The 141706-nt window shown below is 36.6% G+C and overlaps 12 protein-coding genes and 3 long non-coding RNA genes across 26 annotated transcripts; 8 read left to right on the top strand and 7 right to left on the bottom strand.

The window, feature by feature from the left end:
- Nucleotides 1–853: 853 nt before the first annotated feature.
- LOC112291636 (uncharacterized) lies at nt 854–3240 on the bottom strand. Its single transcript, XR_002972472.3, has 6 exons — nt 2816–3240; nt 2468–2661; nt 2062–2210; nt 1677–1754; nt 1402–1487; nt 854–1263 (listed from the first exon to the last, which is right to left on the bottom strand). It is a non-coding gene; the product is annotated as an uncharacterized LOC112291636 (long non-coding RNA).
- A 283-nt stretch (nt 3241–3523) lies between these two features.
- LOC112291635 (uncharacterized) lies at nt 3524–7445 on the top strand. The gene is made up of 5 exons (XM_024539332.3): nt 3524–4105; nt 4744–5089; nt 5226–5356; nt 5477–5681; nt 6051–7445. The coding sequence occupies exons 1-5, from the start codon at nt 3863–3865 to the stop codon at nt 6335–6337; spliced, it is 1212 nt and encodes a 403-aa protein (XP_024395100.1). The 5' UTR covers nt 3524–3862; the 3' UTR covers nt 6338–7445.
- A 1902-nt stretch (nt 7446–9347) lies between these two features.
- Nucleotides 9348–10832, top strand: LOC141046206 (uncharacterized). The gene is made up of 2 exons (XR_012218967.2): nt 9348–9702; nt 10015–10832. It is a non-coding gene; the product is annotated as an uncharacterized LOC141046206 (long non-coding RNA).
- Nucleotides 10833–12405: 1573 nt separating this feature from the next.
- LOC112291944 (uncharacterized) lies at nt 12406–18646 on the top strand. 2 transcript variants are annotated; one of them, XM_024539972.3, is made up of 15 exons: nt 12406–13121; nt 14022–14102; nt 14366–14575; nt 14748–14792; nt 14987–15054; nt 15398–15482; nt 15635–15799; nt 15933–15983; nt 16167–16250; nt 16453–16757; nt 16903–16969; nt 17108–17193; nt 17414–17517; nt 17662–17791; nt 17912–18646. In XM_024539972.3, exons 2-15 carry the CDS (start codon nt 14028–14030, stop codon nt 18183–18185), a joined length of 1749 nt encoding a protein of 582 aa, XP_024395740.1. In that variant the 5' UTR covers nt 12406–13121; nt 14022–14027; the 3' UTR covers nt 18186–18646. The 2 variants fall into 2 exon arrangements, with proteins under 2 accessions (XP_024395740.1, XP_024395741.1); XM_024539973.3 differs by having other exon boundaries at nt 12909–13121; nt 14010–14102.
- Nucleotides 18647–26625: 7979 nt separating this feature from the next.
- On the bottom strand, nt 26626–30887 carry LOC112291908 (uncharacterized). The gene is made up of 9 exons (XM_024539889.2): nt 30745–30887; nt 30323–30482; nt 29781–30047; nt 29136–29241; nt 28768–28950; nt 28280–28448; nt 27798–28141; nt 27511–27603; nt 26626–27278 (listed from the first exon to the last, which is right to left on the bottom strand). The coding sequence occupies exons 2-9, from the start codon at nt 30437–30439 to the stop codon at nt 27238–27240; spliced, it is 1320 nt and encodes a 439-aa protein (XP_024395657.1). The 5' UTR covers nt 30440–30482; nt 30745–30887; the 3' UTR covers nt 26626–27237.
- A 43159-nt stretch (nt 30888–74046) lies between these two features.
- Nucleotides 74047–76635, top strand: LOC112291597 (uncharacterized). Of its 2 annotated transcripts, XM_073538814.2 has the most exons (3): nt 74047–75953; nt 76235–76334; nt 76497–76635. In XM_073538814.2, exons 1-2 carry the CDS (start codon nt 74887–74889, stop codon nt 76296–76298), a joined length of 1131 nt encoding a protein of 376 aa, XP_073394915.1. In that variant the 5' UTR covers nt 74047–74886; the 3' UTR covers nt 76299–76334; nt 76497–76635. The 2 variants fall into 2 exon arrangements, with proteins under 2 accessions (XP_073394915.1, XP_024394993.1); XM_024539225.3 differs by lacking the exon at nt 76497–76635 and having other exon boundaries at nt 76235–76442.
- Nucleotides 76584–81420, bottom strand: LOC112291596 (beta-glucuronosyltransferase GlcAT14A). 7 transcript variants are annotated; one of them, XM_090255554.1, is made up of 6 exons: nt 81218–81420; nt 78530–79561; nt 78235–78310; nt 77920–78035; nt 77083–77454; nt 76584–76894 (listed from the first exon to the last, which is right to left on the bottom strand). In XM_090255554.1, the coding sequence occupies exons 2-6, from the start codon at nt 79077–79079 to the stop codon at nt 76755–76757; spliced, it is 1254 nt and encodes a 417-aa protein (XP_090111680.1). In that variant the 5' UTR covers nt 79080–79561; nt 81218–81420; the 3' UTR covers nt 76584–76754. The 7 variants fall into 7 exon arrangements, with proteins under 7 accessions (XP_090111680.1, XP_090111683.1, XP_024394988.1 ...); XM_090255557.1 differs by lacking the exon at nt 81218–81420 and adding an exon at nt 81092–81161; XM_024539220.3 differs by lacking the exon at nt 81218–81420 and adding an exon at nt 80791–81122.
- An 8653-nt stretch (nt 81421–90073) lies between these two features.
- LOC112291205 (uncharacterized) lies at nt 90074–91092 on the top strand. Its single transcript, XM_024538323.3, has 2 exons — nt 90074–90339; nt 90535–91092. The coding sequence occupies exon 2, from the start codon at nt 90632–90634 to the stop codon at nt 91034–91036; it is 405 nt and encodes a 134-aa protein (XP_024394091.3). The 5' UTR covers nt 90074–90339; nt 90535–90631; the 3' UTR covers nt 91037–91092.
- A 3248-nt stretch (nt 91093–94340) lies between these two features.
- On the bottom strand, nt 94341–95315 carry LOC141046164 (BTB/POZ domain-containing protein At3g56230-like). Its single transcript, XM_073538620.1, has 2 exons — nt 95127–95315; nt 94341–94878 (listed from the first exon to the last, which is right to left on the bottom strand). The coding sequence occupies exons 1-2, from the start codon at nt 95313–95315 to the stop codon at nt 94414–94416; spliced, it is 654 nt and encodes a 217-aa protein (XP_073394721.1). The 3' UTR covers nt 94341–94413.
- Nucleotides 95316–95789: 474 nt separating this feature from the next.
- On the top strand, nt 95790–97353 carry LOC149987789 (uncharacterized). Of its 3 annotated transcripts, none has more exons than XR_016506198.1 (4): nt 95790–95930; nt 96254–96316; nt 96534–96642; nt 97048–97353. It is a non-coding gene; the product is annotated as an uncharacterized LOC149987789 (long non-coding RNA). The 3 variants fall into 3 exon arrangements; XR_016506199.1 differs by having other exon boundaries at nt 96743–97353; XR_016506200.1 differs by lacking the exon at nt 95790–95930 and adding an exon at nt 95937–96132.
- A 720-nt stretch (nt 97354–98073) lies between these two features.
- On the bottom strand, nt 98074–103573 carry LOC112290919 (putative multidrug resistance protein). Of its 2 annotated transcripts, XM_024537756.3 has the most exons (5): nt 102360–103573; nt 102197–102251; nt 101849–102027; nt 101266–101723; nt 98074–101145 (listed from the first exon to the last, which is right to left on the bottom strand). In XM_024537756.3, the coding sequence occupies exons 1-5, from the start codon at nt 102702–102704 to the stop codon at nt 98334–98336; spliced, it is 3849 nt and encodes a 1282-aa protein (XP_024393524.1). In that variant the 5' UTR covers nt 102705–103573; the 3' UTR covers nt 98074–98333. The 2 variants fall into 2 exon arrangements, with proteins under 2 accessions (XP_024393524.1, XP_024393525.1); XM_024537757.2 differs by lacking the exon at nt 102360–103573 and having other exon boundaries at nt 102165–102253.
- Nucleotides 103574–106384: 2811 nt separating this feature from the next.
- Nucleotides 106385–113563, bottom strand: LOC112291387 (beta-adaptin-like protein B). Its single transcript, XM_024538726.3, has 16 exons — nt 113307–113563; nt 111867–112064; nt 111594–111707; nt 111142–111392; nt 110763–110898; nt 110352–110531; nt 109998–110090; nt 109567–109778; nt 109379–109442; nt 108997–109176; nt 108728–108820; nt 108032–108426; nt 107576–107765; nt 107252–107455; nt 106986–107132; nt 106385–106807 (listed from the first exon to the last, which is right to left on the bottom strand). Exons 1-16 carry the CDS (start codon nt 113391–113393, stop codon nt 106652–106654), a joined length of 2700 nt encoding a protein of 899 aa, XP_024394494.1. The 5' UTR covers nt 113394–113563; the 3' UTR covers nt 106385–106651.
- A 195-nt stretch (nt 113564–113758) lies between these two features.
- Nucleotides 113759–115575, top strand: LOC112291388 (uncharacterized). Its single transcript, XM_024538727.3, has 4 exons — nt 113759–114163; nt 114583–114641; nt 114853–115034; nt 115261–115575. Exons 1-4 carry the CDS (start codon nt 113980–113982, stop codon nt 115331–115333), a joined length of 498 nt encoding a protein of 165 aa, XP_024394495.1. The 5' UTR covers nt 113759–113979; the 3' UTR covers nt 115334–115575.
- Nucleotides 115576–116919: 1344 nt separating this feature from the next.
- Nucleotides 116920–122200, top strand: LOC112291945 (protein LEO1 homolog). The gene is made up of 11 exons (XM_024539975.3): nt 116920–117248; nt 118196–118500; nt 118726–118903; nt 119072–119269; nt 119422–119598; nt 119860–119991; nt 120183–120362; nt 120706–120849; nt 120956–121054; nt 121267–121494; nt 121720–122200. The coding sequence occupies exons 1-11, from the start codon at nt 117129–117131 to the stop codon at nt 121852–121854; spliced, it is 1896 nt and encodes a 631-aa protein (XP_024395743.1). The 5' UTR covers nt 116920–117128; the 3' UTR covers nt 121855–122200.
- A 3412-nt stretch (nt 122201–125612) lies between these two features.
- LOC112290927 (uncharacterized) lies at nt 125613–126559 on the bottom strand. The gene is made up of 2 exons (XM_024537765.3): nt 126139–126559; nt 125613–125978 (listed from the first exon to the last, which is right to left on the bottom strand). Exons 1-2 carry the CDS (start codon nt 126371–126373, stop codon nt 125839–125841), a joined length of 375 nt encoding a protein of 124 aa, XP_024393533.1. The 5' UTR covers nt 126374–126559; the 3' UTR covers nt 125613–125838.
- Nucleotides 126560–141706: the final 15147 nt, after the last annotated feature.

The following is a 141706-nucleotide window of genomic DNA, read 5'->3' as shown; positions in this document are numbered from 1 at the left end:
ACTTTGGGACTTTCACTTGGGTTGACATGACTTTAGTGTGAATAAAAATAAAAATTAAAAACATTCTGATCTAAGAAAGACATTGTTTAGTTTGTTGCCAACATAAGATAATCATATCATTTTTATATTAGTACTTCACTAATTATTATTTATTTTGAATTATGAGGAAATAACTTATATTTTTCTGATAATGCTGTATTTTGTTAAAATATAGTTTACGAATTAAAAAAATTCTAAAAGTTAATTCAGTCTTCTGTTTGCTCTCTGTATTTTATACGCCTTAAAAACCAATGAAAAAAAACAACTAGTAAATAATTGCATTGATAACATTGATCAGCAAGGAAAGAAAGATTTTTGATAGGATTAACAATTTACCTCAATAAAAATGTATTTTTAAAACAAAACATACTAAAATTTAGTCTTACAAGTTTAGAGTGCTTTAGAGTCATAATTTGCAACACTATTTCATGATAAAACTTTGATGCTTTCAGTAATAATATTCAAATGCAATGTTATTATTAATACAATATTAAAATGAACGTCAAAATAATAAGATGGTTCACCTATCAATTTAGTAATTGGATTCTTCCTTCTCCATTACATACACTTAAATGTAGATTCTATATTTGTTTATATAATTATAGAAACACTGGCGAACAACTCATTAGAATATGTTTATCGTGATCTTCTTTGCAAAAATAACAACCCAAATCATAAAACTATGCAAAAATATTTGTTGGAAACTATGTATTTCAAGTTGTGCTTCGTTTTATCTTTTTTCAGAGAAGGAGAATGCAGAAGGCAACGGTACTGAATCATCAATCGATACCTCTGTGCCATCAATTTGGAGTACTGATTCATCAATGCATTTCACTTAGGCCTTTGAGTATTGATGTTGGTACGTTTGTACAACACTTGACGTCTATTTAATCCACAAAGGGATCATGGACTGATGAAGCTCTCATGAAGAGCATGATGTGTTTTGATCACTGTAGAAGTTCTTAGGCATATTCGAAATCGGCCTCGATGTTGCGTAAGCGCATCCGCGAAGAACAGTATGCTGGAGATTCCAAGAGAAACGGGAAGCTCAATTCGTAAAATATTGATTCCCAATGGCAACTTCAGTCACGTATTCTTCGGCCAGTTCGTAGTGTACCTCGGTGTGAGAGGGGAGGTTTTCGGACACTCCAGTCGTCAAGCAGTCGTGATACTGTACTGGCTTCGATCAGGATGCGAGGGACATCCCGCATGCATCTCAATCAACTGTGGAAAAGGAATGTAGAATGCGATCGTCAATTATATTCGCGTGATAAATGCTGGCAAACACACAAACGAGCTTTGGTTGGACAGAATGAAGTGAAGCAGAGAGAAATGATGATTTACGAGTGATGCATCATTTACCTTCAAGTTACGAACTGGTCACAGTTTGCGTGCTTCCAGAGGCTTGTCTATTTTATGTCACCTCTTCATTGCATCACTGCAAAGACCTAACAGTAATAGCCAGTAAACATGATATGCAAGCACAATGTAGAGCTTTACTGCTGTTTGAGATTTCAATAGGTCATATTGCGGAAACTGTGGATATTCATTTAGCACACGCCGCATGCTCTAGAGTAGAATGAAAACTATTGTTATTGGAAAGCTGTGGATATGCCAGTGAATGATGTATGTCGCACCTCGATCGGGTTCGAAAATTTAACTATGTCACCGCGACCACAAATGAAGCAGCAGATGAGTGGCAAAGGCTGTGCCAGCTATAGGGAAAACAAAAAGGAAGAAAGTAAATTCTTCATTGCCTAATCTTGACAAGTAGTCAATCGGTGGAACACGGCTCGCCGTCTACAAAACTATACCACCGCCATCGGACATAGGCATACCATTTACACATCATCTTTTTGCACGAACGAACGATGTATTAGGTCAGCGATCAGTAGAAATCTCAAGGCGAAGGGAAACTCATACCAAAACTCAAAATCACTGAGTATGGATCCTAAGAGATGGGTGTAATGAACACAGTAGAAAGGATTAAACAAGAGAGACTTAGCTGTGCGAAACATTTACCCCTTTAAAACCTTCAGTTTAGAGCAGATGCTTAATATTCAACTAGATGATCGACCAAGTTGGATGTCATGTGGATGCTAGTGAACCTAGAAAATATCAATGACTGATTGCATGAAATTCCCACCCATGCCTTTTATCAATTCCAATACCTGCGGAGACATGAAATAATGGATCACTGGTGGTATTGAGATCGTATCCCTCAAACTACAAAAGATAAATTGGTGAAATGGTTGTCAACATTTCGATGCATGTTAGTAAGTCTCCAGTTGATTTTATATTTAATGCAGGTGAAATCAGTACCACCACTGCAAGAAAGCGTGAATATTACTATCATATGCAAGTAAAATACACTCTGCACGTATAACTTCGAGAACAACGAGAAGCAGATGTTGAATGAGAAGCCTACTGTTGCAGTCTTGTTGTCGGCAAATCCCAATAGCAACATGGGCTGCAAAAAGTTCGTCCACGCAGAAGTGTTTCCATGGCTCTACAATTTTGCCTCGTAGTGCATCCCTAATACAGAATTCATGACTGCTCCTTCGATCTTCGCAAGTACGATTTCGTCTAGAGTTTTGGGGGCTAAGGTCTCCATACGTTAATCTGTGCATTCAACAGAGAAGAATTTCAGGAGCTCAACTCGATCTAGAAGCCAGGATAGTCCATGCATGAAGAATTCGTACAAAATCCTTGCAGAAATGGTTGGACTTGTGCAAACATTATCGAAGGACATGACTGGCCGTCTGCTCAACAATACCAAGTCGTTGCGTGATATATGATCCTTGGACATGAAATTATGTTGTGGGAACTGTGGGGACCGGGATGGAGATTGATTCGTACGATGAAATGGCATAAACGTATCGTCTGGGAGCTCACACCTAGTAGCCTAATGTAATTCGTGAGTGAGGATCTTATTCACACGCAGCAAGGCGAAACATCCGACTCTCTACCAGAACCCTGACGATCGGACAGCACTCCTGCCTAAATGTGCAAATAATTTCTCAGTGGACGAAGATTTAGCTTACGCAGAGCTGATAATGGGCGGACTACATTCTGCTTAGGCTTGCAACCGAACTAAGCCATCCCTCTGTGCTCACAATTTCAAGGCTCTCGTTGGTCAAAGAAACTAACGGAACCATCAATCACCAGATTTTACAGCGACTAAAGTGGTCCAGAACACGAACCTAGCAGAAGCGATTTTTGTAATTTTCCCGACTAGATGTGACTGAGACGTGTGGCACCGTGCCCAACGAAACGTTTGGGCTTCGAATCTGCATCATCGGTCGGCTCTGTGTCGATTCTGTCGATCTTTTCATCTTCCTTCGGAAGAAAAGGGATGCGACTCTGCCACTGTGGAAGATAACCCTATTTCCGAAAAAAAATCTTTTACCGTGGTGAACTGTTGCTTTGAAGCGCTTCGGGGTTTTGTCTGAATCTTTGTTGTCATCCTTTGTTTTTGGTGGAAACCCCATGATGGCGGTTGCACCGTTAGTGTTGGGCTAGGTTGTTCTCAAGTTGGGTTGCTGGGTCTACTATGATTTAGTGCTCAGTCAAGGCTTAGACGGTATTGGATTGAGAAGCTGCTATCGTCTGCTGGTAGGAATATATCATCTGCAACAAATAGTTTGGATCGTAATCTTATGTGCAATCCGTCTTCCAGCTGCTAGGATCCGCTTGATTTCTACTACAATACATGTTTTCATGCCTCTGAATCTCCTACAGTATGAGGGCGCCTGTGAGGTTTTGAATAGTACGATAGTGTGGTTAGCAAGAGCAGCCTGCTTCCGTGTCTCCGTGAGGCAAAATGGTATCCGTTTCGGGTATTTCACTCAAATCAGGTCTCTTATTGATTTTGATAGTGGGTACACTCACTGGCGTTGCCTTGGGGAGAGGAGTAGCCAGTGTAGGCAAAGCTGCAGAGCAATTGCGAGATGATGGTGATGAAATTGGAGCACTTGAAGTCGAAGAACACGAAGTAGGTCCAATTAAAAAAAGCGTAGACGGGGCACGCGATCATGATCATACTCAGCTTCCCAATCACATTAAGGTCTGATTCTCTTAGAGACACTGAGAGTTTGCTGTTTCCTTTCCTGTTACATACTTTGAGATAGTATTGTTGGTGGAACAGTTTGTGGCAGTGTACTTTTTGAGCGCCATTTATTCCCATTTGTCTATACCACTGCGTTCCTTATTTTTTATTTTTTTTCAGTAGCAGTGAGCTTCGCTTCAGAATCCTATCGAAAACTAAAGCTGTTTTTTCAATTTTGATTTTACAGTGCCCACAAACTCTAAAACCCTAACTTCCGTTGGCACTGGATATGAAAATCCACTTTCCAGGGTCTGAATCTCACTCCTGAAAGATTCATCGACGTAATTCCGATCCTAGGATTCGAACATGTTATGGTTGTAGAAGATTACGATTTTGCTAGTAGTCTCTAGAGCATAGCTGCCGGACGTTGAATATTTTGCTAGTTTTTTTTGAAGTTTGATGGATGATGAACTGGGAGTTGTGCATAGATTTCGACATCAATTTCACTTTGTAATGAGCGTTTCATTGCTACTGTTAATTGCCAGCTTATTGTTTCCAAATGATTAGGTACAGGCTCTGATAGAAATTGGTATATGTTCGAGTCACTAGAGCTCTGGTGCTACGTGGGAATTAATCTGACTTGATTTACTTCATAGGTCAAACGAGGAGATGAGGGGAATTTAGTGGCGGAGAATGCATTGAACATCAACTTAAAAGCAAGAGCGACTGGGACGGTCGTAAACAATACAAAGGCAGCTTCCACCAGTAATACTACAATTGGTGTCCCTCCACCAAACAGAAAATTGGTGCCACCACCAATTCCATCAAAAAATAGCTCTGCTGAGTCTTCTCTTTCCACAAATATCACGAATTCATCGATTGCTCAGGAAGCAAGTACAGGTGATGAAACGAAGGCCCCACTGACACATGGGGGAACCTGTAACGCAAAGGATGGACCTTTGGTTGTTAACATGGCGGCTTCGGGTGGGGATGGTGAAGATGGTGAGCATTGAATGTACTTATGGTCTCAATCGTTGGAGGTTTACTCACGTAAAAGTCAACGTCATCGCAGTGGATGTTGTCGTTTGTAAAGTGCGGCATCTTTATGGACTTTTCTGGCCCTTTTTTCCGTTTGCAGGCGATCATGATTACACCTTAACTGTTGAGAATGGTGGTGGCAAACCACAGTTGGATGTAAGCATCAAGGCTTCAACTGGTTTGAAAGCAAATCCAACGAAGTTGCATCTGACCAAAGGAAATCCACTCCCGGTAAGTTCGATAGGTTATCCAGTTGAGGCTCGTCCTCAGTGTTCTGATGAGCATGAATAATTGTGATATTTTCTTTGCCTTAAGCCATGAAACTGAACCCAATAGAGTGTTCGGCTGTAGGTGACTATCTCAGTGGTAGATAAGGAAGCCGCAAAACTTGGAGCAAGAATCAACATAAGCTGGGGTGAAGGAGATTGTCACGTGGAAATTCCTTCTGACAATATTGGAGACAAAACCGCTCATCCGTCATACTTGGCTATCCTGATTGCTCCAGGTCCCTTTGTTCTCGTCCTCGGAGGCGCCTTAATGCTCATTCTTATATTAGGTATGCTCGTCCCTATATGGCCTTAAATCAGATGGTTTGGTCAACCATTATCGTGAATTGGGACCGTATATTAATCAGTGAGTTGAATATTTTGTGTATTATGGAACACGTAAATTTCTAATCGGTTCATTGAGGTGCTGCCAGTGGTGCAGTGTGGTACGAGAGATGGTCTGAAAATCATGAAACCCAAATCAGGGTGGAGTCTCAGTGAGTCTTGTTACGTGCATTTGGTCCTTTAGAGAAGGTGGTCTGGGCTTAGTGCAATTCGATTGAAATTCGATACCAAATATCAATGCTTGAGGAAGAGATTTACTGTTGTTGTGACATCTTTAACCGAGTTCTCACGATCGTGCTACCTGCAACTACCAGCAATAGCGGTTGTATGGGGATGTATTACATGGCGTGCCCAGATCCAACGGCACGATGGCGCGGAGACGAAGTACCAGGAACTGGAGATGACCTTACCAACAGCAGTCACGAAACAGGAAGATGGAACTTCTCCATCAGCCGATGGCTGGGACGAAGTATGGGAAGACGATGACTGGCAAGACACAGAAGCCTTCCGGTCTTCTTCTACATCCCTCACTCTCTCTTCCAAAGGACTGAACTCTCGACGAGCGAACAAGGACGGTTGGGATAGTAGCTGGGACGACTGACTGCAGCAGTGTACCCACATCAAAGCCAGAGAGATGGAGAGCAGGAGAGCATTTTTTTTTTTCTTTTTAGTGTATTTTCCTGTGTGAGTCCTCTCGTCTGCAGGCATCCGGCTACAAATGGGATCTCTTGTTATCGATTCCTCTCTTCTGCAATCGGGTTGTATTCTTTTTAATAGTGTAAGCATTTTGCGTTGAGATGGATGTCCAGCCTGCAGCCAAGTTCTACAAGGTTGCACTTGTTGAACAAAGTTCTATAACCTCGCATGCCATGCAACTTCGTGGTGACGGGTATCTTGGTATCATTTGTGTTGCTATTTCTGCCACTGCTGCTGTAGTAGCTCTAACATGATTATGTTTATAAATTATGTTTAAAAGTAATCATCTACCTCATTAGAGCTTTGATAGCATATTCACTAACTTATCTTTGAATTCTTAAGAAAAGATCTCTCTTAGCACTCAGTTTGTGTAACCAATTTTAGCTCTCTTATCCAAAGTTTGATGGAGATCTTGGGCTGTAGCGGTTGATAAAGCAAAAGATGATTTCTTCAGCATCTAGAGACATATCCTTCGAGGATCGGTATTCCGCTTCTGGTATCATATGCACGGCCAAGTTGTAAGTATTTCAACCTAGTTGGTTTGCCACTAATTGCGAACAATTTGATTCTGTCTATATGCAAGATTTTTTGTGCCTACAACAAATATTTCTGCTAGGGATCTTTGACGCCTTATGCAGGGCTTCTAGTTTCACGATTCAAAGGACGATTTTTGAATCATTCAAGCTACCGACCTTCAACCTGCAAGCTCAAATTTCCGTGACGAGTGAGGTCAAAAGTTAAAGAATACTGCAAATTTCTGCTGGTAACTGAGCCAGATGGAGAAGGAATCACCAAGTCCGTGAAGAGATTACACGCTCTCCGACAAAGCAGCAAGTCCAGGGATTTATTTCACGATTGTAGGATCCCAAAACCTTAACCCTAAACAATCAAACCCTAAACTTGGTTCTGTCGTTGGATGGATGGGGAAGAGTATCTCAGGTGTTGTTTATGCTTAAAGCAATCATAAGTAAATCTTTTTTTTAAAGTCCTTTTATAGAAGGCTTGTCTGCTAATTTGCACCCATTCTAAACCCATGTCAAAAGGCATTTTCTGAATGCAGCTGCACACCGTTAGTGCACTTTTTCTTTTATGTTTCTATTCATTAGCATACCTTAATGATCATGCACATTTTTTACAAAGTGAATGAAATGTGTTGACTCAATATTTACACATTGTGTCACTATCTATCATTTACATGAGAGTAATGTTTGTATTTTCATTAGAGGCAAGATACTAGGAACTTAAAATGGATTAATAGGAGTTTCTATGTTGTTTTATGATAAAATGTAATGGATAGATACCCTTCTAATAAATTCAAACATTCTTGTTTAAAAAATATGATATTGTATTTCATATTTCATTCAATTTGTAAAGTTTTATTTTACTCCTAAATAAGTTACAAGTTGTAATTCTCTAAATGACCCTTGGTATAAGATTTTGATATGTTTTCAATGTGTATTGGATTTCGTTTTTAAAAACTTAAAAAGTTCAGCTGATGTACATGAAATTTTAAATACTAGTGTTTTGTAAACTAACATATGTATGTTTCATGATATATATATATATATATATATATATATATATAAAGATTTTTACAAATTGCAAGAAATATTTTGTTTGGAACAATGATATTTTGGTACTCCTCCTAGGACATTTTGGTGGTGATTTTCATTAGAGCAATAGCCCAGGGGTTGGATAATTTTTAGAAGTATGAGATTGTATTTTACTATACACATATGATATATATATTTCAAATTTGATTTTTGTAAAAAGACATGATTATTCTATGAACATGATTATTCATAACAAATCTAATCCATGTTTATAATAACAAGTATTATTACCCCAAGCAAAAAGGGAATATGTTTGTTTCAAATGAGCTTTTTTTGTAAGATTCATATAAATATAAATTCAAATATATAATTATATAAATTTATATTATTTATTTCTATATTTTAAAAAATTATGCAATTATTATAAATAAGTAAAAATAGCATGATGTTAATGCAAAAGTAAATTTTGAAAATATTTTTAAATTTTATAATGTTATAAAATAATAATAATAATAATAATAATAATACATCTACCAAAATAAAGAATAGTACTTGATAATATTACATTTAATCTTATTAAATAGAAAAAGGTCTAAAGTATAATTCTTCAATGTACAAATTGACAAGTATGTGCAAAAACAATTAAGAAATGAAAGATAAAGAAAAAGAAAAAACATATGTAGAACAAATTTTAACCAAAGGATCATGACAAGACACAAAAATACATTCAGACTACAAAACAATTGAAGTATAAGATAGGAGGCGACAATTTTGGTTGATTCATTCATTTATGTTCTAATAATAACTTGTAATGATTTTATTGTTTTACCTTTTGTCTAAATTTACAAAAGAATGTTACAAGAGGTTCTTATAACAATTTGAAAGGTGTACAAAATAGATATTAATATTTAAAGAGTATTTGTGAGAATCAATCATAATTAATGCATACAATATTTTACAAGTCTTATCATAAAACAGAATATTTGTATTGGAATAAAATTGAATCATGATGACAACCATACTTTATAATGCATTATTAAAAAGTTTTTTTTGCATTAATTTATGTACTTTACATGTTACAACTTCTACTTCCTAATAACTTCAGCTATCTTATTTATCTTTAAAGAGTGAAATTATCCTTGTATTTAAAGTGTAACAATAACATTACTTAATTCTACAATCCAACCACACTCAATAGCATAAGCACCTCCACCATCCTATATCCATAATGACTATATTACCACCCTTGGTTAGTATATGATCAGCCTTGGAAGAGTGTTACTACTAATACTAGAATACTACAAAAGGATTGTTATAAAATTTAACAGTTTTTTTTTTTTTTTTTTTTTTTTTTCTATATTAATGAAATACAATATATAAGCAATTCTTCAATACTCGATATCTACATAGTGATGCCTTCAACCAAACTCTAATTTTAATTGCAATTGAAATATGCATTAACATGTATCAAAAAATCTATTTATTTTTTTTTGTCAAGTTTTTAATTTGGTGATTGATATGAATATGTTTTTAGTACAATTGCTTACATTGAATTCAGATCTATTTGTGATTTTTTTTTCACATCAAAGTTAGAAGTGTTTATAATTGAAATCTTGAATAAAACTCGAAACAAGAAAAATGAAAAGGGAATAAAACTGTATTACTTATCCAATCAGTTTTAAGTTGTAATCTGTCTTTGAATGCGAATGAATATTAGGTGTGTGTACATATATATATATATATATATATATATGTAGTCATACCTGCATGTACATGGTAATATATTCTTATAATTGCTGAAGTATAAATATTTTCATTTTTCACTTGATAGACATGAACTTTGATGGCAAACTTTTTATTTGCAAATAAAAAATATGATTATTTATTTCCTAATAATAATGCAATATGGAGAGGAGACATGAAGTGTTATACTATATATTTTGATTTTGCTTAAAACTGGTATGATTGTAGTTGGATTTGAAAATCTCATTCTACTTTTTTGAAACTGTAATGTATTTCTTCAACACAGACGGAAAAACATTAAGTTCCAGAGACTACTACCATGGCAAAGAAAGTCCAAAAGTATTAGAATAGACAAGGGCTACAAAACCCTAAAAGGCTTTAAAAAGAGGCGCCTGGAAAAGACATATATGAAGGCATTAATAGGACTTGGGGCAATTTTGTGTGATGGAATCCACAAGGGAAACATTCAAGGAAATTGAATCAACTCAACTGAGGATCCAAGACCAACAATTCCTGCATGCCAAGACATAACAAAGCACAGCTTCCAATCAAACCCTAATTTAGTCATTGGCATTGCTTGCAAATGTGCTACAACTGTAGAACTCTGCATTAAACTTTGTCATGTAAAATGTGAGCTGATGATCATGTTTGGGTGGATGCCATTGTGGAACTAATAAGCCTCCACCAAAGCAGGACGAAGTCCTAAAATTGGTGAGAGAAATGTGGGTAAAGTGGTGTGCACTATTTCAAGGTTTAGAGGGCCTCAAAGTGTTGCATTATCTGAGACCTATGGAGGGTTAACTAAGTCCACAACAACCACAACCCTGATTTGGAAGTCTCCAATTATGGATCTGTAACATTATGGAATCGTAGTGTTTGTGGGTTTTGCTTTAAAAGGCCCATTGACGAATGGAATGCAGGTAAAAAGAATGCTTCAATGTTGCTGATAAGACCAATACACGGGTACAGTGAACAGTGCTTTGGTAACAAACAATTTTGTTTCATTGCAACAGTTTTTTTGTGGACTTTTTGTGTCAATAAATGCACAACCAGGTCACAAAGTTCTAATTAATAGAGACACAGAAGCTTCCATTTTGCCACTGCTCCACCAGAGTATTATGAGAGCATTAACTGCAATCCATTGATTGTGTATCTAAAAATAACCTAAAAAAGGACCCATGTGCTTGATTCACTTAAAGATGTGCACTCTTTTGTTTTGTGGAGACAAGTAATGAGGCATTATCACAGTATGAGAATGTTGTGTAGCATTCATATTATTTGATGAATGACATTAATATATGGATTTATTTTTATGCGAAGAATCTATTGTTTATTTGTATTGTGTTGTTTATATTACTCATGCATTGGGACTAAAAACATGATTTGATTTAACTGGTTTATGGTATCAAAACTTGTAAACCATGTTGCATTCCACTTAATTCTAAATCCATGGGCATTAGGAAATTTTTCTTAGGAATTTAGCTTTGTAGTTTGCACATGCAATTTTGCAAAGACAAAAATATTACAGGTTCTATCTTTTTCTTTTCTTTAAAAAAAAATAAAAAAATGTTTCTTAACAAAAAATAGACTGAGCTTTTTTGAAAAAATTCCTCTCATGCACTTATATATATATATATATATATATATATATATATGGAGTCAGTTTGAATAACCAAATTAAAAATTTAACTTTCATTCCCTTTTACATTAGGGGAACATTAATGAAAGAATATGTCATAGAGTGGTAGAAGTAAACAGTATTCATACTTTCCCTTCACACAGTCATGATGGTATATGGATCCAGATCACCTCCTGAGAAAACATTAACATGTGGGTGGACTTTTTTTTTATTACATATTTGTATGTTTGTTTTCTTTTTCATCAAATGTCTTTTGATCATATATTATCCCTTCAAAACAGCTGCAACTTTTCATCAACTAAATTGTCGTGTTTCTTTCCTTTACACATAATAATGTTTTTTTATTGTATTCATATATAGAAAAAGAAGAAGTAAAGCAACTTTCACAGAATTTATGGTGTGATTTTGGAAAAGTAAAAATAAACTCAACCTATTTTCTATAAAAAGTCGCTATTGTTCAATGTAGTGAATCATTGTACATCAATAAATAGTTGTCAACATATAATATATCAAGCGATATAAAACAATTCAAATTTTCAATCCAAAAGGGTAGAACGTTGAACAAAGAGCATATCGGAGGACAGGTGAAAGGAAATACATACATAAATACACACACACACATGACAACATGATTTTGCAGCTATTACTGTGAGGTGTTGTCATGGAAAAATGCAAGTCATTGTTGCACATCCGTCTTTTAACTTTCCATGTTTATTTATACTCGACATGGGTAGAAAAGCAGTGCAGAAGCAGCTCTTAGTGCTCCTACAATGACAAACTCTTCTTCCTCCGCAGAGCCACCTAACCTCACAAGGAAAAGCCCACTCTGGGCAGGTGAAGGAGAAGGAGAAGAAGAGAACCCACAAAAGGGGCAGCCCTCGGACATCTTGCCCTTGTTCATACATTGTCGGCACGAGGGGTAAAGGTGTCAGTTTTAAGGGGAATTCACCCAGGAAAAGGAAATAAGGAGAAAGGAAAACGGCAAACGTAGGGAAGGGGAAGGAAGGGGAATGTGGTTGAGTGAGTGTGTGTGTGGGGGTGTATGTGTCAGAGTGAGAGAAAGATTCAGGGGCTGGGCGAGCCAGTGAGTGAAGGGGGAGCTGGGGCCCCACTGTGGCCGCATGAGGCCCCAGCCAAGCAGTGAGTGGCCTGGGGGCACAGAGTGGGGAATGATTGGGCTCTCGCTGCTGCTGCTTGCTGTGCCCATTCACTCGTAATTCGTTTGCTGCTGTTGTTCTCGGCATGCCTGATTCATTAGGGTTGCTGCTGCGTCGCAACCCATTGCCCACCGCCTTTACTGTACGTTGCTGCGGGAGGGAGGATCAGCGCCGGATGCTTGTGCAAACGAGAGCTCGGTGATTATGGGAGTTAGTTATTGTCGTTGTTGTTGTCAGGAGCTGAATAGTTAGCTGACATCGTCGTTCAGTGAATCTCTCTGCCGGGGTCGGCGTAATCTATGGGCGACGAGAGGATGTGACTGTTGACCAGAGTGGAACGAGTGGAGTGAGCGGAGCAAGTGGGTTCGGGGTGCACAGATGCGAGGATTGTAGCTAGAGGCGAAGAGCTAGAATTCGGCGTGGCAAGGGGAGAGAGGTGGTCAATTCGAAATGGTGACGAGGAGGGCAGTGAGCACGGTTTCTTTCGCGTGGAGTGCCATTCGGTTTTTGGTATTATGGTCGTGAGATCTGCGCTTGGGTGCGTTAGGGTGGGGAGATTGCACGCCGTGGACCCTAGACCGTCTCACCTACAGCTTCGTAAGCTTCTTGGGCTTTTGTGTCAGTTTGATGCTTGTGATTTCCAGAAGAGGAACACTATCACAGTGAATTAGTTTGATTTTTGATTTCTTATTGGGGTTCTCCTCAACCGCTGGATATGATGTCTCGCTCGGAATCTGCGGCATTGTGGGGCCTGAACTTTAGCTTTAGCTACCCCTGTGGACGTTTCTCGCCGGCTTTACTTGAAGTTGAGGATTGTAGGAGTGATTTGTACCGTTTCTGGGGGATTTGTCAGCTGTAGTGTGCTGGTTGGAACGCACTTGAAATGTGTTGAGAATGTGACATTTGAATCTTTTTTCTAGTCGGGTGTTTTTCTTGGAAAGATGAGGGTTAGCGTATGAGCGTGTATTCAATAGCAGGATTTAGTGTTTTTGAGTCAATTAAGTCCACTTGTGTAGAAGAAGGTTCAGCTGCTTTATTTTATTTTATTTTATTTTAGGAAATTTTATCTCCTTACTTCCTTCCTTCCTTTTTGTTGTTGTTGGGCTGCTGTGTACCATTGTACCGCAGAATTTAATTCTGAAGAAAGATTTTTTTTTTTTTTTTTTTTTTTTTTTTTTTTTTACTTCTGTGTAGATCTCTAATATGTAAAAGGGCAATCACATTGCGGTAATTCACATTGCGGTAATTCTTTTTGCGCATGATTGGGAGACCAGAGTAACCCTCCTTCGTACTATCCTTGAACATTCATGAAAACAACAATGAAATTCTAGATTTTTCAGATGACAGTCTCAGGTTGCAATTAAGACTTGGGTCACGGTTCAACTGCCATAATCCCTACCAAGCATGTCGCACCTTGAGGTTGGGTATCTAACATGAAGTAATGCCGATCCTATTTTCGAACCCCACAGTTTACAACTGAGTTAGAGTGCTGTGCAGTTCAACATGGACACGAGCCCAAGGACATGTGTGCCCCGCGTAGATCGGTGGCTGGGCCTCTCTTCCAATATGGTCATTATGGTAAGCATCAAATACTACCGAAGTGAGTAGAGGCGGCCATTTTCCACTTCCCATGAATCGTAAAACGATTCAGTCTTTGGAAATTGGTCATGTGACGTGTGTCATTCCGATGAAGAAACTTTGAGTAACTAGATGTACTTTGAATGCCAAATGGAGAAATGGGGGTCTCAAATGGGGAAATGGTAATGAAGTCTTGCAATATAATTCTAAGTTGGTAGACATGCAAGCTACTTTTGGGTCTAATAATCCCTTTCCTTTGTTAGGCATGCGGTGGCCTCACATACACATACGCAGTTTATAGCGGGCATATGAAGGATGTGCTCCACTATACACAAGAGCAAACGGACGATGTCGGAGCTGCAAAGGACTTTGGTTCCATTCTAGGGCTTCTTTCCGGGTTTTTCTTCAACTATTATCCACCTTGGGTCACCATCTACATCGGCTCATTCATTCATTTATTTGGATATAGCATGGTATTGTTTCTTCGTTCGAATGGCAACTTAGGCATGAATGTACTCAAGAGTTGGTTAGATATTGCACATTCAATTCAATCAATGCAGTCACGATTGTTCATTTTCTTTGACGGATGCAATATTTTAGTAGTTTTGTCGGTCAATACCCTAAAGATCATGACCTTGTATTCAGGTTTGGATGACTCTTGTTGGAACCGTGTCGCCTTCATTCTGGCTTGTAAGTGTTGTCCCCGTCCTGAGTTTGGGTCTGTCCTCTTATCCTATGGTAACCAGACGTCTTATAAACATGAATCGATTCTTTCATAATTATGATGTTGGGTGCGTTATACATACGAAGTATTCTTTTTGTGAGAGCGAGTACTTGATCAGAAAACTAATCAATGAACGATGCATGTTGATTTGGAAAGGTAGCTGTGTACATATTTTACTCTTGGTGTGGGCGGGGACAGCTACATAGATACTGGTTGCATCATAACAACGTAAGCAACCTACCATGTTTTTAGATGATCTGGAGTTTGTGTCTAGATTAGTGCTGTCAAGTATATGCATGCGATCATTACTAGAAAATGAGAGGTGTTGAAATGGCGTTTGAGATCACAATACGCGCTTCGAAGTTCGTAGATAAAATAATTTCATTTCAGGCCTAACATCGAGGACGCAAAAGAAATTTCCGAAATGGATATCCTTGCCGTTGTATCAGAAAGAGTAGCCGTTTGCAAATCTCATGATAAGCTGCATTAACGGGGTGTTTTAGTTATTTGAGAATCTTTGGCCTTTTGCCAAGTGTTTTTTGTTCATCTAATAGTGTGTATACTTGTGCAGCTTAGAAAGCTTCGGAGATAATCGAGGGACAGCAATGGGATTGCTAAAAGCACAAGTGGGACTGAGTGGCGCCATATTTGTCCTGGTACGTCTCATATGATCGAAGGTGCTTGAGTGGCACAAAGATGTATATATCACTTCTTTCTGTAGAAAATATTGTTTTGATGTTAATGCAACTTTATACTATGCATCGAATTAATCGTTCGTATGGTGATCGAATATGTTCAATGTATCCAGATTTATGAGGTCTTTATTGAGCCGGATGTAAATCGGTTTATTCTTTTGGTTGCGCTTGCGCCATCAATCGCTGGCTTCGCTCTCGCATTCTTAACAAGAACTTTCCCTCCTGAATATCAAGACGAAGATGCTGAGGATATCAGACAACGGTTTCGTTTGACTTACGTTTGTACCCATGCCTTGGTTCCTGAATTGTATCAAATTTTCTATTTTTTGAAAATCTTTTTGCACCTTGATTCCTTTGCAGTTTTTAGATAAGCCTCAATAAAATGCGGTTTTATTTTTGTTCTGAGCGCAGGGTGTTTTGATTGCTCTCGGAGTATTTCTTATGATCGTTATTACCATCAAGGCAATCATCTACCCTCACCACTTTAAATATTATTTCCTAATAATGTATTTCCCAGTGCACAAGGTCCATGTTTCTTGCTAGTTACCAGTTTCGGCTCTTGAAAGTATGGCCTAGCAGACAATTTGAAGATTGTTGAAGGGCAAAACTCTCAAGTCTCTCACACTAAAAAGTCTGCCTCGACAGGAACTTTTAGATCCAGGAAGATCTGTGCTTGCGTTCTTCTTAATAATCATGCTTATGTTTGCCTCGGCCATGTTCACCATGCCGGTACGTAATATCATCCTCGTCTGGGCTCAACGTTCTGTTTATCTGCTTTGTCTGACGTCTGAAGGTGCACAATCGTTAGTAGTAAATATCAGTCAATTCTAAATTTTCAGAATAATCGATGTAAGTTTGTGCATAAGCTGTTTGAGATTCATGTTGTTTAATCTTCGTCTAAACCACTCTTTACTTGTGCTTTTGGTAACAGCTTATACGAAGACCAGTGGAGTTTTTCTCTTCTTATATAAGCCCCTGCGACGAAACTGAGGATGTTGTAGAAGGGATCAGTCTAAGAGAATTCTCGAGACGACCATATCGTTACAAGAAGAAACCCTTCCGACCTGAGCTCGAGGACATCCATGAGGAGGAAGAGTCAGCTGCTTTAAAGAGCTCATCTGAAGCTGAAAGTGATGATGACATCGTGGTCTTCAAAGCGGGAAGAGATGACACCATTGACTTAGAGGAACTCCTTGAACCCACTTTGAGGTCTAGCCTGCTAGGCATTGATTTCTGGTGAGAGCTCTCAACTCAGAATTGGACCGCTGGTGTCATGAAAATTCTTACCACAACCGAGCATTTTGTCATCATTCATAAAAGATTCAATCGGTGTTCTTGATTTCAACTCAGAGGACACAGAAATTCTGGTTGAGTTCTGCAGGTTGATAACGGCAGTGATCATGGTTGGTGGCGGCACTGGCCTTGCCATCATCAACAACTTTGCCCAGGTGCTCGTCTGCCCACAACCTTGAAAACTCTAGATTGTGGTCGCTTGTGCTTTCTACATGTCACTCGTAGTTTGAAGCAACTCTGTCACAATGGGTTTGAGCGATCATGCTAAAGTTGCCTCTTAACTCCTATAACAGATTGGACAGGCACTAGGAAACGGTGAGGCGGATGTATATGTGGGCCTCATCAGTGTTTGGAGCTGCTTTGGCCGTCTGCTGGGAGGGTATTGCTTACAACCACCCAAGCTTTACTTTTGAGAATCTCTTAGCATTATGTTGTCTGGAGTCTGTTGTCTGGAGTCGCTTCTATTGTTCATATACTTGATTATTATTTTAAAGTGAGGATACGTTCCTTGAATCTACAGCAACCACAAGGTATAGGAATGACGTTGAACCTTTGAATGGACGTATGTTTTTACTAAGTTCTTTTTGTATGTGGTGCAGGTACGGGTCGGATTTTCTCTTAAAGAGGGGATACCCAAGACCAATCTGTTTGCTAATGGCACAGCTCCTCATGAGCACTTGCTGCGTTCTCCTCTCAACAGGCTGTGAGTTAGCATTCGCTTATACTTCTAATTACAGAACGTGTTTCTAAGTTTTGATGGTAACGAATATAATCTTGGCATATAATGTAGACAATTAATTCCCCTCTTTCCTAATACCAGTCATTGCCATTATACTTCTTTATGCAGGGGTACCATTTCTATACGTTGGTTCTTGTATGGTGGGCATGGCTTATGGCTCCCACTGGAGTATCCAACCTCCTATTCTCGCTGAAGTTTTCGGTCTTCCACATTTCCCAACTTTGTACAAGATAAACTCGTAAGTTCAATCCTCCCCTACTATCCTCGATTAATTCTGTGCATCAAACTCCAACCTGTTGTCATGTCAGCAAGCTATAACAGTTCAGCTCACGTAATTCCTCACGCCACCATCGTGCAGTTGTGCTGCTCCTATTGGCGCCTACTTGCTGTCTGCCAAGGTAGTCGGTGTTTTATACGACAAGCAAGCCACCCTCTTCAAAAGCCAGGCCGTGAATCTTGTGGCGGAGAACACATGCTTAGGCACACAGTGCTTTGGATCGTCCCTTCTCGTTCTGGCTTTTTTGTGTGCTCTCAGTGCCATTCTCAACTTCTGGTTCATGATACGCACTCGTTCATACTACGACCAACAGCAGCCATCGCCTCCAAGTAGAGTACACGTTCAAGTTGATTAATTGAATGCCACAGTTCAAACTCCTAACCCATAGCAATATTTTGATAACATTGAGCTTTCAAGTGGTATGCGCAAGATCGCACAAGTATGAGAGTCATTTCCCCTTCTTGTGAATTAACAATTTCTAACCTTTTTGTAGCTTAAGTAGATGTTCTGTCTCCAACTACAGAAACCAGAACCTAGCAGTATTAGATCCAGTGCATTGATTGGACCTTTTGGAATGAGGTTCTGGGATCCAAAGGGTCCAATTTCTGTTCATCCTTGGACACAACGGTGAGTCCAGTATATATATGGCCTCCAGGTTTAGTCAAAAACCTGTGTGTCTGCTAGCTTGTAGAGCTCTATGTATCAGTAATAGTAATTACTAGCAATTTGGAAGTCTGTAGAATTTCTAGTAACGAGAAGTTTATCAAAGCTTCAAAGAAATACCAGCATTTCAAAACGCTTTACATTTCAAAGCGACTAGTGTGTGTGAAATCTGTTTTGATTCCAACGTTGCACTATATGGTGTGTTTTTGGTGTTCCCTCTGTACTTTTTAATCTTGTTATGAATTATTCGAACTTGTGCAATTTTTTAGATGCAAATGGGAGAAATGAGATCTTTTTATTAACAGTGTGAATTGAAAACTTTCAGAGCTTATGATTGCTTGAAATCTAGAAATTCCACCTTGTTGGCTTTATATGTGGGAAAATCAGCAACAATTAGAGAGAAAGAAGAGGTGGAATACATTTTTTCATAAATATGGCATGCACAGTGTTGTCGTCCAAGAAAATTGTAGCGAACCCATCCCAAAAAGGTGGTTTGTTCTAAAATTTGAGAAAATACACTAACGGGGAAATTTTCTTCATCAAGACTGATTTTATATCATGACTGTACACAGAATGGATTTTTACTTCCAAACAATCCCTAAATTATACCAAAATCAAAGATAATTACACGTTAGCTGTGAAATGGTGCATGATATCTGGCAGCAAAGTGCGAATCCGAAGCGTTCGCCAAAATTACTGTGGCTGCCGTCCAGACTGAACAAGCAAGAAGAAGCTCCTTCATCCCCAATTTCCATTTCGTCCACTTCTCAATCTCCATATAAGAACACTCTGTTTCGCCTCCATCATCATCGCCGAGTATAGTTCCCTCTTCGCCGTACCCAGTTGCCTTTGGTACCCTTAGCTTCTTCTACTCAACCTAGATACGTACCCTAGTTACTGAAAGGTCTGTATCTCATCACCTTGTTTTTCTTTTCTGTGAACTTGGGATACAGATGTGGCTTTACTAGTGTTACTATGGCCTTTTTTTTTTTTTTTTTTTTTTTTTTTTTTTTTCGCTGCAGTGTGTTTGTTGTGATACCTTGCGAGTAGCATATCAGGCAGCCTGCTACGCATGTCATTGTGTAAGCATGGTGTCCTGGTACCCGCAGAGTAATAACTCAGACTGTGAGGCATATCTCTTCCTGTGAGATTTGCCGCGTATGTTGAGCGCACATCTTTGTACATTCCTCAAGTTTCTTACTGTGAAGAGCTACCCAAAAGCCCGCTACATATCTACGTTCATGAACATAGCCTCTATGCGAATTACAATTTACGTGCAAGCTAAACCAATCCAATGTTGTAAACTAAATACACGAACGCGGACATATCCCTTCACACTGGACACCGTGATACAAGCGAATGTCCGACTGTGAAGCATTAAAATGAATACTTGAATATAGATTATAACTTGATTATAACTTCACTATTACCAATCTACTCCCCAGTGGTTGAAGTCGAAAGGACCTACTGGTGTTCCAGAACCAGCCAGACATTAGTTCTGAATCTAACGCTTAGAATACCCTCAATGCAATCCATTGTGACATTAACATTAGTGTACAATCCAACCTGCATCAATGACAATGTTCAGAACCTGAGGGCTGTCAGAGGTTATATAGTTTACATTTCAGTGAGGGGTGTTTCTACTCCCTGGATATGCATGATGTTTGCGATCATCAAAACCATCTAAAGCTACGAAGTTGAGTACATATGGTGAAACCAATCGATTAGTTCTTGTGAAAAAGATGTGCAAAACCTACTTTTGTTACCAGTAGAAATAAAAACACGAGTGTTAAGTGATGTGATGAGACATGGTTACAACGTACGTAGCGACATCACATTCGGCCTAATAATGTGTCTTTGTGCGAGGTTTGTTTGAAAGGATAAATATTCATCTACGGATGAACGCTTGTAGATCCTAGTGTAAAATACTAATCCAACAGTTTTCATCTTCGCAGAAGAATGGTTGCTGCTTCCACTGACAGTTGGACTCAGGGTCTCCCGCTTACTAAACGGGTGCTCTAGCCAGCTGAGCTGTAGAAGCTGTGGAGAAGTGGCATATTAATCCCATATCGTGGTAGTTGTTATTGCTTGGCAAACGCTCTATCATCTGAGCCATATCCCCTGGTCGCCGCCCCCCATCGGAAGACTCATCGTCACCCGGATGTCCGATTCATCGCCTTTCCTACCCTAGTATACTTTGTTAATTTACACATTGATTCCACCAACATGATGCATATTGAACTTGTCACTCGAAGGTGAATAAAAAAAAAACTGTTGAGAATGTTTAGAAAGACATAAGAGTAATAGTAAGTAATACACACACACAAGAGTAGTAGTAAGTCATAAACACAAGAGGGTTTCTAAGGAGAGAGAGCTTCAGACATAAAATTCTATTGATTTGGTTGTGTCTCGTATACAAGAAGAAAAAAGGGGAGAGGATAAATAGTACTTCTCCACTAGACTCTAAATACTGTAGCTATGGTATTTACTATAGTCTACAGTAAATATTATGAACAACACCGGCTACATTTAATGATCTCAACACTCTTCTTCGCTCATCATAATATTTACATAATATAAAATTTGTATAGAATTATGATCTATACTTTTCTGTGATCTTACAAGATCAAAAATTATTGCCTCATTAAAACCTTATCTAGGAAAATCTTATTGTATTTAAGGACAAAACCATAGATGATGGAAAAAGAGTACAACATCATTTTTTTTAATTATTTAAAGAGCTCATTAACTTTCTTATTCAAGAAAAGCAAGTCGTCGCATACCAATGCCATAAGTAAGTCAACGATGGTTGTACAATGGAAGAGCTTTGGTGAAGAGATCAGCAAGGTTATTTGTAGATTCAATTTTTTTAATTATAAGTCCTTGATCAGTAATCAAGTCATGGATATAACTAAAATACTTTGGATCAATATGCTTTGTCCTATCGCCTTTAATGAAACCAACTTACATCTGTACAATACAAGCACTATTATCTTCATGCAAGATAGTTAGAGAATCATCATATGAAAATCAACAAGTTGTTTGAATGAATTTATCGATTGATCGCAAGCAAATACATTCTCGAGATGCTTCATGTAAGGCAATAATTTCTACATGGTTGGATGAAGTTGCAATTATTGTTTGTTTCATTGATTTCTATGATATTGCATCTCCATGTTTTAAAAATACATATCTTGTTTGAAATTTAGCTGTTGCACAATGAGATTTATATCTTGCATCATAATATCCAACCAATTTTGGATCAGCAGATTGTATATAGTATAATCTCAAGTCTTCAGTACCTTTTAAATAATGTAATAAATATTTGATGCCATTTCAATGTCGTAGTATTGGACGTGCACTATGTCTTGCAAGAACTCTAACTGCAAATGCAATATCTGATCTTGTAAATGTAATTAAATACAAAAGTGCTCCAACCGTTGCGAGCTATGGATATTGATCTCCCAATATTTCTTCATCCTCCTCACATGGACGGTATGGATCATGACCATCATGACCACATCCAACTATTGGTGTGGACAACAGATAAGGATCAATCATATTAAATCTTTACAAGATTCGTCTAATATATGTTAATTGGTAGAGAAAAATGCTACCATCTGTTAGATGCATAATCTGAAGATCAATGCAAAAAGTTGTTTTTCCTAGCATTTTCATCTCAAATTCATGTATAAGTAGGTTAGTAGCTATAATACATGCAGATGTAGTGCCCACTAGGTTAAGATCATCAACATATACAGTGATGATCACAAAACCAGTTTTATCTCGTTTGATAAACAAACAAGGGATTAGTGGATCCCTTATAAAATTATTTATAATTAAATAATCTCAAAGACGTTGATACCACATGCGTTTGGATTATTTTAAACCATACAAGGGCTTACATAATTTAATACCACGATATTGTCCTGGAGCAGGTCTATTTAGAGTTCTTGTTTCTAAGCGAAGTGGAACTTTCATATAAATATTTACATCAAGAGAACTATATAGATATGCAGTTATTACATCCATCAGAAGTATCTCAAGGGTGGCATGAACTATCATTCCAATAATATATCAAAATGTAATTGAATCCATGATTGGAGAATATGTGGATTTATAATCAATGCCAAAACTATGAGTAAATCCTTGAGCAACAAGATGAGCTTTATAGCGGGTTATTTGACCTTGAGCATCTTGCTTGTGCATTAATACCATCTTATATCCCACAGGGCGAGATGTAAGAGTGTCTACAATTGGACCAAAGACTTTTTTCTTATACAAAGAGGCATACTCCTCTTCAATAGTAGTTTTTTATTTTGACCAATCAGAGCGACGTATCGCCTCCTCGATCGTTTGAGGTTCAAGATCATCTTCCTCACAAGAAAGGGCTTCTATAATCATATATGTAAATGATTCATCTACTATAATAGATGGTTTTTCCCAAATATCATCTGTAGTATAATACAGAATAGATAATTCTTTCTTGTTCTTATTCTTTCCAATTCCAAGATTATTTTTCATAGGAATTGAAGGTACATTATTCATGGATATATCATCATGAATTGGTAGTCCTGTGGGATGAGTGGAAATTTCTTGAGAAATAATACTAAGATCAGTTAATATTATACCTTTCTTCTTATGTGGTTGCTTATCTGGTCCACAAGTTCTTTTAGTTGTTATTATAACTTGAGGTATTCTAATCAATGGCACTGCAATCTGAGCAGGTGCATTCTAAGCCTCATTAATAGAAATTCTTATAATTCTAGATACATCATTGAAGTCATTAGGTGTTTCATCTGCTATCCATTTTAGATGCAAAATCTTAGTAACTTCAGTTTCTGCCAAAGATGTCCTAGGATCGGGATTCATTGTAAACGTTTTTGGTGCTTCAAATATGAGTACTTTATTTCTTTATTGATTGGATACTCCTCCTTGAAGAGATGAGAATACATTTTCTTCAAAACGATAATTTTTGCAAACGTGCACATAATAATGTGCCAGTTGATAGATCAACAATATGAATAATGCTTGGTGGATCAAAACCAACATATATGTTCAGAATTATAAATGATTCTGCGAGTCTATTTTGAGCATGTTCATATGGAACACAATATGTCAACTCAATTCCTGTTGCAGTACAATAGTCTTCAAAAGACTTTGATGCAAATTCTTTTACATTATCCATACGAAATATTTTATTTGGGAGAAAATCACAAAAATGTGCCCAAAAACAAATAAGCATAAATATAAGATCGGCAAACACCATGTTTTGAGTTGATAATAATGAAACATGTGATTGTTTACCTTATGCATCAACAAGGACCAAAAAATAATGAAATGGTCCTGATATTGGATTAATAAGACTACAAATATCACCATGCAATCTTTCAAGTATTGGTTGTAATTCTTGTGGAAGTTTCCAAATTAAAGACCGAATAATCATTTTACCTTGCATGCATGCTTGACATAATTCCATAGAATCTATATCTACAGACTTTAAATTATGCCCAGTTATACATGGAATGATCTTTCTAAATAATGTGGATCTTGGATGTTCCAATCGTCCATGCCAGAGAAAAACACGACTCTTTGTGATAGATGATGTAAAATTAAATATAATGGGAGGTCGATTCTTAATTCAGTATAAACTATTTTGTGTAGCAAAAGCTTTTTCAACAACTTTATGGTTCTTCATAAGAACCAAAACCTCTTTTTTATTTAAAATGACAGATGAAAGGTAATAACCATTAATATGCACATCTCGGTAGCTAATCAAATTCCGAGGTAGTGAGGATGCAAACATTACATATTTACATTTTATGATGGAACCTGCATGTAATTTTACCATTGCTGTGCCCTCTTAGAAACAAAATGCATTTTCTCCAGCCATGGTCATCATATTTTTAGTTTCCCAAGTTGAAGATTTTTCAATAAAAAATTGTCTATTTCACAAGATAATATGTGTTGTTGTAGAATCAATGAGCCCATCATTTGATTTATCATTAGTGGTTTTGTCATTCATATAAGCTCTAAGTCATCAAGACCAATTGAATCCATCGACGCATCCATGGTATGAACTTCACGAGCCTCAACTCGTAGTTTTTTATTTTCTTAGAATATTTTAATAAAATATTCTAAAATATGGCACACATATGCTAAATATCCAATCATTCCACACTTATAGCAAGTATGCATCTCTGATTTTTGTTTTCTACTATAATTAATAGTAGAACGTTTATTCTTTTCATATGGATAGAAATAGTTATGACTATGACTACCCTGATATTTATAAGCACATTTTCCATGTTTATATAATTTTTTCTTAGATTTTGAAATATTAAGTGCATGAGATTCTGGAACTGTAGTTCCAATAGAACGAGCTTTTGCATTGCATAAGAGTAGCTTATTTTGCTTCTCTGCAAGAAGTAGATAGGACATGAGATCAGAATGACTTTGAAATTTCATGTTCCTATATTGTTGTGCAAGCACAGTAGATATAGGAGGAAATGTAGAGAGAGTTTTTTCAATCATTTCTTCTTCAGAGATGCTTTGTCCACATAATTGTAATTGTGAGACAATACTATACATTTCACTATTGAAAGTATTTAAATTTGGAAAATCCAAGACATGTAAATGTGTCCAATTATGACGTGCACGTGGAAGGAAAATGATCTTTTGATGATCAAACTTGGATTTAAGATTCTTCCAAAGTTATGCAGGATCTTCCATTTTCAAGTATTGATATTGTAATGCAAGTACAAGATGACGACGAAGAAAAAGAAGTGCTTTCCAACGAATAGCAAGAAGAATAGAAATACTTATTGTAAGAGATTCTTCAAATATAATGGCATCCAAGACTTGTTCTACAAATAAATTTATTTTTGCCATTTTTGTCCATAATAGATAATTGTTTCCATCTACAGTCAATGGTGGAAATAATAGAGTTTGAAAATGTTGGGATGCATTGGTAATAGTTGGAACTATAGTAGAAGCAGTTGAAGATGTTGAAGCAGTCATTATAAATAAATTTGTAAAGAAAATATAAAATCAAGTAAAAAAGTTAGATAAAATGTACATTAAAATATAAAGTCAAATAAAATGATAAACTTGAACTTAAAAAATAAAAATATTATATATATATATATATATATATATATATATATATATATTTAGAGAGAGAGAGAGAGAGAGAGAGAGAGAGAGAGATTGTAGATTAAGGCAGTAGAAACAATAGTAGGACGGCGGCAACAGGCAGTGGCAGGGTGGTAGCAATAGTAGGGTGGACAGCAACGACAACGTCAGTGGCGGGAGGGTGGCGGCAGTGGCGGCAACAGGTTTGGCGGTAGTTTGGCAACAATCATGGGATGCAGCTAGGAACAAGGTGAAGCTGGGCTAGATCAAGTATTCTAAGCAAGTATTCTAAGCAAGTAGGGCAGAGAGTGGAATAAGTGCTCTAAGCAAGCAGCTAATGTGTGAAGGGCCAATAAGAAGAGCAACAAGATCATGAAGCGGAGACCGAGTAAGAATAGCAAGAGTCAAGACTAAAACAAAAAAAATTGTGATAGTGTTTAGAAGATAGTAATAGTAAGTAATACACACACACAAGAGTAGTAGTAAATCACACACAAGAGGGTTTCTAAGGAGAGAGAGCTTCACACATAAAATTCTATTAATCTGGTTGTATCTCATATACAAGAAGAATCTTGTATACAAGAAGAGAAAAGGGGAGAAGATAAATAGTACTTCTCCATTAGACTCTAATACTATTGCTATAGTATTTCTGTAGTCTACAATAAATATTATGGAGAGCACCAGCTACATTTAATGATCTCAACAAAAACAATAGGGTCTCTTTTCAAATGATGTAAAGGTGACGTAAATACTAGTACAAAATATGGTTGAAGATGTCAACGTTGCACTAATATTGGTACAAAGGACGTTGGCACACATTTATTGATGACATTTCAAATGCAAAAAACATGCGGATCAATAATAAGCAGAATGGCTTCATCAGCATTAGGGGTTAGAATGTATTCAGCATAGTCGAGGTTCGTAAAAGAAGGAAAAAAAAAACATGGACCATATTTCAGCAAATTCTTGCTTCGCCAATCCATACAATCACTGACAACTACAACCAAAACCCACTGTCTCTTTATTGATTTGTAAAGCACAGAAAACAAATGGTAGTTCGAGACTCCTACGTTCATGAAATGCATGCAAAGAAACTGTAACCTGATAAAGACAATTATATGTACAGAAACGATGCGGGAATGTTCAGTATTTACTTCTAACCTGCTGCAGCTCCAGATTTTCGTTGAAAATGTATGTGCACCCAACATACTGACCATTCCTTATACTTGGATCTGTTCATCGCCAAGCAATAACAACTACCGCTACCTCGAGCAACTTAGTGCTCCAATGGTGAAGCCGCACCTACACTAAATACTCATGGTGAACTACCATAGTCGACAATCTTTCATATGACCTCGTACCAACATCAAAATGGTGTGGTAAACTTTGGTCCCTCAAAGCGGTTACATTGCCCCCATTGGCTGGGGCATCACTGTCTATTGCAAGTACCAAGCTACGGATGGCTTGGACACCGTTCAAAGTATTAGGTTAGGCATCATTTTTGCGTCTCAGTTCGTAATGCAGGAGTCTCCCAAAGCATAAAGATCTTCGCCGTACACCAGGATAAATAAATAAATAAATAACTTGACATGATAAAATGGCCTTCTCTCTTACATGGAATCCGTCTTCAATTCATCAAAGTCGATATCATCTACGGTGCAGAAAAAACACATGCACAGTCGGCGTTAAAGTACACCTAGGATGTCCTGGATTGCTGAACGTTAGGACACGGACAAAACTCATCAACTTTTCTCTTCAACGATAAGAGGTTCTACTACACGCAGATCAAATTGAAATGAAGAAAAAGTTAGTCACACAGTTGGCAAAAAAGAAAAAAAAAGAAAAACAAAGAAAACGTAATTTTGAGCCCAAGAAATAATTACCAAGACCATCTTTGTCGGGTGACCGCAAAAATGTATCAGGTGTCAAGAACGGCGATCCAGAGTAGCTTCCCAGAGGACCCAAATCTAGATCTCCTGAAAAACATTTCAATACAAAGTATCCACATTGACAGATATCATCAAAATCAAGACTGCATATATATATATACTGCAAAAAAATGTTATATATAAATGTATTTTTATATTTGTATATATCTGCAACAACATGTTAACACTCTTCCACCTATTCAACCCACTGTCGAGCCACAGATGAATCCAATAATACTGACCTGCACTATTTGTGAGCTCTGCTGTCAAATCCGACAGACTGAAATTTCGGGGCAGCTGCCCAAGTGACCCAAGCGATTCCCTATGGCTGTTGACATCTGTGTCATGAGGACCCATCGGTATACCACCCATCCCATTTTGATTATGTGGATCGTTGGAAGTAAATGTACCATCCATACCCATAGACGTTGATAAGCCCATCCCCATACCCGACATGTCAGTTGGGCCCATATTCGCAAATGGAAATGAACCTCCAGGCATGCCTCCAGGAGTAGATTCCATGGAGCCGAGTGAAATGTCACTTCCATTAGACGATGCAGTACCTAGCGACATATCTGCGAGGCCACTGATACCAACGACCACGAAGAACACATAAGGATAACAGGGAGAAGATTACTGAAACATAATCTTGGTTTTTATCAAGACTAACGGCAAGTACTATGCAAGCAACTTCATGATAAGACAAAATATTCAGCACACTTACTTTGCTCCATCATTTTCATGAGAGTGGTAGCTGTCAGGCATAGCAGGACTACCGTTCACAAGAGGTGAGTTTGGTGGAGGCATAACAGCCATGGGTTGGATATGCGGATGACCAGGTGCAACACCAGTTGTTGATGTTTGCATTGGATATCCCAGCGGCGTGTGATGCACTGTAGTTCATCACAGCAAATGAGTTCTTCGTTTACGTATATGGCCTCACAATATCAATCCCCTTAGGGAATAAGCCTTTGGGACCAAGCCCACAGAACTTCACCGTCTTCATCCATTTCAGCATCAAAACATCTCCAACCTAAGAGTAGAAACTTCCTCAAAGACTACAAAGTAACGTACAAAAGACCCTCAATACAACAGAAAAAATAAAATAAAATAAATATTAGAATTCATAGAAACTCAGCCATGCGAAGATACAGTAATTTAGGGGGCAAGTATTGACCCTGCATATCTTAAATAAGGACTTCAGAAGCATACTTGGAGCAGGGTGCATGCCATTCTGCATAGGGAGGGGAGTTTTGGTAATAAGGCGCATCTTGTGCATCAGCTGCACTTGCTGCTCCAGTAGATGGTTGAACAGCACAATCTGCTTCTTGAGCTTCAGTCGAGTATAGTAAGCTTTGAAGAACTCTGGATTTTGTTCCTCCAGCTTTTGCCATACTGCTTCGTGGATACCGAAAAGAAACCATTACGCGATTGGGATGAACATTGAAAAAGTTTGCCTCATGGACAAGAGGGTAAGTTATAAATCTAGAGACTTGGCTAAGAGAGAACCACTACGAAGGCAGATCTGATTAAGGGACGACGTCACACAGGGACGACCGTGAGAATGAAAAAACGCTCACCAAGACTAGTAAAGCCAGGTTCAATCTTAGCTTGATATTGCAACGTAGTAATCACCTCGCTTTGGTTCATGTATAACTGAAGACATCGTTCGATCAGATTCTGGACCTGCATCAAAGGAAACACCCACTCTTCAATGAGGGCCAAAGCCACTACTAAAATTGCCATGTACTTCTAGTTCAGGACACAAGCCAGGGTAAGGATTTCATCATTAGCATTCGCTGAATGGTTGATTCTAGCCAGGGACTGATGAAATGCAAGTGAGAAATTCGCTTAGTCTATTCCATAACAAGGTTGTACTGAAAGTATGATAAAATAATCGTGTGACATATTCAAGACAGATTCCTTAGGCACAACCATGTTAAATCATACATGAAGACAACGAACCAAACTACACTAATGTAATTTTTGGAAGTTGCTTTCTACACATGATACTCCAAAACAGAAATGCAACTACAAGCAGCTGCAAGAGCTGGTATGCGTTGCTGGATGAGCACTTGCAGCGACTCATTAGTCTGGTCCATGTAAGGGACACTGCTTAACTGTGACCCATTTTCTTATGAAATAGAACACGGGTTAGCGCACCAGCAACGAGATTTCCAATAATCAGCTTGATTGAGAGGAAGGAAACGAGGATTGTGTCCTACCAGCTGAATGTCCTCACAAGAAATTTTCCGCCCTTCATTGTTAGGAGGTGGCCCTGAATTAGGATTATTGCTCGGAGGAACTGATTTGGTGGTAGCTTGTTGTTGCGGTTGCTGTTGTTGGTGCTGATTTTGTTGTTGTTGCTGTTGTTGTTGTTGCTGCTGTTGTGGTTGCTGCTGTTGTTGATCGTGTATCTGTGGTTTCTGGTCTAAAATTTGCTGCTGCGGAGGTGCGGAAGACCCAGTAGATTGCCCTTGTGAAATAGCGATCTACATACCAAAATGGGGCTCGAACCAGTCAAAGATTGAAACCAAAAGGAAGCCTTCATAAAAGAATGCAGCAGAATCAACGAAGACCCAAAGCAAGTGAGGACACCCACTCCTTACATAGTAAACCCTACACCTCACCACTTCAAATTCCCAGCGACTCCGCCACTACGCTGACTAAAATGACTCAGAAATCGACAACCCAAACCCTAAAAACCCAGGAATCGAGTCCCCATCACCCTTGCAGAGCTTCGACATGGTTTACTGTCCTGGTTCACCTTAGCAGAGCCGAGCTGCCCCACGACCTCGGGCTTCTTGTCCTCCTGCTGATTGACGTGATTACCGTGCTGGCCCTGGGGTGGGACACTGCTCGTGTCGTCTGTCACTCCAGCCATGGCGTGAGCCGAGCAAGCGGGTTTACAACAACGGTGCGCCCATCTACATCACAGCATAGCGATAACGGATTAGAGCAAGTCAGGCGAAACAAAAGCAGTCAATCTTTTGCATGTCCAGGAGCTCCCAAGAATGGAAAAAAACCAACTGCGTCGTCACCAAAGCTCCCCCACTCGTGCACACGAGTGCTGGACCCAACAGAACTATTGATAATAGTATTAATAATAATAAGGGGAGGGAGGGGGGAAAAAATCGGTGAAAAAAAAAAAACAACAACAACAACAACAACGCAGTCAGTCGAGAAAACCTCGAACAGGATTCCGCAACGGCGACGCAACACAATCCGCACCGACGACGAAGCGAGTGCACGCCTCAACGCTTCCCCCATTCTCCTCCTCGCTGCTGCTCCCCGCCGATTACCACCTAATCCCGCTCACTAATCCCCTCCCGTCTCTCACTAACCACGGACCCCCACTTCACTAATCACGCTCCCGTTGCCCTCCTCACCAATCAATCCCCACGCTCATACGTATATTAAAAGTAAATCCATTGAGGGTTTCCTTTTGTTTCCTACTTTTGCTTGTCGGCACAATTTTAATGCACAAGGAATATCAATCAAACCTCCCTGTGTCCATCTCCCTTGGGTTTGTAATTAGCGTGCCCTGGGTCTATCCACATCTACTCAGTAAAATCTATACATGGATGAATTCATTAAAAAAAAAAAAAACTTACTATAAGCAAATCTACTCTCTATATTTTTATCCTTACACCGTTTTGATGATATGAATCGCATCCTTTCAGCGATTTGGTAAATAATGTAGGAATGTAGAATATATATATATAAACTTATTTTGTGTTTGTCCATTAACTGCCCCTCCTCACCTGCCCCAAAAGGGACCCACTTGGAAAAAGACTCGGCATGACAAAAGCATTTCTTCAAAGCTGCCCGAAAGGACTTTTTGTCTTCTCTCCACTGTCCGGTCCCATGTCATTCATTCATTGGCTTCTTCAACGCACATGTTAGAATGAGCAAGACTTTTGGCGAACTCAGTGGGGAACGCGCAGGGTTTTCTCTGTCTGGGCCTCCCTAGCTTGGGAACCCTCTGTTCTCATCACATTCCCATTTCTTGTGAACCTACCTCGCTCCCGACTTTAATTGCACGCGGGCAGGGCAGGGCAGGGCAGGGCAGGGCAGTCAATAGAAGCAAAGAATAATGGGGTTAGGAAATAGGACTTAAAAGGAATTTTCAACATGCCCGGGAATGGTGTCAAACTCAAGAGCAGTTTGACCATCTCTGGCCACAGCAGCCACTCGAAAAAATTCTAGAACCCATTCAGATATATATATATATATATATATATTTTTCTGTCCGAATGTAGACTTCAAGGGGGGCAGCCCGTGATGTTGATATTTATCCAACCGTGGGCAGTATTGAAAAATGAGAGAGGCACGCTCTAGTTGATGGACAGAGGGGCATAATTTAGTTCAAGACATTCATTTTTATTAGTTTTATCATTTTTTTATTCATCATCACAAACATCTAATATGTGAAAATAGATGTATATTACAATATTGCTTCTAAGATTTTTTTGAGTCAAATCTAAATAGAATTTTTTGAATTGTTAATATTATTATTATTATTATTATTATCTGTGATAATTCTTTTGAAGTTATTTTGATTTCCAATAAGCCATATTAAAACAGAATGCCATAATAAAAATTGTTTCAAATAGATGAAATTTAGATAAAAATTAAGTATTATCCATTGCTAAATTGTTCTTCTATCTACAAATTATAGGAAAACTTAAATTTAAACTAATTTGGACTAAATATTGAGACAAAGCTTCGAATAATTTTAAAATTACGAATAAAAATCTTTTTTTAAATCACGTTTTTTAATGATTCTTTCAATAATTTTACTTTTATTATTTTTTACAAAAATAATTGGCGTTTATGGTATGAAATCAAGGAATTATATATTTTTTCAATTTGATTCTATTATTAATAAAATCGTGTTATAACCATAAAATTTAAGACATTTCGGAAGAAAAATATTATATGTTATATTTTGGATTTAAAACATAAAAAATAATCTAAACAATTGGATTTATTTAATTTTTTTTATTACTTTTTATAACTTTTTTTTGTTTAATTAGATTCATGTACTGCTTTGGATTATTATTATTTTTTTCAAAACTCAGCCAATATTATTATTTAGACTATAAGTCTCTTGTTGCATGACATAAACAAGAAACATTGCTATTGATTTAAAAGAAAAAATTGATTGAAATATTTGCAATGAAGATATTATTTATCATATTCATTTAATTATATATCTTACTTAAATATAGACATTAAAAATTAAAAATTTGAAATTCTTTGATTTTTTGCTATGTATCTTAGATAATAAAATATTTTATAAATATGAAATTTAAATATAGCTAATTTCTTGCCTAACTTATAAGTCGTAAAAATATAAATTATATTATATATCTTTTCTTTGAAGCCAAATTAAATAAAAAAATATTTTTACCAAATCACATCTAAGAAATTAACCTATTTTATAAATTATATAAAGAATGATTTAAGATATGATTATTTAGAAATAATTAATATTTTAAAAATTAATAATAAAATATAAAACAATAAAAAATCTAAAAATCCAAAAAAAAAAATTAACTAGATAAAAAAGGAAAAGAAAAAAATGAAACCAACTATTATTTAATATAATAAATATTAAAAACTATTATTATTATTATTATTATTATTATTATTATTATTATTATTATTATTATTATTATTATTATATTTTTAAAAATTACTCAAATAAGTTCATTAAAAAGATCATGTCTACATTAATAAACACATTAATTATTAATATATAATAATTTTTGTATATCATTTGTAAAACTTTAAATTAAACATATTTTAAATTTTTATATAATACAAAGGTTTTTTTTGATATAATGTTATATTTTATTTTTTAAATATTTTTTGTATAGTTACTTTAATATAAATATAATTAAAGAAAATAGTTAAATTTTACTTTATTTATAAATATTGGTATTTTTATTTTTATTTTAGCATACTAGATTAATCTAGTGATATATCACTTCATTTAAAAATTCTTAAAGAATGTTAAAAATGTGTAAAATTGTAATAAATATAAAATAATTGATTTAAAATATAAATACATATAATATGATATGAGATATAAATTTTATTACAACAAATTATACTCTTATAATTCAATTTGTATCTTTGTAATGGCTCACTTAGTGAATCAAATACAAATAGCCAAAATAAGTATATGAGCCAAGTAAGTTTGTGTTAAATTAATAGTATCATGGATATATATCTATTGTGATTGTTATTTAGATAATATGAATAGGTAGAAGTAGGTAAAAGTAGATTAATTTCATAATACCTTCTAGAGAAGCTTCCTAGAAGCTTATTAGATGCTATTTTGACTTTACATATGTTTGTAGTTAATTGATAGGTTTGAAATTTGGTCAACAAGCTAAGCACATATCACATGTGTTGGTAGCTTATAAAATAAGCTAATTATGTGGTACCAATGTAAAAAACTTATCTTGTAAGTTAAGATATGTATCATGCAAAGTCAATATGGTTTTGGAGGTCCTATAGAATGTTGCAACATAGATCTTAGGTAGATAGTATATATAGAGATAAAAGTGAAGTTTTCTTTACTTTTATCAACTCCTTTCTTACTTCTAATCTAATTCAAGAGTCTCTAGTTTCTTTATCTTTTAGCAATAGCCATTCTAGTTTCTTTTTCAATATACATACTTCTCTATTTTTATTTTTTCATAGTTCTTTGATAGAGTCCCACTTATTTATTTGCTTCTATCAAGTCTTTGTCTTTGGCAGATTGATAAGAGTACACTTATAATATTAAAGCTTTGTCTTTTCTTGATTAAGAATGGATTACCTCTTTTTCTTGATAAGACTTAAGCATATTAGGAGTTGCGGATTATCCTATTCTAAACTGATATTGTCTTTAGTATTTTTTCTTTATTTTAAAGACTTCTCTTCTATTTATCTTCAATGATATTAGACATCTTTTTTTCTTTAAGTATTATCATAGCAAAGTTTTTTGAAATGAAGAGAGCAATGGCATAAATGCAAGAGCAATTTAAAGAGTCAATACTTGCGATGCATCAACTCAATTTACCATCACATGAAGCAAAAAGAATGGCAGGGAGCAAAAGATATAGAGATGATTGAAGTTGCTTCAATCTACACCAAATCATGTCTCTTCTCATATACTAGAACATCCTTCTAGTATTAAAGAACCAAGGATTGTATTGCTTGAGAAGTTTGATAGCACAAGATCTAAGTTTCAAAGATTTATCAATCAAGTACAACTTGTGATTGAACTTCAATTCCAAAGCTATCAAACACGAGGATGGTAAGTTAGATTCATTAGTATATTTCTTTTAGATTCATCATTATCATGGTTTTTTATCTTTTTTGATTCACAACATTTAATATTAGATAATTTGGAGGTTTTTTTGATAAAATTTTGATCTTTGTATAGAAAACATGATGCAATTTGTCTTGCAACTAATAAGATCCATATTTTATAATATGGTAGTCAATCAATAATATTATATGATTCAAAATTTTGACAACTTGTATTTAATATCAAGTGAGATGATGTTGCATTTGTTAGCAAATTTTTCTATGGATTATAATATGAGGTAAAAAAATTGATGCTCAACTTATCTTAGCCTCAAACATTGAGTCAAGAAATTTACTTTGTTCTAAGGTATCACAATGAATTTTTTGAATTTTGATCTCAAAGTCACATAAGTGCACCTCAATGTTGTTATAATTCAATGAAAATGCCAACATCTTTTCAACAAATATATTTGAAAGTAGAGAATATACAAATTGATGTGGTATGTTTTAAATCTCTTATTGAGCAAGAAAAGACTCATCATCGTCAAGAAGGATTGTGCTTATATTATAGAGAATTTAAGAACAATTCTCAATATTATCCAAAAAAATAATACAATGAAAAAATAAAAAATATAGTTATCAAAAAAGATAGTATGTTGAAAAATGAGTTTGTTCAATTATAATAGAGATCATGCAGTTGGAATCTTATATAATACTTAGTGAAGGTCCTATTTTCTTTTCAAAATCCTTTCTTTGTTTTACAATAAATGTTATTTTAGAATCTAAACATCACAAAGTCTTTGCCTTATTAAATTTAAGAGCTTGAGTGTGTTTTTTAGATGGATAATTTACTAAAAGACATATCATATTTTTATTGAAGAAAGTTAAACCTATTTACATGGAAGTCATAGATGGTCATCTATTATCTTTAAAAAATATTCTCAATAAAATCCTTCCTAATAATGGTCATAATAGCTTTGTAATATTTAATATCATTAGATTTCTCTCTAATCCAATTATTTTAGATTTATCATGGCTAAAAAAATATAATCCAAAATATATTGAATTTCTTATAGTCTTGGCTTTTTTGAAAATATAACTAAGAGTATAGTTGATCATGTAGAAAGTCATAAGTCTAGTGTAATTAAACCTGTATTTGTAGATATAAGAGATTTCTTGCATACTACAAAAGAAGTATTACATTGTATCATTTATGATGCACTTGTTCTTAATGGTGGAGAGACTTCAAGTAGCATTCTAAGCCAATATCAAGATTTTTAAGATGTATTTGAAAAGAAGAATGTAGATACTCTACCAAAATATTGTTCCTATGACTACTCAATTGATCTACAAGAAGGAGCTCAATCATTGTTTGGACTAATTTATAATTTATCACAAAATAAGTTGGCTAAACTCAAAGAATATATTCAAGAAAATTTAGCCAAGAACTTTATATGTCATTCCAAATCTCTAGAAAGAGCTTCAATTTTATTTATAAAAAAAAAAGATGAATCATTGCAGATGTGTGTTGATTATCAAGGACTCAATAAAATCACTATGAAGAATAGGTACCAACTACTTATGATTCTTGGACTTTTTAATCAATTAAATCAAACTAAAATCTATAAAAAATAGACCTATGATGAGCATACAATTTGATATATATCAAAGAAGGAGATGAATGAAAGATTAATTTTTAAATAAGATATGGACATTTTGAATACAACATTATACCTTTTAGACTTACAAATATTCTAGCAGCTTTCCAATATCTAATAAATGATGTTTTTTGAGGGTTTTTAGATGATTTTGTTATTTATTATCTAGATGACATCTTAATCTATTTTAAGAACATAAAAGAATACAAACTTTATGTTCATTATGTGTTACAAAAACTAAAAGATGTAGAATTCTATGTCAAGATAGAAAAGTGTATATTCCATATTACTCAGGTCAATTACTTAGGATACATCATTTCAAATGATGGACTTATGATGGATCCTAAGAAAATTCAAACTATTATGAATTAGAAGACCTCAAAAACGATAAAAATGTCTAATATTTTTTGGGACATGCCAACTACTATTGGCTACTAACATTTATTTTTGTACTAAACTTGTATTGCATTGACTTTTTTAAGCTATTTTTTTATAGAAACAAATATATCAAACTTTATTTTGAATGTTATATTTTTACAAATAGAAACAAATCATAAACTTCATCCAATAACTTTTGATTTAAAATTTTTTTAGTTGTCCAAATTAACAATGAGATTCATGACAAAGAATTTTTTGAAATTATGGAATTATTTGAAGAATGTGCCATTATCTAGAAGGCACTTCTAATCTAGTCACTATTTATATCAACAACAAGAATCTTGAATATTTTATATTAATTTGTATTTTGAATCATTGCCAAAACCATTGGAGCATGTTTTTGTCAAGATTTGATTTTAAGATCACTAATCAATCCAAAAAATAATAAGATTTGTTATATGCTCTTTTTAGATATTCTTATCTTGCATCAAAAAAAAAAGATGCGTCTTTTGATCAACAAAGAATGATTTTTTTGAAGCCACAGTAATGTCATCTTTAAGCAATAAAATCAACATTGATTGTTGATTTAACCTCTATCAAGCAAATTCAATCAAATATATCCTTTGATCTTTTTATTCATGATATTAAAAATCCTTCTTTTAAGTCTCATGATGTATTCAAGTTTGAGTTTAAAAACAACCTACTCTATTTCAAAGAACGTTTATATATTCTAGAAGAAGAAGCAAGTTTACGTAATTTTCAAGCACATCATGACTTTTTAGTGGCCAGTTATTTTAGATACAATAAGACTTTAGAACTTATATTCAAAGATTTTTGATGGCAATAAATGTAAAAGGCAGTGAAAGACTTTGTCCAATCATGTGACATTTTTTTAAGGTAAAAATTCTTCATTATCAATCCTATGGACTTTTCCAACCATTATTCATTCTAGAATAATCATGGTCTTTTTTTCTATATATTTTATGACACATCTTCCAATCTCAAGTTCTTATGACTCTATATTTGTCATAATAGATTATTTTACCAAGATGACATATTTTGTACCATATACAAAAACTATCATAGGTGAAAAAATATCCAAGCTTTTCTTTGAAAATATCTAACGCTATCATAGATTGCCTAAGAATATTATATTGGATAAAAGAATTCAATTCAAATCAAGATTTTGGAGAACTCTTTTTAAGATTCTAAAAGTAGACATAAAACTATCTTCAACTTTTGATTATCAAATTGATGGACAAACAAAGCATACAAATTAAGTTTTAGAGTAGTATTTGAGATGTACCATCAACTATCAAGAAGATGATTAAACAACTCTTTTGCCATTGATAAAATTTGTTGATAATAATATAATACATTCTTCTATGCAACAAATAACTTTTTTTTGATAATTATGGTTATCATCCACAATTTGATGCTTTTGACTTTTCAAAAGTTGATAATCCTACACTAAAAGATTTGATAAATCATTTATCTAAGCTACATATGATAACAAAGGCACAATTAAAAGAGGCTCAAAAAGAACAAAAGAACAATGTGGATGTTTATTGCAAGGAACAATGTCATTTCCATGGTGGTGATAAGATATGGTTACTTTGTTGTAATATTAAAATTATTTGTTCTTATAACAAGTTGGATTATTATAGACGTGGACCATTTCCTATTTGTGAATAAGTCAATTTAGTTGCTTATTGATTACATCTATTGGAGTCTATAAAAATCCATCTTATATTTCACGTGTCTCTTTAAGAGCCATATAAGATAGTGAATATTTTAGAAAGAAGACAAATACCATTGCCTCTAATAGAAGTGGATAATAATCAAGAATTCAAGGTAAAAGAAGTCTTAGACTCAAGGCAGTACCAACATAAGTTAAAATATCTTATTTATTGGTGGAGATACAATATTAGCCAACACACATGGGAGCTAGTAAAAAATCTTACATATGTAGCAAAGAAGCTCAAAGCTTTTTATCAACAACATCCACCAAGATCAAGATAAAAGATAACAAAACTTTGTAATAAAAAAAATATAATTTAAAAAATATTGCATTCTATCTTCTATCCTTGTTTGTAATTTTTGTATGATTGTAGCATTAAGAAAATAGAGAAGTAACAATCAATGGATTCAATTCAAGCCACTAATACATGTGACATATAGTTAGCTTGTTGACCAAGTTTCTAACTTACTAATTAATTATAAATATATATAAAGTCAAAATAGCTTTTAAGAAGCTTTTCTAGAAGGTATTATGAAATTAATCTACTTTTATTTACTTCTACCTATTTATATTATTTAGGTAATAATTACAATAGATATATATCCATTATACTAACAACAAGCGGATCCACCTATTTATATTTTATTCAACAATCTTAGAATTTTTTAGAATGTTCATAATAGTAGGTTCTACTAAAATAATAGCCCTTCTAGAAGATTTTAGAGGTAGATTCTACTATGATAACCATCCTAAGCCTTTCTAAAAGATTCTACGGTAGATCCGACATGAACCACTATACTAACTTCAATTCTAAAAAATTTCTAAAAACGACTCTACCTATATATCTCTATATGCAAATAATACAAATATCCTATCTATGCACTGCTACAACTAATCTCTCTCTTCTAATGTGAAACATCCTTATTTTGATCTTAATTGTATTTCCAAATGGTTTCTTGACAATGAAAGAAGTTTTGTGCAGGTTCCCACATTGTATTGTGGATGGGATAATCTTTCAAGAAAAATTTGTACTAAAATTATAGATGTCTACTATCATGGTAAAAGTAGCAATGCTCCAAAATATTGTCCACTTTATATTCTTCTTGGTCATCAATTACAATGGGTGGTGGTAGTGGTGGCGGTGGTGGTGGTGGTGCTTGATGTCGGTCTAGAAAGTGTTTTGATTCAATATAAAATTCTTTGAGCTAAAAAACATAGAAAATTAGATGGACCCGAATATGTCAAGAAAGCTCGAGGCAATATACAACATCAAAAATTATTGCAAAAATATGGAAAGGTCCAAGCCATCAAGATGCTAGCTTACGGATTTAGGTTGATGTAGCAAGTAGAAGATTGGCATTAAAGAGTAATACTTGGTTACCCTTCTAAAATATCTTGTGTTGCCGATGGTTATTTGTATATACTTCTATCACTTTTATGTAATAAAAAAATGATGTTGTGTCTCTTTTAAAGCCATTATAAGCTAATTTATAAATTCTTCTATTATTAGATTATTGATATTGATGGGATAGCAAAGAGTTGTTGGTATAATTAGATACTGACTAATATTAAAAAAGAATGGTAAATGACTAGTATTTATTTGAATATTTTTATTGTAGGCAAACTCCAAGGATATTAAATATTCATCTCAATTATTATGGTAAGCTGCTACAAATGCTCGTAGCATATCTTCTAAGGTCTAATTTGTATGCTCTATTTATCTATCAATTTGAGGATTGAAAGTTGTAGGCATGGTAATTCGTGTGTCTAATAGCTTGAACAAGGCCTACCAAAAACTCTCTATGAAGCATGGAACTTAATCTAAAATAATGACATGAGGTAATCCATAGTGACAAAACATAGTTTCAAAGAAAACTCATGTAAATATTATGACATCAATATTAAAATGCACTACAATCAAGGAAAGTTGTTTCAAGAGTCGATGCACAAAGATAGCAACTATAGTGTGATTGTGAAGTATCTATAATAAATACATAATGAGATCCATAGTCACTTGCTCTCAATATATCATAGGTAGTGGAATTAGCTGTAATAGCTCAAGAAATGGTGCATTGCATGCTTTGTTATGCTAATATGATTCATAAGAATGCACAAAAGCTCAAACATCATAATCCAAACCTATCCAAAACTATGTCTTTGAGATTTGTTTTGGAGTCTTTTCATGCCCTAATTGTCTTGATATTGAGATGTCATGTCTTTTTTGAAGTATGTGCATCTAGAGTATATCATCATCAAGTACATAAATTTGCTTCTTGAAATAGAAGAAGCCATCATTGAGACAATAATCCTGATATTATACATTATCCACCTTTAATTGATCAATAACCATCTGGAAATAAATATCATAATATGTAGCTTTCTCTCATTCCACTCTTCTTGTTAAGTTTGAAATGAAACTACTAATGGTAGCATTTTTTGCCTTGTTATCTAATTCATATTTTAGATCAGATCTATATCATAAGATGTCTAGCATAGTATGTTATTACCCTTGTTTGTACTAAAGTTAAATATTAAAGAACTCCAAGTGCTCTTCTCAATAATGATTTTGTGATTTTATGTTTTTCAGATGCGAATTAAGTAGCATGGATTTGTGATTAGTTCAAATAGTCATTAGCTTCCACAACAAATAGTGTCACTATACTTTTGTGGCATGTACAATTACTAGTTGCTCTTAATTATATGCAAAATAGTTATGCTTTGTTCTTTTTAGCTTGTACAGTTCATACGCTATAGGTTGAAGGTCCTTACCAAAGTCTTGTTGAAGAACTATACTAATAGCAATGTCAAAAGCATCAATGTTAAGTATACATAGAAGGTCAAAATTATATGGTTATAATATTGGAGCAATAATCAATGCCTCCTTTAACTCCTCAAAGACCCATTTTTTTTTTGTTTCTACTCAAATGAGGCACCTTTCTCCAATAAGCTTATTAATGAGAGAGTAATGTGTGGAAATCGTTGAAAAAAATATTAATAATATCTAACAAGGCCCAAGCATGAATGGACTTCAGAAGCATCCATGAAGGTTGGTTAATCCTCGACTAATTTTATCTTATCCATGCCCACGTCTTTGAAAGATACTACATGTCTCAAAAAGATGACCTTTACCTTCTTAAGTATATATTTTGATTACTTATAATAGAAGTAACTATCACATAGTTGGCACAATACTTTTCATAGATATTATTCATGCTCTTCAAGGATTTTACTATAGACTAGGATATCATCAATAAAGACAACTACATACTTATCCAAAAGATCTTGAAATAATCTATTCATGTAATCTATAAAAGAAGCTAGAGCATTGGTAAGGTGAAAAGATAATACAAGCTACTCAAACTGTCCAATAATGGCTCTTGGTGCCTTTATTGGAGAGCCTTATTTTCTTGCTCCACTTCTTCATTAACTTAATGGACCTTAAGATTGTAAACCTGCCGTGATTTATTGATGCTTGAACTTTGATGTTTTGGATAGTTTCTAATCTGAGAGCCTGACTCAAGAAAATAAAAGTATAATCTCTTTTGTGCCAATAGTTGTTATTTATGTGATGTCAATGGTCCTTGCAGAACATCAATTTCCATCAATATTGATTATTGCACCATAGTATTGGCTAGTGGCATAAGACTCTACACTATAGGTTGTACTCCACAATTTCTGAAATCTATAGCATTGACCGTCTTTGCAATCCTAACTACTTCCTTGAATATTTGTGGATTCTTTAATTCCACCTCTTGCTGGACCATAGGTTTCAACCTTTGTACAAACTAATCTATCATCTTTGCCTTTGAGGCATTGCCAATTTGGAGATATAAGAACTTAAATTGGAAGATATAATCTTTTAGTGATCTAGATTGTGTATGGTTAATCAATTAATTGCATGCTAACTTCTTTGTATTGATAGGCCAAAATTAATTCCTAAGTTCAATCTCAAATTCTTCCCAATCACCAAATTTGCCTTGAGATCCATAACTTTGAGCTTGATATTGCCACCAAATCGTTGTTGTACCTTTCAAATAATTGGAAGCATATTTAATCTCTTCACTGGTATTTGTTCCAAATAATTGGACATATTGTCACATGCTAAAGATCTATTGGCATATAACTTCTTGCCTTAAGGTCCTTGAGTATGTATTGAGCTTACTCAATTTCAATCTAGTAAATGTCAACTCCTTTATCTTAAAAGCTTCTATTTGCTCTTATAAAGTAGCTCTCTAGTCTAAGAAGTGTTGTATCTGAGTCTCCATATAGGATTGCTCTATCGAATCTCCTATCATGCAATTTCTTAGTTGAACTTTGCTATTATAATACCTTCTCTTCTTTAAGTTGATTTCTTAAAATAATTTATTGTAGTTCAAAAATAGTATCCAATGTAATCACAACAATTATCTTTCAATCACATATTGACTATCAATATACTACCAAATGACAAACTAATACTCGCTCTGATACCAATGAAATAAGATGGAATCCTCTAAGATCTAAAGTCTTACCAATCCATAATAATAAAGATTTTGATACAACGTAAGACTAAGCGCATCAAAATAAAATTAAAAATATTTAAACAGCATGAAACTTGAAAGATAGGATTTAATAGATGAGAATAGAATGAAACATAATCAAACATAATCAAATAGAACAAAACAAAAAAAACCATACTTTACTATAAAAAAAAGAGTCTGAAGCCATACTTGAGGAAATATCCAAATGGCCTCAACTAAACCTATTTATATTTTTTTTCTATTATTTGCATATAATTTTCTTGTCTTTTTGCAATAGCCATTTCAATTTTCTTTATAATATATATATATACTTATTATTTTTATTTTGTCATATTTCTTTGAAAGAGTCTCACTTATTTATTTGCTTCCATTGAATCTTTGTCGTTGACAAATAGGCCCTCCTACTTCTTTGCTAAGATTCATTGTAATTGTAACCATAATATAGCACATCCTATCAATTATCAAGTATAATGAAACATGATCATTAGGGCCACAAAAGCAATAAAGGTAATCGAATTGCAAATAATTTTGATATAGTTGTCAAGATAAATTAAATTATCAACATTGTAAGCTTTTTTAGCTTTTTGATATACTTATTATTTATAATTATATTTAAAAATGAAGAAAAATATCTTATATGAATAGTTTTTAGATAAAAAATAAAGATAATTTTAAAATTAGATATATAGTTAAAAAAATATAAATAATATTAAATATAATAATAATTACATTTATAAATAAGAATTAAAAGTATATGTGTATAAATATATATATATATATATATATATATATATATATATACACATATCTATGAGAATGCTAAGTTGATTCCACCAATTGTTAATTTGATCCATCTATCATCAAAATAAAAAAAAATATATATATATATATATATATATATATCATTATTTGATTACAGAAAATAAATGATATATTCTTTGATTTTACCTATTATAACTAGCATTATATTCTCTATCTTCCATTCCTAGCCTATATCTTATATATCAATACTATGCTTGTTCATAACTTGTATTCCTCATCTTGATTCTTATCTCTTGGTACTACCTTAAAATGATTAACTTCCTAATCTCAAGGACTTTTAGATTCTTCAAATAAAAAAGTTAGCATTACTATAGCATATATTTGACCAACAACTTTGTTAACTTAATAATTTAAGAGGAATATTTAAATCTATTAAAATTTTATGACTAAAATTGATGACGACATGAAGACAAGAATAAAGATCTCGACTCATTCTAAGAAGAAGAGAATAGAGAAACTTCCTCTCATATAGAAAAACATGTTTAATAAGGCCTCTGTTTCAACTTCCATTTATCATTTGAAGGGGTCAAGATGGAAGATAGGAGCTGAGAATAAACATGAGAGACATGGGAATTTCAATGGAAGATAAAAATGAAGAGATTGGAACAAGAAATGAGGAGATTAGAGAGAAAAAGATATGGAGATTAAAACAAGGGATACAAGCTCCAAATTGAAAAATTAGACCATGAAGTCAAGACAAGAAATGTGGGCTACAAATAAAAACATGAAATGAAAGGTATAATGCTAGGTGTGATGGATAGATTGAATTAGTAGCTAGTGAGATTGATTTATATATATTTATGTATTATATATATATATATATATATATATATATACATAAAAAATACATAGTTAATACTTTTTAACATACATTATATTAATGACCATAAATAATATCTATTGTGTCTTTTATTATGATACTTTTAAAAATATTAGAATTCTTTTACTTACAAATTATTTAAACATTCAAATTTCAATATATTTTTATTAATAATAGATATTATTATAATATACTTCATTATTTGCTTATGTTTTGATTTTTTTTTTGTAATAATGTGAAAATATTGTTCAAGTGGTTTGTGAGGCCAAATTTCACCACTTCATGAAACCTATGCGACACAACAAGTCCAAGAGGTGGAATTAGAGAGCTCCCAATTGTGTAATTGTGAGATTAATTTAAATCTTTATATTAAAAATTTAATTAGTTTTAGGCCTTCCATGCAATGGTTACCAACATTAAATTAACATGTTAAATGAAATTTACTATGAAAACATAGTAAAAATAATTAACTAAGTTATTACTATTAATTGACCATAAGAATAAAAACTTAAGTTTGAATTAAAAGTTAAGTTAAAAGTTAAGTTAAAAATAGTTAAAGTTAAAAATTAAGATTAAAAGGTTAAATTAAAAGTTAAAATTAAAAATTTAAGTTAAAAAAATTTAAGTTAAAAGTTATGATTAAAGGTTAAAAAAAATTAAAAATTCAGTTTAAAAGTTAAAGTTAAAGTTAAAATTAAAAGTTAAAGTTAAAAGTTAAAATTAAAAGTTAAAGTTAAAATATTAAAGGTTAAAAGTTAAACTTAAAATTTATTAGCCAAAAAGTGAAATGTGGAGATTACAAGTCACTATGAAGATGATAGTAAAAATAAAATAAGAGAGGTGAAAGCGAAGGTACCTTGACAATACTTAAGGATTCAAGGTAGCAACCTCCTTCTACTCCAAAATTTGCCAAAATTTGTAATCGGCTTAAAATTTGAATGAATCTTAGCTTATTGCAAGGATAACTTGAAGACGCTTTTGATCCAAAAATCCTCATTGCAATCTAATGATCCAGTTGTGAGAATTCCTCCTTTGAAGTTGAGTGATCCAAACTGCCGCAGTGACCAACCCTCTTCACTTAGAAACTCACTAAAAATTCAGATTGTCTTCAAATTCAACAAAACTTGTGCCTTTCAAAGCTTAGCTTATAAATATTGATGCTTCCAAAATTTTAAATAAAGCCAATCATCAAGCATTGAGAAATGTCTTTCCAAACTCGATTGATTCAAAATACAAAGGCAGTCGACTCCCTCAAACTCAAAAATTCATCAAAAATTTCTTTTTACTCCAAATCAAGTGAGTCTTAGCTTGTCGGAAAGCTAATAACAAAAAGCTACAAATATTCAGAATTTCACATTGAAATAAAAGAAATTGAGTGACGGATTGAAGAAAATCCAAGGCCCTTGAAATCCTTGGGGTGGTTGAAAGGCCGAGGAGATATCTACCTCAATGAAACATATTTTAAAACTTAATGACCATCCTTCACAATGCAAAATCCATGCATACACAATCACAAGGTTCACAATGAGAATTAAAATCTAAATAAAGTTAAGATTTGGCCAAATTTTGGCATGGCTCCGCTCTTTATCCAAAAGAGAAGAGAGAGAGGGCTTGAAAAACCAAGTCTCTCTTATACAATTGAGTGGAGGCTTGTAGAAGGATGGCTACATCTCTACCCTTGATTTTTAAGATCCCTAATCTAGATCTACAACCTTCATTCATCCAAAAGCCAATCTCATTATCAAGGCTAATGGCTCTTGTAAGTAGTCAAGAAAGCATTTTTTTTGTAAATCTAACTTCACTATTGTGTTCAAAACACCTTTTTAAGGTAAGTTCAACTACTCACATGCCTGAATCCATGCTCAATTATAATTTTCATGGAAGTTTTTACTTACAAGGATCTTAGAAATTTTTGTGAAATTCTTCAAAATGAGAATTTCATTGCTTCTCTTGTATTTTGAAGGAGAGGTTGCTGATCTTTTTTTCTTCACTCCATGAGGTAAATCTGGTGCCACCATTGTATTAAAAAGACTCCCATTAAGTAGAAGAACCACCATACCACTTGAATTTGTCAAATTTGGAGGAAAATCCAAAATTATCATTGCTAACTTTTCTAAATCTTTTAGAGAATTATAATTCCAACTCCTAAATCATATGAATGATTGTAGGTGCACTCATAGGCTTTTAGTCAACTCTTATAGTAATGTTTAACAACCTCCAAATTATTAAACTAACTAAGTTGCTATTCTAATTTACTAATTCTCATCATTTTAGTATCAAGGACGAGAATATGATAAAAACAAATAAAGAAGTGAGACTTCTCTTAAAGAAAGATGATAAAATAGAAATAACTTGATATGTATATTAAAAAAGAAACTAAAATGGCTATTACCAAAAGCCAAAAAAACTAGAGACCCTTGAAACTAGACTGGAAGCAACAAAAGAGTTGACAAGAGTGAAGAAGGCTTCACTCTTGTCTCTATATATATTATCTAACTAGGGGCTACGTGGCAATGTTCTATAGGATCTCCAATATGTGTTGATTTTATAGGATACATGCCTTGACTTACAAGGCAAGTTTTTTTACGTGTGGGCTACATAGTTAACTTGGTCTTCAAGCTAACAACATGTGTGGCACATGGCCAACTTGTTGACCACGTTTCTAATCCAAAAAGTCAATTAAAGACACCTATAAAGTCAAAGTAGTGTCTACAAAGCTTCTAGAAAACTACCATAGCAAATACTATAGAATTAGCTTATTTGTACCTATTTTTACTTCTACATATTTATACATGTAATTATTGGCTTACATGTATATGTTTGCGACATTGCCCCTCCTTGTAGGGACGAATTCCAGGAGGAGCGGTCATCACATGTTGAAAAAATATATGATGCAACAAATTATATTCGCCACATACTATAATCTTTCTTCTCTTCGAAGATGATTGATAGGGCCTTTCAACCATCGGTAATGTCCCATACCAGGGCAGAAAGACCACCTAGTTATTTGATTGTTGATGAGGCCTTCATAACTTCTTTCAAATAAAACATTTGGAATATTGTTAGGAGTTGTTCCTACCTATAGTAAAATTACCAAACATCACGAGTCCCTTCCAAGGTCGTGATACCAAATGCATTATATCTTGCCATCTATTCAAATAAGAACATGTCGTTCTTGAAGATCTTCATCTCGATTGCATCATCTTGAAGGTTGTAACAATCATAATGTCTCATCCGACAGGTCAGCAAATGAAGGCTCTTGATTCGAATCCACTAGTTGTTGGTTCTCCATCTCCTCAACGTCACAACTACAATTAAGCTACAAATAAGAATTGAAAGTAGAATGTTATCTTGCTTAGATCTTGTTTCTTTTATAAGAAAGGTTTTTATCTTGATTTTGATGGTTGTTGTCGATGAAAAGCCTCCACCACCTTTGTTGCATTTGTAAGATTCTTTATTGGCTCCCATGTATGTTAACTAATATCATATCCGAGACAATAGATAAGATATTCCAATTTATTTTGGCGCCACCTTCAATCTAAGATTTCTTCAACTTCAAACTCTTTATTATTGTCTACTTCTATGGAAGGAGGTGGACTTTGTCTTCTTCTTGGTATGTCCACTGTCTTGTATGGTTCAAGAAGAGACATGTAAAATATTGGATGGATTTTCATTGATTCTAGTAGGTATAAATAATATGCAATTGGATTGATTTGTGCAGAAATAGAAAATGGTCCAAGGCTTTGATAGTCCAATTTGTCACAAGGACAAGTGGTCTTGATATTACGACAAAGTAACCATACCTTATCACCCATGTAGAATGGTAGTTGTTCCTTTTGATAGACATTTGCATTGCCCTTTTGTTATTCTTGAGCTTCTTTTAACTATGCCTTCATTGTTGCATGTGACTCTGACAAATGAATTGTCAAATCTTTTGCAGCAGGATTATCAACTTTTGAAAAGTCAAAAGTATCAAATCATGGATGATAACCATAATTGGTAAAGAAAGGTGTTTTTTTTGTAGAAGAATGTACCATATTATTTTAAGCAAACTCTGTCAATGGCAAAAGAGTTGTCCAATCATCTTGTTGGTAGTTAATAATACATCTTAAATATTGCTCCAAAACTTGATTAACAAGCTTCATTTGTCCATCATTTTGAGAATGGAATGCCAAATATAGTTTTATATCTTTTTTTAGAATCTAGAAAAGAGTCTGCCAAAATCTTGATACAAATTTAGTTCCCCTATCTGATATAATATCCTTGGATAATCCATGATAGCGATAGATATTGTCAAGAAAGAGCTTAGTTGTTTCTTTACATGTGATAGATTTTGTACATAGTACAAAATATCCCATCTTAGTAAAACGAACTACTATCACGAATATAGACTCATAAGAACTTGAGATTGGAAGATCTATAATAAAATCCATAGAAACATAAGACCATGGTTGTTCTAGAATGGATAATGGCTCAAGAAGCCCGTAAGATCGATGATAAGGAGTTTTTGATCTCGAGAAAACATCACAAGATTGCACAAAATCTTTGACTTCTTTCCACATTTGGAGCTATCAAAAGTCCTTGGATATTAGTTCCAAAGTTTTATTGTACCCAAAATGTCCTACTGCTAGAAAGTCATGATGAGCTTGAAGAACTCGTAATTGAGCTTCTCCTTCTAGAACATTTAGGCATCCCTCAAAATATAATAGATTCTTCTTGAATTAAAACTTGGAAGTATCAAGAGGCTTTGAAGGATCTCCCTCAATATCACGAATAAGAGGATCAGAAGACATACTTGACTGAACTTGCTTAATGAAAGTTGAATCAATAGTTAATGTTGTTTTCATTGCTCGAAGATGAAGATGCTTTGGCTTCAAGAGAATTGTCCATTATTAATCAAAAGCAACATCTCCTTCCTTTGGTGCAAGGTAAGATCATCTAGAGAGTGCATCTGGCAAACCTTATTGTTTTTCTGATCAATAAGTGTTCTTGAATTCGAATCTTTACAAAGACATACTCCAATGGACTTGGCGACGATTCAAAACATGTGTTGACATAAAATATTCAAGGTTCATATAATCCATATATATTATAATTGGGCTAGAAGCACCTTCTAGATAATCGCACCATTCTTGAAACGAATCCACGATTGCAAGAAGTTCTTCATCATGGATCTCATAGTGAATCTCAATAGTTAAAAATTTTCTGAAATGAAAAGCTATTGGATGAAGTTTATCATGTATTTCCATTTGTGACAATACATCATCCAAGCAAAGTCTAATGTGTTTGTTTCCATAAAAAATAGCTTAGAAAAATTGACGCAATACAAGATTGGTGCAAAAACAAAGGCTGTCTTCAAAGCTTCAAATGCTACTTCTACTTCTTGATTCCATTGAAGTTTGTCTTTACAAGTCAAACAAGTAAATGGAGCAGCAACTTGAAAGAAGTCTTTGATGAAGATCTGATAGTAATTGGCAAATCCTAGTTTTTTTGGATCCATCATAAGTCCATCATTTGAAATGATGTATCCTAAGAAGCCGACTTGAATGGTATGAAATAGATACTTTTCTATCTTGGTTTAGAGTCCCACATCTCTTAATTTTTGTAATACATGACAAACATGAAGTTCATGTTCTTCTATGTTCTTAGAATAGATTAAGATATCGTTTAGGTAATAGACAAAAAAATCATCTAAAAACTCTCAAAAGACATCATTCATTAGATGTTGGAATGTTGCTGGTGCATTTGTATGTCCAAAAGGCATGACGTTGTATTTGAAATGTCCATACCTTGTTTGAAATGCAGTCTTCCATTTATCTCCTTCTTTGATACGTATTAGATTGTATGCTCTTTGTAGATCTATTTTTATATAGATCTTAGCTTGATTCAACTGATCAAGAAGTCCAGATATTAAAAGTAGCGGATACTTGTTTTTGATAGTGGTTTTGTTGAATCCTTGATAATCGACATACATTCACAATGATCTATCTTTTTTCTTCACAAATAAAATTGAAGCTCCTTCTGGAGATTTGGAATGGCGTATAAAATTTTTAGCTAAATTCTCTTTAATATACTCCTTGAATTCAGCCAACTCATTTTTAGATAAATTATAGATTGGTCCAAATGGCGGTTGTGCTTCTTCTTGAAGGTCAATTGAATAATCATAGGAACGATGTTTCCAAAGAGTATCCACATTTTTCTTCTCAAATACATCTTGAAAATCTTGATATTGGCTTAGAATGCGACTTGAAGTCTTTCTACCAGTGGAAACAAGAGTGGCATAAATGACACAAGGTGATCCTTCTTTTGCAGAATGTAAGAAAGCTCTTGCACCTATAAATATAGGTTTAATTATACTAGACTTATGACTTTCTATTTGATTAACTACGCTCTTAGTTATACTTTTAGAAAAGTCAAGACTACGAGAAATCAAATCTATTTTAGGGTTATATTTTTCTAGCCATGATAAATCTAAAATGATTAGATTAGAAGGACATTTAATGATATTAAATATTACAAAGCTATGATGACCCTTAGTTACTATTTTTATAGGAAGGATTTCATGAGTAACATCTCATGAAGACAATGGATGACCATCTATGACTTCTACATGAATAAGTTTAGTTTTCTTCACTAAAAGGTATGCTATTTCTTTTAGCAAATTCTTCATCTAAGAAACATGCTGAGGCTCCTGAATCTAGCAAGGCAGAGGCTTTGTGATGTTTAGGTCCTAGAATAATATTTATCGTAAAATATGGAGAGGATTATGAGGAGAGGATAGGACCTTTATTAGACGTTGTACAAGGTTCCAACCGCACGGTCCCTATTGTAGCTAGAAAAATTCATTTTTTGACATGCTATCTTCTTTGATTGTTGTACTCTTCATTTTATGGTTGTGTTGCTTCTTTAGACAATATTGAGGAGTGTGCTTAGGTTCTCTACAATATAAGCACAATCTTTCCCGAGAACAAGTCTTTTCTTTCTTAGTAAGAGGTTTGAAACGTATCGCATCAATTTGTATATACTCTACTTCTGAATGTATGTATTGAAGAGATGTTCGTGTTGCCATTGAATTATAGTAATGTTGAGGTCTACTTGTACGGCTCTCAGATCAAAATTCAAAAAGATAATTATCGTATTTCACAGCAAAGTCAATTGCTTGACTCAATGTTTGAGGATCAAGTAAGTTGAACATTAATTTTTTTACCTCATATTGTAATCCGTAGAGAAATTGGCTAATAAGTACAACAACATTCCACTTAATATCAGTTACAAGTTGTCAAGATTGTAAATCATACAACGTTATTGATCAATTACCTTGTTGTAAAGTATAGATCTTATTGGTTGCAACACGAATTGCATCATATTTTCCATACATGGATCAAAACTCCTCCAAAAAAGCCTCTAGATTATCCAATATTGAATCTCGTCATTCAAGAAAAGATGAAAACCATAATAATGTTGAACTTGAAAGAAGCGTATCAATGAATCTAACTTGCGATCCTGGAGTTGGATAGCTTTGGGGTTGAAGTTCAATCATAAGTTATACTTGATTGATAAATCCTCTAAACTTTGATTTGGTACCATCAAACTTCTCAAGTAGGACAATTCTTGGTTCTCTAACACTAGAAGGACGTTCGACCATAGGAGAAGGGATATGATTTGGTGCAGATGTTGAAGCAGCTCCAATCATTTCTATATCTTCACTTCCTGTCAATCTTGTTGCTCTTTATGGTGGTAAATTGAATTGATGCATTGCAAGCATTAACCCCCTCAATTTCTCTTCCATTTGTGCCATTGCATTCTTCATTTCAGCAAGTTCTGCCACGATAACACTTAGAAAAGAGAAGATGATTAATATTTCTCAAGACAAATAGAAGAGAGGACTTGAAAACAAAGAAAATACTAAGGACAATATCAGTTTAGAAGAGAGTAATCAGCAACTTCTAATATGCTTATGTCTTATTAAGAGAAAGGGGTAATCCACTCTTAATCAAGATCAGACAAAGCTCGGATATTGTAAATGCACTCTTGTTAATCTGTCAAGGACAAAAACATGATAAAAACAAATAAAGAAGTGAGACTTCTCTCAAAGAAAGATGACAAAATAGAAATAACTTGATATGTATATTAAGAAAGAAACTGAAATGGCTATTGCCAAAAGCTAAGAAAACTAGAGACTCTTGAAACTAGACTGGAAGTAAGAAAGGAGTTGATAAGAATGAAGAAGGCTTCACTCTTGTCTCTATATATATTATCTAACTAGGAGCTATGTGGCAATGTTCTATAGGATCTCCAATATAAGTTGAATTTATAAGATACATGCCTTGACTTACAAGGCAAGTTTTTCTACGTGTGGGCCACATAATTAATTTGATCTTCAAGCTAACAACATGCGTGGCACATGGCCAACTTGTTGACCACGTTTCTAATCCAAAAAATCAATTAAAGACACGTATAAAGTCAAAGTAGTGTCTATGAAGCTTCTAAGAAACTACCATAGCAAATATTATAGAATTAACTTACTTTTACTTACTTCTATATATTTATACATGTAATTACTAGCTTACATGCGTATGTCTGTGACATTTAGTCCTAACTAACCTAATTCAAGGAACTAAGCTATAATTTATACCATCAAGGGTTGTAATCCTAAAAATTCTACAAAAGTAAATTCTACTTATATAAATCCTAATCTAGTATGTTTAATTATCATAAAATAGGAAAATGATAAAAATTTAAATTTTAGAATATAATTGAGAGCTCACATAGTTTTTCAATCTTAAGTAGATTTGTAAAATTTAATTTACCATATAAATATTATTCTTAAATTTCTATTATATCCTTTTATTTTTTAAGTTTTTATTTGATTTTTTAAAAATTATTCAAACAAATTTTAATATTGGATTTCAATAAGTTTCCATATTAACAAAAAATCTTTTGCTTTCAACTTTCACGTATGAGTAGTTACATTTAAAATGGATACATTATTTTTAATTAAAATACATTAGATATGTAATATATCTTCTATTAAAGATAAATATATAGCATTGTCATTTCTTATAGTAACTTTATTAATCTAATTCATTAACTTTTGAAAGATCTTTTTTGAAAATTTTACAATGGCAATATATTACAAATATATGTATTTATTCCAATAATTATCTATATGATTAAGTAGAAGTAGGTAAAAGTAGATTAATTTCATTATATCTTATAAAAGAGCTTTTTAAAAGCTTTATTGCTTTAACTTTATATAAGTTTTTTGACCAAGTTAACTAATAGACTAGAAACTTGGTCAACAAAGTAGCGATGTATCACACATGTTAGTTGCTTATGGAACAAGGTAACTGTAGAATAAGTAGTTATTTGCTGATTTGTAGATACTTAGTTTATAGTGTAAACAGGGATAGATGACTGTTAGAAAGGTAGTTTAGTAGTTAGAATGGATGAATAGTTAGGAAAAGAAGTTTTCATTAGAGATGTAGCAGTTGGTATCTTGTGGTAGGATAAGGAGGATGAGAGAGAGGAAGAAACCGCCATTATTGTGATAGTGTGAGCCGGGGTAAGCTTGGTGCTACCTCTTTTCTTTTGTTGTTATGTTCTTTGAAATAAGAGTATTGAGAGTTTCTGAATATTGTGAAGTGAATCATGGAATGAAAGTGTGAATGGAATTATATGTTATTGAATGAGAAGAAGAGAGATTGAATGCTGAAATCTGAATGTAGTTCAACAGAAAGAGTGAATCTGTGGTTGTGTGAAACACTGTAATATGAATGGTAGTTCTGTGTGAAGAATTCCAGTAATTGGAATGAGGGTAATTGTGTGCTGAAGCTGTGATGTTGAGGTATTACAGTTGAAGATTATAAGAGTGAAGATATATTGGTGGAAATAACAGTTATTGATATGACTGAATTGTTGCAAGGAAGAGAGTGATAAGGTGAAAGGAGAGATTATCGTTTTCCTATGTGCTTAGACAATGGAAATAGTGACGATACATTGGAGGTAATTAATTGTGTGACCCTAACGTGAACGCTCAAGCAACTAATCACTCCTCGTGTTCGAATTCCCCTATATGGATTTATTCTGGGAAGTTTCTTCTGGAATAAGTAAAACGAAAAATCACATTTTGGTGCCGCTGCCGAGGAGTGATAATAGCTTTGAGCGTTAGGAATTAATTACAAACGTGTGAGAAAATGGGCAATGGAAGACGATTTCAGTAGTGTTTGAAGAAAGATTATGGTTAATAAGAACGAGAGCATTGCATCGAGGAAAATAAATCAGTTGAGAGAAAGACAGGGAAGAGCGCAAGGAAGGAACTTGCGTAGAGAGGAGTAAGAACGTAATCTTAAAAAGAAGCATCGACAGAATTGGATTAAACCATGGTTGCAAGCTTGTCGGCGCATCCGAACATATCAAGAACCGGACAGACTGTTAATTCTGCAGTCTTATGTACCGTTAGAAAAACTGCCAAGAGCACTCACGGGAAATTTTGTCAACATTCCAGTGGAAATCTTGAGGCCGTTCACTGAAAGAGAAGGAGGCATAGAAGTATTTGGTACTCCATTGGGTAATTTTCCAGTAGGGGGTACCGCTGAAACGAGCAATAGGGGCTCTGCAGATTGGCATGAATTGGTCGCCAATAAAGGCAACTATATTGTATTTCAAAATCCGACGTTTTCACCTGCAAGTCAACCAATAAAACTATTTGCGGGAAATAACAGTAAAGCAAGGACCGCTGAGAGCTCGGTAATTAGAGTAAGGGAAAGCAGAGATTATTTTAAAACAAATTTCAGAGGAACAAAAAATTCAATGGCGGCAGGAAGACCAGCCGTTCCGATTGCAGTTCAAATGGGTACCTTGGGCGATCGTACGACTAGCATCGCACCATTACCTACTTTTCGTGGTTTACCAGGTGCGGACCCAGATCAATATTTGTCTCAATTCTTGACGGCATGTGTAGCCAATAATGGAAGGACAAAAGACATTTGGCTGAGATGGTTGCTAGCGACACTAAAAGACACAGCGTTCGAGTGGTATAACCGCCAACTTGTAGGTCAATTTATCAATTGGGAGGCATTGAAAACGACATTTTTAGTCCATTTCCGATCAATTGGTTTTGAAGAACGTCTTCAAGAAAGATTAATGAACAGCAGAATGGTACCAGGGGAAGCGGTACAGTCATATTATGGTCATGTAGCAGATATACTTTGGAAATGGCCAAATAACCAAATGCCCGAATCGTTTGTGTTGTCTATATTGGTTAATGGATTACACCCACCAGAATTGAAGATGTTTGTAAAGGAGGCCCAATCAGCTACCATTGCAGCATCTCTTGAGCGAGCAAAAGTATGGGAGGAATGTCATTACGACCAGTACTTAACCGTTGGCGCCATGATGATTCCATCGCAAGGCGGTTATCAAATGACAAATTGGAATGACGCATCGGAAAGTTATCCAGGAAGGAGTGATTATGGTACAATTCCACAAGGAATAGTGAATGCCGTTCCATTGCAGGCTGTACTACCATCATCGTCACAACCGTATGTGCCTTATTCCGCATATCAAAAACCAATACCTACGAAGGAATTGACCAATGAATTGGTATCAAGGGATCCCAATGAGTCATTGCTGTTAACATTAACGAAGAAAATGGATGAATTGGCTGTGAATCTGGCCAAGGATAAAGAGAAAAGGCATAAACCGACCAATATGCGACCCAATGTTTGGTGTAGCAATTCTAAGGGACAAGGTCATTTGGTAACCGAATGTTCTTCACCACCCTAAATGATGGTTCAATGTACCTTTTGTGGGGGTAAGCATACCACTGCCAATTGTTGGAACTTAAGGAAACAACAACAAGTCGGACAACAGACCATGAGTCAACCAACTTCGTGGGATGTAAATCAAGTACAAACGAATAATAGGTTCGGCTGGAATGGAAATCGAGCGAATAGACAAAACAAGAATTATTCCAATTTCTAAAACTCTGAATTTCACCAAGAAGGTATATCCAATACTCATGGCTTGGGGGTGAATCAGCAAGGATATCATCAATATTCACCCATGCAGAAGCCAATGCCAGAATCTACAGTACCAATGGGTCAACCAGGATCCTTTACTCAACCGACATGGAATAGACCGAGCCGTTATATACCAGTAGAGACACCCAATATCCGTGAAGGAGCTGGCAGAAGACCACTTCATTGCTATCGGTGCAGACAAATCGGACATTATGCGAGTAAATGTCCTAATCCAAGAGTAAGTGATGATTATGCCCCAATATGTGGAAATTGTAAGCAGTCTGGTCATACTTATCAGCAGTGCAATGCGGCTTTTAATTATAATAATCGGGACCAACAGATGCAAACAAGCCAATCGGTGGACGACAAAGGTCCTGTTCAACGGGACTCACCAGTACATCGCGTCGAGGTGGTGAACGCAGTGCTTACCAGGGGCCAACAGAAAGGCAAGAATCCAATTCAGGACCTGGATGACCCAATCGAAGTAACAACAGTAGCGCCGTCCAAGAGGCGGACTGAACCAATATCAATATTGGGACGTATACCAATATTGAGCCCTCAACAAGACGAGGAACCCACTTCAGTTTTACGTGCCAATTTTTCGTGGACATTTAGATCAATTCCCAATGACCATGTCCCAATACCCGCACAATCCAATATAAGCTCGTACCCATTGAAGGAACCTTTAGTGGTCGAAGAGTCAACTAAGAGGAAGGAATTGCTGCCAAACAAAGTCAAAACGAAACCAATGAAATGCAAAAGAGCATTAGGAGTTACTCTCAATATGCAACCCTACGACATTTTGAAGGATTTGGATGTTATCTAGCCTTCAATTATAATGCAGCAACTTTTGGTTGTAGCACCGGAATGTCGATCAACATTGAATTCAGCGTTAATATGGTGGAGATCCCGCACTAGAGAAATACATGAAGTTAGCTTAAACCCAGATCCGGGAGCACCAACAATCGATGTATCAATCGATGGAGTTTTAATTCTAGAGGTACAAGTCGATGGTGGCTCCAGTGTGAATTTAATGAACGCTGATACAATGGAAGACTTGGATCTAAAGCAATTGCTCCCTACGACATTAGTTTTGTGAATGGCAGATCATAGTCGGGTTAAGCCGATGGGAATCTTACGCGATATTGCCACTGTAATCGCGGGATTGACATACAAAATCGATTATGTTGTATTTAGGTTACAGAGTTCTACGTTATCGTATCCCATTTTATTGGCAGACCTTGGTTGTATCAAGCCAAGGCTAAGAATGACTGGGGCCACAACACATTGACAATTGGAAAAGGCAGTGACCAAATTGTTCTACAAATGTACCCGGTACAATATCACGGAGAAACCCAATTGCCCGAATCAGAATTTACATCGGATAACAAGAGTCACTCGATTGAGGAAGATGACGATGCTATAGTTTCACCGCAATTTGGAGTAGGTCAAACCCCTTCTACAACCAAGGGAGGAGTCTACCAATGTGGTGGCCCCGGTGAATATTTACTCCATCAGGAGGATGCCTCTAACTCGGATCATGTTATTACCGAATGGATGACCCGATATGATGTCAATCATGTGAGTGCAATGCGGTCAGACATGAGTCACCAGCAGTTGCAGTCTCCTTCGCACGATGACGAGCCAACAGGCGATTTTAAATCGGCGGCTGTGGAAGAACCTGTTTTCCAGACTCTGAACTTAAGCACCCCTGACGCGCCCCAGAATATAAAGATATACAAAGGTATTCAAGGTAACGAATTGAGTCAGTGGAAAGCATTCTTCGTCCAGCATAAATCGTCCTTTGCTTGGACGTATGCAGATCTGAAGGGTATTCTGGAAACGGTGTGTGAACATCGTATTACATTGGTTCCGGATGCTACACCAGTTCGTCAAAGACAACACCGTCTCAACCCAAAATATTCCTTGATGATAAAGGAGGAATTGGACAAATTATTGTGCGTGGATTTCATTTATCCGGTTCCGTATAACGAATGGGTCTCACCAATGGTAATGGTACCTAAGAAAAATGACAAGATTAGAATCTGTCAAGATTTTCGGAAACTCAATGCTGCTACCAAGAAGGACTATTTTCCTCTACCTTTTACGGATAGTATATTGGATGCCATAGCAGGACACGAATGTTATTCATTTCTAGATGGTTTTTCGGGTTACAATCAAGTGAAAATTGCCAAGGAAGACCAGCTCAAGACGACCTTTACGACAGATTGGGATACATTTGCATACAAAGTGATGCCATTTGGATTATGCAATGCACCAGCCACATTTCAAAGAGTGATGACACAAGCCTTTCAAGATTATTTACGAGTGTCAATAGAAATATTCTTAGATGATTTTTGCACGTTCAGTACGACAGCCGATCATTTGAACTACCTGGGACGATGTCTGGACCAATGTGATAAGTACGGTAAATCATTGAATTCAGAGAAGTGTCAATTTGGGGTCCCCTCTGAAAGACTCTTGGACCACATAGTGTCCAGCCGCAGTATTGCTACGGACCCAGATAAAGTAACTCGAATATTGGCTTTACCAAAGCCAGAAACGGTGTCAAGAGTACGTGGCTTTGTGGGCCATGTCAGCTATTATCAGCGTTTTATTCACTCCTTTGCGGTACTTTGTCAGCCATTGACAAATTTGCTAAAAAAACCACTATTGGATGGATCTAGTCCCGTATGGACAGCAGAATGCAATGTTGCCTTTGAGGCCTTAAAGCAAAAATTGGTGTCTGCACCAATACTGGTTGCCCCATGCTGGACGAAACCATTTCAGGTTTATGTCGATGCATCCAACGTCGCGATTGGATCAATATTGAGTCAGAAGGATGACAATAACCGTGATCATCCAATATATTTTGCGAGTCGACAATTGGTTATGGCCGAACGTAATTATAATACTATCGAGCGAGAAGCCCTCGGCATGATTTATTCTATACAGAAATTTCGCCATTATCTACTGGGCTACCTGTTTGTGTTCCACGTTGATCATGATGCGCTTAAGTATATGATAAATAAACCCCAATTGAACAGACGAATTGCTCGCTGGGTGTTACTTCTCCAGGAATTCAATTTTACAATTAATGTTCGCCCTGGCAAGACACATGCCAATACAGATCACTTGTCCCGTTTATCGAATATACTAGGTAATGAGCCGATAAACGATGCCCTTCCGGATGCACAATTATTCGCTGTGGAGGTTATTACACTCGAATATGGTGACCTGATCCAATATCTCACATTTCAGACTTTTCCAATTTCTTATAATAAAAAATTAAAGAAGCATCTGATTATAAGAAGTGCGCCGTTTACCATGATTGGAGCCGCATTATACAAACAAGGACGGGATGGTATTTTACGACGTTGCTTATTTCCAAGTGAAGTGTATACCATATTGGAAGGATGTCATTTGAATAGCTGTGGAGGACATTTTGCGGGTGATAGCACCGCGTGTAAAGCTTTAATGGCTGGTTATTGGTGGCCAACAATGTTTTCGGATGCTCACAAATATGTTCGTCGTTGTGACCCTTGTCAACGAATTGGTCGACCTACTGGAACTTCTGCCATGCCCTTGGTACCAGTTTTGGCGCAGGCACCATTCGAAAAATGGGGTATTGATTTCGTCGGACCAATTGCACCTGCTTCTCGGAATGGACAGAAACATTATATTTTAGTAGCCACCGATTATGTCACCAAATGGGCGGAAGCTACGGCAACAAAAACTGATAATGCCACTACTGTAGCAACATTTTTATATGAGAACATTATCACTCGTTTTGGTTGTCCGAAAGAATTGGTTAGTGATCGAGGAACCCATTTTATTAATGCAACCATTGAAGCATTGACAACGAAGTATGAGATCAAACATCGAAAAACTACCCCTTATCATCCACGTGCCAATGGGCAGACCGAAAAGACCAACGGTATCCTTTGTAAAATCTTAACAAAGACTATTTCAGGAGCGGGAACCGACTGGGATACTAAATTATTTGCAGCATTGTGGGCATATCGAACTGCGTATAAAGTAACGACCAATTCCACACCTTTTCAATTGGTATACGGGCAGGAGGCCATCTTACTAATAGAATTGGAGGTTCCCAGTTTAAGAATTGCATTGGAAGAACGGTTGGGTAACAAAGAATCTCTCCAATATCGGTTAACAGAATTGGAAAAATTGGACGAGATTAGGGCTTCGGCTTTGATGACAATGGAAGCTATTCAGCACCGCCGGAAGAGTTATTGCGATAGTAAACTCCGCACAAAATCATTTATGTCCAATGATCTTGTCCTACTGTACGACAGCCGTTTTCATAATTTTTTGGAAAAATTTCAAATTTGGTGGCATGGACCCTATCGCGTATTGGCCACTTTTCCCAATGGTTCCGTCCAATTGAAAGATTTCACGGGAACCAAATTCACAACCCGTATCAATGGAAACCGACTACGCCTATATTACACATAAACCCGGGGGCGGGTTTATCAAGATTGGAGGGGGCAGACATGCCGTTCATGATGACTTGCCTGCCATCATAAGTGTCTAATCGGAGGCAAATGACGGCGGTTGATTAGTGTATTAGAACATCAGCAATCAAGATTAGGGATTCTTGTTTCATAACTGGGTAAACAGTTAGAAGAGGGGCACTCTGTGTAGCTGTCTTCAGTATTTTGTCTAGAATTGTTGAAGCATAGTTCGTTAGTAGAGAGTTCACGGCAAATCATAGTATTAGTGCGAATACGCAGAGATTTATAATGTCGAGGGAGAAGGTGAAGAGAGCCTCGGAGAAGGAGGAAGAGGGTAGAAGGGTGACGTCAAGGAGTAATATGGATGCGCTTTCTCTTTGTATACTCACAAATATGGAACCCATGCGGTTAGAAATTTGCTGGAATGCAACGCGGCAGAAGGACTTTAGAAGTGCGCAGCTTTATCCTTTTTTGCGAGCGGCAGACAATTTACCATCAATCGATGTAGAACTATTGGAAGAATACTTGACGAACTATGATCCTGAGGATGGTTCGAGTGTTGTAAAAGGGAGGACTTTAGGAATTGATGAGAATACCTTGCATAAGGCATTACAGTTACCAATAGGAGAGTTAGCGGTTGGCACAGAAGAGTCTTCAGACTTCAATCCGGGGAGTTATTTTAAAGAAGGTATGACGTCGCTAGAAAGGAATCAAGGATGGCGGACGGCGGATGCACTTACACCAGAATTGATGGAGTGGATGCACTTCATTCAGAAGAGGTTGGGATTAAATAAACATACGACGTATATGGCTAAACGATTATTATATGCGACAATAGGCTCCTTCGAGGATATGGTGTTCAATTGGGCAGCGTACGTGGCCACCAGAATTCATGCAGAGTTGAGTTACAAGCGTAGGTCGGGTAGAATTGCAACGCTTTTGTGTTCCAACTATATACAGTCTGCAATTGTTTATGAGTTGAGTCAACCGTTGCCGGAGAAAGGGAAGACGATAGCAGCTCCAGTACTACCAAAACCGAGTAGCAATTTATTGGCACTTCCATGGGGACCAGGAGAAACAAGCCAGCAGGCGGGAGAACCAATCAGTGTTCGGGAGAGGGGTCCAATGGCTCAGCGAGACAATAGGCCAGTGGACATTCAACATCGAACACCAGAGGAGAACAGTGTGAAAGAGTGATTTTTGGTACAATTATTCCAATTGCAGCAGACGGCAAACGAATTGGTTGATCACACGAATTTTAAGGAGCAATTGGTGGCGTGTAAGAGGGAAATGGCAGAACAACGTCAAAAACTGTTGGAACAAGATCGGGTGAATAGGGCCACCAAAGAAGCCAATTCGAGACTGGAGCATACCCTTGGAGTAAAACAGCAAGTGTGGGAAAAGAAAAGAGAGCGCCTTCACCACGGAATAGTGCATCAGAAACAAGAACTCTCCAATTCTCTCAATCAATCGAAACTGGAAGTTGAAAAAATGAAGCAACAATTGGAATTGAACCAGACGAAGATGGCGACTTTGGAACAGGAAAAGAAGACGATGAGTGACCAATTCAGAGTGAAAACAGAGGAAATGCAAGGGGAGATCAATACTGTGAAGGAGGTTGCAAAGAAATTGGAGGATGAATTGGTCAGCGTTTGACGGCCACAAGGGTCAATTGAAGGTTCAATTGGCGAATTGGAATAGAAGGTGAAGCAACAACAATACCAATTAGAGGCGAAAGACACCCGAATTCTGTATTTGGAAAGTCAAGTCCGTGAATTGGGAGCACTTAATGAAGATTTAACGGCCAGATTGAACATAGTCCCAATAAATGTATCAGACGGGAAAGACGAAGAAGTGACTTTAGAATTGTAATCAGTAGCAATGAGTATGGGAAATGCTAAGGAGTCACCAGTTCAATTTCAAACTGGTTGTTTGCGAGGACGCTGCACAGTTAGGAGTGGGGCTATGTAGAATAAGTAGTTATTTGCTGATTTGTAGATACTTAGTTTATAGTGTAAACAGGGATAGATGACTGTTAGAAAGGTAGTTTAGTAGTTAGAATGGATGAATAGTTAGGAAAAGAAGTTTTCATTAGAGATGTAGCAGTTGGTATCTTGTGGTAGGATAAGGAGGATGAGAGAGAGGAAGAAACCGCCATTATTGTGATAGTGTGAGCCGGGGTAAGCTTGGTGCTACCTCTTTTCTTTTGTTGTTATGTTCTTTGAAATAAGAGTATTGAGAGTTTCTGAATATTGTGAAGTGAATCATGGAATGAAAGTGTGAATGGAATTATATGTTATTGAATGAGAAGAAGAGAGATTGAATGCTGAAATCTGAATGTAGTTCAACAGAAAGAGTGAATCTGTGGTTGTGTGAAACACTGTAATATGAATGGTAGTTCTGTGTGAAGAATTCCAGTAATTGGAATGAGGGTAATTGTGTGCTGAAGCTGTGATGTTGAGGTATTACAGTTGAAGATTATAAGAGTGAAGATATATTGGTGGAAATAACAGTTATTGGTATGACTGAATTGTTGCAAGGAAGAGAGTGATAAGGTGAAATGAGAGATTATCGTTTTCCTATGTGCTTAGATAATGGAAATAGTGACGATACATTGGAGGTAATTAATTGTGTGATCCTAACGTGAACGCTCAAGCAATTAGTCACTCCTCGTGTTCGAATCCCCCTATATGGGTTTATTCTGGGAAGTTTCTTCCGGAATAAGTAAAACGAGAAATCACAGTAATTATATGGCTTACATATAGATAACTTGCCTTGTAAATTAAGACATGTATCTAGCAAATTCAACATATATTGGAGGTCCTCTAGCATATTGCCATATAGCTTGTAATTAGAAAGTATATGTGGAGACAAGAGTGAAGCCATTTTTACTTTTTCAACATCTTTCTAGTCTTTAGTCTTATTTCAAGACCTTTTAATCTTTTTGATTATGATAATAGCCATTCTAGTTCAATATATTTCTATCTTTGAATAATTTTTTAGACTTTTTAAGTAACATAAGAGTATATTGAGTTTTTCTTTCTTTGAAATTCATATCCTTGATAATTTGATAAGAGTGCTAATTTATTGTTCTTGTTTTTTTTTAAAAATGACTAAATTATCCTACTTTTCTTATTGTATTTTGAAGATTGTGGAATATTCACCTTTAAACAAATAATTTAATTTTCTAATATTGATTTTTTCCTTAATACATTAGTCTTTATTATAGAAATTTTTATTTAATATTATAGGTTGCAAATTATTTTCTTCTAATTTGACTTTTTTGAAGTTATATTAATTGTTTATAGAAGGAAAGATTATGGATGCTATTCTCAATAAAAGTGAGAATAAATTTGCAACTATTGTAAATCTTCATAAGCTTATTAATATTCTAAGAATAGAAGTCTCACGTATTTCTAATGTGAATCAAGGAGATACTATTCCTATACATATGAAAGAAATCGACAATCTATATCAACAAATTGTGCAGTTGAAAGAAGCGAGTAGATCAACATTATAATTGAATTTATAAAGCCTTACTTTTAACAAGAAAAGTAAGGATTAGTATGCTTGAAAATTTTGATGGAATAAGATCAAAATTTTGGAGATTTCTACAATAAGTTAAATTCTAATTAAGATTGTATCTTTTCCAATATCCTAATGGATTTATTCAAGTTGGATTCATAGGTGCACTTCTATCAAAAAATGCTCTCTCTTGGTTTGTATCTTTGATGGAAAAAGATTTACAACTACTTTATAATTTGAATTCATTCTTAGAAGTATTTATGACTTTATTTGAAGAAAATAATTGACAAAGTATACTAGAGATTAAACTTGTATTGCTACAATAAGGATTATGTTTAGCCACCATATATGCTAGTAGATTCTAAAATCTTATTTGTAACATGGATTGGAATGATAAATCCTTATCAATTAGTTTTTATATGGGTTAAAAGATAATATCAAAGATTTGTTGTTAATAATGCCTAGAGTAGATTTATTGCAATAAGTTATTGCTAAAACCATTGCAAGCAACAATTAATTCTTTCAAAGATACCAAAAATAAAGATTTGGTTGAAAAAATATAAGTCAAGCCATAACAATATCTTCTAAGTTTTTGGAAGCTTATTCATCTAAGCGAAAGCCTATGCAAGTTGGCATAATACATTTTAAATTTCTTATTAAGTAAGAAAAGAATAATCATTGTCAAGAAAGCTTATATTTATATTGAAGAGAATCCAAACATACTACTTAACATTGTCTAAAGAAGCAATGCAATTATAAAATGAGAAGTATGGTTGCCAAAGGAATAATGTATTAAAAATAGGTTTTTCTAGCTATTATAGGAACTGAGTAGTTAAAATCTTATAGAACATCTAATAAAGGTCTTAATCACTCTACAGATCTTTCATCTTATTTTATAATAGAAATTTATTTAGAACCAAAAAATCAAAAAGTCTTAGCCTTATTAGATTTAGAAGCCTCAATCTATTTTAAAAATCAAAGACTTTGTCAAAAAAATAAGAAATATTATTAGTCAAGAAAATAAACTTATACATAAAAAAGTCCCAAATAGTCATTTATTATCTTTTAAAAATGTTATCTATAAGATTTTTCTTTTAAATGTAGCAATTAAAGATCATAATAGCTATTATGATCTTTAATTGGTGATTCTTAAAATCTTATTTAGTTTCTTTGATTTAATATTTAGGACTTGTATTATATAAATTTTATAAAAAAAAAGATTGAAAAAGAATTTTGATAACAAAAAGAGTAATTAAGGCATCTATATAGATGAATGGAAATGGATGATAAAAATCTCCATTACTATTAGCCAAAAGGCATGCCTAATGGACTTCAAGGAGGTTATCTGAGGCCTTATTAGGAATTAGGATTATTCTTTTGAGGCAATTGGAACTTAAGAGGCTAAGATCAGAGAGTTTAGGTTTTTTGCTATGATTTTGGTGCAAATTTTAGATGATTTTAAATTTTTATGAAAGACATAAAGGCATTCAAAGTTAAGGTATTGATTTTGTACCTATTCTCACTCTTTTAAATATAACATGGATATACATAATATAATAAAGGATTTGTAATTAGGATTACAGAGAGCACTTTTTGGCTATACTTTTTCTATATTTCTTGATGAATTTTAAGCTAAGATGAAGGCATTATAGGAAGTTGAAGTCAAATCTTACAATCTAAGAGCAATAAGTGACCTCATTTACTAGTAGCTATGTTTTGACCTATATCTTAAGCAATTTGATAAGATTTTAACTAAAAATTTCTAAAAATATATGTTATTATGTTAAAAAAATTTATAAATAAATTTTGAGGCATTTAAAGTTTGAATTTTAGAAATATAGAAAAAATAGTGTTTGGGTGCTTGTAAATTAAAGTTTAAAGCACCTACTAGGATTTCTAAAATGCTAGACAATTTATCATCGATTTAGAGTTTTTTTTGTTGTAAAGCTTAAAGGTAAACTCTTTATTATCTAGAAATTTGAAAATAATCGAATGGTTGGATCAAAAGATATAAATATCTAAAGTTTTGAGAAAAAAAATCCTTTATGAAAAAAAAAATGTTTTAAAAGGATTTTGCTACAATTTGGATATTTTATGCAAAGTAAAGGACATATTGAGAGCCAAGACTTTATATATATGTTAAAGATGGAGATATGGAGCTATAAATAAAATATAATATAAAGATATATATTTATAAGAAGATTGTGGATTTTCTTTGAGCTTATAGAAAATCAAAATTACCACCAAATAATTGGTTATGATTTGATATAACAAAGAATGTTAGGACATTTCTACATACTTTAAAAAGCCTTATGTATAAATTTCCTTAAATATAAAATGATTTTTATCAATAGAATATCTTTTGATACTATTATATTTTTTAGCCACTATAATTAGAATATATCATTTATTAGAACTTATTCAATAAATTAAAGCTAAATTGTCTACAATTAAGTATCCAATATATTTTCAAATAGAAAATCATGCCATATGGTATTATAACTTTAGTTTTTTTTAGTACTTTGATCTAAAATTTTATTACTCAAGTAAAAATATATAAATCTAATATATCCAAATTCTTATTAATAGATACAAAAAAATTCATACATGTGGCAAAAAAAATATCATCTTTTGTTATATATGCTTTACCTATTTTTGATGGTAGAAAGATGTCAAGTTGTATTTCTAATCAGCATCAAGATTTTTGAATATTTTTGAAAAGAAGAATGTAATTTTTTTTTCAAAGCATCAATCTTATGATTGTTTAATTGATTTGCAAGAAGCAACTCAACTTCTATTTGGATTGATATACAGCTTATTATAAAATGAGTTGGCTGCACTAAAAGAATATATTGATAAGAACTTGGATATAAACTTTATATCTCATTCAAAATCTCTAGTAAGAGCTTCTATCTTATTTGTGAAGAAAAATGATAGATCTCTGTAAATTTACATAAATTATAAAGGACTTAATAAGATTACCATAAAGAATAGGTATTATCATAGACATACATATTTATTCCAATAATTACTGATATGATTAAATAAAAGAAGGTAAAAATGGTTTAATTTCATAAAAAAAATTTAAAAAACTTTATAGAAGCTTCATAGATGATGCTTTGACTTTATTTGTATTTACAATTAATTGATAGGCTAAAAACTCGGTCAATAAGTTACCCATGTGACATACGTTTTAGTAGCTTGTGGAATGAGCTAACAATATGGCACATATATAAATTACTTGTTTTATACATTAAGTCATGTATCTAACAAAGTCAATATGTATTGAAGGTCTTATAGAATATTACTACATAGCTCTTACTTAGAGAGTATATATGGAATTAAGAATGAAGCCATTTACTCTTGTCAATGCCTTTTTAGTCTTTAGTCTTGTATCAAGACTTTTTAGTCTTTTTATCTTTGATAATAGGCATTCTAATTTAATACTATGTCATCTTTGAATAGTTTTCTAGTTCTTTTTAGTGACTTAAGAGTATATTGAGAATTTCTTTCTTTAAGATTCATATCCTTGATAGTTTTACAAAAGTACTAATTGTCAAGGACATGAACTGGAAGATGATGTATAAATCAATGAAATCTGTGTCAAAGAAAAAGTGACAAAATAGAAATAAGAAAGTACGTATATTAAAAAAAAACTTGAAACTCTTGAAACTAGAGTAGAATCAAAAAAAGAATTGACAAGAGTAAAGAGGGATTCACTTTTGCCTCTATATATACTATCTAACTAGGAGCAATATAGCAATGTTCTATAAGACCTCTAATATGTGTTGACTTTGAAGGATACATACCGTAGCTTACAAGGCAAGTTTTCTATGTGTGGGCCACATAATTAGCTTGTTCTTTAAGCTATCAACATGTGTGGCATATGGCCAACTTATTGACTACGTTTCTAATCTAAAAAGTCAATTAAAGACACCTATAAAATCAAAGCAGTCTCTATGAAGCTTCTAAAAAGCCTCTATAGAAGATATTATGGAATTGACTTATTTTTACCTACTATTATCTAAATCATCTAAGTAATTATTAGTTTATATATGTATGTCCGTGTACTCATTGTTTTTGTTTTGTTTTAGAGGTGAGTGGATTATCCTACTTTTCTTATCTTTTGGTAATAAGCTATTCCAGTTTTTTGAAGGTTGTGAATTATCTACCTTTAAACAAGCTGTTTAATTTTCTAATACTAATTTTTTCTTTTAAAAGAGAAAATTATCCGTCTTTGTGGGATTTTTTTATTTGATATTAGAAGTTGTGGATTATCCTCTTCTAATTTCACTTATGAATTTGTTAAGTTGTTTGAAATAGAAGAAAAAATCATAGATGCTACACTTGACAAAAGTAAGAATAGACTTATAACTATTGCATATCTTCATGAACATGTCAACACTCTTAGGATAGAAATTTCATGCTTCATAAGTGCCAATCATGGAAATACTAATCTTTGCATGTGGAAGAAGTTCAGAGACTATCTCAAGAAGTTGTGTAGTTGAAGGAAGCAAGTAGATTGACCTCACAACCAAATCTAAGAAATTTTGCTTTTACAAGTATGACGAGACAAGGTTAAGTATGCTTGAGAATTTTGATTCATAGGCACATTTCTATTTAGAAGTGCTCTCTTTTAGTTTATATCTAAGATAGAAAAAAATTCATGATTCTTTTATAATTTGAAATTATTTCTAAAAGTATTTACAAGTACATTTAAAAAAAAGTGATCAAGATAGAGTAGTAGAAAGTAAGCTTTAATCTTTACAATAAGAATCACCATTAGCTACTATATATGCTGGTAAATTCCAAAATCTTATTTACAACATGGATTGAAAAGACGAAGCCCTCATCAATCAATTTTGATATGGATTAAAAGATAATGTTAAAGATTTGTTATTCAGAATGCCAAAAGTAGAATATTTTATTATTCAACCATTGTATGCAACAATCAATTATCTAAAAGATTTCAAAAATAAAGACTTTGTTAAAAAAAAATAAGTTAAATAATGATAATAACTTCTAAGTTTTCAAAAACTTATTCATCAAGATCAGAACCAATACAAATTGATATGGTACATTTTAAATCCTTCACAAAATAGGAAAAGATTTAACATTGTTAAGAAGGTTTGTGCTTATATTGTGAATAAACTAAGCATACTACTTAATATTTTCTAAAGAAGCAATGCAATTACAAAATGAAGAATACAATTATTAAAAAAGATAATGTATTAGAAAATAAGTTTCTCTAACTATAATAGAAATTGAGTGGTCAGAATCATGTGCAACACCTACTAAAGGTCCTATTTTTTGCTCAGATCTTTCACCTTGTTTTACAATAGATGTATGTTTAGAATCTAAAATCACAAAGTCTTTACATTATTAGATTCAAGAGCCTTAGCTTTTTTTATAGATGAAGATTTTATCAAAAAATAAGTAATACCTTCATTTAAAAAAAACTAAACTTGTATATGAAAAAATCATACATGGTCATTTGTTGTCTTTTGGAGATGTTACTTATAAGATTGTTTCTTTAAATGTAGCAATTAAAGATCATAATAGCATAATAATATTTAATGTAATAAGATCTTACAACTTGATTGTTTTAGAATTATCATGGTTACAAAAAAAATCCTCAAATAAATTGGATTTCTTATAACCTTAATTTTTTTAATAGTTTAATCCAAAATCTTATTAGTCAAGCAGAAATACATTAGTCTAATACATCCAAATTCTTATTGGTAAGTATAAGAATTCTCATGTATGTTACAAAAAAAGAGTCATCTTTTGCTATATATGCCTTATCCATTTTTAGATGGTAGAAAGATATCAAATAGTATTTCTAGCCGGTATCAAAATTTCTAGGACATTTTTTAAAAGAAGAATTTAAATATTTTTTTAGAGAATCAACCTTACAATTATTTAATTGATTTACAAAAAAAACTCAACCACCATTTAAACCAATCTAAAGCCTATTGCAAAATGAATTGCCTATATTAAAGGAGTACATTGATTAAAACTTGGCTAAATGCTTCATACGCCATTCAAAAATCTTTAGTAGGAGCTCCTATCTTATTTGTGAAAAAAAAGATGGATTTCTACAAATGTGCATAGATTATTGAAGACTTAATAAGATCTCCATAAAAAATAGGTATTTCCTACTTTTAATTTTAGGACTTTTTGATCAACTCAATGAAGCAAAGATCTATACAAAAATAGATCTACAAAGAATATACAATATTTTCTACATTAAAAGAAAAGATGAATGGAAGATTTTTTTTTGAATTAGTTATAGATATTTTGAATATAATGTCATGCCTTTTGGATTCACAAATATACCACTTATTTTTTAATATTTTATGAATGACATTTTTTGTGAGTTACTTGATGATTTTGTTGTTTTTTTATTTAAGCAACATTCTAATCTATTCTAAGAATATATAAAAACATGAACTTCACGTTTGTCAAGTATTACAAAAATTTAAAAATATTGGATTGTAGGCCAAGATAAAAAAAAAAAGTGATTATTCCACACTACTCAAGTTGATTTTTTAGAATACATCATTTCTAAAAAAAGACTAATGATAGATTCAAAGAAGGTCCAAACTATCATAGATTAGAAGACCTCAAAAATAGTAAGAGATATGCAATATTTTTTAAAATTTGCTAATTTTTACAAGATCTTCATCAAGAATTTTTCTCAAGATTGTAACTCTTCTCACACATCTGATATATAAAGACAAACTTGAATAGAGCAAAAAAGCAAAAGCATCTTTTGAAGCTTTAAAAATAGAATTTATTTTTGTACCAATTTTGTATCATGTCAATTTTTCCAAGGCATTCTTTATAGAAATAGATGCATCATACTTTGCTATAGGTATCATTTTGTCACAAATAGGAGTAGATGACAAGCTCCACCCAATAGCTTTTCATTCCAAGAAATTTTTAAGAATCGAGATTAACTATGAGATCTATAACAAAGAGCTTCTTGCAATTATAGATTTGTTTCAAGAATACCAATAGTATTTAGAAGGCGCCTCAAGTTATACTCACTCAATATATGGATCATAAGAACTTCAAGTATTTCATGTCAATATGTATTTAGAATTGCCGCTAAAGTTGTTGAAACATGTTTTTAAGAATTTTGATTTCAAGATTACTTATTGACCTAAAAAATAATAAGCTTTATCAAACATCCTTTCTAAACATTCTAATCTTATATCAAAAGAAAGAAATGTAGCTTTTAATCAACAAAGAATGATTTTCTTGAAGCTAGAACATTTTCATCTTTAAGCAATAAAATCAATATTGACTATTGATTCAACTTTTGTCAAGCAAATTAAATCAAGTATGTCCTTTAATCTTCTTGTTTATGATATCAAAAATAATTCTTTTAAGTCTCATGATACTTCTAAGTTTAAATTTAAGAATAATCTATTCTATTTTGAAAGACAATTATATATTCTAAAAGAAGAAGCATAATTATGTGTTCTTTAAGCTTGTCATGACTTTCCAATAGTTAGACATTTTGAATATAATAAGACTTTGGAACAAATATCTAAAGTTTTTTGATAGCTTTAAATATAAAAAGTAGTCAAAGACTTTGTACAATCATGTGATATTTGTTCAAGTTTCAAAATTTATTTTCATTGGCCTTATGGACTTCTTTAGCCATTATCTATTTTGAAACAACCATAGTCTTCTATTTTTATATATTTTATCATGGATCTTCAAATCTCAAATTTATATGATTTTATATTTATGATTATTTTACCAAGAAAGCACAAATTGTATAATATACAAAATCTATCATAAGTGAAGAAAGAGCTAGGTTTTTTCTTGACAATATATATTGTTATTATAGATTATCCATGGATATAATATTGAATAGAGTGATTTAATTTATACTAAGATTTTAGAAAATCCCTTTTAAGATTTTAAAGGTAGATATAAAGCTCTATACAACTTTTTATTTGTAAATTGATACTAGTGAATACACATGGGAGCTACCAAAAAATCTTGCAAATGCAACAAAAATAGTTGAGGCTTTTCATTAATGACATCTATTAAAACCAAGATGAAAAAAATCAAGATCCATAAAAGATGATGACTACTATTTGTCAACCTCGTCTCTAGGAAGGAGATAATATCATGGACATACATATTTATTTCAATAATTACCTATGTTATTAGGTAGAAATAAGTAAAAATAGATTAATTTCATAATATCTTTTAGAAAAGCTTTTTAGAAGCTTTTTAGCTTTTGCTTTGATTTAATACATGTTTGTAATTAATTGATAGGCTAGAAACTTAGTCAATAAATTAGCCACATATCACACATGTTAATAGCTTGTGAAAGAATCTAATTATGTGGTCTACATATAAATAATTTATCTTGAAAGTTAAGTTATGTGTCTAGCAAAGTCAATCTAAATTGGAAGTCTTATAGCATATTGCCATGTCGATCCTAATTAGAAAGTATATATGGAAATAAGAATAAAGCCTTATTTACTCTTATCAATGTCTTTCTAGTTCTTAGTCTTATTTTATGAGTTTTTAATCTTTTTGTATTTGACAATAGCCATTTTAATTCAATATATTACCATCTTTGAGTGATTTCCTAGACTTTTTGACTAATACAAGAATGTATTGAGTTTTTCTTTCTTTGAGATTTATATCCTTGATACAACAATATTTGAATATAAATTTTAGAAAGACTAAGCATCAATAATCTAAATCTTGTTACCTTAAAAAAACCTAATTATTTTAGTCTCATTTTCAAGTGTGAGGTCCTTGTATTATTTTTTCTTTATTTTCTTTTAGTTTTTGCTTATATTTGATAGCAAACTCAATAATAATACTTTAGAAAAAAAAATCACAAAGTATATATATATATATATACATACATACATACATACATACATATATTTATTGCATTAAATTTATTATTAATATTAAAGAGATATGATCAATTCTTAAAATAGTTGATTATAGAGATTTAATCTTCAAAAGGAGTAGTTCTTTTTGCACTCAATTACACAAAAGGCATAGCTACAACAATTGATGTACGTTTAAACTTGCAAATTATACTTTGTGTAATGACACCATTAAAAAATTGACACTTATATTTGTTCTTATAAAAGTCATTAATTTTCTAGAAATCTCATTCTATGTATATATATATATATATATATATATATCTTGTGAAACCAAGATAAATAAATAAATAAAACATCGGATTAGTTGATTAATAGAAACACATACACATCGGATTCAAGAAAAAGTTTCATAATTTTGACAGTCGAAGTTTGAAATCCTAATCCATTCCGCACTCCCAAAACTCGTCACTTTACTGTCACCAAAGCTTCCGAAAAGCCATTGAAATGCTCAAAACCAGTCTACTTCCAAAAGGATCGATTCAGACGACACTCAGTCCTCGGAACCCTCGGAATCCTCGTTATCCCTTTTGCAAAAAAATATGTGACAGATCTGCACAAACTGACTCACTGAGGGCATCAGATTCAATGCCAATGAATGAGCGAAAGGGCAAGGATTCCACCATGTCGCCGCAGCAGATCTGAAACGGTGACAAAACCCTTTCGGATGGCGCACTCCGACCCTCATGCCGACGGTTGATGCCTGCTATCGAAATTACAACACATCTGCACACTGTCGTCGGAGCGACGTTCGGAGCCCCGTCGATGAATCCAGGCGCCGGGATCTGCACCCGATGTCGACGCTGACGGTTGAGGTCAAGGACTGCAAGTGCTCATGCTGAACTGGTCCAGTTGAAGGAGTAGTCTAAGATCTGAGCGTTTCGAGCGTTTACAACAGTCGCTTTGTTTCCGAGTCTGATTCCGAGTCGAAGTTGTTGCTGGTCTCCGAGGGTGGTAAACCATGAAAATCTAGATTGAGTTCCAGATTTAGGAAGAATGGACTCCAGTCTTCGTGGGCGTGACAACAATGGATGCTGCTAACCATGTCGTAAATGTTTCTCCGAAGGGAATGTCGCTGGAGGCGGTGTTATGCGTCGACAACAGTTGGAGTAGTCTCCGCGCAGTATGTATGACCTGCATAATTTTAAGCTTGCTCCTACAGCCCCGTCTGCCATCAGCGGTTGCAGAGGGAAGGGGCGAAACGCATACGAAGATTGTACGTTTGTTCGCGTCAATAGTCGGTGTGGTCCTGCTCGAGAGGTAGGGCCCGAGACTGCTACTAGGAATGACGACCCAGAGGAAGCTTTCCTGCAGGGGTATCTGAGGGACTTGATGTCGACACCCGCGGAGAGCTTCCAGGAGCGGAAACGCGGCCCGTACCCGTTTCAATGCTGCGGTGAAGGTGGGCGGCAGAGTTGGATGGCATTCCCACCGGACGAGTATACCGCCTCTGAAATGAAACGTGTTCTTGAGTCCACCATGAGGGCGGATTGTTCACGAATGACCGTACCACAAGTCAGCGTTCTCGATGGAGATTGCGAGCAGGTCACGAGCTCCCGGTGTCCGAATTTACAATCTGTCGACGTGTATACCGACCCGGTAACGAAACCCTCAAACATAAGTCGGACCAGCATGAGCCCATCGCGACGTGATCCTAGCACGGTCGACGTGCGAGGCTGCCCCGTAACGAGCATTACAACCACACCAAACTCCCAATCACCAACCTACAGCAACTCTGCCAACTTCCAGGGAAGCAGGCGCCAACTTCATCGTCAACCCTGCAGCAAGCAAAACGATCTCGGCCCGTGCGGGTCAGAAACGAAGGTCCCTGCAGAATGCGTTGCTGAGGGGATGCGCACGATCGGGTCACGCTTTACGACGTTGCGGGTCAGTAGCGAAGGCGAGAGGAGTGAGGGGACAGGCTTGCCGCACTGCAGCAGTTGCGCGGCGCAGGGGACGAGCATGGGCAGTGGTTGGGATTGGCGATGCGGAGGGTGTCGGGGCCCAGTGAAGATGAGGAGGTGCCTGGGTAATCCGAGGCGAGGTCACATGGTGCGCAGGCCCTGCGGTGAGGTGTGGCACTGCGCTGATTGCTGCCGGATAATGCGCCAGCACGTCGCTCTTCAGTCCCTGGCCCTGCTGCGTCGCTCTGACAGGGCCCTGGCCCTCACTACGTCCGCACTGTCACCGCGGTGATCCTACCCTTCACTCCTCTCTCATTCTCCTCCCAGGATTTCATTCCGTTGTTTTCTGTGAACTAATATATCCCTTTTAAGCAGACTTACTACTCGGGTAGATTTCAGTATTACCGTTTTATCTTAAAATATGTGTATTCATGTCATATCCTTACATATGATGTTTTACATAATCAGGTACTGAATGTGGATAAGTTTATATTTGTATTTATACTCATTAATTACTTTCATTATTTTTTGTGAGGCATTAAGTTATTGTACTTCTCAATGATATGCAGTGTGCAGTATTCATCCGCCTGTTCAAATCAGTCCAGGGGTGGTGGATCTATGAAACCAGTCTAACCACAACTCTTGATCACATCAAAGAAATACCACAAGGTAGAAAGAACCACCAAAAAGAATGAGAATATATCATAGGAGAAATCAAACAGACCTTACAGTATTTGCGACGAAGTTTCTGAACCTTGCAAAACATAGATAGCCAGAACTTAAATCCGCAACAACTAGCTGGATAATAATCCATTTCCTCTCCGAATGCAGCAAAAAGGAACGTTACATAGAGCTGCTGCCCACATTCATTCAGTGTACAATATAAGAAACAGTCTATATGACAGTCGAGGAACTCGGTTGTAGCAAGTGATCATTGGATGAAATTCCGCGGGAATGCGAACTGATCACCAAAAAATGATTATATAGATCCTAATATCCATTGACAACAGAGGCACTCAACAGCAACATTGCGGATGAAAAAAGTGTTGAAAACACCGCCGACTCAGCTCATGTGGCAAAACTGGTCTCCTACGTCAAGATACATTGCTCCGAGCGAAATCTCGGTTTAGCTAACAAACGCTCAATCAGGCCCTGCAACCTTCGAGCACCGGGACCTGGTCTAAGGACGGCGGCATCCCCCCTCACTCCACATGGGTCAGCTCCAGCACCTGTGACAGTTTCCAAAATTCATGTCAACATCATAAAGAAGACCAAACCAATTTGTCCACTCTAAAATTATGCGAGGGAGTCAAATCGCACGACATGAACTTCAAAATGAATTAGCAAACGAGGAATAAGAACGTTCAATTAGATATAAACATCGGTGGATGCAGAGAAGAAAAAGTTAGTCGCATACCTACACACCAACCTCCAGGAGAGAACATTCCTGGAGAGCGTCCCAGTAACTGCTTGTCAATAAACGACAGTACAGGATCATCCTTACTAAATTTTCTAGCGAAGGGAGCTCCACTACTAGTCATGTTCTGGAAATCTTTGAGAGTAAGAGCTAGAGGATGTTGCTTCGGGGGATTATCCCATGCAATGTAGTGAAGGTCATGGTTTACAGTCGTATTTTTGAACTCCGGGCTGTTGCAGAGTACTGTGTGAAAGTAGCCCTCCGGTGACGACACAAAATTAGTATAATACATTAGCAATACTCGGGGTAGATTGTCCCAACCCATAATTGTAAATTCCATAAACGATCTTGATAGAACCGCCCATGCAGATCCTGGCATCATGAAAGGAAAAGAGCGCATTCAGAACTTGCTGGTGCGATAAAATGCATGCGAAAAGACGAGAAATCTCATGCGAAAAAAGATGAACTAGACCAACAACTATACATTATAAGCAACCTTGCTATTTCGTAACGAAAATCGTAAAAGGACGACCAAAGATTGAAGTGCTACAAGTCTAATGCAGGCAGAAACATGTCAAATTAAAGCACATTCTAACTACATTACTTTATATAATTCCTCTTCACAATAGATCGAAAATCAATCTTGTCCCTTGAACCGGCCAAATTGAAGAACCTTAGAAGGAAGAATGAGGACAATCATAATAAAAAAAATTCTAATAACCCGCAGATAAGGTGCAATCACACACAATCAAAGTCATCGGTAAAAACAAAAAGTGATCAGCCAATTTCGTTAAAATTTGGGGGTTAGGGGTTAGAAGTTGCGACAGCGGTGCTTGCCTGTGAATAAACGGAATGCTGTTGGGAGCGCTCGTCTTTGAGTCGCCCAGAAAATGTCACTCTTCCTGTTCATGTACAATCCAGGGTCAATGATGATAGGCTTTGCCCTTTGAAACCTGCAAAAGAAAAAAGAAAACGATCTGCATTAGGCTTTGATGATTCTCATTCCATCTTATTTTATGAAGACATTTCCAGTTTATCAGAACGAAAACTCAAAACCCACTCACTATTAGGGTCCACCCATCACACTAGCGCCATTACTGTGGTGGTCATATACTCATACTAGTAGTCAGTGCAGAAAATCTGCAAACTTACTCTTTCCATCCAATATTGCTAGTGTGCTCAATGAAGTTCAGGTCCCGAGGCAAAAATGAAAATACGTGTAGAATATCTGAAATTCCAAATCAAGACAATGATATTAGTCAAACGTGAAGCTGCGAATTCGAACCCCTATTAATCTGGAAGCTACCATGAAGACTTACATTTGAGAAAGATACTAACGACAAGGACGATGTGATAGGAGCTATTAATTCTCAGCACAACTACGTCGTGATATTCTTCTGCTTCCAGCTGTACACCAACAGTAAACTGTCATGGAGGGGAGTCTAACCGTCTTGAGTGACCAATGGATAGTCTGAGGCACTAAGATTGATGAACCAGTCCCAGTCTTTAAAACTCCTTAGCAGTATTGCAGCACCGTGAAGCGTTGTTGAAATCATTGTAGGGCCCCGATAAGTCACCAAGTTCGCCTTCCCAATCATGATTACATTGTTGGTCTCTTGAAAAGCAGGATCAGAGCGCATGTATCTGGCTAACTCAACTCTCTCCTTAGGAGGAGCCTCGAGATCCAAGTGTAATACATAATAATTTCGCGGATGGTAAAGAGCTTGTAGTGTCCTCCGAATCCGCATTCCATCACCTTTATTTCCAGATATCAGATAAGCAAGCCGAGGGGGGGCAGGCAGACTAGTAACGGGTAGTCCAACTATATTATTCTCTACGAAAATAGATGACTCTTCTCTTTGAAGGAAACTAAAATATGAACCTGTCGAGGGCTTTAGGCTCATTCCCGCAATTAGTAACATAATAAGAGATATAAATATGCTGACGGCGAGAGGTATCCTCCATTTCCTCTCCATAATTGAAAAACTTGTATTCATGGTGCTCACAGTATCAAGAAATCTCTGTAAAAGCTGATGCCAGCTACCAGTTCTAACCCAGGCTCCGCAAAGCACTAATCTCGGAGACCTGGGGCAACCGAAGGTCTCCTAGACAATATCATTCCTACTATGCAGAAGAGCAACGTATATTTTTTACGTGCCTTCCTGAGACCTAAAAGTTTCCTTTCTTTTCCCAAGAATTAAACGGTTTCAATGATGCCTTATCAGCCTGCACAAGTGGTATGTCCATCCGGCACTGAACGTTGGCACAAGAAGAAATCGCTAATTCCCACTTTGGATGTAGCGGCATGCATTTCTACTAATCAAGACGGTACCAATGAATAATTTTGGAAGCCTCACGCACCAATATGCTGAGTATCACTAATCGATGCTTTTAACGGAATCCTCTTATCTGCAAGACTGCTGGGCACCAACGTTGCCGAGTTTCATTTCCTCCAGGAAAAGAGTAACGATTCTGCTTCCTGCATCAGGACGAGAATCATTGAGATTGGTAAAATATTAAGTTCAAGGACCACATCAGAAACTGCTTTCTTGACCACTAGAACTTAAAGATGCACTAAAGATACATGGAACAAACGATGTACTAATTCGTCATATCAGCAATGACCTATTCGCCAACACAGAAATCCTACAACACATCACTTGTAATTGTTTCAGGCTATACACGACGCTCTGAATGAAAAAATAGAACAGCCTCAAGACGGTGAATTAACTTCAGTGCTACTATAGTTCACTTACTAAAACAGACATCGCAATCCCTTCAACGGTACGCTTACAGAAAATCTTAAGCAGATCCATAACCAGAAAGTAAAAGAACTATCCCACAATAAGTTGGTACACAGCAACTGAAGTGAGTGGGGGAAAACTTCAAAGTAAAATCCAAGAATAGTCCAAAAGAACAGGGTCACACTATAGTACAGTATGAGGAACACGAGATCGAATATTTTACTAAAACAACTTCCAGGGTCGAACTTCGCCCCAAATCTCCGAGAAATAAAGGCTCGAGGAAAATCTCTACATCAGCCCAAGTAGAAGAAACGGCATGAAATACTTCCGAGACCGAAAGACCCAAAAATAAGGAATACTCAACAAGTCCTAAGACCAAGTCCTGTACCTCAAAAAAAGACAATTCTCGCTAACGCATGGAAAATAGGACGAAGCAAAGTCGCGAAATTCACGTTCGCTGCTGCTCACCGGGGTTGTTCACTAAACCTACGACATCACGCCATGCTGGGGAAAACAGCACCTTGCTATCTGATAGCGTACAGAAAGGAAAGCACACAAACAGGATGATCGACAGCCTCGAACAAGAGCTTAGCCAGATTATGAATTAGCGCATTGAACTATGAGCATGTAGAATGTCCAACTGAAGCTTTCTAATGATTCCTCAATCCTACTTAGGTGTAAGTAATGATACTCGTAATTGTACAGAAAGAGACTCGCGTAATGGGCAACGAACAGCCGAGGGACCAAATCTAACCACAAAAACAATTAGACGGCCAGAAACTTGAAGATAGAACCAGGAGCAGAAAGGTTGATTGGATCGGTGCCAATAATCACTACCTCTACAATCCAACAGCCCTCACAGCTGGAATCGAAGCACTTCTGGTTAACAATTCGAAGATTGTACGAGAAAGAAAAGAAAAAAGGGAGAGATAGGCAGGGGCACATAGATGAAGCCACTCATGACCTTCGTAGGCGGAATAGGATCAATTTCACCATCTCTATCGGTTCTCCCCTTCCGGATCCAAGAGAATACACTGGGACACTGAGGCAGAATCAATGTGGAGACACCAAATCCTCGACAAAACCTAAACCCCGATTGCACCTACTCTCTAATCTACCGAATTTGCGTGAGCCCGTCACACACCATCAATCCACACTAAGCCCGACCTAACACAAAAGCAAGTTCGAATCGCCAGGAACCAGGGCATACGCAACAGAGCAGCTCCAATTCAGAGCAGGAATGTACAGCAATGCGACACACACACCAACCGGCAAGATCCGAACAGTGCTCCAATCACATAACCTATTCTCGACCGTGAATCTGCAGGATAGCTCCCTCTTAAAAAAAAAAACACGCAAAAAAGAAGAAAAAAAAATAAAACATGGCTCACCTGCGAAAGACTCGCGGACCAAGCGGCGCCTACCTCATATCTATAAATAGACGAGGCGGAGCCACAGCATGCTCCAACCCGCAAAAGCTGGCATATGATCTAAATATATAATTCTGTGAAGCCCGTAGAAACAAAAACTGAGGAGCAGCAGAGAAGCATCAGAAGTAGAAATCGCCGAGACCAGGGCAATGAAGGAAAGAGGGGGGGGGAAGTTTGGAAGCCGGGCCGGGTGAGACTCACCTAACCCACCCCACACTTCCCCTCTGAGCCCGCGGGCTTAGGCTCATGGCCGATGGCCGGGCGTCGGGATTGGGGGCCTTCTACCACGGGATTCTCCTGTGTGAACGCGTCCCGGTATTTTGCAAACTAGGTTAATCAATTGAACGCATTTTTTCTGGATTTTTGGGTTTTTGAAAGGTTGAAAAAGATTTTGTATCCATGACACATCCTTTTTCTGCATTCACCTACATATGCATGTTTTTTCTCTACGTTAGATATATATATATATATATATATATAGTACAAGTCTTTTTTTGTTCCTAAAACATTGTATACCAACGGAAAATTTTAAACATCGCCTATTCCATAATTATTCAAGATGAATGGGGTAAAATTATTATTAAAAAAAATCAAAATCAAAATCAAAGAAATTAACTTGATGCACAAACAAATTCACCACCAGTATATTTTTAATATTATATAATATTAAAACTAGAAAGCATGTTATTTAAACGGGTTATCTTTAAACGTCTTACTCTTTTTTTCCCCACTAAACTACAATAAAAGGTGGTCTAATACAAAATTGCATAAGTAGGAGTCAATAAAGTAGAGTCCCACTTTGCAATTGTTGGCTAGGAATTGTAGAAGCTTTTGAATGGTCTACAATGTGGGGTATAAATGTTGATTTGTGTGGGTGATTGCACCCAAATATCACACTTTCTGTGTTGCAATGGAAGTACACTTTGCCATGATGTGGTGAAAAACACTTGAAGAAACAAATACACAAATGAATAGTTGAATGACAAAGACTAAATAACATAAAAACAAAACAAAACAAAACAAGAAAGGACTTTCCAATCATTGTGCCTTTGTATTGTTGTGTGCTTCATCAACTTAATAATAGAACACAACAATACATATAGATGTTGTAATTAATAATTAATATTTAATTATATATGAGTATATATATATATATATATGATAGAATTTAAATTTAAAAAATTAATGCATGTATAATGTTATATAATTTTTATTTCAAAAAATAAAATTTATGATTTTAAAAAATCTATATATATGTATATATATATATATATTGAAAATTTTCTTAGTATTTCTATTTTAATTTTAAAATGCAATTAAAAGGTTTATTTTTCTTACCATTCAAAAATGAAAAAATAAATCAAAAAAAATCATAATGTCTTCTTGTATCTTATACAAAAGTTAGTGTTATTTAAATTATTAACTTAGTAGTTTTAAAAGATGCTTTGAAATTATAACATTATAAAGTGGTGTGTGTCACTATTTGTAACTAAGGTACTATAAAAGTCTCTTATAATATAATTAATAATACATAAAATGAAGAAGATTCTATTTTTATCTTGTTTCATTAATGTAATAAGTAGTTATTCTTTCTAAAATAAAAACAAAAACATATCATAAAATCTATATCAAAGTACACATTTTAAAATATTAAATTTTAATTGAATTACTATCTAAAGGTATTTTTAAAATTAGGTTTCTTATGATTAAAATATTATAATAAAATAAATAGAATTAGATCAAGTGGGAATTAGAATTTGTACAATAAATAAGATTGGGGTTTTTTAACATTCAAAATCATAAATCTATATAGACTCAAACTTTGAGCACTTGGTTGACAAAGACACCATCTAGGGTTATATTAGAACTTTTAATATTTTAGAATAAAATATTATTTTAAATCTATTATTATTACTGTTAATATTTTTTAAAATTTAAACTTGTTTACTTGTTTAATATGGCTTTTTGCAAAACTAGATTGAAAATGACCCACCCATTTACTAAATCAACTCACCATATCATAATCAACATTAAAAAAAATAGATCATCTCTAAAAACATCATTATTATTATGGCACTCATCCCAACTCCCCTTGTTCTCCATAATAGGGTGAGTCAATTGACTAAATGGGTGGGTCATTTTAACATTTACTTTATATTTAATATGTTATTTACAATTTAAAAAATTCGCCATCGAATATTTTTAACTTTGAAGTAAAGATGGAATACAACTCACATTTGAAGTAGACTTCTAGTATTGTTTTTGCCAATATGAATGTCTATATTTTTGCTTACATCATCTCTTATAAAAGATTAGTGTAAGCATAAAAATTCATAAAAATATTTCTAATATTATCTTTATAAGAAAAAATAACTTTACATATAAGATAGTAAGGATTTTACTCAACTTTCCTTCTAAAGCAAAGAAAGCCACTCAAACCAACATTTTAAATAAATGACCATGTTTTGTTTGTAGAAAAATAGATCACATTACTTGAAATTGCTTTGAAAGAAAAGAAAAGGAAATCCAAATTTTTGTTTTTGTTTTTGTTTTTTGTTTTTGTTTTTTTTTTTTCTTTATATAAAGATGTGATTATACCTTGTAGCAAGTGGCAAGATCTCTATGGCTCCATGTCTAAGTAGATTGTAGCCTTGAATGCTAAAAAACACATGATACAATAATATATATATATATACGTAAATATTATAAATATAAAATTATTTTAGCAATAAATATATTTATAGATAAAAGTAATATAATTATAAATATTACTATATAATTAATTATATTAGTAAATATTGTAAGAAGTAAAATACAGAAGATTTTATTTGAAGATAATTTATATATATTTAAGATAAAGTCTAACCTTTATTTTAATAAGCATACTTATTATAAGAAGTTTCATAGTTATTTATTCAGTTTCATATTATTTACAAAAATTAGCTATTTAAATATAAATAGTACAAAAGTACTTAAATCCAAGATAATTATTTTGCATCTTTAATAAACAAGTCCTAATGCCATTTTTTCTTTTTATGTAAAAAATGTATCTAAAACAAACAACAAATGATTTCAATTCTCAATGGTATAACATCTGATACCAAGTTGTTTAAGATTGTATATTTAGATATTTTTGGACTTATCAAAACTACATAAATAGAAGGATATAAATACATTTTAATATTTAATTATGATTTTTAAAGAAGATATGGATTAATATTATAAAAACTAAAAAGCTTCGCTTTTAAACTTTTCATAGTTTGAGATTTATTCTCAAAAATAACTTATTATAAAAATCAAGATGTTAAGAATGGACAATATAAGTAAGTTATAAATAAATTAAATTAATTTATTTCTCAAGAAATAATAGTATTATAAGATAATTATGAACACCCTATATTCTATAATAGAATAATTTTTTTAAAAAATAATTAAAAATATTTTTTAAATTATATAAAATATGTTTATAATCAAAAATTATTATTAAGAATTTTAAAAAAAAGTAATAATAAATGTCTTATACAAACAAAATAGATGCCTTATAAGTGATGTTGCATCAATGACAATTAAAGAAGCTTAAAGTAAGAAAAACCTTGTATTTCTTACGCAATAATTTTTTTAATGCATTGAATTTTAAAACATAATTGATCATATGAGAAACAAATTCAATGTAAAAAAAAATTCAAAATATGTATTATTAATATCTTTTAAAATTATTAAGGAATAAATACTAATGTAAAAATATATTTAAATAGAAGTAATAGTATTTTTATAGATACATCTTCTAAATATATATATATATATATATATATATATAGGTTGGTTGTAAAGAATCCATACCAATAAGCCAATGTGACGAAGTGTAAGTCTTTTGATATCCAAAGTATTAGAAAAATAAAATTAATAATGATGTATAAGTTAAAAAAAATATGGAACAAAGAGATTAGATTCTTATTAATAGAAAAGGTCATTTAACAAAAAAAATCAACTCATCAATTAATAGGAGAATTATATCTTTTTTGAAATTAGTGAAGAATATGAGAGTATTAATTTATATTCTATTTGTTGACATTGTATAATTATTTAAGCTTTGTCGATGCATTACATAGAAGTAGGCCATGGAAGAAGAATGTCAATCTCTTATGGATAATGGTAATTAAGAATTTATTCAACTTCTTTCAAATTAAGCAAATACTAGTTGTAAATAGACATTTTACTTTAAAATAGATGTATTAGATGTAACATTGTTTATATAGCAAATTTTTTTGCTAAATATAACTGAATTTAGAAAATTATAATCAAATAACAATATGATTTTCTATATATATATGTAATATTTTTGGTTGAAAATTTTAAAAATGGTATTCTTACTATTATATTACCAAAAATCATTGCAGATAACAAAGGTAGACATAGAATTGGATTTAAAACCTTATAGCAACTTGTAAAGTAGTAGTGTTAAATTAAATATGTGTGAATAGTAAGTATTAACTTAATTACTAAATTATTTCCTTTTTATTATATTAGAATAAAAATATTTAAATAATAAAAAATATTAAAAAAATCAGGTCAACTGGCAATTAAAATTTGTAAAAAGAATTAGATTGGTGACTCTTTGAACTTAAAAAGATTAACTTAAAAGTATCCAATAGTGATGGTATTTTCAATAGATGAAATTTATCTATGTAAATATTGTATAGTCAATATTATCTTTAATAGCGGTATTTTATCAATACCATCATGTATTATTTACCCATAAGTAAAGGATATTGGAAGTAGGATTTTATTATACTCTAATTTTTTTTTATGTGTATTTGTTGATTTTCTTATATATATATATATATATATATATATATATTTTAATAAATTAGATTGCAAAAAATAATTTTACTTGCTAAGAATTACGTATAAATATAATCTTGTCTGTATGTTTAACAATGCAATTATTTTAAAGAGTATTTAGACACTTATAGTATATCAGATGATATTCAATGATATTGAGACTGTAGTAGAGAAATAAAGTTACCATATGTAAAATGTGAACAAATATTATTATTAAAGAATTAAATTAAAATAAATCAAAAAATAACATTAACAAAAATTTAAATAATTATTATTAAACTTTTTTTATCTATTTTTCACAAATTATAAATAAAATATGGAATAGTAAAAAAAATATGGTCGTAAATTCATAATTACTTCTAAAAACATTATATATTCATTTTATCAATATTTTTCAGTGTATATTCTATGAATTATTCTTTGTTACATAAAAAAAGTATATAATATATGAATATCAAATATTGTTATTGAAAATTTTGAGTTGAGTTTACATATATAAAACATGTATGTAATTACATAAAAAGAGTCATTTTCATATATAGATAAAAATAGGTTTATCAAAAATTTGAAAATACAGTTTCAAATTATAATATATATGAAGATTTGTATTTTAGATTGAAAAAATTACACAAGATTTATAAAGTTGGAAGAATGAATGAGAGAGATGAAAGTAAAATAAGAAAAGATAGTGGAATAGAATTAAAGAGAATTTTGCCAAAGTAAAAGAAATACATCATTATTTCATATTATTAATATTGATTCCAAGATTTTTTATATTTTATATTTTAATGCATCTTTATTTTTCATTTTCATTAACTCTGTGTATGTTCAATCAAGTTTCTTGTTGCATAGTATAATGGTCTTGTTGGTACTTCAGATACAACTTCAATCACTAAAAACATCACCAAAATTTGATACTCAAAACATTTTCCTCTCCTATAATTGGGAAAATGTTTCATATTATCCACACATCATAATTGAATTCTAATTGAAAGAAAATTTAAATTCATTGTTAATCAACTATTTTTCTGTAGCCATTCCAGGTAATAGAAACTAGATCCACAGATTCTTAATTAGTGATTTTAAAGAATTTTCAGCTACACAATTTTTATTGTTGACGAAGCATACAATTTTTTAATACAATAAAGTGAATAAACCACTGATATTTGGAATAAAAAGGAAGTTACAACTGCAAAATTTTATTTTTATTTGATGAATCAAGACAAGAGTGTGTTGTTGATTTTGTTATTCTTATTGGATATTGAACAAACTTGGGTTAAAAGATGTTTGAGGAAGTTGTAGACTTGAATTGATTCAAATTGATTTTACTTACAAAGACATTTATCAATTTGGTTTTCCATTATTCTTTTCAATTGATAAGCATTTTTTTTTTATTCAATTTGTCTTACTATACATTTTATTTGATCACAAAGTGCAGTTTCTTTATTTTAATCAGATTTTACTAGAAGTTACATTTTAAAATAATATTATGTAATATTATTGATATTAAAAATTTGAATAATATTTAAAATATATAAATGAGCTTAATTGCATGATGGATATGAAAACTTTGGCACCACTTCTATAAATTCTTAAAATTTTAATTTGATTTAAATTATTTAAATTTAAATTTAGTAACTATGTATGTTGTTTCTTTTTTTTGCTCAAACAATAATCTCTAAAAAAAGATTACACCTCGTTCCGATTGTAAATGCCACAAGTTAAAATCACAAATTGACAAATTCCGTATGAATTGATTAGATGAAAAAGATCAAATTTCAATCTTTTGTGGTTTGCAAGATCAAACTTGTAGAGGTATTTCAAATTAAGATACAATTGTAATGACACAATTATGAAAATAATATTATCATTGTAGGAGGTAATAATAATTTGGTGGGATTATTATTAATAATACAAGATTTAAAAAATCCATAAAATTTGAGATTTTAAGTAGTGTTCCTTAAATTAAATTTTGGTTTCAATTCATTCGATAGAATGTTTGTGACTACAAAAATGTAGCAATTTTGAGTTGATTAAAATTTTTCAGAGTAAAAAAAAAAAATAGAATCAAATTTTTTAAAGATTTTGCGACTAAACCAGGTAAAAGTAATAAATTTGCTATTTATATGAAGCTATATATTTGTTAATATTCATTGCAGCTTTTGAAATATATGTAAATGTCTTGGTGTATGGTGAGCCACTAGTGATGTATGTTTAAGATTTTTTGTAAAATGATGCTACATGAACACCTATTTATAATTGAAAATATATATATATATATATATATATATTTGTGAGAATTTCTCCAATAGTTTGTTTTGCATACTGCGAGATTCCACAGAATCGGTTGTCCCGGACCTTGACATGCACGGAGGACGGCTCGCGGGGCATTTTACGCGCAGAATGGTCGTGGGGGGTTGCCGGGGTGACAGTTTCGTTCGCCGTTCTGCCTCAGTCTCTATTGCACTTGCATGGCTTCTATTTCTTCGTCTTCTTCATCTTCGTCATCGTCTTTATAATGTCAGCGTCTGATTCTTTTTCTGCTCAATTGTGCTCTTTGTCACCGTCATGCTTCTCTCGCTTCAATGTGCCCGAACACACCTGTTTGGCCTTTCTAATAGCGAGAGCGTGCTTCTGGCTTTTTGTATAGGAGATTTTTGTTGTCACTGTTGTTTTTGCGGTTGTTCCACTTAGAGCGCAGTAAATTGTTATTATTTTATTTTTCGTTGTTTATTTAATTGTTTATTTATTATTCTTTGTTCACTTTCTGCTCTCTCCCCTGGCTGTTTATTTACTTATCTTTAATTGAGCTGACTGAGTGAAGTTCTGTGATAACGAGAAAGAGTCGAAGGAGAATTGTGCACAACCAACGGTGCCATCGGCTGTACGTAGTTCGTTTCAGAACGTTGTCAGTAGCGCTAGTTTTTGTTCTGCATTTGTTGGAATGGACGAAGAAAACCAAACAAACAAAACTCTCTTCCTTTTTTGGTTGGCAGGACTCTTGCTGTACTAGTTGATTTTCCGCATCGTTCTTCATGGAGTTTTCGGGACAGCGACCTTGTTGTGTACTTAAGTTGGGAGTGGACCTTTTCACTTCCGTATTACATGGACGACACTTTCTTCCTTTGGCTTATCATCTGTTCCTTTCTGTCTTGTTGCTACATTTTTTAAACGTCTTTGTATTAGTTCCTCCCGCTGATTGCAGTGAAGTGACATTTTTTGAGGTATGTGCTACACTTGACTGCATTTCCTCGAAGGATACGCAGAGGTCCAGCGATAAAACCTTTCTTGCGTTTTTTGTTGTCAAAGGACATGTCTAATTGTGAGGGACCTTGGAAGACTCTCCTCCATCAGTTGTCGTATTTCAAATTTTATATATCATTATCTATGGTATCTCCGCTTTTTAGGATCCTCGGAGTCCGATAAAATTCAGCTGTGAGTATGTCTCGTCCAGTGTGTCATATACATGAGTCATTTTGTCAGCGTTCGACCCACTTGAATGTTTGGTTTGTCTGCTCCTATTTGCTGACTATGCTCCTTGTATTCATTTCACTTCCCTCAGACTATTTTTTTGCTCATCTTTAGGATGATAATGCGAAGGTATTTGAGGTGATTGAGTTTGTGATATAACACCTGCGCAGATGAAAGTATCGTTGGTTGTAAAGATATATTAGATGGCAACTTCTATGGGGACGTTGACAATTAATTGTGGCACATCCTTTACACTTTCTAATTCTGATTCACTACGCTTGGTCTTGACACCGGAGGCTGTACACATTCGCTCTTCTCCATGTAATCCACATAAACATCCACATCTTCTGACTTTGACACATGAACGCGTATCAAACAGTGAAGAACCTGAGCATAATGATGCGGCTATGGAGGCTTTAGTTGACATCAACAGTCAGGGCACAGGGAATCTGGATGACTGTGATGTGTCATTTGATGGTGACGAATCTGATGGTAATGACATAATTGAGGACGGCAGAGCCGAAGTATTCGAATACGAGTGCTGTCAATGGGGAAGATTCACAGAATGGTTTTCAGGACAAGAGGAGAAGCAAAAGGGTCGAGTCTTGGGCACGGGCGAGATTTGATGCGTGGAGAGCTTTGCACAAGAGACCCACTGCAGAGGCTATCGAAGATTTATGTGATCATGATAGGAAGGAGTTGGAAGAGCTGGTGGAATTGTTCCTTACTCAAGTGTGTAAACAGAATGGCAAGGAGTATCCTCATCAGACGTGAGTAGTCTTTCTACCCCTACATTTCTTCTGCAAGGTTCACACATTGTGCTCGGATTGCTCGATGAACCATGGAATTTGTTCGAACTTTGTGTTCAGATGGTGGCACAAATATGTAATTAAACGAATAAGTTGCGTGAAAGAAATGCTCTTTTCAAACGTTCTCACTTGTATGATGTCACTCCTGTTTGACAGCATTGGAAGTCTTCTAAGGGCTTTGGGACGAGTTACTCGTGCTCATCAAGAAGCTCGTATTGCTGAGACGCAAGTGCCCGAGGCACCGTTAAATATTATGTCAGATGTTAGGTTTAAGAAAGCCGGACAAGCTGTGAGCGATAATGTAGCTTCAGCTGGTAGGCTTGGTTTGGGGAAGAGACGCAAGTGCATTTCTATCTTGACCTTGCTTGATGAAGCGGCCATGCTTGCTCTTTCCACTTACAAGTGTACTAGTGCAAAAGGCTGCTCTATGCGGTTTGCGTATTTCTGCACCCAGAAGTTTTTCATCCGTGGCACAGCAGAGCTTCACGAACTTACAGACATGGACTTTACACTCGGAAAGGATCAACATGGCGAGTTCTTACGGCATGATTTTCACAGTATATTATTTTCATGTTTTATTAGCCTGCACTTCTTTAAAGACATGACAACCATAAATTGTGGACCCATACTTTGGTTACGAGAACATGTTAATGCATGAAAGAATGTGGGAAATTAATTTTTGGGCAGTAGTGCCAAACTATTGGATTATCCGTTCTATTATCTGTTTAGCACGTCATTTTTGGTGTTGCAGCTTAACCAGTCATTTTTTTTTTTTTTCACCACTATATATTGTGTTACCACGTTAACTCTTTGATATAGTTTCTAAATATCTGGTTACATCCCTGGCTATGGCTGAGTAATGTACGCGCTCTGCACTTTCACTCCCCTTGTCTTGTACTTTGGTGGTGGGAATAATCTCTGACTGTTTCCTTTTGAGCAGCTATGAGAAGCGGCTCAAAAGTTGGAGTTCTGATTGTCCGCTAAGTCATCCTGAGAAATTCTCTCTTCCCATGACATGCTATATTGAAGATGTTTCGACACATAAAATCATGATACAGCATAAACCAAAATGGGCTGAATATGAACCCCCTCCACGGCCAATTATCCTCACCGATGTAAAGAATCCAACTTCAAGAGCCGTGATGAGCTGGAGGTTTCACGTTTCCGTTTTGTTCATTAGATTTTGCGTAAAAAACATAAGATGTACAGTTAATGTATTTATTGGGTGTCAAAGGGATATGTGTGTACTTTTCACAACACCAACTGACCCAGTAGTAATCTGTTCTTGACCAGTGTTGAGTCAACATGTGAATTTAAAGTACTCGTTCTCTTAGCTTGTCATTGGCTGTTTGAAAATGCGTTTGCAGTGGTATACGCGGTCAACTGTGGGCGTTAGAACATTAGCGAGTTGGTTTAGGATGATGACGTGAACAAAACCGTGCTGTAGTTGAAGAATTAGAAAAAAACGAAAGAGAGACGTGTTCACCTTGAGCGGAGGTTGCATAGCAAGGAGTTCGAAGGCGCTGGGGATCCAGACCGCCCTCCTCCACCTTATTCTGATATTGTCTTGGAAACATCAGATGGTTGGAAGGCCTACAAACACGAAGCTGTCGTGGTAAGTCGAATTTTTACACATCATTGCTTGTATTGCATTGGAAGGAACAGTCTTATAGTGTATCATTGTCTACTCCTTTAGCATGGATTATGAAGAGTGCGATTCCCTTCGAGAGGATGATTGCAGCTTGACATTCATGACAATTGAGATGTTATTCATATGAAGTTTTAACAGGCCAGTCAGTCAGAGGACTTCAAGGCCATGTTCAGCATGCCCATGGTAGAAGAGTACCCGCTTCACATGGAAACGAGTCACACAGCACTGGACACTATTATTTTCTTCTTTTACAGAGCCACTGTCAATCAAGGTGTTCTCAGGAACCACCTAGTCGAGCTTCTGCAAGCAGCAGATAAGTATGGTGTTGAATCACTTAATTCGATTTGCGAACAATAAGTTCTGCAGTCGCTTAGTCCTACCAAAGTTCTAGTTACCTTTGTTATTTGCTGGAGACACAACTCTGATGTTGTGAAAGAGAGTAATTAACTATGCGACCAAGGAATTGGATGATGTATCCGCTCTTGAAGGGTACGACACATTCTCCAAAAATGTCCAAATGCAGTTATGGAGCTTTATGATGGGGTATTGAAACGGTTAAAGCGTAAACGTCCTCGCCAAGATACCTTGTCAACAGTTCAAGGTCAGTCATGTTTGTTGATGTCAATATTTGACAATGAGTTTTGAGTACGTCCAGATTATGCTTGCATGCGTGTTACAAAAATACTTTGTCTATGCTTCTCTGTTCGATGTCAATTGGTGTATTTTGATTGTCTGATCTACATGTTAGGATGGTTTCAAGCCATAATCTAATCAAACTGCAGTTTTAGACTCTCTGTCCTGATTGCAGTAGTCTGAATTGAAAATGCTCTAGGTTCTCTAGTTTATTCTTTTGACAATACTAGCAGAAGATTTGTTATCGAGTAATTATTGTGGTGCCCTTTGGTATGCAAGGGAACTTGTCTATCCAGTTACTAGATCCAAAGCTGCATGTTTGTGCTAATGCACGTATAACAAAAGAAATTAGGTCTTCTGTCTCTATTGTTGAGGATGTTAGTAAAGAAATCGTGGACGATGTTTTCCTCGAACGGTTCTCCTCAATGTTACCTGATATCACTGTGGCTTTTGTAAGCAAGGCTGAGTACTTTGGTCCTTTATATTTATGTTTGAAGAGATCTATGATAAGGACAGTTCATTTTTATTATAAGGTTTAAATGAAGTCGCTTCAAGTGGTGGTTTGTACGTATTATTGTGTCTTCCACGACGTTTTTAGCAATTCTTTTCATGAGCACGTACAGGCTAGCATGGACGTTCACTATGTGATCATAATCTATGTTTGATCACGACTAACTTTGATTTCATCATATTACTTTCCTTACGTTTGATCTCTTTCTGTGTCTCATCCTTTTGCGATTGTTCCCGCGCACTGTAGTCCCTTCGTTGTTTGCAATCTGTGAGGGAGAGAGATTGGGCGCTTCTGGTTCATTTCTTTGATTTAGGTCTCACATGAGTCGTGATTCTAGGAGATTATGAATCGTACAATTCGGGAAGTTTCTGAAGACCTTGTGGGTATTGAGTCCAGCGTTACAATAGTTTTAGCTAGATTTGGACTCTGTCATACTGGAATATTTGATACTTTGCTGTTCACCTGGTCTCTTTCATGGGTTCCACACTGAATCATTTTCTCATTCAGATCGTGCACATTATTCTGTCAACCGCGAGGTCAGGACTTTGATAATGTAGACATTGATCCAAATAGCATTATCGTATGTACTTTCCAAATGACTAGTCTAGAAATTATGTAACATTTTGTGGCTGTCGATGTGCTGTATATTCATGCTCAGAATACTCTTGTCGATTTCTTTCTTTATAGTAAGCATCTAGTGCCATGTGCAGCATGCAACTGGACAGAACAGAGCTGAACAGGATTATTTTAAATGGTCACAAATGAAGAGTGGCGGAGCTAACAGGAGCGACTGCAAGCAGGAACATGAATAAAGCTTCCTACATTATTCTCCTGTCACCAAATATCATCGGGTTTTGTTTGTTACGGTGTTGATCAGGGTTGTATAGTAATGCTACAGTAATGCTATAGAAATTAATCAAATTTAAATAGGGTACTCCAATTAGCTGGGTTTGTCATGGTGTGTTTCAGTGCTTGCCAGATTTCTATTACTTGCCACTGCCACTAATGAAGTACTGTGCATGCAAGTTTTAGTTGCATTTGAGCTCTTCTGTGCGACTTCGTACCGAATGCATTACATTCAGAACTTTGGACCAAATCTGGACATTGCCCATGTCAAGATACGAAGACTAGGGACGAACTCAGAGCTTCTTTAAGACGGAAGTGAAGTTTGTGTCAGAAATCGCCTTTACTGCATCTCGTGGTATTCTAGAAAGGTTATGTGCATACTTATTCAAATATTTTACATGATTTTAGGGTGATTTTTAAGCTTTGCCTGTAGCTTCTTGACGATACCATTGCCGAGCTTAGCAACCAGTGTTGGGTCATCCTTGAGGAAATCGTCGTAGCCATTTATTTCTGCGATGTCACTGTAATTGTTCGCAACAAAACTTATGATTGCATGTACAAGCTGCTCAGCATGGCATTTGCTGCCAAGGAGAAAGTATTGGAAAATGCGCTCAGGGTGGATGTTCGTCATCATCTTCTCTTGGCAAAGATTGTGGAGTAATGAGATGCCGTAAGTGTCAGAGGCGCGAAGCAATTTGTCAGCAAATGAATCCATGAGGTCATCTTTGACAAACCCAGTGTAGAAGAAATGGATAAATGCCTCCAAGCTTGCATGGTCCATGTCCATTTTCACTGTCTGTGGGTTGACAACGTCCCGCGTGGCTGAGAACAATGTCTTGAACGCAGTTGATTTGCCCATCTGCAATGATGTTCTTTAAGTCATCCATACGTTTCTAGAGGCTGGCCAATGTTATAGTAGTAGATCAGTGATTCTCAGCGAAGAAGGTTTCCAACCTCTCTCACTTGCTGGAAGCTTGTCAGAAGGGTGAAGTGTCGAGGATTTCCGGTCAGTCGTCTCAGAACGATGTGACGAACTAGAAAAGGTGTGGGGACATTAGAGGTAGGTATTGAATAGCGCAATGAGTGGTGTTTGTGGTTGGTGCTTACCAGGGTGGATTTGTGTGCGTGGACTAGCCTTCCGTCATTTGCCTCCAAAATGACGTCTGTGTGCGGAGGTAGCATGGTTTCTGGATCCCACGTGGTGATGAAATTCTGCTTCTCCATTATCTTTTGCAACTGACTTTGCACGTCGTTTAATTCGATACTAGTGCACAGGCTAGGTAGGAACTTCACCATTTGAGATCATCAGTATTTTACCAAGTTCTAAGTACCTGCTGGTCAGGATTGTTATGTTAGTAGAGAAACAATAGTTTCAACAGAAATAGCTTACCTGCTGCGTATCAACTACATCTCACTCTGATGAGAGCTTATTCTAGCCAGTTTTCAAACGATTCATTGTTAACAGTCCATTGGTGTTCTATTCATAGAGTTTAAGAATTGTTAATGCTTCAAAGAGCTACGAATAATTAGGCCCGAGTATATGCTTGATAGCCTCGGCAGTGTATGCCATCGCAAGCCGTCTACTATCGCTATCCATCATGATCTAAATGCAATTCTGACACAGTCAAGTTTTCCTTAAAAGTATTCAGTTACGTGTGAGCTGTGCTGAACAGAATTATCTTGCACGTGCATGGGCTGCAGGAGATACGGATGGCTTGGAGAGGATCGGGAAGCACTTACGAGTGTTACGGGAGGAGCCGAATGCGAACTCGGATTTCTGAGGGTTTCGGGAGGGTGGAATGATTCAACCGGTATGAGAGTCGTAAGAGAATGAGATGCATGTCAACGGGCGTGAGCAATGTTTTCGGTTGCGTCTGTTGGTATGTCAAAGGTCACCAATGGCGCTTATCGGTAAGTACTCTAATCAAAACGAGGTTTTCAGGTTATGGTTTTGCAGGAAATACGAAGCTATTCAGGTTAGGATTTGGTCAGTTCTAAGGTTCTAGGAATGTGATGTGACGAGGGGGTTGCTCAGAGCATTTGTTGAGTGTTAACCGCGGCTTTACAATACCTCTTTCAGCAGCTCTATGAACCCACGCGTAACTTGTTTCAGGTTGTTTAATCTTTGCAAAAGTTCGTGCTGACAGTCTGGTTCCAGGACAGACAAAATATCGAGCAGTGCTTAAGCTTTTGCGTCCACACAGTAAGGCATCTGTTTCCCAATATCTGTGCAGGTTCGGCCGCAGCAGAATCCCGATAAAACTGTTGGGGTGTACGAGGGTGGCAGAAAGTTCCAGGTTTGAGAAAAATGTTTTTGGTGCAGTGCTGTAGATCAGCGAGACTGGCAAACTTAAAGAAAGTTTTGTTCTTCGCCTTAGCTTGGAGTGACCTCTTTTTTCTCCTCTTTCTGGTTACCTTAAAATCACTGGACGACGCCATCCAGGACCTCATGGACCTGAAACGCCGATTTAATCCATTATTTCTTTTTCTTTAAACATTGGTGTACCTTGACAGTAAAAATCGACGAAGGGCTGGCCGGTGGGTACGAGTGAAAGAAGTAAACAGCTCTGATCCACATGGATCAACTTGCAAACAACAGTTTCTACCATGCAAATTCAGAAAGGTGAAGATAATGCGTTGAAAACTTTTTGTATCACATTACAATTGATATTTTATATAATGTGATGTGCCCAAATCACTCATGAAGCGGACTGATCGCCCAGGCTGATGAGGACACTGCTAAATTCTTGACGTTGGTCTAACGCTATAATTCCATGAGGCTGCTTTAGTTGAACCCAGAGACCTCTTGAGGAAAGTTTGCTTCGAAATTTCAATCATGTCAATATCAACTAGGTGCCACTTAGATAATCGTTGCCATTAGACATAAGCAGTTAGTAGCAGAACCAACGGAGAGAAAGGACAATTGTTCTAGAGGTTAACGTGCTCTTTCCCATTTTGATGCTTGTTAGATCTTCGTTTCGGCTGTTTGCATTACTTCTAACTTATGGATGCTGAGTTGGTACAACAGAAGCGTAAATACTTTAGTATGAAGTTTGAATCGATCCAGTCAGCAAAATCCTATTAGCCCAGGTAGGATTTCAGGATGAGCCACATAAATTTAGAAAAAGAGTATCACATGAACGAGTTCATTTGCTTACAGACAACCAAGAATAATGCAATTCGAAATAAAGCCCCATTTCCCAAGTTGGCACCAGGATACCAAGACAAGTTGCTTTGTCTTGGTACCCTGGTACTTTATTTTATTTTTATTTGTACTGTGAACATATAAAAAAACCATTTCCCAAGTTGGTACCAAGTACCGAGACAAGAAAAAGGTATGTATTTTACTGTGAACATATAGAAAATCAAAATGGGTTATACTGATTTTAAAGGTAACAAATCATGCTGCAGTTTAAAAAAGTATCCCCCAGTGCAAATCTTATTTGAATAGGTAAAATGTTAGTTTTATAAAAATAAAAATAAAAAGTTAATAAAACCGAATACATTACTTTTTATAAGTATGTTTTTTGAATTAAGAATTCAAAATCAATTTTTTTGAATGTTGAAATAAAATAAAATAAAAATAAGGAGGCAAGATAGATTCTTTGAGCTTTGATAAATTCCACTTCTAACTACTAATTACTTGAAGTAGTTTTGTTCCTTGTCACCGTCTATAATCTGGTTTCAGGGACTCTCCTTAAAGTAGAATTTAACTTGTTCGAATACGATAAATAACTTGATTTCCTAAAAATTTCTCGAGAAGAAAAGAAAACCATTAGTTAGCTGACTTTTTAGTAGATGACATGTGACCCCCCCCCCCTCTCTAATTTATTGCACTTATATTATCATAATAAAACCAACGTCCTTGTTTGCTAATTATTGTCCTTGGGCACATGATCAGTACAATTGATACATGTATTACAGTTACTTGTAAAAAACAACTACAGAAGCATCTCTACAAGTTAAACAAAAACATACATTTAAAAACACAATTCCCTGTTGAAGCATTACGCAAACAAGACTTTCCATCACTCCGGACACGTGTACAAGAAACTTTACAAAAATAAATTGGACCAAAATGCACTCAAAGTATTGTTACAAATGGGATGCTTGGTACAATCTTTTTGCTGCATGCCATGAGCTGAAACTAGAATAGAAAGCGAGGAAATAAAGGAGGAGGACAAAGGGAGCCATGAAGTAAATAATACTCTCACACTAACAAAATCCTTGTGAATGCAGTAGCAGTACAATGCACTTGTTCACCACAATGCGCAATGAATTGTTGCGGCGAGTGGAGGTCACCGCAATATGAAATCACGAGCTCGGGGAGTGATTTTGCAGCTTGACCAGCTCGAAGTAAGCGCCGCGCTTGGCCAGGAGCTCATGGTGCCAACCTTGCTCGCAGATGGTGCCCTCGGAGATGACTGCGATGGAGTGGGCGTTCTGGATGGTGGACAAGCGATGCGCCACCACGATGGTGCTTCGCCCCACCATGATGCGGTCCAGCGCGTCTTGCACCACTTTCTCCGACTGCGAGTCCAGAGCACTGGTGGCTTCATCCAGCAGCAGAATTGCTGGGTTCTTCAGAATGGCTCTGGCGATGGCAATGCGCTGCTTCTGCCCTCCTGACAATTGCAGGCCCCTCTCGCCTGTGTTCGTGTCGTACCCATTCGACAACCCGCTGATGAACGAGTGCGCGTTGGCGGATTTGGCTGCTTCTATCACTTCGGCTTCCGTTGCGTCTTCCTTCCCATACAGGATGTTGTCGCGGATGGTACCAGCGAAGAGTGTGGGTTCCTGGCCCACGAGGCCAATGTACCGGCGGAGAGTTTTGAGAGGGAATGTTTTTATGTCGCGGAAGTCGATGTATACGGCGCCCTTGAGAGGGTCGTAGAAGCGCTCGATGAGGCTTATGATGGTGGATTTCCCTGATCCCGACTGCCCCACCAGAGCGATGCTGTGGCCTGCTTGGACCTTCAGGGAGAAGCCTCGGAAGACCTTCACGTCAGGGCGCATAGGGTATGCGAAGTGCACGTCTTTGAGCTCAATATGGCCCTCCACTTTCTCAAGGCTCCCTTCCTGAGCCAAGATGCGGCTTTTCCGGTCCAGGATGCCGAAGATGGTAGCGGCAGATTGTGAGCCCTTGGCCAAATCCGAGGTTGCACTTCCGGCTTCGGCGATCATGCGCCCTGTGCTGATGAGGACGAACAACACCTTGAACATGCCGGCGAAACTCAACTTGTGTTGGTTGATCAAGCGCGCGCCAAACCAGAAGAAGAAGGCCCATGTGGCCAGCATGGCAAACTGCGCAAGCCCCAAGCCTACACCCGCTATCAGCGCTCTGCGCAGAGCTCCCCTCTGAAGAACAGTTTGCGTTGAGCTAAAGCTCTTCAACACTACATTCTGCGATGAGAACGCCGTGATGGTTCGGTGGTTGGCGACTGCCTCACTGGCCACCTGCATGGACTGACCCTGCGATTTCAAGTTGCCTTCGCTCATCTTCTTGAGCAGCACCTTCTTGCCGTAGAAGCATAGGATGCAGATGGGTTGCGTGAGGATCATGACGAGGGCAAACAACCCCGCCGTCACGAGGCCCAAAATGCAGGCTAACAATATTGCCGCGCCTGTTTGCACCAACAATGACAACCGATCTCCCACCAAGGATCGCACCACAGTCGCGTCCGAGGCGAGCTGGGAGCACACAGCGCTGCTTGAATGTTCCTCTTCGTCAAACCACGCCACCTCGAAGGTTAGCACCTTGGTCAGCATGAGCTCTCGCACGCGCTTCGTCAACCTCTCGCCCATGCTTGCAAAATTATAATCCCGCGTGACATTCGTAAACAGGCACCCCACTCCAAGTGCCGAAAATATGAGCGAGAAATTCCGGATGCTCACACGCATCTTGTCATGGTCCGTCTCGAAGAATGTAGACACCATACTTCCCAGAGAGTACGCGTACAACGGCTGCACAAAGCCAAATCCGGCCGCCCCGATGGATCCTAAGATAGCCTGCTTCCATTCCGGCTTGTTTAGCCTCAGAAGCCTTCCAATGGATGGAGCTTTCAGCTTTTCTCCTGCTTCCTCCGACTGTGCTGCATCCGAATAGCCACGCACGCTCATCGACCGGCGCACACTCTGGTCTCGCCGAAAACTCCCTGAACTCCTCTTGCTCGATGAATTCCTGAGCTGCAAAGCAGCTGCTGGGGCATTCGAAAGGTTGTCTGAATCAATCACCTGCAGATGGTCCTTCTCAGGCTGGGAATTTTGAATGTTGACGAAGGAAGAGTACGCTCCTCCCTCGAGCATCAACAACTCCTCATGGGAGCCAGTCTCAACGACACGACCGGCGTGTACGACAGCAATTAGATCGGCATTGCGAATGGTGGACAAGCGGTGAGCCACCACGACGGTGGTTCGCCCCACAGCTGCCTGGTCTAAGGCAGTCTGGACGACACGCTCTGATTCGGAATCCAAAGCGCTGGTGGCTTCGTCCAGGAGCAGTATTGGAGGATTTTTAAGCAAAGCCCGCGCGATCGCAATTCTCTGCTTTTGACCCCCAGACATTTGCACGCCCTTCTCGCCTACCATGGTGTCGTAGCCCTTAGGCAACTGAGAAATGAAAGTATGCGCATTCGCAGCCTTGGCAGCTTCAGTGATCTCCTCCATAGAAGCGCCGTCCTTCCCAAACACGATGTTGTCTTTGATCGTCGTCGCGAACAAGCTCGGTTCCTGGCTCACGAGCCCAATTTGCAAGCGCAGCCACCGCAACTGGAGATCCTTGATCTTGATGCCATCCACCAACACACTTCCTGCCAGCGGATCATAGTATCGTTCCAGTAGCGCAATTACAGTGGATTTTCCGGACCCACTAGATCCCACCAAGGCGACCGTTTTGCCAGCAGGGATGACCAAGTTGAAATCCTCGAAGATGGTCTGTTTGGGGCGCGACGGGTACGCAAAGTTGACATTCCGCAGCTCGAGGGTGCCGGTGACCTTCTCCGGCGTCTGCCCCGACAGATCTTCCGAATCGATATCAGGCACACGATCTATCATTGTGAACATCTTGTGGGCTGCCATCTGCGCCTCTGCAATGTATCTCAAGTTGGGCAACGCTGTCCCCAAACCCCTGCGTTTCATCCATTGCGAGTGTGTCTTTGATGAGTATCCATCCCAAGTTTGTGCATTTGGCCAAGCTCTGAGCATACAAACGACGAACAACATACAAATCTAGTGGTGATGAACTTACAGCCCTCCCATCATCGCTGCGAGTCCGCAAACCAGAACGGTGCCCCCTTGCAGACCTTGGTGCATGATGAGCAGGCTGCCATACCAGGCCATGACAGCCCAGCAGATAAATGTGACACCATTGGCACCGGTGGCCAAACCCTTGGCGAGGCCCATCCTCAACCCTGTTTTCACCGTGAAGTCTAATTCTTGCGAGTACCGCGTTAGTGTCCGCTGCTCTCCCACAAACGAGTACACAGTTCTTATTGATGACAGGCTTTGTTCCGCCACGGTTGCCGCTTTCAAGGTGGCGGCGTGCATTGACCGCGCAAGTCCAGTTAAAGCGCGGCCATACAAGAGCCCTGGAATCATGAGGATAGGCAAAAAAGCGACTAGCACCATGGCCAGCCTCCATTCCAGGTAGAACGCCACCACGAAGCCGCTCACAAAACTGGCCATGTTCATCACAAAGTTGCCTATCTGCCCCATGCACAGAGAAATAATGCACGTGAGTCCTTGCATTTCAAATTGGCGTTGCAAGACTAATTTCTTTTCGCCGAAGAAGAGAACGAAGACGAAGGCGAAGAAGGGTGTCGGTACCCGACCTTTTCACCGACTGCATCTTGTACGACTAGAGTGTCAGTCCCCACGCTGTTAACGACTTCTGCAACGTTAGCACCAGAGGTGTCGAAGAATCCCACGTCCTGTCTCAAGATGGCTTTCAGATACTTGGCTCGCATTTTAGACGCCTGGCGATCGGCCGTTCTCAGCGCACAACCAGCCTCTACACAACAAATTCCTCACAAACGTTGAGGACGGTGCGTTGGGATAATTGAAACATGCTGCTTTCAGGGACTAGGGAATCAACGATAAAATTTGGCTGCTCTGAAGTAGGATTCTCTGATTTTCATGAACACTTACAGTAGGAAGAGAAATTGGGAAAGGGGACACACCCAGAAAGCTGCAAACGAATGCGCCGCATGCAATGTAAGTGAGGCCGAGAGTTCCCTGCAGTGATCCATCACCTCCAGTGTTTAGGAAGTACATTTGACAGTCAATCGGAAAGTAGAACTAGCATTCGCAGAGTGGTGACGGGAAATTTCGATATGCACTTGCCTCGATGACTTTCTTATTGAATTCATCCATAGAAACATTGGTGCTGCTGCCAAAGGTGTTAATGAGGCTGCCCACAACGGAAAGCATGATAGAAAACGAAGATCCATCGCCCACGGCTCCGATGAATGCCAACACCATGAGCAAGTAGTCGTATGCATCTGCGTACTTGAACAACAGAAAGAAGGACACCTTCGGTGCGACCTTTTTCTGGTCGACATCTGCTTTCGATTCACCGCCGGATCCTTCTGAAAGGTCCTTGGGCAAATTCTCCGGTGTCTGGAATGTCTGGTTCTGGGAACCAGCTTGACCTTTCATCGCCTCGCTGCCACCTCCTACCTTTTCCATATCTTCTGCTTCTCACGAGATTTCACTCTGAGCGCCGATGGTTCGGCTGCCCTTACCGGTGACGCTGAGAGTTGATTGCACAGCTGGCGACACTGATTGAAAATAGTTCTCATAGTTGTGTCTAGCCTAAATGCAGCCTACTATAGTTACACACTGACGAGAATTGTCGCCGTGATAGCGTCATAGCGCTGGGCACAGAGGCAGTGCGAGCAGACGGCGAGCAGTGGTCCCGCAGACAGAAACCTTCACAAACACATTACCCTGATCATGAAGAAGACCGACGCGACATGATTCCCACCCCTCTATCTCTACCGCGAGAACAATCTGCGTTCTAAGAACGTGGTCCAAGTTTGTCCAACAGTGCACCAGTTTTACAGTCCAATGCACCAATCTGAGGACCAGCGCCGACGACAGGGAAATCAAACTTAGCACCACAAACGGAATTGAGGTCAACGTGGAAAACCAAAAAAATAAGCCACACAAAACCTCGGAGGGCAAAACCTTGATACAACATCTTGAGCTGAAATGCAACAATTAGCCCTCGGGAAGCAAGCAGTATGATACTAAAGAGGGATTTTAGTGCGATTCGACCAGAGAGACGGTGAAGGCCACCACACCACCACCCAGGGAAGGAGGAGGGGAGACGGAAAAGCAGGTTTGAACATCCACAGATATAATTAGTTTCACAAGTTGCAGAAAGCTGGTTTGATCATTCAACATCGCATCCGACCATTTTTGAAGGCACTGGAGACTCATGCTATGAAGAGGGGGTTGTAGAGAGGGGAGACAGAAATACAGTTCACAAGGGTACCCACATGAAAAGGAAGAAGGTGCTTTACGAGCAGCTTCGCGACAGAGTCGAAAAGATATCCTTTTGGTGGACTTCATTGATTCGAGCTTCTCCTCTTATTTTTAACACCTTTGGAGAATGCCATCATGCTCCTGCTGTCATCAACTTTTCTGTTTCAAAGCGGCGCATCCTGAGATTCTGACACCCTTGCGAGAGCTTCTAGAACCCTCTCGAACACCCATCCCCACTGTCAGATTAATAGCCCAGCCTGACATGGAGGGTGTAGGGGGGGGGACCCTCAAAAGAAGGGCAGACACACAAGACCACACAGTTAATTAGATCCTCTCACCAAACAAATGTGGCTGCACATAACCTTCTCACACTGAACTGTGTTTGCACCAATCCATGTTTGTATATTTATTTGTGGGGGGCTTGCACTACAAACTTGCAGTCCAGTCTTGCCAGTCTTATTACACAATTGTCTTCAACTTTTGAAGTGTGTTGATTTGTCATGAAATGCTTGAGAACTGAAATGAAATGCTATGGCATTGTGCAATACTAGGTACATTCTGAATAGCAAGTATGGAGTAAGGAATTTGGATCACATGGCATGCTGTATTGATAAGGTTTGCACTCCCTTAATGTTAGGATATGTAGGGAATTTTTTTGAGGACTCAACCAAAAATTTATGGATTCTCACAATAATTATGGGTATTTTACATTAATTATAATGATGATAAAGAAATTAAAAAAGAAAAAGAAAAAAGCAAGCATTACATCTTAAACCTTTGGAGGAATGTATTCTCTTCACAACTTTTTTAAAAAAAGCCAAACAAAATATTTATTTCCACTGACATGCATGTGATTACTGATGTCTTACTTGATAATTCAAAGCATAAAATCTACAAGAGGATTGAAATTCTTGCAAAAGTATATTGTGTGGTCTTTCACAAACAGCTTTATGTTTTTTTTAAACTTCCATAGTATAAATTAGAAAGTAAATGTGACAAACCTTACAAAAAAATAAAATAAAATAAAATAAAATCACAAAAATGATAGACTAGAAAAACCAATAAATTCTTCACTAGTGGCAATTTGTGGTGACATGACTTAAAAAATGAAAAGCACAAGATCTCTAAGGCCACAAGAGCACCATGGAGGAGTCTTTGAGCAAGATGTGATGAAGTATCATTGTGTCTTCATGTGGACTTGAAGGGGCCCACACTAATTAAGGCAGATGTCAAGACAAATCATGCATGGGTCTTAATCTCATTCAGATGCTTGGTAGTCTAATTGGGCAAGAAGTGGGCCAAAAGGTTCAATATTGCAGTAATAATAAAGGTTTAGGGTTATCCAAGTTTTTAAAACATCTTAAACATAAGTAAAACTACAAACACCACCAAATATCCCCTCCTTGGTTGATTAGTATGTCATTTAATTCACTTTATTTTTTTTTATTTTTTTTCCTCCTATTTTCCAATACATTCTTTAGTTGTAACTTTAGCAAGTTTGTCCGAGGCTGAGGGAAAAGCCCTTATTTACCCAAATATACAAAATATACATTTTGACTTTGTGGCCATTTTGCCTTTGCATCACGATTAAAACAACTTTCAAATGACTTTTGTGCTTTTATATATTCTGGAACTCCCTGGTATCTCAAAACCATCTCAAATTCATTAATTATATTAGTTTATTTCAATTTTCAGGAAGTTTTAACCACAACTGTAATTTTAAATAAATTGAATTTTTTTAGGTTAATCAAGATTGGATCTGGAATTATTTTTTAAAACTAATACAATTACAAGTATTTGAAATTTCAAAAACTCTGTCAAACAACTATTCCCAAAAAGAGAAACATTAAATGTGAACTGTGTCAATATTTTTATGTGTTACATAACGAAACATGTCTCTACATGAGTTGAGTTGGAATCAATTTTTTCATCCCTCAAGTTGAGGTATGTATTACCTATCAATCTATTTTGCAAAATCAATGAAAACAAGGAATCGAATATTCACATCTAAATCGTGTTAAATACTGATACCTCTCATGGGGCATGAATCACTTGCACCCTTTTCCATGATTATTGTGCATGTTGTGCACAAATTGAATATTGCACTCTTTCAAGGACAACTTGTACATGATACCAAATAAATTCTTCAACTCTCCCTGAACTTGCTGGAGTGGATATGAGTGGGTGCAAATGGCTAAAGCAGTTCTAAATGTGGATGCATGAATAGGGATTTCCTTGTCAGCGGTCAACTCACTTAAGAGGACAAAGCTACTGTACCGAAAAAGTGACGTCATCAACGATGATATCATCAACTCTGAAATCCAATCCACTGTCTCACGTCAGTGCACACGTCTCATGTTTTGGTTAGTAGGTGCCAGGAAATGTCAGCAACAGTTTTGTATAATAATCTGTCAAACATTCTATAATCCATTGCAGATGTGTTTCAGGGGGTGGAATCCCACAGACTGATCACAGTCTGGTGTCTGATGGCTCCCCTTAGCGCAGCCTCACATGGCTACTGCAAACCCAGCTCCTCCCAATCTCATTCAGTAGAAACCCGTCCTTTCCCGCGGCCACTCTATCTTAAGCACTCCGTAACTCCCAGTAAATTTCATGAGCTCCTAAATATTAAAATACTAAAAGTTCATGAAACTCGTCTTGAAAACAAAACTGCCAAAGCGTGATACAATCCGGTTCTCCAACCCAACTGACATGTATTTATGATCGTTTCAGGGACGCGCCAGTTCATGTGCATATGCCAAACAATGATTTGTGGACAGAATCTGGACAATCACGATGAACTTTTAACTAGTGCAAATTTAGTCCGACATATTTGTAGAGAAAGATGAGTGGCAAAGACTGCCGTGATGAGAATCTCATTGCACCCAAACTGCCCCATTGATTAGGGCAAAGGAGAGAAATCATTAGTATCTCATTTCATTCATATGTCATGAAATAGGCACGTGTCAAAAGTCGGGAGTAAGATCTCGATGCAACAGAATCCTGTAACAGGGTCGTCCTCCAACAACTGCGACAGCCACTACGAATTTGTATCCCTACTCTTAACTGGAAATCTACCTCTCAGATGTAGACTAGACCTGAGCAATGCTTGCTGCCAAGAATCATTATCCAAGCTCGTACAGAATCTACTTCAAAAGAGACTCAATGGCTTCGAAGAATAATGGGGCCATCTCTGGGGTTGGGGTCTTCACTGCACACTTGACACTTGGGTAGCCTACTTTGCAGGTGAGCTCAACAAGAAACGCAATGCTCGGTGGCACTTTGCCAGACAGATAAAGAACCTGCAAAAACACAACCATTGATAAGTCAACGCAACACTAACCAATTTGCTGAACACCAGGTTCATGATAACATCTGTAGGATTTCATAAGCGTGTATTACATTACTGTGATCCAACCAAATGAAATGCCCTGCACTTCAATAGGCGCAAACCTATAAACACAGAACCAAGTAGCTTACCTCTTGGTTAGTGTCCTTCAGCACTCGTCGAGCAATGTAGAATAGGTTGGTAGTGGCAAGCTTCTCCAGAGTAGCATCCACATTCGTAATCACCGCATTGGGAAGGTCCTTGGCAACCTCGTGTGAATCAGGTAAAGACTTCCAGGTCTGGTATATAACAAGTACTATAATATCAGAAATACAAGTATCGGAAAGTATAGAGAACAAGCCCTAGCACTTGCAATCATTCAAAACCTGACACCACAGGTGTCGAGCGAGAACAGTACCTCCAAAAAGGTTCCTCTCTCCATGCGACCATCTTCGACAAAAAGTGTTTGCAACGGAATTTTGTCGCTAAAGTACCATACAGGCTGTTGGCTGTTCTTGACTGCTACTTGAAGCACGGAATTGGGAGGACCCTCGGAGACATTTTGGAAAAGAACCATAGGCAGCAATGTGCTTGCTGAGCCCGAAGGTTGGATAAGAGGCACCTACGCAACATTGTGGGAAAATAAAGAAGTTAATTTCTGACGAGGAATAAACTGCTTGTGTCAACCAAGGGAGCCAACATGGTAAGCATGCATCATTAAAGCATAAATCAGTAGGTGCACCTGAAGAGGTCCTCCCGCAGCAAGACCAAATGTATTCTTGTTGAATTGGATCATAAATTTATCTAGGGGAGTTTGAGTATGGTTTTCAAATTTGAGATTGTAGTAGATTTTTCCTTCACGCCTGGTCAATTGTCCGGAGATTTGCAAACCCTGACCAGTTGTTGCCGGAAGTAGGATAGGTAAAGGAGGGCTGCAACACAAGCCATAAATAGCTAATACTTTACAAAATCCGTTGGCTAATGGAAACCAAGGTATGAAATCTGTTAGTACTTGAGAGGCACTTCTAAAGAAAGTACGACTTAATTCGTTATAGAAGTTATCAACAGAGACTAAGTTTCACAACTGTAACAACAAAATGAAGTTCAATGTGTAATAGACTGTAGCCCGAAGTGAACAAGCGCGCATAAACTAGAACTTCGAAATAAAACAAAGGCCTACTGCATATTTGTTGCTTACTCTGACGAAGCTGCCGCAGTAGCAGATCCAACTGGTACCAAGGCCGACTCGAATCCCATGAGATCCCCCAATAAATCAGGTACAGGAGCTGGAACAGAAGTTGCTTCAACTGCAGCAGCGGCAGAAGTAGGAGGCACTACTGCACTTGGTGTGGCCATATCAGGAACTGGAGCTGATGAATTTCCAGCCCCAGAATCCTGGCCCTCGGCATACTCATCATCCTCCTCTCTTGTAGCAACCGCTCGTGCACGACTTACAAATGCGTCAGGACGCTTGTGATATACAGATGCAAGTGTAGCAATATTAGCCAGCAGATCATCCAGAAGAGATGGATCCAAGTTATTGGAGTCATCACTAATTGTAGGCTTCTCGGCCAAAACAACATCTTTTGCAGCCTGCAAGAAAAACCCAATCGCTTGTCTTCATCTTATCTTCTAAAACCCGTTGCTTTAAACATTAGTTACCAGTAGGGATCAGAATTACCAAGATCAGTCGCTTGTTTCTATCAGTTATACAACTCTTACGAAGACAACGCAATACTCGAGTCCATGCAAACCATCAACAATACATAAAAGAATGAATCAATGTCTGCATGTGTCAGTCAAGGCGAACCGCAACTAGTACGAAAATCCAGACTAGCGTTTCATCAACACAAGTCCTATAAAAGAGAACAGAGCAAGACTGAAGTTCACGCACCTCAGGGTCCGTGGAAAGTAGACGCCAATATACATATGCGCGATCCCGCAAGTCTGGATTATCGGTTTCTTGTGTAGCATTGTTCAGCACAACCTATCCAGAAGAACGTAATTCAGCACAATGATCAATTGGCGCCAGAAGTCCATCTTAGAAACTTCCAACGCCCTTTACGTACAGAAAAGCTGGATTCAGATGCCGAACCTGACAACGATTTTCCAATATGAGGAGCACATCCTGGCCACTATGTACATCTAGCTCAAGGAAAATACCTGTATCATCTGTTGAGGACCCTCAGTAGGCTTCTTCAAAAATAGCTTTACAGCAGCAGTAAGAAGCTGCAACTGCACTTGAGCTGGCTCTTCGGGAAATGTTTCTAAGAAACTTTCAAGCAGCTCATCCGCATTATCAATACGTTCAGCATACTCACCTATGATCCAAATCATAGAGGCCTGCATAGGAAGACAAAATAAAAATAAAAATAAAAATAAAACTAGGTTACTACAAGAAAGATCCTTAGTTGCATACAAACGATTCATCCTAGTGTCCAAGAAACAGCAGCACGTAGGTAATAAAGGAAGTAATTCTCACAAATAAAGACAGAATAGACATCAAGCGTTAATAAACGCAGATGTCCTAAGCTTTTCAGAGTACCTTTGCTTCAGGTTCATCAAGAGTATCCAAATTTTCACAAAGTGTAGCAATGATGGACTCATACCTGTTCAAGTTGCAAGTGACCACATTTTAACCCCAAGAAATGCAGAAAACTATCTGACTACACGCAAATACTGATAGGAAACTGTCTGAACATGCAACACATATCCAGCTGCATGCACTCTTACATGTTGGGATATCTTCGGAAAATATCCTTAATTACTACAATTGCTTCTTGCACAACATAGTTAACTTTGATTTTGATCAGATCCAAGAGAACATTGATGCAGCGTTCAGCTGCTCGATCCAGTTTAATTGCACATCGTCCTATAGCTCGAACTGCTTTCCTCACAAAATCAACATCAACTTCTGTGGCATACTCCTTGAACTCCAATAGAACCTGGACGAAGAAGCAAACCAGTCGACTCATTAAGCAGTGTCTTCACACAGAGATCACTCTGTTTTCTTATCCATGTTGAAACAACTTCTATAGTTTAAAACATCAGCATCTGACTTCTCCCGCTTAGACACCACACTCACAACGAGATCACTGAATTAGGTCAATAAATCTTAGTCTCAAAAAGCTTCAAAACAATTAAGACGAGATGCACAATAATACCTGGTCAATATTACGGTCTGAGGCAAGTTTGATCATAATCTCCAGCTTCTCCATCTTTACGTAAATAGGATCATTGTACTTACAGAAAAATACCTGTGGGAATAAGATATAGGCATTTGATTGAACAGTTTAATCCAAAGTGTCATTGTAAGGAATGGGCTTCAACTAATGTTGTCTGAACTGCATACTGATATGAACAACCTCCACTTTTAGAAAATGTGATACACAATCAGATTCGACAAAAAATCTATGGTTCGTCAATACGTCAAAATCATGTGAGCTATTGTTTCGGCTATCTTCTCTGAGCATTTAGCTCTTGTACAAAGCATCAACGACGAGGCTGTTGCATTAGACCTTGATCTCATGTGCAAGAATGTTTGGGCGTCGTTGGACAATGAGATTAATATTACGAAGTGCCACATACTGGATCTCAGACTCTGCTGATAAAAGTGTCACCAAAGGTGGTGCCATCTTTTTGCACAAATTTCGCACGACGTCTGTGCTTGTGATGAGCTCCATTTGTAGCAAGATTACCTTCATTGAAAATAAAAGTCAGAACGGGATATCGATAAAGAATGTGCCTACAGCAAACCTCGATCCATCAAGTTGACATCAGCCTCTAGAACATCTCAGTTAATCTAAGTTTGTTCAAGTGCTAGCAGGCAGCTCGTACAGAAATCAGGTATGAATAGCTATGCAGCTTGCATACAGAAAGAGAGGCTAGAAGGAATAAATAATAACTATAGCTGCAGAGAGTAATGATACCTTCACAGCAGACAAGACTACAGCACAATTGGCATGCTGCAGGCGAGGAGTTATGCGCTCTACAATATTTTCAGCATCTCGGACATCTTTAGCTTTGTATTTGGATAAGGCATCCAGTATAAAAACCTGACCCCACCTGCAATCATAGGTATAATTACTCCATGCTCAATAGAGACTTAACTCAATTCAGTAACTATTAAAATCAAAATTTAAGCGAAAGCAAATGTGCACGATGAGAAGGAATGATGCATAAAATTAAGCTAATAACATCAACAGGTAACTTTGACCATTTGGATGAAAGTAAGTGCGTGTGCTTATGTGTGTTTGTATGTGAATATTAATTTTTTTGAAACAGAAGTCCAGTCAGGGTAACAAATACTCTGTGCACTCATTTAGAGCCGCCAAAAGCTTGAACAGTGTATGATTTGTGATCTCAAAAATAGTCTTGCTGCTACCCTCTTGAATTTCAGCAAGTGCTGCCACGGCGTTAGCAACAACCATAGGATTGCTATCAGATATCATGTCCTTCAGAGCCTCGAGAAACCCTCTGTCCTCTACCAGCTCTGCGTTGATGTCATACAACTTAGCAACACAAACGGCCGCAGTTTTTCGAACATAAGGATCATCATCCTGCATGACCAACCAAGTTCGGATGACCGAGAAATACAAGAGAGACAGGCTTTCAAGGATTCTATGTATCTTGAAAATAAGCGTTTTACTTGCAACATTCTCTAGACCAGAGACACCTTTCCAATTATGTCAAAAGATCGATGGCAAAAACAAAGCACGGTCAGTTCCAAGCAATGAATAAGAAACAACGCATATACTGACCTTTAAACACCTTTGCAAAGGGTCACATAAGTACTCCGTAATCTTATCAACCCTGATACAACCCATTGTCCTGACAGCTAGTGCCCGAATTAAAGGATTTGGATCTTGTGAATCCTGTGAAAATAAGTAGACATCATTATTTTCATAACAGAATGAAAAGAAATTGGTACGAATTATCTGATATGTAATCGCTGTATCGACTATTGCAAGAGCAAAATGATACAAAACATTTCACGGCATGCATAAAACGCTTCGGAGCATGTAAATACAAACCTTCACAAATGTGTTTACAGCAAGGATCGCAAGATCAGGGTGGCTCTTAGCATAGTTGATCAGGTACAAATATACAAGCTTCTTGAGCTCCAAATTTTCTGTTTGCATACAGTTCACCACATCTGTAAACAACATGGACACATCCTTTCCAACGGTCATCGCAGCAATAACCTTCTTCACTGCATCCTTCTTCTTATCCTGCAAACACGACACATTTTGTGTCACAAGCAGAGAAGCACCAGAGCTATAAAGTTTGTTAAGGACGTTCAGATCAAACAACTTCACAAATATAAAGCATGCAGATAAGCAGAGTCTCACCAGATAAAAGAATCCATCGCATACGAAAAGACATCAATCCACAAAGGTGTTCTCACAGAATATACAGACATATGAAATTTCCGTAATGCTAAGTTAGAGAATCTGCGAGCCACATTAACTACAGAACGTATAATACGAAGAAAGGACCTGAGGAGGAAAAAAGAGATTTGTAAAAACACAAGACGAAGTTACAAAATTAGCTAAGAAGTGGTAATAAAACCCTACGAATCAAACGTCACATATTGTGCAACAGCTTCTGTCACACATCTTACATGTGCATCAAATTCAATCCTTTAAAAGAGAGGTCTATCCTTCAACCCCGAGTGCACGTGCCTCTACTACGAAAATAAAGTTCATAACATGGGGACGGGGCAACGCAAGCGACAAGTGCATCAAGCGAATGATGCGTGTTTGAGTTCAAATTTGCATTACGTTTAGAGTAATCAAAAACATTGCTGACTGAACCTCATCTAAGTAGGTTATACAAATGCGGTCAATTTCGTAATGCTGAAAATAGAGGTCAAGAGTGGGATGATGATCATTAGGACGACTAGCTCTTAGGAAAATAAACCAAGAACGCGCTTTTGACGCTATGTATGTTTAAGTGGACTAATTGCATGTATCCCAGCACATCGGAACATCCTCAAAAAGTATTTGGCCCGAAATAGTATAAGATCGCCTACTCCAACCTAGATCATTCTCTTTCTCTAAAACATCAGCTGGATTCGAGCGCAAAAATCTACAATTGTTCTCACTGTAACAAGACAGTCACGAAATCAAGCTGCTGACCATAAAAAACCTCCAATCGACAGGCCTTAAAACTACTCACGCGCACGGAAATGCGCAATAACAACTTTGACTTGACCAACAATCACCAATCACAGATCCATAAACCTGTGGAATGCCAGAAATCCACCAATCCAGAAAGCATTCGAGCCTGGTTATCATCGCAAACAATGCCTTCGCGAAAGAAACATATCCCGAAATCCTTCAGCAAAAGCAGAGCAGTACCCGTCAAGCAGAAATCATCGTACAAGAATTTCGTCGCACTCTCCGAACCTCGAATAGAAAAAAACTAACCAACTTACCAAGAAACCTAAAATGCAAGAAAGGAAACCTTACCTTGTACTGTGAATTGAGCTCCTCCTTGAGCTCATGGATCTCGCCCTTCTTAGTGGTAGTGAAATACTTGGCGTCATGGCCGCTCATGGTGCCCTGCTGCTCTTTTCCAGAATCATTCACCACCGCAATCCACCGGCAGGTAGGGACAGAGTGAGTAAGCCGATGGCGAGCGTGGATCGGTGCAAAATCAGCCAGCAGCAACAACAACAACACCAACAAGGGAGGGCAACAACATCACTCACTCACTGCCCTTTCTGGTTTCCCTCTTGTGCTTGGCCCTCCAACCCCCCATTCATCTACCTTCATCAGTCTTATTCATCCAGCCCCTGGGAAAACAGAGAGGAATTGGTCCACCCAGGGGAACCATCCACCACATTATCATCCACTCCTTCATCCATCACGGTCTGCTTTGACGGCCCTCTTCTGCGTCTTCTTCTCCTGCTTCTCTCTTCGCCGGGGTTGCTTGGAATTGGCGACTTGGTAATCGTGCCCCCAGCCCCAGTGTGGAGCCGATCGAGAGCACGCAGCTTCAGTGTGGTTTTCTCTGAGCATGTGATTGATTTTCTTCTTCGATCCGTAGCGGTGGTTTTAGGTGTCATTTTGTCGCGTTGGAGGGGGGGGGATCTCCAGGGACTCCTCAAGTGTTGCTGTATCAGTGAACTCGATCCTCGCCATGGGAGTTGGTAGAGTAGAGTTTTGCTGTGTGGTTTCCGCCCTGCTGATCTTCGCGCTTCAATGTGCATTCTATGGTGTCCAAGGAGAGGTGCTGTCTGAAGCAACATGCGAAGACTTAGGGTTTACTGGTCTAGCTCTGTGTACTGATTGTGACTCTATTGCTGAGTATGTGAAAGACAAAGGTGCTTGCGTCCCCTGCCTTACTTGTTTGTAAATTTCTAGTGGTTTATTGATATTGAATTGGCACTCTCTACTTTGTAGTCAAGCTATGCAAGGTAATTGAAGAGCAATTGCCAATCCACAACCGTGCTTTTGAAACTGATGCGTTATTTCTTGCAGTCATTGATAAAAATTCAACATTTGTGTATTTTCACAAGTTGAACTCATGTGGAGGTTGTGGAAGTCATATCTTTGAGTATTCTCAACTTGCTCAGTTTTTATTTGCGACAGATGGCTAGTCTTATGCAAAATCTGATATCGGTTGTTCGAGGCGGCAGTGCAGTCCTTGGAATCGATGCATCAGTAGATTTAGCTCTATTACCAGCCAAAAGACAAACTAAGTGAGGAGTTAAACATGGCTTAATCCTTAATGTGAATGCAGAGTTGGAGGCTGATTGTCGAAAATGCTGTGCAGAAGAATCTGAGAACGCCTTTAGCAAGGTTTGTCTTTTTTGTCGTGAAGTCTCCACCCAACTTTCGGGCATGAAGCTATTTTTTTCAATTAGTAAATAAGTTTGTTACAAAACTTTTTTTGTCAAAATTGGGGAGCTGTTTAGCAGACTTTCGAGGTCATACATTATGAGCGATTTTTTTGTGTCTGGAGGGGTACCATTTGATGTGTACATGATATAACGAGTTTCTGATTGTGCAGATGAAGTATGCTGGAGCAGTGTTGGAGATTTGTTTGAGAAAGGTGATGTTTTATCCAAATGTACAGACCTTCATTGACGATAAGTTGATCGAATTTCCTGAGGTGGACATGCAATACCGTTTTGGTGCACCGCCAAAGCTTATTATGAAGGACGAAAAGGGCAACCACAAGGAATCTATTCGGTACAGTACACCTAAATTAATTCTGTTTAATTGTTCACACTGGTTTTATCCCAGACATATCTGGCAAGACCGTGGTCTGGGTGGTTCCGAGGCACGTCTAGTTATTAGTCTTTTTGCAGATCTTTGGGCATTATGTTCTATGCTAAGACAGGGCCATGGGAGTGCAATCAAAGTCGAGACTGGATGGATATGAGTTTCGTTTCACGTACGTTTTCTGTGCACGCAGGATTGATAACTGGAAGACGGATCAGATTGAGCAGTTTTTAAAGGAAAAGGTTGTATCAAAGTCGAGCACATAAGAATATGTATTGCAATTCTTCTTATTTATCATGGAGGCAGACAACAAATGATCTCTTTATAGCGTGTTCGTGGTCTGTCTTTGATTGGGTATTAAGGTGTAGCTTTCAAATAGGCTTTTGCACATTTTTTTTTTAATCAGGTGTTCTTCAAAGTAATGTATGTCTGATAAACATTATTTTTTACAATCACATTCTTAGGTCACTAAATATGAGATTCTATAGGGCATATAATTTATCTTGCATTTGAATCTTTTGCCTTTTGAATGTGTAAATACCCATTGGTTCTTCCAAATTTTGTTGCCATATCCTGACTTGTTATAATGAATTTATAATGAGTTTACAGCTTTTTCAGAACATATATATATATAAAATTCATTTTCACTCTTAAAAAGTATTGTTGTATTTATAAATTAAATTATAAATAATTAAAGAAAAAAAAAATTCGAGCAACGGTTATAATCTACAAAGTATTACAGACAGACATACATACTACTATTTACTATGTTATTTTCAAATTATAAATTTACAATATCAATGTTCGAATAATAATCTCTTATTTTTATTGTTGATTTTTTAAGGGGTTTAGTCTGTGTCTTTTGGAAAGCTGCCATTTGTTTATTGGTTGATGAGATGATGTTAAACTTAATTTGCTTCAGTTTGTACAACTATAAGTTTCTATTTTAACACATCTTACTGATGGATTATCATGTTTGTGTATGTATGTTTCGATTGTTTAACTAAGAAAGAAACCAATTATTTTGCTTTTATAGACATCTGCTTCAGTCTGTTTGGAAATAATCTGTCTAAGAATAGAGTATAATTTCTAGTTTAATCAGAATTTCTTGATGACTCTATCCTCGTTGATGTGAAAAGCTTCTGCATTGTTTTAGATTGAATAGTCTCAAAGTTAAACCATTTGCAGTCATGAGTTTTTTTTTTTTTTTTAAAAAAAATAAAAGGTACTGATTGACTACACGTTTTTAATCTTGTTACACATCTCATAATTTATTATTATAATACTAAATTAATAAAAAAAACATTTTTTTTTAATTGAGAAAAATCAATTTAACATATGAAAGAATGAACTGTAAGGTTAACTTCTGTAAATATTATTCATGTGTTTTCTTAAGGAAGTTGCTGTTATTTATTTATGCAATGTGATTGTGTGTGTTTTTGTAATATCATGGGTGTGATACTTCAACAATAACTGCTACTCAAATACTTGATCCATGGTCTTTTAAGAATTCAACAAGTAAAACGCAAGTCTCTGCAATATGGGAAAGGTGACAGTCTCCTGCGTGCAAATCTTGTTGGGAGAGAGAATTTATCAGGGGGCTGAAAATATGAAATGAAATAAATAAAAATAAAAATAAAAACTAAATAGCTTTGTGTTTTCGTCTCTCTCTCTCTCTCGCTATGTCTGTATTCAAATATACACATATACAAGAATATATATATATATATATAGGCAATGAGGGCATCGTTCAATGAATTGCATGGGATAGAACCCCTTCGCGACCACAGGTACGTCGTATCACGTGGCCGGCGACTATCAGTCGGGGTCGGGGTGTGCAGAGGGCAAGGGGAGCACCGAAGCGCAACAGACGAGGAGAAAACTGGAACTGAGCCAGGAGGAAGAGGAAGAGATTTTCCCCCAGGTCTCGTGTCAGATTTTGTGTGTATTTTCCCCCTTCCACCGGCGCAGTGGGTCGTTTGAGCTTGAGCGAGTATCTTCTGCGCGGTTGGAGGGAGTTTTGAGGTTCTACGAGGAGGTGATTTCGAAGCGCGGAGCAACATGGGGGAAGAAAAGCGCCATGAGATGATGGAGACATTGTTCGGGGCGGAGTCCGAAGACTCCGATGACGAGCCTGAGCCCGCCCGTCAAGCCATTTCCGATCAAGTATCTGATCGTTCTGTAAGCAGCCCTCATTGCCCTCTTCATGCGTTTGCTTTTATTATATTATCGTTTAACCCTTACTTACTCTTTTCCGGGCGTGGACCGCACCTTGCCATAACGTTGAAGGTAACGAGGTAGCGAACTTGTCGAGCTAAAATGGTTATTCATGCTGAGAGTGCTGTGGTTCAGTGGCGGAGCTCAGTTTCATCGTTGCACAGTCCATTGTGACCTAGTGCATTTTTGTACGTGGAATTGTCTTTTCACAACCCGAACGTAGGTTACGGGAGTATTAGGGTTTCGATTTTTTTTTTCTTTGTCGTTGTAGAAATGTGCCTATACAGCCTTATGTATGAAGTACCTGGTAATTTCGAGAGTGAATATGAATACATTTTGAACCAATTGCTTACAATTGCATCATTTCTGTCTTGTTTTCTTAACTTGAAGTGTTTCTAGGACATTAGGTCTGCTCCAGCCAAGCTGACTCTGTTTTTCGTAGCCTTTTTCATCAGAAGTAGTTGAGTTGAGTGTTTGCATTTTCAGTTTCGGATGGTTGTAGTATGTTCAATCAGAAGCGGTAGGTAGGGTGTCGTGTATGGGTTAGAGATTTTTTGTGGGCTCGTGGACTGTACGTACAAATATGTGAGTACAGCTATCGTTGTTAGTCCCAGTAGAGTACGTCGCTGTAGTTGTAGAAGACTTCCTTCACAGACATGCCAGAATAATTCGGGGATTTTTCGTGTTGTTTAACTGTTCAATATTATCAGTAATTCTCAATTCCGAGTATTCAATGTCTTTAGTGTGGTCCATCAACCTCTCCTTTGTCCATCAATTCAAGAAGTATGCCGAACTATGAATGTCACCTCTTCTTCGTGTTTATTTCGTTTTATAGTTGCTAGAGCATAGGTTGTAATCAATCTATGTATTTATCTTGTTTTAAAGTTTGGAAACCTCATTCTATGTTGAAGGATAAAGAAGGGAGTTACGAAGAAGCCGAAGCGGAAGAAGTAGATGGTGACGTTGAGGTAGAGGTCGAGGGGGAGGCAGAAAGCGAAGGGGAAAGAGGTGAGAGTGATGCTGAGCGAGGAGCAAGTGATGAAGAAGAAAGAGCTGACAGTGATAGAGGGAGTGAGGATGGGAGAGAAGTTGAGAGTGAAGGGGAACGTGACGGTGAAGTGGAGGTCAGCGCCAGTGGCTCTGATCGTTCGCATCAGGTCCAAATTGCGGGAGATTACGAAGATGAGGATGTCCAGGAAGAAGCTAGGGGCCAAAGGTAGTTCTTAAACCCAGAAATGTCCTGAATCAACTTTTAAAACAACAAAATTACATCCTCCGAATAAGTTATTGCAATAGCTCTCGCATATTTTAAGAGGCTCTCCGTTTATTGTAATAGCAAACCGGCCAGTTATGGATTGTGTGCTTCAACCTGCATCTTCTTTACTTCCCTTGCATTTACAAACCTGCTCCTTGTTCTTGTGGTATGGTCTTTGGTGAACAGCGAAGGCGAGGAAGAAGAGCAACAAGACGATGAACCGAGGGAGAGGATTGAAGTGGCAGAAGCTCGTGACGTGTTTGGTGAGTCAGATGAAGAAGATGATCAAGAACCAGAACAAGAGCCGGAACAAGAAGCTGAAGAGCGTCGTAGCCCCGAGGAGAGTCTGCTGGGCAGTCCTGAGGTGAAATGCCCATTTTATTTCATAGTAGTTTGCAGCGCCAAATCTCTTTCTGGACGTTTTGAATTGCATATTTCGTCAGCTCGTCATCAATCTAGCGTTGGTCATGCAGTCGCTCCTTTGAGCTGTAGAAATCGTACGTGGACTTATTTGAATTCTGTCTTTTAACAGAGGGTTCGTTCGGACGACGAGGGAAGTGAAGGGGATCCAGCTCGGGTTGAGGATGTTGTTGGGGACGATGATCGTGAAGGTTCTGATCGCTATGAATCTGATGATGAGCGGTATATTGAGCAGAAACCTGAGAAACCTATGGGCCCTCCTATAGAGCTTCAAGTTCCATTGCGTCCACCACCAGGCATGCCTGACCAGGTAAGTTGATAACCATGCAGTGTTCTCGAATACCTCGGTATCGTATCGAGTTTATTATAACATAATATGTGGTTTTACATCACTCATCGAGGATTTTAGCCCTAGTTTTCACAATCCTTGATGAATGATGTTTTGTATGTGGGGATTTGCAGCTTAATATTGTTCGAATGTCCAATATCATGAACATCGATATGAAGCCGTTTGATCCCAAGACATACGAGGCAGAGGAAATGTTCACAACTGATGTTGAAGGCAAGAAGCAACATATTAGGCTGGAAGAGAATATCGTGCGTTGGCGACCTGTTCACAATCGAGACGGATCTACCTCTGTGAGTGTTTTCATTACTTGATTTTATTTTCTATATATCTTATTAGTGAGCTATTCTTTGCGCAATCGGAGACTTGGATCGATTGCTAAAGATAAGATGGAGATTAGGGAATAGGTATTTTTCTGAGTTTTTTTCAATTTTCATGTGTTGAGTAATTTCTGGTTTAGAGCAGCAGGAGTTGGAATCCGTTGCAATAGATTTCTGATTAATTTGACTACTTGATATATTGAACATTGGACTTTGCGTTTGCTGGTTTTGCAGTATGAAAGTAATGCGCGTTTTGTTAAGTGGTCGGATGGCAGCATGCAGCTGCTTCTGGGTAGTGAGGTCCTGGATTTGTCGGTCCAAAATGCTACTCAGGACCAGTCTCATCTCTTCCTCCGCCATCCCAAGGTCTCCGAGCACTGTGCTACTCTTTTGCTGTGCTCACTTTTTGGGTGCTGTTTTTTGCCTCCTTGTTCATATACTGTATTTGGTAACGTTTTCGGTTTTCGTAGCTACGTCACCTTATTAATTCCTTTCGTAGTTGGTAAAATGACTTCGTATATCATCATCATCATTATTGCGAGGGTACCTGAATGCAGAGCATTTTACAATCTCAAGGCCAAGTTTTAAGGAAGATGAGGTTCATGCCATCGTCCTTGACCTCTAAATCACATCGTTTACTCACTGCGCTAGTGGACTCTAAGCATAAGAAAGTTTTCAAGGTCAAGGCTGTTATCACTGAAACTGACCCAGAGAAGGAGAAACATGAAAAAGAGAAGGTAACAGCCTTAGTTGTGCCTGTCACAAGTCCAGGAAACTATGTGCGGAGAGAATGGTTGAGTTTGTGTTATAGTTTTCAAGTTAATCTTTTGTAAGGAAGAACTTTATCTCAATTGTAGGAGGTTCTGGTATTCCATCTTTTCAGGTGTAGCTTAGTCGAAATTATGTCTTGAATTCCATGCATCTTACTTAATTGCCAACAGTTTTAATTCTAGTTACATTTTTTTGCAATTTCGGATACTTGTCTTCATGGGATGTACTTTCCGATCGATTGTGTGTACGTTGATATTCACATCAACTTGAAATTTACTCACTTAACATAGCATAATGGGTTATGTGCAGCAAGCTGAGCAGCGTATTAGGAATAAGGAAGATCTTCAACGAAAGCAGGAGAAGTTAGGCCGCAGATACGAACCTCCTAGGCCGCGTGTGATAGAACGTGAGCGTGGGCTATCTCCTGGTTATTTAGAAGATGCTTTGGAAGAGGTATGTGCTGTTTATCCCTGCTTCCTTGAATGATACATTCTTATAAACATTTAACTCATCGTACGAAGTTTGAAACTGAGTATGTTGGCTGCGACCTGTTGTACAGGAGGACGAACCAGACCAGTACGATAGACGTTCTCGCCGGTATCAAGATCAGTTAGAACAAGAACAACGCGCTGAGAGAAGAATTATGCATGCTAAGCGGGTAATCTTCGACTTCTTTAGACCAGCAAGTTGTTACTTGTTTAACTAAGAATAGGTCTGCATGTTTTATGGAAAAGCCCCACGTTCAAGCCGTTAAAGCTTGTAATTTGCAGGTTCTAACTTATAGCTTATTTAAATGCACTTGGTTTTCCGCTCCAGTAGCTTTGAGTGTCACCTCCACAATCTGTACTCATTTGAGTGGAACTGTGACAGCAAGCACCTGCGAGACCACCTCCCAGCAGACCTGCGAACAGGCGTCCGCTTCCTAAGGATGACTTCCTGGACGATTCCTTTGACGATGAAAGTGACAGAGAGCCATCAGCACAGGAGAGTGATCACAACGACGATCTAGTGGGTGGGGCATGGGAAGAGGAGGATGATGAAGACGAGGAGGAAGAAGAGTTAAGGCCACCTAGCAGGGGCAAAGCTGTAGAGCGTGAGGTTAGCACTATTCTTTTGACACTGCTAGTATTAATATTCTACTGGTAGGTAATTTTCTATCGTTCTAATTTCCTTATTGAGCTTGCCAGACGTTCTTCTCTGTTTGTGAAGCTTCTTGGTGATATTGTGTTGGAGTACTGTTTTAGAGAGCCAAAATTTGAGTTGGTGCTTCTGTTGAGCATTTTATATGAGTAACCGGCCTCTTACGTATGCCCGTGCTAACAGGAGAGAAGACGTGGAGATCGTGAGGAAGATGATAGGAAGCGGAAGAGAGACAGGGAAGAGCGATCTCCGTCTCCAGCGAAGAAAGCAATGTCTCGTAGAAGAGTCGTTGTCAGTGACAGTGAAGATGACGACTGATGTACCTCTCAGTAGTCTCTTCCTCTTTCCACCTTGTTGTGGTTGTATGATATGGTGAATTTCTGGAGAGGTGCCTTGAAGTATGGACACTAGTGCAACAGCAGAATCACTTTTTGAGCTGATGACATGTCGAACGATTCATGCTGCTGCTCAGCGATCGTGTAGTCGTGGTACAGCATCCGCATATTTTCCTAGATTGGTTACATCAATGCGCTTGCAGGTTTCTTTGAGATTTGTCCCGTAAGTTGTGATTGGTAATTGCAGAACATAAGTCGAGCATTACTTTTGGTGCTTTACAGAAGTCTAACTCAACTGCTTAACATTGAATATAATTTCTATTTATACACATGTATGTGTGTGCCGACTCAGTACATGTTTTTCTAGTCCAGAGAGACCTTGCTTGGCCTGAATGGAGTGGTTGACTGTTGAGTTCTTGGTGTAGGAGCTTATCTTGTGCAAGACTCATTTTGTCCATGACTGCTAAACTGACATCTCACCTTGTCCTTGCGAAGGCGCACGTCGCTATTAAAAAAAAAAATAGACTCATAAATCACGACAACGCTAATACACTGAAGATTCTCGCCAATATCTGCTACAGTATCACATGTAAAAGATGAACAAGCGTGATTCGTGGGCCCTCCCACGTCGGTGTTGAACTGTAATTATCCAGGGCTGCAGTGATAAGTGAGAGTCGTGCTGGAGAATATCCAACCCCTGGCATTTCCCCCTCGCCCCTCTTGCTGTTGCTCTCTTCTACTCTTCTTTCTGTGTGGTTTCTTCACTCAAGGATTGACCTGTCCTGCAGACCTACCTACTGTCTCTATCGCCAGGAGGTCCTTGACCACCATGACATTGGGATCTTTAAGCTCATCTCGATTAGTGCATGAAAGCTGTACATCCACGCAGTCCCTATTATATGCTTTTATTCCTTATATAATTGAATAGAATATTTCCTTGATGATTTGTTGCATTCCATAATCTTTGGTATGACTGTAGAGTTGTCCTTTTCTGAAGTGTATGTATGATTGATTTAGTTATACAAACATACATACTTGCAGATGATGGTAATTTTTAGCATAAAATATCAATTCTATTTTTAGTTGGTTGCTAAGGCAACACCCCCACATTGTTAAAGCCACACCTCACATGGGTACTCTTGTTTGAGTGCTCTCTCTTGCTGCTCTTTACTTGTGTCTAGTCTTGCTCTCTTGTGTCCCTCTCCACTTGTGCATACACACTAGATCCTCATTCTGGATGCTTCCTCCATCCAAATGCAAGTCACCATAGTGGTCGACCTTCTCCAAAAAGTCTCAAAAGGAATTGTGAATTGTGAAGTGTAATCCCAAAAGGAATTGCAATGCAAGCAACCACATCTTTCAAGATGTGACTTCAACAACATGGAGGTGATGCTTTAGCAATTCCCTATTTTTATGAGTAATAAAAATATCTTCATGCACACTTATTCATCATCAATTTGAAATATCAAAAATAAGATAAATTATTTTCTCCCCTTCTTTCATTTATCTATCCTGGATAAACTACACTTAAACACATAAATGCATGGATGAATACTTTGATATGAGGATGTGGTGAAGGATGAATGTAAAGAGAGATCCCTTTTTGTGGTGCATGTACTTGTAAAGGATGAATGTTTGAGGTAAAATTTAGTTTGGTCTCATTTCCATCATTTTTTGTGTTATATTATTTACATTAGTATGCTATTTGCATATCTACAACATACATTGCAAAAGTGATGATTAATAATGAAATGGTATTTTAAAAATACTGTATTGTTTTATTGATGAAATGAAATTTTGTTTTTGTTTATAAATGAAAGGAATCAAGTTGTGTCAGCGAGGAAAACCTTATAAAACACTTTTGAACATCTGTTTCATTGAACACACCATTTATATTATATTTATTTATTTATTTATTTTGTATATACTGCAAATGATTCTCTGATTTTCCTTGTTGGGTATGTTGAAGGCTTTGCCATCAAATGTGCACAAAGAGTTCATGAATTGAACCTGCTCTTACATTTGAGTGTGGTAAAATTATATAAATATTAAACAATTGTAGTAATTAAATGAATGAATTCTATTATGTAAACTACGAGGTTCATCGGAGATTGTTTAAAAAAATATCATGAATAATATATTTTCTTCTTCTTCTTCTTCTAACTTGGTCAACAAAGTCAAAGGCAATAATGTGTTTGAAATAATGTCAAAAAACCATTTTAGATGCAGTGGTGGCTTCTCAATTGCTTTTAGATATTCCAAGAAAAGTCTCACTAAAGTAAACCTTTCATGTGCACAAAAATAATGCCTTCTACATTCTAATAACATGCAGAAGAACTTGAATGCTTCCAAAAACATCATTATTTGTAAAAAGAGAAGTAAAAAGAAGAAGAAGGTTACAAATCTTTGTTATTTACTGTAGATGGTATGAATCAAATTATTGACTAATATTTCTAGGTTTTGTGAGTTTTTGAAGAGATTTGAAAATTTATACTTGAAGACACATTTTGTGGACAGAATGTTCTTGTATTCATGTAAATATATGGATGTGTTTTTGTGTGTGTGTGTAAAGCATAGCTGATGTGTACTGAACACAATTTAACCACAACCAACAATGCTTAATTTTTGTCTGAACATCTAATTGAATTACACAAAATTGAAAGCATAACTTAGAAGTTAGTAGTAGAGAAGAAAGTGAGTATTAGCACAATGGAACATCCAACAATTTTCATTTCACCCAGTATTATTTTGACCAATTACTAGTACTAATATTGAAATTTGCCTTGAAACATGCAGGGTCCAGTTAATAAAAACACACTCAGGCTTCTCCTTCCAAGATATAGACAAGTATGAGTGGACATGTATATATATATATATATATATATACATATCAAGGGGTGGATTTCACCACAAGTCATGCACATGGTGGCACTGCGATCCATGTCAGTGGCAGGCCACCTCTTCAAGCACGGAAAAAGAGGCTGTTCCTTGCGTCGCCATTAATACTGGAACCAACAAAAGGACAAATCTCATGTCTATATATATATATATGTAAAAATGAGCATTCATCTCTCCATTCACCTTCAGAATCGAAACGTGAATATGGCAATCAAACTTGATTGAGTTGGGCGGCAGAGATGCGCTAAGTGCTTTTGGTATTTGCGATGGTATGGTGGTAAGCGTGAAGAGTAAGGGGGAATGGAAGGAGTGGAGTGGTGGCCAGGCCAGGGACAGTAAGGGACTCCCGTGAAGCACACGCACTGGCACTGCCGGATGCTGATGCTGCCGGCTGTCTAGCTGGCTCCGTGGTCGACTGACTGAATCCGATGCATCCCGCATTCACTGTAGACATGGCGCGGTGGAGCGGGCGACGTTGTCGCCTTTCAGGCACGATTCATGCCAGACGCAGCGAATAAGCCCCGCGTTCTTGGCATTGGCGCTTTTCCTGGAATGCCATGCTGCACTTTGACGTACCTGGTCAGCAGTCCTCATCGTTTCGTGCCAGTCGAGCGCAACCAGGGCCACACCCGTCTCTGCTTTCCAGTTGTTTGAGTCCACTGCAGTCAATTTCTCTGCTTGTAAACAACTGTTTACAGACATACAATGGATTTCCAGATGGCAAGATGATTGCACGTTCTTGAAATCTGATGAGCACGATCACCTCCCGACAATGCCGCATGACTTGCGCTTCACCCCGCTCAAAGCATCTCATTAACACTCATTCCCAATCGACGATATGGATATTTGCAACTCCGGTACACATGTATTTTAATAAACAGTTCCAGTCCACAATCGAATCCCTAAATAAAAGGATTTTAGTTATTCAGCGCTTCCTTGATCAGCACATTACATGAATAGATTAACAATGTGTCCTGCCAATAATGTCTTGGGATCACTTCCTCGTCCGTGGATACAGCAGCTCCATGACTAATCCTGACGTGAATGCTAAGCCTCATTACCCCGAGATCTAGTAAAGAAGGTAAGCAAGGGTGCTCATCAACACAATCGAAACAGTCGGTGCCACGGTGAAGGCATCGCTAGATGGGGATGTGGCGGGTCCGGGTCCTGCAGCGGCGGGAGGAGAGTCTGTGGCAGTGGGGGTCTCAGCTGCAAAAATTCAAAACCACGTATCTACAATCAGAAATTATTCAAGTACTTACATATATTGACCATGTCCATCGCATCCCCAACACTAACTGATAGCTTAAAAAGCTCCAATCTGAAATAGAATCGATCGGGAAAGGACGTAGAACACGAACAGTCGAACCTGAGGGTGATGGTGGTGGAGGAGGAACTGAAGCTGGACCCGACGCAGCGGGAGGAGAACTGGTGGGTGGCTGGAAAGGAGACCCAGCGGGAGGGGGTACTGTTGGAGCTCCAACTGGAGGCGTGGCCGTGGGGGCCGAAGCTGGCTCTTGGGCAGCAACCTGAACGATCACGGAGGCAAATAGAGTCACCAGGCACAACGCAGATGCGATTGACATGGTGTTAGATGAAGCCATTGCGTGCAGATAGATCGTCGACAAAGCAACTTGTGAGAGCTCAGACGGATCGAGTAACACAAATGATGACCCTGGCAATTCAGAAATGCAATGATGATAAGAGGGAAGTGAGAGAGGACAAGAATTAGTGATTTTGGTGATGGTGCTGCTGGACACTAGATGGAGAGCTCTGGAGTTGGAGCCTCCGAATGCGAGACTTGTGGGAGGTAGTGAGCGGGCTCATTTAAATGTAGGGAAGGGGTCGTAGCCAAACGGGACATGTGCGCGGCCCAATAGCACGGGACCCCAAGAACCACCGAAATCTTTTTATGGAATAGACGTTCTTTCTAAATATAATCCAGTCTTGGCAATGTAGGCCTGTCACGTGTACAGGCTGGAACTCTGATATATGGTAGCGTAATGGAACAGTATTGTTCAGGAAACCACGCTTATGAGTGCAATAATTTCTTCCTTAGACTCGCGATTCCGACAGTTTGTTACTCGCCCCCTTGGAACTCGGTGTTGAAATATTACGCCCTCAACCAAGCGGGCATCGTAAACCATTTTTAGACTTGTTATGACTCACTTAGTCGGAATGATAATACACTCGCGGAACTTCATGCTCCACTTGCAATTCTTCATTTCACTGGTTTAATTAGTTGGACCTTGCAGCAACTTGCAGGTAGAAACATCTACAAGTTACGCCTCACCGGCTTGGGATCGTCATTGCAGAGATTTCAAATTCAGCCTCCACAGATGAATATTCGCTTGGGAGGATTCTCAATCTGAGGTTTAAAATGAAATAATAAACAAAACGAAACAACTATGATTGACCATTGGGCTCTAAATGGAGGATACTCGTTTTGGTTGTTTGCCCTAAAACTTCTCCTTAGGAATTTGAGATTATGGATGATTCTTTTCAACCTAGAAACATTATTCCCCGCTCTCAGGTTTCAACGGCAATTGTTAGGGAACCACAGAACAGTAATTGCCTCGCATTCTGGGGTTGCCTCTATAAACATAAACAAGCTCGCTTCCATCACAAGCGAAATCGATCTGAATCATTCCTCAAAATCAAAAAAAATCAAAAAATAGAAAACAAAAATCCAATAACTCATAATACAAGATAACACACACCGTAAGTAAACTTTGAAACGTGAGAAAAGGAAATCCACATAACGACACCTGCCTGCAATCCGGATCACAGTAGACTCCTGGGGCATCCATTTGACTCAAAGCTATAGATCTTTTCAATGCCTGTTAGGAAGAAGATGGCCATGATCTGTCGTACAGGTCTATGTCTGCGAGATGGAGCAGATTGTTTAGACGAGGTCGCCCTGTAAGCGTCAAAGTCGTCGTTCGCCAAAATGATAGGTGGCGAGAAGGTCAACTCTCTCTCATTTCTTACGTCCAAAGATTTCTAACCCCGAAAATAGGCGTGACCATGGGGGATGGATGGACACCGCGATCAGTCATGCGAATAAACCCCAACACGAGAACATGAGCTGTGGGTGGGCATCAACTAGGTCAGTGGCCAGTCCCAACATCTTCTTTGTCTGCAATATATTTCTGACTGCCACGTCAATTCAAAACTTCAGCCTTCTCCATCTAGCACCGTGGTGCAGATACTGAGTTCTGATGATTGCAACACGCCGGGGGAGCTTGGGCTACGCTTGTGATCTCTTATTCTACTGTTCCGGTGGTTGTAGAAATTCGACAGATACAATATTCTCATAATTACATAAAAAGTGACAATGCAGCATTCTCATCCGATGAGGCCATGCGTCATCGATTCATTAGATCGTCAAGAGTGATGACCCAAGACAATAAATAATGTGGGCATCTTTCGGGAGAAACGAAGCTGCTCCCAAGAACGGGACTGCTGAGAGCATGACCCTTGTCTAACGAAACACATCCATCTCATGTGGGACCAGTGGAGTGCTCAAAGTGAGGCTGAATTGTGTGTGGGTGGGGGGATTCCGGGCGGCGAGCAAGCGGCGCCAGGGGTGGGATGCGAAGAGCAGGTTGGGAATGTATCCAGGCTGGTGCGCTGCACTGCTGAGAATGCTGCACTGCGGATGATGATGATGATGATGATGCTGATCGCAGGGGAGCAGGAAAACTGGGCAAATGGGGATTGCGCTGGCTGGCCGGCTCTCCAGGAGAAGGGGAAGAGCAACGCCAAAGGGGAAGAAGAAGAAGAAGAAGAAGGGAGGTGAGGAATGGCGTGCTCGCCGGAGTAGAAGGGGAGCAGCCAAGTGAAGGAGGAGAAGTCTCGTGGGTAGGGTGGGGTGGGGTGACATGAAGAGGAAGAAGCGGCAGAAAGTCTGGCGGGGCCATCTCCCCGCGGTGTCGCGGCGGCACCCACGCGGCAGCGGCTGAAAGCTGGCGTGGTGGGGGGAGATGGTGGAGACTGAATTCCCGACACGTGGATCACGACCACCTCCACGTGGTCGGCTCCCGACTGCACAGTCATCGATGTGGACCCCTGTTTTCCATTTTTGGCACAAAACAATGATTGCCGAACTGAAACAAAATTGAGACTTCTAACTAATAGTGGTCATTTCATCATAAATCATTGAATTAGGTTTCACTATATTAAAGTTTTCTTTAAAAACAAAAAACAGGAAAAAATATAAAAAAATTTGGTTTTGGAAGTATATTGTTTAAAAACCTATGAGGTGGACTTTCATTTTACATATTTTGTAGAAAAAGAATGAAAATATTGAGTATTGATGCAATTGTTAAGATTTGTTGTCAATAATAACCCAAGAAGATGTCAAAATATGTTACTTATTAAAAATTTACTTTTTTTTAAGGAAAAATATTACACAAACTCCTAGAGTATGGTGAAATATCAAAATTCTTGATAACAATAAATGTACCTTCAAATATGATAAGGTACTACCAACCTAACATTAGAGAAGTGAATTTGTTATAAACTAAGTGTTACGGACACAGAAATACAGGCTCGAGATCTAACAAGAAGTCCAAGAAGAACTGGCAAGAACTAGATTAATCAGATGAATATAAGAATAATACCAGAGAAGTGAGCTAGAGCTCCAAGAGATGTATTGTCGAGACTGAAGAACTCTTTAGCCTCGATTCCAATATATTCTCCTATTTAGGAAGCTTCTCAAGCAACTTCTACCAACTACGAAGCTTCTAGAAGGTTCCAGAGACTTGCTTCTAGAAGATTCTAGAAACTTATCTCTAGAAGATTCTAAAGATTATGTCCCTAACATCTTCTACCAACTAAGAAGCTTCTAGAAGGTTCTAGAGACTTGCTTCTAGAAGGTTCTAGAAACTTGTCTCTAGAAGGTTCTAAGGACTATGTCCCTAACATCACCCCCTCCTTTAGCTTCAAGGTCTCTGAGAAGTAATGTTGTTGTTAATCAGTACCAACGCAAGAAAATGAAGATTTGTCGCATAACGTTTGCTATGAACTCCAACTGTTGTTCACGAGGCAAGTGGTTCATCGGCCCTTGAAGCCAACGGTAGTAGCCCACTCCTTCAACTTCTGACCAAGCATGAACTTCCGTGTCCTCATTGTCAAATTGTCCTGCAAATACGCCTTCTGGCTGACCATCATAAGCATGCTCAAACTCGAATACAATCACCAGTGATCGATTACTTGGTATCCTCCGTCGTCGTTGTGGTGTAGGTGATTCTTCATCTCGGGGTCGCCTTCGTGAGCTAGTTGGTTGATATAATTTGATTGACATAGTATCTATATCTTGGCTATCCATATTAGAAGACCAAGCTATGGCTACTGAAAAAATTCTACTTTATCTTGGAGAAAATAATTACATCAACTACGAATTTTGGTGGTGCTTTCTCCCTTTCTTATATTCTTGGATGAGCAAGCTTTAGAAGGAAGCTATCGTCGAACCGGCTTAGGTTTATGAGGATGTTGTTGATGAAACTCTTGTACCTTTTGTGGCGCATTGGCAAGATTTTCAGCTGGCTCCCACGTTTGCTCATTAATGTCATAGCCGCACCAATGAACATGATACTCCAACTTGCCCCACCTTTACCATGAATCCAACACCTTTTCAACCTCGCATTCCTCGTGGTTCTTGATCTCAATACTAGGTGGTGGACATTGCACTCTTCCAGGAAAAGACGACTCTCGATAAGGCTCCAAAAGAGAAACATGAAAGACTGGATGTACCTTCATAGAAGCCGGTAATTCCAGATGGTATGCCACTGGATTGATTTGCTTCTGGATGATAAATGGTCCCAATCTTCGATAGTCCAACTTATCACATGGTCGCTTAGACTTGATATTCCGTCGAAGAAGCCATGCTTTATCTCTAATTTTGAAAGTAGGTGCTTGATTTTGAAATCTATCTGCAGACACCTTGTAGGATTCTTGAGCGGATTGTAATTGAAGCTTCAACATATTTTGAAGCTCTGATAGTTGTTTCGTAAATCCTTCAACTACTGGATTGTTATTTGTTGACGGACTCAATAAATCAAGCTTCGGATGATATTCATATTTGGAAAAGAATGGTGTGTATTGAGTCAACGTATGGAGGGTATTGTTATATGCAAACTCGGCTAGCGGTGTCGTATTACGTGCTTTCCTGCTCGAGAACGTGCCGGGCGTCTGGCTGTAGAAGGTAGTATGGAGATTCGCTAATATTCAAACAGTCTATCAGTTTTTGACTATTGGAATATAAACAACTACAAGAATACATCGTAAATCTATACAGATGTCCTTCAACTGCTCGCCAAAGTCTTTTTTGCCCCAGCCGGTAGGTCTCTAAACGTTATAGAGAACCCCGAACAATCCAAACTGTTAATCTTCGATGCTGCTTTATACTCACGATCTTGTATCCATGGACTGTCTCGTTAGATTAATTCAATAAATTTCATTCACTCTGCATACTCAATCCTATAGACACCCTTTTAATTCTTCATCACAGACGTAACTCGATTTCACAAAACAGTCAAGAGTAATCAAACCCACTTCATTAAAAATCCCAATTCACCATTACAACACTGACTTCAGCAACAATTGCCTCAGTCTTCCCAAAACCCTATGAAGAAAAAAAACCCAATTCTCTGTCTTCTTTCCCCGCGCGAAGCATGAAGCTAGCTCTCTGATCCTTCAAAAAAAAACCCCCCCAAAACTTATTCTCCCCCCTCTCATTTTTTAACCTTAATTCTGAATTTCTTCAATCCTCCGTCTTGGATCCGGAATTGGCTCCCACCGTCAGAGCTTGGATCCAAAATTGGCTCTCGTCGTCAAAGCTTTCTCCTCCGTTTTTACCTTTAAGAGATCTTTTTACTGAAAACAACGTTCCCTGAAACGGCACAGAGAACAAGACAACCTGAAACAGAATCAAAACCCCGTAATCGGGACCACATTGAGTCGCCCAACCAATTCAGGTCTCATATTGGCTAAGAGTCCAGTAGTAAGACCCGGAAGTTCCCGTAATTGGAGCAAATTGGTCCTTCGCGTCAGATTAGCTGAGGCCCGTAGTAAGACCTGGATTTTCCTGTAATTAGACTGCATTGGATTGCCCGACCAATTCAGATCTCATATTGGGTAAGAGGACCCGGATTGGATTCTTGAAATTAGATCCAATTGGCTCTTCGAACCAGGCTCACCCGTCGTGTGAATTGGTCCTTTCCCTTCCTGCTGACTCCCGTTATTGGAATCGAATGGAGCATTTCAGTATGCCCCGGCTGATTGTAACGGGGTGACTGAACTTGGCCACTCAGTATTTGCACTCGAGTTGGTCGTTGATCCCAATATTCGAGGTAACTGAACATTAATAAAAGTCCCCTTTCTTTATATTTTCACGATATACTCGTGTTACAACACGACATCGGTAGATATGTGGTCCAATTGTCTTGCTGATAGTTGATGCTGCATCGTAAGTATTGTTCCAAGACTTGGTTCACCCGTTTCGTTTGGCCATCAGTTTGAGGATGAAAAGCCAAAGAAAGCTTGATATCCACTTTCAGTATCTCAAAGAAAGATCTCTAAAACTTTGATACGAACTGGGTTCCTCGATCTGATACGATATTATCTGGTAGTCCATGATATCAATATACATTATCGAGAAAGAGCCTTGCTGTGACTTCACTGGACGATGTCTTCTTGCAAGGGACAAAGTGCACCATCTTTTTAAGCTGATCTATCACGACAAAGATATTGTCAATTGAGTTCGATGATGGCAGGTCCGTGATGAAGTCCATGGAAACTGAAGACCATGGTCGACGTGGAATCGGCAATGGCTATAGGAGTCCATAAGGGCGATGCCGAGGATTCTTGGATCTTGAACAGATGTCGTAGGAGAGGACAAAATCTTTCACATCCTTCCACATTTGGGGCCATCAAAAATCTCGAGAAATAAGCTCCAAGGTCTTGTTGAATCCAAAATGTCCCGTAGTTGGAAAATCGTGGCGAGATTGAAGAACTCGGAGTCGTGCTGGTGCTTTTGGAATATACAACCGCTCCTCAAAGTATAAAAGATCTCCCTCCACCTTGAACTTGTCGTCATTGGCATACTGCTTAATATCAATGGCTACTAAATCTTCAATGGTCACGGCATGTACATGATTCAAGAAGTCAGCATCAATTGGCACAATAGTAGCACAAAGCTGAAATTGCTCTGGCTTCAACAATGTCGTATATTGTTGATCAAACGCTACTTCTCCAGCCTTTGGTACAAGATACGATCTCCTTGATAAGGCATCAGATAGTCCTTGCTGCTTTCCAGGTTGATAAGTGATAACAAAATTGAACCTAGATAGCAACATACTCCATCGAGCTTGACATCGATTTAGAACTCGAGCCGACATGAAATATTCCAAATTCTTGTGATCTGTGTATACGATCACTGGGTGTGTAGCTCCTTCAAGAAAATGATGCCATTCTTTGAAAGAATCCACTATAGCAAGAAGTTCCTTATCGTGGATCTCATAATTGATTTCAGCAGCAGAGAACTTTCGAGAATAGAATGCAACCAAATGGAGCTTCTTGTCTTCTCCCATTTGTGAAAGTACAGCTCCCAAAGCAAAATCCGAAGCATTAGTTTCCAAATAAAAGGCCTTTGTAAAGTTTGGATGTACCAAGATTGGAGCTGTAGTAAATGCGGTCTTCAAGTCTTGAAACGCCTTCTCTACTAGAGGTCCCCATTCCAGCTTATCCTTGCATGTCAACCCAGTGAGAGGAGCAGTAACTTGAGAGTAGTTCTTGATGAAGATCCGATAGAAGTTAACAAAACCAAGAAAGCATTGTACATCTCTAATCGTCTTCGGAACCTCCCATGATACGATTGCTTCCACCTTCTTGGGGTCTATCTTCAAGCCTTCTGTAGTCGCAATGAACCCCAGAAATTCCATCTCTATTTGGTTAAATAAACACTTCTCCAACTTGATATATAGTCCTCGCTCGCGTAGTTTCTCCAAGACCAAACAAACGTGCTTTTCATGCTCTTCCTCATTTTTGGAGAATATCAAAATATCATCCAAATAGATGACAATAAAATTGTCAAGGTGCTCTCGAAAAATGTCATTCATCATATGTTGAAAGACCGCTGGAGCATTGGTAAGACCAAAGGGCATGACATTATACTCAAAATGGCTATACCTTGTACGGAACGCTGTCTTCCACTCATCTCCTTCCTTGATTCGTACAAGATTGTAAGCTCCCCTTAGATCAATTTTTGTAAAGATCCTTGCATGTCGAAGTTGTTCTAAGAGACCAGAAATCAAGGGTAACAGATAACGATTCTTCTTTGTTACTTTGTTGAGGCCTCGATAGTCCACGCACATCCGCAACGAGCCATCTTTCTTCTTCACAAATAAGATTGGTACTCCAGCTGATGATTTTGAATGGTGGATGAAGTTCTTGGCTAGATTCTTGTCGATGTACTTTCGTAACTCCGCCAACTCCGTCTGCGATAGATTGTAGATTGGGCCAAAAGACGGTTGTACTCCTTCCTGCAAGTCTATGGCGCAATCATATGGTCGGTGTTCCAATAGCATGTCGGCATTTTCCTTTTGAAACACGTCTTTAAAATCCTTATATTGCTCAGGTATACTTACTATCGAGATCTTCTCCCCGATAGTTGAAACCGCATAAATGACAAACGGTGTGCCTTCCTTGGACGATCTTATAAACGCTCTTGCTCCAATGAATAAAGATTTCTCTATTCGAGATTTTCTACTAGGCTTGCTCTTGGGTGGTTTTGTGGGAAATGTCATCTTTCGTAACTTCCAATCTATGGATGGGTTATGCTTTTCCAACCAAGAAAGACCAAGAATAACAGGATTTGATGGGGTTCTAATAATATTGAAAATAATATGACTACTACGGTCCTTAAACGTCACTTCTATAGGTTCTGATTCATAGATGACACTACCAGACAATAAAGGTTGCCCATCTATGACCTCAACGTGAACAAGTTTGGATTTTTGTACTAAAGGGATCTTATGACACTTTGCAAAATCTTCGTCTAAGAAACAAGCAGATGCTCCTAAATCTAATAATGCTAAGGTTCTCAGTTTCTGAGGGCCAATAAGCAAAGGGATTGTAAAGCAAAGGATAGGTTGAGCAGAAAGAAAGGAACCTGGTTGTTGTTGCGATATTTCACTATCCAGCCACACGGTTCCTATTGTAGCTGGGCATCCTCGTTTTTCTGAACAAACGCACCCCTAGTCTTAAAAATACGTCGATTTTGCTTCTTGGGGCAGTTACCAACTTTGTGGCCTTCTTCACCGCAATACAAGCATAGACCTTCCTCCATGCGGTGCTTTTTTTCTTCTAGAGTAAGGGATTTGGCACGTACCGCATCAATTTGCATGTCTTCTACCTCTGAATGTGAATTCACACTGCTTGTCGACATAGTTGGGACGTGACAAACCATATGTTGTCTTGAATATTGATCTTGGCAGCATTGGAATAGACGATTATCACACTTCATAGCTTGGCTAATAGCTTCGTTGAGCATTTGTGGATCAAGAAGAGTTAAAAGCAAATCCTTCACATCATCCCTTAAATCCCAATAGAATTGACTCATCAATGCTTCTTCGTTGCAATTGATGTCACATGCTACTTGCCTGAAGTCCGATGCATAGACTGATGTAGAACGCATCTCTTGTCGTAGTGACCAGATCTTTGTTGTAATCCATCGAACCTTGTCGTGTTCACCAAATGCTTCCGCAAATGCATCCAAAAAGGTTTCAAAGTTGTTTAATATGGATGATTGTTTCTCAAACAAAGGAGCAAACCATGATAGAGCTTGCCTTGTAAGTAAGGTTCTAATAAGTCCAACACGTGACTCCTCCGTTGGATAGCGTTCGAGCTGTAAAACTGTTATGAACTTGATTTGATTGACGAATCCTCAAAACTTGGAACGTGTACCATCGAACTTGTCCGGAAGGCTAACTTGGGGCTCCTTATTTTGTAGAATCAGTGATGCTTGTCGAACCTGAGGCAAAGTTGCTTCTCCAAGTGCAGAAGTTTGAGGCTGGTGCAACCTAGATTGTGCCATCCCAGATGCTCCATCATTATGAAGCCTTGCCATGACTCCTTCAATCTCTGCAGTTCTTTGCGATAACGTAGCGAGGGCATTCATGATAGCATCCAACTTGGACTTCGAACTTTCCATCATACTAATGTCTTGGCCTCTGGCCATTCTAAGAGAAGGACAGAAATGACTCTACAAGAAGACAATATTGGTTTAGAGGAGGGTACTCCGCAACTTCTAAATTGCCTTAAGAGCTTCAAGAAAAGGAGTAATCCACTCTCTCCAAGAAGAATAAGACTCCAATATTGTAACAAAAGAAGTATCAGTTTAGAGGAAGATAATCCGCAACCTCTAAAATGCTAGTATACTTCCAAGTAGAGGAGTAGTCTGCACTATAACGAGGAAGAAACTAGCTCTGATATCTGAGGTGAGTGAAGTCTCGACAAACTGTCACGAACTTAGAAATATAGACTCGAGATCTAACAAGAAGTTCAAGAAGAACTGATAAGAACTAGATTAATCAGATGAATACAAGAACAACACCAAAGAAGTGAGCTAGAGCTCCAAGAGATGTGTTGTCGAGACTGAAGAACTCTTCGGCCTCGATTCCAATATATACTCCTATATAGGAAGCTTCTCAAGCAACTTCTACCAACTAGGAAGCTTCTCAAGCAACTTCTACCAACTAGGAAGCTTCTCAAGCAACTTCTACCAACTAGGAAGCTTCTAGAAGGTTCCAGAGACTTGCTTCTAGAAGGTTCTAGAAACTTATCTCTAAAAGGTTCTAAAGACTATGTCCTTAACATCTTCTACCAACTAAGAAGCTTCTAGAAGGTTCCAGAGACTTGCTTCTAGAAGGTTCTAGAAACTTGTCTCTAGAAGGTTCTAAGGACTATGTCCCTAACACTAAGTTATATGTAGCTATGTTCATGTTCAAAATTAATCATTTGTATTGCCTTCTATTAATCTAGTTATCAAAAATACATTTGAATGCTACAAATAGTGAGTTAGGACAATATAACAAAATTAGTCATTATTTATTTATTTTTTTTTCACCTTCTCATCTCCTTCTTTTTCACTCTTCAAGCAAACCATCATCTTTACATCTACTTGATTGCAACATAACAATTACCACCTTTATACCAACATAGAAGATCAAATGTTTATTACTCAATTATACTCACAATGGTATTTTGCTTTCTATTAATAGTTACGAACTAATGGACTCTTTCTTGAATCCTAACTCACAAGAATCAAGAAAAAAAAAGAGTTGCTCAAGCAAACGAAGAAAGTAACAAATTAACTAAAGCTTAGGTTTTTCTTGCATGTGCTCTTAAGCATCATAAGATAATACCATGGAATACCTTTTAATAAAGAAGATTACTGATGAAATGCTATAGAGACTATTGCTATTGTAGAAGATGAAAAAAATGTCACTCAAATTTCACACACTTATCACATAATTCAAGTGAAAATTGTCTAGATATAAGATAATGTTATTGCCTTCTTCTTCTTTTTATTCATCCTCATTTTATCTTTTTTTTTTGAAGTAAGGAAGCTACAAAGCTACAAAGCTACAATTAAGTCTCTTTTGTAATTATCTTTCTAAAAAATGGCGCCGATCAAGATTCTAAGGATAATTGTGATGGTCCTAGAATAATACTCCCTTTCCATTAAACATGCATGTCTTATCTAATATACAAAACAACTTATTATTGAGTAATACAAGATAAATATTTTAATAATAATATCCATATAAATTTACACAATAGTAATATAATTATTAAATTTTTATATCTTAATAATATTTTTGCACTCATATTAAATTATTGCAGACATACATATTTATTCAAATAGTTACTTAGAAATTATGAATAGATAAAAATAGATTAATTTGATAATATCTTGTAGAAATTCTTTTTAGAACCTTCATAGAGATAGTTTCATCTTTATACATGTTTATAGGTGATTGATAGGTTAGAAACTTGGCCAATAAGTTAACAACGTGTTGGACATGTTAGCTTGTGGTACAAGGTAAAAATGTGGCATACATACAAGAAACTTTTCTTGCAAGTTAAAACACATGTCTTACAAATTAGACACGTATCAGAGATCTTATAAAACATCCCCATGTAACTTCTAGTTAATAGTATATATGGAAGTAAGAGTGAAGTCTTCTTCACTCTTGTTAACGCTTTTATAATCCTTAGTCTTATTTCAAGACTTTTTAGTCTTCTTGTCTTTAGTAGTAGCTATTTTAATTCAATATATTACTATCTTTGAGTGATTTTATTGACTTTTTGAATAATATAAAAATGTATTGAGTTTTTGGTTCTTTCAGATTCATATCCTTGACATTTTGATAAGAATGCTAATTCAATGCTCTTATCTTATTTTTAGAAGTGAGTGGACTATCTCACTTCTATTGTTGTGTTTTGAAGGTTGTAGACTATCCACCTTCAATCTAATATTTTAATTATCTAAAAGTGATTTTTTCTTTAAAAATAATGGAATATTCTTCTTTGAGGAAATTTTTATTTGATACTAGAGGTTGTGGATTACCATCCTTTACTTTGACTTATAAATTTTTTTTGAATTGTCTATAGAAGAAAATATTATAGATGCTATTCTTGGCAAAAGTGAGAATAGATTTGCAACCATTGCAGATCTTTATAACCTTGTTAACACTCTTAAGATAGAAATCTTACATATTTTTAACATCAACCATAGATGTAGTATTTCAATGCTTATGGAAGAGGTCAATAATAAAGTTTAAAGTCTATGTCAAGAAATTATACAATTGAGATAAATAAGTAGATTAATTTTAAAATTAAAATTGAAAAGTCTTACTATTACAAGTATAAAAGAGACAAAGATAAGTACGCTGGAGCAACTCAATAGAAAAAGATCAAAGTTTCAAGGATTAATAGAACAAATAAAGCTCTTTCTAAGATTGCATCCTTCTCAATATTTTGATGAATTTATTCAAGTTGGATTTAAAGATTCATTTTTCTATGAAAGTATTTTTTTTTGGTTTGTAACTTCGATGGAAAAATATTCAAAAATAATTTTTGATTTAAATCATTCTTAAAAGTCTTCATGGCCACATTTAGAGAAAGTGATTGCAAAAAGGTAGCAAAGACCAAACTTGTATTTTTATGATAAGGATCACATTCAACGACCATATATGCTATTGAATTCCAAAACCTCGCTTGCAATATAGATTGAAATCATAAGGTTGTTATCAATTAATTTTCATATGTATTAAAAGATAATATCAAAGATTTATAATTAATAATACCAAAAATAGATTCATTGGAGTAATTTATTATTCAAGCCATTGCATGTAATAATTGATTCTTTGAAAGATGTGAAGAATAAAGATTTGATTGAAGAGGTATAAATCAAGTAATAGCAATAACTTCTAAATTTATAAAATCTTATTCATCAAAAGTAAAACCTATGTAAAAAATCATAATATATTTAAAATCTTTTATTGAGTAAAACAAGACTCAAGACTATTAAAAAATATTATGCCTATATTGTAGAGAGTCTAAGCATACTACTCAATATTATCTAAAAAAACAATTCATTCACATGATAAAGAACATAGTTGCCAAAGAAGACAATGTGTTGAAAAATTAATTTTTTAGCCACAATAGAGACCATGCGATTGGAATCTTGAGAAATATCTAATAAAGGTCTTATTTTCTTTTCAAATCTTTTATCTTATTTTATAATAGAAATTTTTTTATGATCAAAAAATTAAAATGTCTTACTATTATTAGATTCAAAGGCCTCAATCTATTTTATAGATAAAAACTTTGTTAAAAAAATAAGAAATATTTTTAATTTAAAAATCCAAACTTGTGATTGTAAAAAATAATAGATAGTCGTTTGTTATCTTTCAGTGATGTTACCAATGAAATTGTCTTTTTAGATGTAATAATTAATATTTATAATAGCTTAATAATATTTAATTGGATTAAATCTCCTTCTAACTTAGTTATTTTAGGATTATTATGGCTAGAAAAGTATAACCCTCAAATAGATTGAATTTCTTATAAGCTTGATTTTTCTTGTAGTTTAATCTAAGATTTTTCTAGTCACATAGCAATTCATAAGTCAAATACATCTAAACTTTTGTTAGTAGGTTTATGAGCTTTCATGCATATTACAAAAAAAGGGTCAACTTTTTTTTATATATGCCACACCTATTTTTGATGGAAAAAAGATTTCAAATAATACTCCAAGCCAATACCAAGATTATTAAGATGTTTTTGAAAAGAAAAATACAAATATTATTTTAGAGCATCATCATAATGATTGTTCCATTGATCTTTGAAAAAGAGATCAACTACCATTAGAACCAATCTATAGCCTATTATGAAATGAATTGATTGTAGTCAAAGAATATATTGAGAAGAACTTGGCTAAGAACTTCATATGCCAATTTAAATCTCCAATCGTAGTGTTGTAATATAACACGGCTAATAAATGAAAAAGAAAAGAAAAAATTATATTATAGAAGATCTTATTTTATAATATTAAAAAATATTATTTTATAATATTAAAAAATATTATTTTAAAATTTAAATAATAGTCAAAAAGATAGTAAAATTAAAGGATGCTAATGTTGCCTTTTTGCAAAATAGACTTCTATTCATTTTGTAGAGCCATAAATAAGGTAAAAAAAAAATAGATTAAAAAATTAAATAATATAGGCATGTATAGGAAAAAATTAAAAGTAGATTTTATCAAAATTTACATTAAGAAGCCAAAAATTGATATCCAAAGAAAATTGATTGTCAACCCTGGTCAAAATTAGATCTTAAGGCACAAAACTGTTTATCTAAAGTGACTTTAGGATCCTTTGGTACATTGAAGAGTGAGATTTTTTAAATCTTGAGGAAAGATTTTTGGACATTATTTTAATGTCTATTGAGTCAATATTAAATTTTTGAAGGATTTTCAAAGTTAGTGATGTTTTTGGTAGGTTTAGATTTTAAAAAATAAAAATATGTTTACAAATTTGAAGATTTTTTGAATTTTGTAGTATATATACAAGTAAATCTTAGATAGTATGTTGGTATACTAATTATAAATTTTTGTGAAAATTTTGAAGTCAATTAAACAATTATATCAAGGTGTATATAGATTTTTGTGGATTGAGGTCTCATAAATTAGAATTTGAGGGTCAATGAATATTTTTAAGATCATTAGCAATCTATTAATTGGATTGAAGTGTTTTTTTATATGGATATTAGACTCAATTTTTAATATTTTAAATGAAATTTAGAAGCAATTCAATGGTTCAAGAAGGAGATATTGGTACCAAAAGTTTAGCATTCAGATTGAAATAAGAGGCTGCTTAATACCCATTTGGATTATCTTGTATTTCTCTCAATTAATAAGTTAAGATACGTATCTTGCAAAATCAACATATTTTAGAGGTTGTATAGGATAGCACCATGTAGCTTCTAGTTAAAAAGATATATGGAAGCAAGAGTGAAGCCTTCTTCATTCTTATCATGGCTTTTTTAGTCTTTAGTCTTATTTCAAGATTTTTTTTATTTTATTTGTTTTTAATAATAGCCATTTTAGTTCAATACTATATCATCTTTGAAAGACTTTTTAGTTTTTTTTAGTGACACAAGAGTGTATTGAAAATTTCTTTCTTTGAAATTGATGTCCTTGATAGTTTATGACTACATCCAAAGAAAGTCATTGAAAAAGAATAGTAGAAATCAAACTCTTATCTTTATGGCAAAGATCACAATTAGCCACCATATATACTATTAAATTCTAAAAGATCACTTTCAACATAGACTAAAATAATGAAATCCTCATCAATCAATTTCAA

Source organism: Physcomitrium patens, chromosome 14, assembly GCF_059467195.1.
Source record: "Physcomitrium patens ecotype Gransden chromosome 14, ASM5946719v1, whole genome shotgun sequence".
Taxonomy (NCBI): Eukaryota; Viridiplantae; Streptophyta; class Bryopsida; order Funariales; family Funariaceae; genus Physcomitrium; species Physcomitrium patens.
This window is presented reverse-complemented; position numbering and strand designations above follow the sequence as displayed.

What these genes read in the sequence shown, in the direction of transcription:
- LOC112291635 (XM_024539332.3), top strand. Translation starts at nt 3,863, where the DNA reads ATGGTATCCGTTTCGGGTATTTCACTCAAATCAGGTCTCTTATTGATT. An exon ending in GGGTGGGGATGGTGAAGATG is followed by an intron (nt 5,090 to 5,225) that starts GTGAGCATTGAA and finishes TTCCGTTTGCAG; the next exon opens with GCGATCATGATTACACCTTA. An exon ending in AATGCTCATTCTTATATTAG is followed by an intron (nt 5,682 to 6,050) that starts GTATGCTCGTCC and finishes TGCAACTACCAG; the next exon opens with CAATAGCGGTTGTATGGGGA.
- LOC112291944 (XM_024539972.3), top strand. Translation starts at nt 14,028, where the DNA reads ATGGACACGAGCCCAAGGACATGTGTGCCCCGCGTAGATCGGTGGCTG. An exon ending in ACTGGTTGCATCATAACAAC is followed by an intron (nt 15,055 to 15,397) that starts GTAAGCAACCTA and finishes ATACTTGTGCAG; the next exon opens with CTTAGAAAGCTTCGGAGATA. An exon ending in CGGCCATGTTCACCATGCCG is followed by an intron (nt 16,251 to 16,452) that starts GTACGTAATATC and finishes TTTTGGTAACAG; the next exon opens with CTTATACGAAGACCAGTGGA.
- LOC112291908 (XM_024539889.2), bottom strand. Translation starts at nt 30,439, where the DNA reads ATGGCTGGAGTGACAGACGACACGAGCAGTGTCCCACCCCAGGGCCAG. An exon ending in AGAGCTCACAAATAGTGCAG is followed by an intron (nt 27,604 to 27,797) that starts GTCAGTATTATT and finishes AATGTTTTTCAG; the next exon opens with GAGATCTAGATTTGGGTCCT. An exon ending in ACCCGACAAAGATGGTCTTG is followed by an intron (nt 27,279 to 27,510) that starts GTAATTATTTCT and finishes TCTGCACCGTAG; the next exon opens with ATGATATCGACTTTGATGAA.
- LOC112291597 (XM_073538814.2), top strand. Translation starts at nt 74,887, where the DNA reads ATGTATGACCTGCATAATTTTAAGCTTGCTCCTACAGCCCCGTCTGCC. An exon ending in ACGTCCGCACTGTCACCGCG is followed by an intron (nt 75,954 to 76,234) that starts GTGATCCTACCC and finishes AATGATATGCAG; the next exon opens with TGTGCAGTATTCATCCGCCT.
- LOC112291596 (XM_090255554.1), bottom strand. Translation starts at nt 79,079, where the DNA reads ATGAATACAAGTTTTTCAATTATGGAGAGGAAATGGAGGATACCTCTC. An exon ending in TCCATTGGTCACTCAAGACG is followed by an intron (nt 78,311 to 78,529) that starts GTTAGACTCCCC and finishes TTGGAATTTCAG; the next exon opens with ATATTCTACACGTATTTTCA. An exon ending in TCCTGGAGGTTGGTGTGTAG is followed by an intron (nt 76,895 to 77,082) that starts GTATGCGACTAA and finishes AAACTGTCACAG; the next exon opens with GTGCTGGAGCTGACCCATGT.
- LOC112291205 (XM_024538323.3), top strand. Translation starts at nt 90,632, where the DNA reads ATGTCAGATGTTAGGTTTAAGAAAGCCGGACAAGCTGTGAGCGATAAT.
- LOC141046164 (XM_073538620.1), bottom strand. Translation starts at nt 95,315, where the DNA reads ATGGTGAAGTTCCTACCTAGCCTGTGCACTAGTATCGAATTAAACGAC. An exon ending in ACGCACACAAATCCACCCTG is followed by an intron (nt 94,879 to 95,126) that starts GTAAGCACCAAC and finishes ACATCATTGCAG; the next exon opens with ATGGGCAAATCAACTGCGTT.
- LOC112290919 (XM_024537756.3), bottom strand. Translation starts at nt 102,704, where the DNA reads ATGGAAAAGGTAGGAGGTGGCAGCGAGGCGATGAAAGGTCAAGCTGGT. An exon ending in AAGATGCAGTCGGTGAAAAG is followed by an intron (nt 101,724 to 101,848) that starts GTCGGGTACCGA and finishes TGCATGGGGCAG; the next exon opens with ATAGGCAACTTTGTGATGAA. An exon ending in GCAGCGATGATGGGAGGGCT is followed by an intron (nt 101,146 to 101,265) that starts GTAAGTTCATCA and finishes GATGAAACGCAG; the next exon opens with GGGTTTGGGGACAGCGTTGC.
- LOC112291387 (XM_024538726.3), bottom strand. Translation starts at nt 113,393, where the DNA reads ATGAGCGGCCATGACGCCAAGTATTTCACTACCACTAAGAAGGGCGAG. An exon ending in AGCTCAATTCACAGTACAAG is followed by an intron (nt 112,065 to 113,306) that starts GTAAGGTTTCCT and finishes TCGTGTTTGCAG; the next exon opens with GATAAGAAGAAGGATGCAGT. An exon ending in TACTTTCCACGGACCCTGAG is followed by an intron (nt 108,427 to 108,727) that starts GTGCGTGAACTT and finishes TTTTTCTTGCAG; the next exon opens with GCTGCAAAAGATGTTGTTTT.
- LOC112291388 (XM_024538727.3), top strand. Translation starts at nt 113,980, where the DNA reads ATGGGAGTTGGTAGAGTAGAGTTTTGCTGTGTGGTTTCCGCCCTGCTG. An exon ending in TGAGTATGTGAAAGACAAAG is followed by an intron (nt 114,164 to 114,582) that starts GTGCTTGCGTCC and finishes ATGTGAATGCAG; the next exon opens with AGTTGGAGGCTGATTGTCGA. An exon ending in CTGAGAACGCCTTTAGCAAG is followed by an intron (nt 114,642 to 114,852) that starts GTTTGTCTTTTT and finishes CTGATTGTGCAG; the next exon opens with ATGAAGTATGCTGGAGCAGT.
- LOC112291945 (XM_024539975.3), top strand. Translation starts at nt 117,129, where the DNA reads ATGGGGGAAGAAAAGCGCCATGAGATGATGGAGACATTGTTCGGGGCG. An exon ending in ATCAAGTATCTGATCGTTCT is followed by an intron (nt 117,249 to 118,195) that starts GTAAGCAGCCCT and finishes TCTATGTTGAAG; the next exon opens with GATAAAGAAGGGAGTTACGA. An exon ending in CACCAGGCATGCCTGACCAG is followed by an intron (nt 119,270 to 119,421) that starts GTAAGTTGATAA and finishes GGGGATTTGCAG; the next exon opens with CTTAATATTGTTCGAATGTC.
- LOC112290927 (XM_024537765.3), bottom strand. Translation starts at nt 126,373, where the DNA reads ATGGCTTCATCTAACACCATGTCAATCGCATCTGCGTTGTGCCTGGTG. An exon ending in TCCACCACCATCACCCTCAG is followed by an intron (nt 125,979 to 126,138) that starts GTTCGACTGTTC and finishes GAATTTTTGCAG; the next exon opens with CTGAGACCCCCACTGCCACA.